The 135,396-nt window shown below is 31.8% G+C and overlaps 6 protein-coding genes and 1 long non-coding RNA gene across 8 annotated transcripts; 3 read left to right on the top strand and 4 right to left on the bottom strand.

Annotated features, from left to right (window-relative positions):
* Positions 1 to 5,518: 5,518 nt before the first annotated feature.
* LOC143085325 (uncharacterized) lies at positions 5,519 to 16,350 on the bottom strand. Its single transcript, XR_012981299.1, has 4 exons — positions 16,223 to 16,350; positions 12,006 to 12,522; positions 11,193 to 11,375; positions 5,519 to 6,139 (listed from the first exon to the last, which is right to left on the bottom strand). It is a non-coding gene; the product is annotated as an uncharacterized LOC143085325 (long non-coding RNA).
* Positions 16,351 to 20,518: 4,168 nt separating this feature from the next.
* On the bottom strand, positions 20,519 to 27,721 carry LOC143043179 (uncharacterized). Its single transcript, XM_076215598.1, has 6 exons — positions 27,230 to 27,721; positions 26,520 to 26,612; positions 25,389 to 25,568; positions 24,734 to 24,907; positions 23,453 to 23,632; positions 20,519 to 21,015 (listed from the first exon to the last, which is right to left on the bottom strand). Exons 1-6 carry the CDS (start codon positions 27,693 to 27,695, stop codon positions 20,732 to 20,734), a joined length of 1,377 nt encoding a protein of 458 aa, XP_076071713.1. The 5' UTR covers positions 27,696 to 27,721; the 3' UTR covers positions 20,519 to 20,731.
* A 23,953-nt stretch (positions 27,722 to 51,674) lies between these two features.
* LOC143085323 (tryptophan 2,3-dioxygenase-like) lies at positions 51,675 to 66,776 on the bottom strand. Of its 2 annotated transcripts, none has more exons than XM_076261603.1 (14): positions 66,720 to 66,776; positions 64,587 to 64,748; positions 61,646 to 61,736; positions 60,728 to 60,795; positions 60,365 to 60,430; positions 59,785 to 59,846; positions 58,308 to 58,383; positions 56,536 to 56,649; positions 55,628 to 55,747; positions 55,156 to 55,212; positions 54,689 to 54,743; positions 53,627 to 53,764; positions 53,026 to 53,116; positions 51,675 to 52,194 (listed from the first exon to the last, which is right to left on the bottom strand). In XM_076261603.1, exons 1-14 carry the CDS (start codon positions 66,735 to 66,737, stop codon positions 51,954 to 51,956), a joined length of 1,359 nt encoding a protein of 452 aa, XP_076117718.1. In that variant the 5' UTR covers positions 66,738 to 66,776; the 3' UTR covers positions 51,675 to 51,953. The 2 variants fall into 2 exon arrangements, with proteins under 2 accessions (XP_076117718.1, XP_076117719.1); XM_076261604.1 differs by lacking the exon at positions 66,720 to 66,776 and adding an exon at positions 66,298 to 66,432 and having other exon boundaries at positions 51,677 to 52,194.
* A 2,840-nt stretch (positions 66,777 to 69,616) lies between these two features.
* On the top strand, positions 69,617 to 82,971 carry LOC143085322 (glutamyl-tRNA(Gln) amidotransferase subunit B, mitochondrial-like). Its single transcript, XM_076261602.1, has 12 exons — positions 69,617 to 69,733; positions 71,851 to 72,001; positions 72,668 to 72,781; positions 73,075 to 73,264; positions 74,027 to 74,149; positions 76,319 to 76,432; positions 78,531 to 78,615; positions 79,313 to 79,547; positions 80,337 to 80,473; positions 80,796 to 80,874; positions 82,192 to 82,326; positions 82,828 to 82,971. Exons 1-12 carry the CDS (start codon positions 69,636 to 69,638, stop codon positions 82,957 to 82,959), a joined length of 1,593 nt encoding a protein of 530 aa, XP_076117717.1. The 5' UTR covers positions 69,617 to 69,635; the 3' UTR covers positions 82,960 to 82,971.
* A 2,484-nt stretch (positions 82,972 to 85,455) lies between these two features.
* Positions 85,456 to 86,748, bottom strand: LOC143043177 (uncharacterized). The gene has a single exon (XM_076215597.1). It carries the CDS (start codon positions 86,701 to 86,703, stop codon positions 85,624 to 85,626), a length of 1,080 nt encoding a protein of 359 aa, XP_076071712.1. The 5' UTR covers positions 86,704 to 86,748; the 3' UTR covers positions 85,456 to 85,623.
* Positions 86,749 to 92,430: 5,682 nt separating this feature from the next.
* LOC143085321 (juxtamembrane domain-associated catenin-like) lies at positions 92,431 to 109,947 on the top strand. Its single transcript, XM_076261601.1, has 11 exons — positions 92,431 to 92,901; positions 93,444 to 93,561; positions 93,997 to 94,110; positions 94,727 to 94,851; positions 96,404 to 96,639; positions 99,919 to 99,976; positions 100,184 to 100,364; positions 101,759 to 101,912; positions 104,047 to 104,179; positions 105,413 to 105,506; positions 109,431 to 109,947. Exons 1-11 carry the CDS (start codon positions 92,558 to 92,560, stop codon positions 109,527 to 109,529), a joined length of 1,656 nt encoding a protein of 551 aa, XP_076117716.1. The 5' UTR covers positions 92,431 to 92,557; the 3' UTR covers positions 109,530 to 109,947.
* Positions 109,948 to 123,903: 13,956 nt separating this feature from the next.
* Positions 123,904 to 134,017, top strand: LOC143085320 (uncharacterized). The gene is made up of 3 exons (XM_076261600.1): positions 123,904 to 125,525; positions 126,183 to 126,854; positions 132,877 to 134,017. Exons 1-3 carry the CDS (start codon positions 125,459 to 125,461, stop codon positions 133,155 to 133,157), a joined length of 1,020 nt encoding a protein of 339 aa, XP_076117715.1. The 5' UTR covers positions 123,904 to 125,458; the 3' UTR covers positions 133,158 to 134,017.
* The last annotated feature ends 1,379 nt before the right edge of the window (positions 134,018 to 135,396 follow it).

The raw sequence follows: 135,396 nt of genomic DNA, 5'->3' as shown, positions 1-135,396 counted from the left end.
ACGCGCATTTCGTCCAGAAAAAGTCCGAAGTTGAAGAGCAATAAAGACCCAAATGATTTTGCCAAATACAGATAAGTTGATTTATTTGTGGGGTAGAACACGCGTTGTAAGTTCTAAGTTTTCATCTCTAAGTGCCTTTAAATAATCATATTCATAACCCCGAACCTGTCATATATATATGCATTAATTTGGACGTATAGCGGCACCTTCAATGTAATGATTATGAAATTGAAAACAAGTTTTAAAGTGATTTAAGAATAACATTTCTCATAACAATTAATATCAAACTAGATGTAAGTTTTTAAAATAAGCAATAGGTAAGGTCACAGTCCAAAAGTGGTTGATTTGCAAATACCATTCGTCAATTAGCGCAAAAATGACGTTCTCTTCGATATTTAAATTGAGAATGAAAATAAGGAATGTGCCAATTATTGTATTATGAAACATTGAACTAGCCGGACGATCTATATAACTGGGATGGATTTAACCTCTCGTTAAAGTTGAAAGAAAAATCTGTCACACGGTTATAGACAGTTCTAGAAACAGTTCAACCTTGGAACTTTCTTGTATAGATTTGACAGAATCTTTAGACCAGAAGAACATGTTGCAAAATTGCCAATAAGACAACTGTTTATCATAGACTGTATGACGTTAAAGTTCGCAATTATTGCTAACTCTTCGGCATTCATCAATAATCCTAACCCATATCGATAAGCAAGCTATAACAAGACACAAGCATTCACATTGTGAAAGAATTCAAACGAGAAACTTAACTGTCTAATTTATAACAATACAATTTACGAACAAAAACAAACATGACAGATATATAGAAACCAACGACAACCATGAAGCATTTAAAGTTCTCAACGAGAGATAACTCTAAGAACTAAATGTACAACCTCGAGCCATTAATAACAGTACTGAACGGGCGATAACCTCGGAAAACAATACGTGTTACAGTAGTGCAAACTCGGAACATTAGTAATACTGAAAGGGTGATAACTTTGACGCATTAACCGTTATGTGTTATGAACGGCTGATTATCTTGGAGTACTTATACTAATTGTCCTTTTTGTGTGTTAGTCTCGGACTGTGTGGCTTTAACAATCAAAACCAAACTTTGAAACAACCCTAATATAAATTGAATTTGCGTATTTTTGTTTTATATTGTATCATGGTTTTGTCGCGTGCAAAACATGTATTTTGTTTAAGTAATTCACTTTTATTTAACTCATTTGTACCATACGTTCCTCTATATTTTTTCTGTTTTTCCTGTTGATCAATTACATACAAATCAGGCGAAATTGGCACTTCAACAGTATATACTTGTACCATCTCGTCGGTTGATGTGTTTGATGTTACACATGTATCTGTGTCTGGGTGTTCAAATAAAATCTTGAATCTTATATCTCATTGTTTCGGCTCTTTCAGGAGTTTTGTAAAAATGTTTTTTTTTTCTTCCGTTGACTGTTAAACCGCCTCATGAACATGTTTGAATAATTGAATAAAAATATCAATTTTCATTATTAATGACGAAAAAAAACCGCATGTTCCTTATTCAAATATCGTTACAGGTATTTGTTTATATTAAAACATTATATTTAAGTATAATATATTCCATATAAAGTAATGTTATCGTGTAATCCTTTGGATGTTTGTTTTGTACTTGATATCAACAGATTAATGAATTAAAAGACAAGAACTTTAAATGTAAACCTTTAATCTAGATTTATACACCACAATATATATATTTATGTTGACTTAATTGTGATATACTAAAGAACAATATGGTCGGCATAAGCTAGATAATAATAATATAGCAGAAGTTATATAAGTTAAATGCATAGCCAAATTTCCGCTCCATTTGAATCGTTTACAAAGGTCAAGTTCGGAGAGGTTAATATTTAAAAGTCTAAATAACATTTAAAAGTCTAAATAGGATGCTAAATTTTATATACAGTAATGTACGTATTGCTTCGAAGGTTTATAAGTGGCTCAATTTCAAAATTAGCATCTTTTCTAGATTTAAATGATTGTTCATCTTTTTAATTTTTTGTCTTTCTTCGGCAGATGGTTTTTGTCTCGCCTTGACGTAGTTTACATTTTTTGTTTGTGATTAGGTCTAGTTTACGGTGAACCCAAGTGGTAGTGCAATGGTATTTGAAATGCAATTATATTAACATTTTGGACATCTCATTTTCATAGAGATTAGTTGCCCTGTCCCCTTAATCTTGGTCTATTGATCTTAAAACGTTTGCTTAGATAACGTCATGCATTAGTTTGTGATTAGTGTATGGGAAATTTATTGTGATGTTCAGTTGTCGTTTGTTGATGTGCTTCATAATCATTTTTATTTTAAAGATAAGACCGTTGGTTTTCCTGTTTGAATGGTTTTACACTATTAGTATTATTATATTGATGCTTCGGGAGGCGACTTTCCTGTTTGATTGGCCATCATAAGACATTTCCTTAATTTTTACATAAAAGTATTGATAACAACTTTGGGATCTTCTGTGGGATAATTAATTAAATAAATAACATAAAAAGATTCAATCGATGTTAGTATAATTGTTTATTTTTTTTATTTTAATGATACGATTATCTAGTATCCCTTAAATATAATTTGATTTGTATCTTATGAGTGTATTTTACCTGAAGACAATAAAATGACATTGTTACTAATAAAGGACGACGAACCATTTGTTTTATCGGATAATTCTAGGCTTGAATCATATTTGTCTTTATTTTCAACAATGTCTGGTGTATTCGAAACACTAGACCCTTGATCAGTAAAATAATGTTTCTGTGGTGCAAAATCATCGCTTTCTGAACATATCTTATTTGAAAAACTATTAGAGCGAAAACAATAGTCTAAATTGTGCCATGATCCAGATGAAACAAAGGGAACACTATTTGCTTTGTATGATGTAACAAGATTATTGTTCTGGTTTATCCAGTTTTCTGTGTAAATTTCACTGTTCCGTTTAGATATATTGATCATGGGAGATTTTTTGATCTGTTTCATTTTATGACGATGTACACAACACATAATTATAATTGACAAAAACGCTATAAGGACTATGAAACATGCAACGCCTATCACGCCCTTTTAAAGAACTGGCATCTCATATTGGATTTCATCGGTAGTAAGTGTATCTGCTTGGCGTTTGATGTGTTCGGTTTCTACAAAACAAAATGTTAAATAATAATGACTAAATGTTTATACAGTATACATGTTATCTTAAATACATGTACGATGTCATAGTTATTTTTTTAGATATACTACTTCTTATCAAGCTTATTTACTATGTTGTAAATATTGGTTTATTTGTAAAAATTTGAAAAAAACATAACAAAATTTGTATGTGACTCACCATTTCTTTTGCAAAAATATCATGCAGAAAAAGATCATCATGATTATGGACATCGGACATACGTGTTCTTTTTTAACTGTTTACATTATATGACGTGTCTGTATCAAATATATTTTTTGTTGATATTGATTCTTTTAAGACTTGTTAGCATTGACATACTAAAATTCTGTGTTTGCCGTTTGTTGCTTTGTAACACGTTTGTTAATTGTTCATTTATTGTGTACATTAATTATGCCGTTGGATTGTTTTATATTTGTGATTTGAATTGTTTTGAATTGCTATTTCGGGGCCTTTTATAGTTGAATATGCGGTATGGGCTTTAATCATTGTTGAAGGCCGCCGTACGGTGACCTATAATTGTTAATATCGGTGTCATTTTGGTCTCTTGTGTAGAGTTGTCTCGTTGGCAATTATACCACATCTTATTTTTTTTCATACATTAATTCCTCTTTTCTATGTAGACAAACTTTTACTTTTATAAATTGTTATTTGGATGGAGAATTGTCTCATTAGCACTCAAACCACATCTACCTATATCTAAAAGCTATAACCAAAACGTTTGCTTATTCTTCTTAATATTTAATTTTGATTAAAACAATACAAACCAAAATAAAAATGCCTTGACCCATTTAAATTTGTCTGGAAAAACCAAAATGTTCTTCCTTTTATGACTTTCATAGTATTTAGTCGTTTCCGTCTCTTTATATGGTTATGGTTATAAATTGAGAACAGCATTATGTATATTAGAAGGTGAAACGCACGCGTCATGAAAATATGAATAGATAATATGATATTTCTATGGACAGTAATCTAAGCCATACCTATAACACGTGACGCGGAATGATTCTTTTACTGACATGCACAATATGCTTAATAATATACAAACGTTATAAAAACTGAAAGACAAATAGAGTGGAATAAAAGTTCATGAAAAAAACAGCCAAGTCCATAGAATTAAAAAAAAATCACATTTGCAAGAAACCAAAGATCACCAAATCAATCTCAACGAGCGCCAGTATTAGATTGGAAGGGTGGTGTTTGTCTCACAGCAGACAGGAGTATTTATAGTTGTTACTACAACTATAAATCTTTTCTTTCTGATATCTCAATACATTCCATCTAACCACACTATATACATATCAGGATATGTTGTACATGTTTATACTTACCTTGTATCAATCATATATATCGATGTAACGTGTTTCAACTTACTTAAACATATTCCTGATATCTCATTTATATAGAAAAATAGGAAGATGTGATATGATTGTCAATGAGACAACTCCCAACAAGAGACCAAATGACACAGAAATTAACAACTATAGGTCACAATACGGTCTTGAACAATAAGAAAAAACCTGTTTCAGAGGCGGATATAGGGAGGTTGGTCAGGGTGCCAGTGCCCAATCGTTTTTTTGGGACAAATTTGGTTGAATACTTAGTATATAGGGAATCTATGACTAAAAGTCAGTCTGATAACGGAAACAATATCCGGACACCTATTTTGTCGTTATTCTCCCAAAATAACAAAATCTGAATAATCATAAAAATGGATGACAAATGCGACTATGCATGTAACCTAAAGAACACAAAGGCATGATGATTAATTTATTGTGGAAGGAAGACAAGCGACACACAAAATGAGGTCTTCTCGTTTAATAGTATAGATAAGACGGGTTTTCCTGTTTGACTGGTTTTTCGCTAGTCATTTAGTGCCCTTTATAGCGTGCTGTTCGGTGTGAGCCAAGGCCCCGTGTCGAAGACCGTACTTTCACCTATACTGGTTTACTTTTACGAATAATTTAACGGTTACTGGCGATTCATGTCTGTCAGATTTTTTAATTTGTTTTTTGTAAATTGGTTTGTTATAAATTAGGCCGTTAGTCTTTAAAGTTGATTTTTTTCATATTTTTCTTGTCGGGGCATCTTATAGCTGAATACTAGTATACGGTATGGGTTTTGTTGAATGCCTTACGGTTGTCTTTTATTGCTTGCATTCACTTTATTTGAACTGTGGTGGAGGTGTGGATAGTTGTCTGATTGGCAATCAACCACATCTCCTTGTTTTTATATGATATAGATAACAACTTTCGGAATATTTTGTGGGAGAATTTATTAAATAAATAAAGAGCAAGAAGATTCAATCAATGTTAGTTTTGTTTTTATTAAATGATACGATTAACTAGTACAGTATGATCCATTAAATATAATTTGATTTGTATCTTTTGAGTGAATACTACTTGAAGACAATATAATGTTATTGTTATCAATAATAGACGACGAACCCTTTGTTTTATCGGATAATTCAAGGCTTGAATCATATTTGTCTATAATTTTAATATTGTCCCACGTATTTGAAATATTAGAACCATGATCAGTAAGAGAGTGTTTCTGTGGTGCATAACCATCGCTTTCGTTACATATGTTATTGGAAAAAGTATTAGAGCGAACACGATATTCAAAATCGGAACAAGATCCAAAAAAAGGAACACTATTTGCTTTGTATGATGTAACAAGATTAATGTTCTGGTTTATCCAGTTTTCTGTGTTGATTACACTGCTCCGTTTAGACATATTGATCATAGGAGATTTTTTTATCAGCTTCATTTTATGACGATGTACACAACACATAATTATAATTGACAAAAACGCTAGAAGGACTATGAAACATGCAACGCCTATCACGCCCTTTAAAAGGACTGGCAGCTCATACTGGATTTCATCGGTAGTAATTGTATCTGCTTGGCCTTTGATGTGTTCGGTTTCTACAAAACAAAATGTTAAATAATAATGAATAAATGTTTATACAGTATACATGTTATCTTAAATACATGTACGATGTCATAGTTATTATTTAGATATACTACTTCTTATCAAGCTTATTTACTATGTTGTAAATATTGGTTTATTTATAAAAATTTGGAAACATAACAAAATTTGTATGTGAGTCACCATTTCTTTTGCAAAAATATCATGCAGAAAAAGATCAGCATGATTATGGACATCGGACATACGTGTTCTTTTTTAACTGTTTACATTATATGACGTGTCTGTATCAAATATATTTTTTGTTGATATTGATTCTTTTAAGCCTTGTTAGCATTGACATACTAAACAAACAGTCATTGAGTCTGTAATTCTGTGTTTTTCGTTTCTTGCTTTGTAATATGTCTGTTTATTGTTCATTTAATGTGTACATTAATTATGCCGATGGATTGTTTTATATTTGTGATTACAGAGCCTTTTAAAGCTAACTATGCGGTATAGGCTTTGCTCATTGTTGAAGGCCATACGGTAACCTATAGTTGTTAATTGCAGTGTCATTTTGGTCCCTTGCTGAGGGTTGACTCCTTTGCAATCATGTCCCATCTTCTTATTTTAAATAGACAGCTTGATATTGATTCTTTTAAGCCTTGTTAGCATTGATATACTAAACAAACAGTCTTGGAATTCAGCGGTTGTCGTTTGTTTATGTGTTACATATTTGTTTTTGTTTCATTTTTTGTACATAGATAAGGCCGTAAGTTTTCTCGTTTGAATTGTTTTAAAATGCCATTTCGGGGCCTTTTTTAGCTGAATATGCGGTATGGGCTTTAATCATTGTTGGTTGAAAGCCGCCGTACGGTGACCTATAGTTGTTAATTTCTGTGTCATTTTGGTCTCTTGTGTAGAGTTGTCTCGTTGGCAATGCTACCATATCTTAATTTTTTTCATACATTAATTCCTCTTTTCTATGTAGACAAACTTTTCCTTTTATAAATTGCTATTTGGATCAGAATTGTCTCATTAGCACTCAAACCACATCTACCTATATCTAAAAGCTATAACCAAAACGTTTGCTTAAACCTCTTAACAATAAATTTTGATTAAAACAATACAAACCAAAATAAAAATGCCTTGACCCATTTCAATTTGTTTGGGAAAACCTAAATGTTCTTCCTTTTATGACTTTCATAGTATTTAGTCGTTTCCGTCTCTGTATATGGTTATGGTTATAAATATATTGAGAACAACATTATTATCGACTCCTAGGAGTCGATGTTAAGAATTGAACGATGGACAATTAGTGTGTGAATTTTTCTTGCTACCTGATTGGAAGATATTACGAGACGTGATTAATCAAAGTTTATTGATTGGTTAGGACAATCCAAACCTAGTAAATGTCCTTCAATCCAGTAGAGTATCGGATTTGTCCTCTATATTTTAGCAATTAGATTTTGCCTGGTCATTAATCATGCATATATATTCATGATATTGGAACACAGGTAACTTTTATCTATAAATAGAGCATTTGCATTAATCAATTATTTGTTGGCGTATCCGTATCGGCGTATCGTATAACACGTTTATGAGGAAAGGGTAAATTAAGTCAAGTTGGTCCCGATGAAAATATTTTATAATGCATTTAATTTTAATTGAGATCGGGGTTAAGTCATTATTGTAAACAAATCTGTTCGATACGTATACGTCGATCCGTGCACGTATCCTGATACGTGAATAATGCAAATGCTCTACTAGTCGAATCTTCTGGAGTTTCGTAAACAACAACGTTAAATGATATATACTACTTCATTACGTGTGACCTCACGTGTGTGGTAAAATTTGTTGATTGGTGCACGTGGCTATTCTAGTAAATGAATTAATCTACAAAGCGAGAGCACTTTCCATTTTCATCAGCTAAGAGTCGACTAGCCCTTTTTGAAAGGCTAATGCTTGTGAAAATTAGAAGGTGAAACGCTCGCTTCAGGAAAATATGAATAGATAATATATTTCTATGGACCAGTTATTTATCTAGACATAACTATAATACTTGACGCGGTATAATTGTTCTTTTACTAATTTGCGCAGTATGCCCGATACTTTGTTAAGGTGATGTAAATTGAGAGACAGATAGAGTGGAATAAAAGTTCATTAAAAAAAACAGCCAAATCCATATAATTTAAAAAATCACATTTGCAAGAAACCAAACTCCCCAAATCAATCTCAATGAAAATCCAGTATTGAATTAGAGGGGTAATACTTGTTTGATTCACAGAAGACAGGAGCACCCTCACAGCAGACAGGAGTATTTAGTTACTATTATAACTAAAACTGTTTTATCTAATATCTCGATGGAATCGGTCGAACCACACTATATACATATCAGGAGCTGTTGTATATACTTAGTACCTTGTATCAACTAGATATCTCGATGTAATGTGTTTCTTCTTACTTAAACATATTTCTGATATCTCATTTATATATAAAAATAGGAAGATGTGGTATGATTGACAATGAGACAACTCCCAACAAGAGATCAAACATCACAAAAATTAACATCTATAGGTCACCGTACGGTCTTGATTGATTAGCAAAGTCCTGTTTTAGAGCGGGTATAGGGAGGTGGAGGTGGGTCAGGGTCCCAGTGCACCTACTTTTGTGGGACAAATTTGGTTGAATATAAAGGGAATCACTGAAGTGTAACTGGCGTTGATCCCATCTTCTGCAGCCAGTGTTTTCTCCCCCTTTATGAACATTTCTGGATCCGTCACTGTGTCTGATATTAGTAGATATCATAATCGATCATAATCTGCTGATATCAATATAAGAAGATGTGGTATGAGTGCTTTTGAGTTAAATCTCCATTTAAGTCCAAATTTGTAAAAGTAAACCATAATAGGTCAGAGTACGACCTTCAACACGGATCATTGGCTCACACCAAACAGCAAACTATTATACCTACCTGATATCAATAGATATTATAATATGTTTCATTTATCTGCTTATTATGCCAGCTTTAGCTGGCACTTATGGTAGAAGCATCGTTTTTGAATAAAGAACTTACTCTCTCTACACGACCAATCTGAAAAGTTTCGTCACTCTCGTTAAATCTCGTACGATTATTTTTTTTAATGGCGGCCGAATTTAACGTTTTAACGCGATCTTGAAAAAACGGGACAGATCGGAATAACTTCGATGTTAAATACGACATGAATTTTTATTTGTTTGCAAAAACAAGAATTCAGAAATTTTGGTAGCCTGTGTAGCTTATTTAAATTTTATCGTACCACGGAAATTACCGAAGTTAGGACAACAACATCTGACGCCATGTTATGTCTGCTTCAACATTCCATTATCAGTGAGGTCAAAACAAATTACCTAAATAATCACAGGTACTCCATTTAAGGATGTACACCTCTGAAGAGCCAAAAATTTCCAGCATTAACCTTTTTTTCTTGACCTGATTTTTGGGTTTATAAGACTGTAACAAAATAATTGGTGAAGAAAAAATCATATGATGGTGCACTTCTTTTTTTTTCTACAGCCCTTTGAAAATACCCAATTTTGATGATTTTTCCCATTTTTCACCGATTTTGACCTATTTTTGGGCCATTGTCATGACAAAAATCACAGTTCCACAATTAAACTTTTTCTCATACTTTCTGTAAAGATGAAGTGAACCAATCTGAATAAATTTTACTTACAAAAACTATAGGTAAGTGTTAATATAAGAAAGTTTTATCATATTTTAATGCTGTTTTGTGTAAAATTTACCATGCTGTCAATTTTGTATTTTTGTGATTTTTCTCAGTTTTACGAACAAAATGCATATTATTTCAACTTTTTTGTTATAAATGAATGAAAAAAAGACATAACTAAGAAATTAGAAAAGACCAAAATGATATGGGATGTACAAGATTCTTGTAAAATCATTTTTTGTATCCCTCTCCCATTTTCTCAAAATTTTGGCTAAAAATACTGACTTGATTGGTCGTAAAATTTGAAAACTGGATTACGCAAAAAAACATTCATTGTAAATACACAATTTTTTCACAGATTTATGTTTGTTTATAATATTTTTAAAATTCATTGATATTTTTCTCTTCTATCACATGCTTTGGAAAAAATTCAAGAACGAGATTTCAACGAGACTGAACGAGAATGAAAAGTCAGAAGAATACATCCTTAAAAGTTACAAAATCATAGTTAACGATAACATATTTAGCGTAAAAGTTCCGTCCAGCCATGGGAACACAGAAAAAATCTCTGCAAGCAATACATTTCGGATTTTTTTTATAATGGCCATCCGGCATGCCAGTGATGCGGCCCGGGGTAAACTCCGGTGCACTGGTTGACCATGACTACTTAATAATATGTTCATCTGGCACATTATTTCCTAAACTAAATTTTTATTACTGAAAGTTTCAAACAATGAAAAGTGTTTTATTTACCAAATAACTCATGTGTTTCTGTGAGAAAAAAAAAATCATGTGCACTGGCGCATGTCAATTGTGAATATATATATACTTACCAAATATATTTTCTTTATCATGATACTCACATCGACATTATTAAAAAGTACATATCATGGGAAAAATGCACAAATTACAGATAAAATATTTAAAATACCCTATTTTGAGTGCATCTCCTGCCAAATCAGTATGTGTTGCATCTATATATACTAGAGGAGTATAATCAATGTAAATAAGGTAATTTTTGGAAGAAAAACCCAAACTTTTGAAAAAAGATAAAACACCCCCAATAATGTTGTACCATAACCCCATAGAGACCCATTCACTTATACTCAATTGTTAATGTACCCATTCGTTCTGAACATGCATGTAATATTTGCCACTGGACGTTAAACAACCAACAACCAATCAATATATAGGACATTGTCTTAGTATAAAGCTGGCATTTAAGGTAGCGCCTTCATCATATTATTATATCATACCTGATATGTATTAGCTATTATAATTTGTACCCAGAACATATTATATCTACCTAATCTATTTTCATTTTACTTGGCATAAATTATATCTAGCAACTATTTAATACCTGACATATCTTGATAGTCTGTTTCATTGTATAGTATGGGAGGGTTGACAACAGGTAAACAAACTCGATCGTTGCCATTACTTTTTCCTACACATTCTGTAACTTCGACTGTATAGTCAGGAGTGTCTCTATAACATTCGGAACATCTCCCACAATTCCATGTTGCCGTCAGGCGAAAATATCCTGAAAATGAAAGCATACACCATTTCAAAATTTGTAACTATTTTCTGTTCCCCGTAACAAAGTTGTCGGTGCCATATAGATTTACCCTTTTCTGTCATTCCGTCATTCCGCTATAAACCATTACACGGACTTTTTTCTAAAAGCCTTCAGATATTGGGCTGATTTTTGGTATGTAAAATTAACCATGATGAGTTACAGATCAAGTTAAAGTTTTGCTCCTCCTCGCTAATTTTTGACGAAATTATGGGCTTTGGACTTAGATAATTTGTTGAAAATCACACTTATACGGAATTTTTTTTCTTAAAGTCTTCAAATATTGGATGTGAGTTAACCATGATGAGTTACAGATCAAGTTTAAGTTTCGTTCCTGTTCCACCTGTGGCACATATCGTGTTGTTCATGTTATTACGAACTCGGTAAATAGTCTTATTCGGTAGGTAATATTCGGGAAAAGGGAACGGGATTGCAGTTACGACATAAGGAACCAGTGGACGCATAGTGTGTATGCAAAAGGAAGTAACAAATTTCCATCGATTGGCGACATTATTTAAAAGTCGTTGAAAACTAAGAATCGCTTTAGAGAAAATGAGAAGGCGCGTATTTCCCCGCTTTTTATAATAGTTTACTCACCTTGTTTACAGTTTCCACAGATATTATCGTTTTTACTTGAACATGGTTTTATAATGTCCTCAAGATATTGACAAGCCTTACAAGGCTTACATTTCATGTTCATCCCGTAACTGTCAGTAAATGTTCCATACGGACAGCGTCTACATTGAGTATTTAAAGTCTTCGAACAATCAGCCTTGACGTAGTGTCCTGGTCTACAGCCATGACATTTCATACATTTCATTTTGTATTTCGAGTAGTATCTACCTGCCTTGCATTGTCTGCATTTAGTATTTCTGGTATCCGTACAATTTTTTACCACGTGGTAATCACGTGGACAACTTTTACATTTTTTACAGTACTTAGATCCTTTCCGTGAATAGTATCCATTATCACATGGTTCACAAACTGTACCATTATAAAGAATACATTTGAATTTCACTCCAAATATTTTCGGACGCACTGAGTATTGCTTGCTATCTTTAGTCATTTTACTATGTCTGTATCCAACAATTATATTGTTGTCGTTGTCGTTAGACTGAAATAAAAGGAAACCAAATTATTTTACAAACAAGCACCTTATTTAACACCGTCCTATGGTTGAGAACCTTTTATTGAATGCATTTATAGAAACGGTTGGAGAAGATGCCAAATGAGCAATTAATACCATTAGTCGAACATAGACGTCGACCAGTCTTTGCTTTTATTTTTTACAATTAAGGGGGTTCGAGGGTCTAAATCATTTATATAGGATTTCTCTATATTTTTCTATAAATGAACTTTATCTTAAAGTTAATAGAAAAATAAAATAAAAAAGTGGGGTCACCGTTCACTTGCGCTCACAATCTGCCTTCGAAAGAAGCATACATTTTTGTAAAGGCGGTTTTTTTCTGTTGAAGTAATAGGAGAAATAAAGGTAATATCGAAATAAAAAAAGAAATTTATTACAGAAATCGCTAAAATTTTACAATAATTTAGTTTAAATACAGCTTATATGGAAATTATATTAAAAATGATAGCTCACCGATGAGTTGAAAGAGAAATTTCAATTTTAGAGCAAAAAAAATGGCATTTTTCCACCAAAGGGAGATAATTTGGAACTTTTTCAATGATGTATACATTTTGAAAGTCATCTGGGGCCACCACGAATTGATTGTTTTGAATGGTTTTTGTATCATATGATAAAGTAACAACTACAAAAGGAAATAAATAAAATTTGTAATGAAAAACAAATGCTTGATTTTTTTCTGAAATTTTTATACCCTCGAGCCTCCTTAATCGCCTCCTTAAAAGCATATTGACAATTTTAAATCTCTTGTTTTCAACACCCGGACGAAATTAAACTGTCCACTTCCCCTCTCAAAAAAATCAGGCTATCATAGAACCACCGAGTCGACGTGTATATAGCCGAATACCAGTGACTCATATTCTCATAATTGTATATAAAAACAACAGCTTTATTTGTACCCAAATTTTCTGAAAAATGGCCAAGTATATTAAGACGGATCCGGGTGTCGATCCATTGGCTTAGAAAATTGGTGTCTCTTATATTGAAGCAGAATATATGCATCTTTCAATCAAGAGAAAAGGGCAAGAGTAAACTGCAACCAACATATGTTCGTGTTGAATATTAAAACAAAATTTTAAACTATTTGATCCAAATGCAGTTAGTGGCCTTGTATAATTAAAATGTCATAGTAAATCTCCTAGATCACATTACAAGGTGAACAAATACCATTGTTATGGAAATGATTAGGAAAACAATTACATCATCCCTGACGAAATTCTTTTGGATTATTGTGTAAGAAAAGGAATAACTGCAAATAACTTAAAATAAATTAAATTATAATATACGTTTAAAGACCAAACAGCCTATTGATTATGTGCACCAACTAACGCATTTTTTCTATTGTCGAGTTGTGATATCGGAAATGAAAATGAGATATCGTGTATTTCGACTTGTATGTAGACAGACTACTTCTTAGAAAACATTATTTTATAGATTATATTAAAGCAGCAATAGGATGTGGGGATTGCAGGAAATATTCATACCTTCGGTCCAGAATATTGATGAAATATTTGCCATCGGACATTAAGGAAACAACAATTAGTCGCAGTAACAGTTGCCTGTGTTGTACAAATATTGGTTATATAAGTGCACGTAAGCCGATTCGACACTTTTACACAGATTCTTATCCGCAACTAAAGATTGAATTTTCAAGATCTCCGCCAATTATTTTTATCAAACATTCACATGGGGTCTGTCAAGAAGTGAACAGCTAAGTCACAATCTTGAAATAAAATTGATAATGGAAATTGGAAATGTGTCAAAGAGACAACAATTCGACCAAAGAGCAGAAAACAGCAGAAGGCCCCCAAAAGTTCCTCGACACAGCGAGAAAATCCCACATCCGGAGGCTAGTAAAATATATACTATTTCAGTGAAAATGGACGTATAACTAAACTCCAATGCATATAAATGAACTAAAATTTAACAAACCAGACAAGACTTATAAAGGCCAGAGGTTACATTACGGCCTTCAACAGAGGCTTTTATCTGTCAATTTAAACTTTATGTATATAGACTTTTAAATTAGTTCACCCAAGGAATCTAGAAAGTCTACAACTAAATACTAAATATTTAAAACTGTTTAAGGGAAATTGCGCGTTTAATGTCCTTGTAGATTTACTTTTAAAATGAAGTGTGGGGATTTCAGCAGTTTTAGGCAATAATTCAATTCTTACCTCATTTTTACAAATGTCCATGAACTCTTACTGGTTCGTGATATAAGTATACAAATAAGTAGATTTGTATGATTTTCATTCAAACAACTGTCCACGAGTTAGAATGTAAGCAGCTTAATTTTTTCTTGTTTATTTCGTTACTTTTGGAAGGTGCTTTCACTTTCATTTTTACTTTCACAGTTGCTCGTGAATAGATGCAAGTATTATTATGTAAATACAATCAGATTTTAAAATATTTTTATGTGTTTACAGTGTCCTACTTCGAGGTAAATGCGCAAAGAAACATATGAAGCCGTGGCAGATCTAGATATTTTCATAAATGGGACCCAATGACAGCCTAAGAGGGGCCGCTCCAGCCACGCTTCACTGATTTCCTAAATAATTAAACAATTTTTCCCCAAAAGATGGATATACTCCCCACCCCCTAAATCCGCCTGTTAAAAGCTGTAAGTTCAATGTCAACTGACAAAGGTGACTAAATGGCTATGACTGTCTGAAACAGACTAGAACATATGGTAAACAGAACACATTAAAACAATTGGACGGACAACAATAACAACTTAGCTTTGACCGTAAATAATTATAAAGGTACACCGGAAAGGTAATTACGCGACTGTGCAAGACGCACCCTCGACTGATGCATTCTAGTTTTTAAATATAAATGAGAACTTGAATGACAACCTAAATAGGTAAACGCTTGTAAATTTTATTAACTTCATGATAAATTATCCTCTACAGCTGCTTCATTGATAACCTTCGGTACTTAATTAAGTTGTGTGTGCCCAGTACTTGGCATAAGGAATCTATATACATTACTTTACATATTTATAAAATAGATAAACTAATTTTCTACAAAGAGAACACCAAAATTTGTAATATAAAGTGTTAAATCTATGTCATGATAACCTAGATTTCTAATTTGGGTTTGATTGTAAATATTAAAACTTAAAATAACTTTACAAATGAGGAAGTTTATGTTTATACTTCACAATATTGGTATCCTGCCAGTATACTTTCGGAGGCTTATTATGCTCATTTCTTTTTATATATATATGCCTTACGGCAATTGTTCGATTGTTTGTGAGACATTTTGTTTTTATTCCACAGAAATACGTTCACCCTTATGTCTTTTCAGTAAATTTATACATGAATATCTAACATTTAAAATATATGCATTTATTTTCAAAAATGAAGATAAGTTACGTATATTCAATTAAAGAATGTAACTTAAATCTTAAGTTTATGCAAACACATTTAGGTTGTTAAGATTTCAACCATAGTTTACATGCTTCAACTGCAAAACTATTAGCATTGTTCTTCGGTTGCCAGGAAGCATAATTACTCAGTAAAATATTATTTTTGCAAGAAATTTACATGCAATCCTTCGTTTTATCAACATTTTATATCAAGGTTGTTATTATAACGAAAATGAAAGTAAAAGTAGTAGGGTGTGTGCGCAATTTTCCTACAAGGGAAACACAAGTTATACTTACAGTTTTAGCTAATTTTCGTTTCCCTAAAACAAGACAGTTAAGTGCAAGTATTGCAAAAAATCCATAGTGGATAAGCTCCATTATAAAAGAGCGGCCATATATTAGGAAGTTATTTAAATCGAAACTAAAATTTCCAGTATTATTATATCTAAAAATAGCTTAGTTTACCAATATATCCTAAAATATATAATATAATTATGTGTATAAACAATGCCCTCGATTTCCGATTGACATTCTCAGACAATGCTTATAGTAGATGCACGGATTAACAAGTGCCTTTTATAGAATCCCATTCATTCAGATTCTGATTCCTTGTCCGAATTCAGCTATACGTTTGGGTCATTTTTGCTTTAAATAAACAGATTTAGCCCAGTAGTCAGCACTTCGGTGTTGACATGTATCATATGTATATCAATTATATGGTCATTTTTTAAAATTTCCTGTTACATCACTTTGAATGAAAACTAAGGATTGTCTTATCCCATGAATAGATTACCTTAGCCGTACGTATTTGGCACACCTGTTTTGGAATTTCTGGTCCTCAATGCTCTTCAACTTTGTACTTGTTTAGCTTCATAACTATTTTGATCTGAGCGTCACTGATGAGTCTCATGGAGACGCTCGTCTTGCGTATCAAATTATAATCCTGGTACCTTTGATAACTATTGACAGCTTTTTTACTTGATCTGGAAATCAACATACAGTTTACCAACAGCGGTTTTGACCGAGCGCTTGTAAATTAAAAAAAATATACTTTTTCGTGCGGCATAAGCGCTTTTCTTGATTTACCTTCAATTGGAATACTCAAACCCAAATATTTGGAAGCCAAGAATATATAAATCATAAACACATAAAGAGATATAAAAGGGAATAATATAAATGGATAAAATCATTTAAGGTAAGTTTTGCCTTATGTTTGAATCTAAGTTGCTCAATGATTTCTTAACTTGATCAACAAAGATTTTTTGAAAACATTTTTTAAAAGAAGAAGATCCGTTAAGGGCCAATTTCGGCATTAAATTCGAAATACATCTGATGAATGATATTTTTATAACAAGTATTATATAATAAGTATCTACCTCATTCCATTCAATTGGTTATTGTAAACGTTTTCGACAGACTTGGTCATTAAAAACGCGCAAATTGAAGCTAAAAATGTGAACAATCTATCAAATATTCCATGTAACGTCACTTTTGAGATAATTTTTGTCTACAATGAAGTGATCGCATTCTTGTTTACTCTCAAAATTTATATATATCATACATTATCATTAAACACAACATATATATAAGAAAGTACACAAGTGCGGCCATTTCCATTTTAGACAAAACCGTCTTAAAATTAGCATAAATGTTTAAATTGTGAAGATAATAACAGCAATTTATGAAACAAAAGCATGTTACTTTCCAATTAATAAATAAAAGTTAACAATTTAACAAGTTTGTTAAAACGCTATATTTTGGGACCAAATTAAAAAGGGATCTTACCGTGCCTACTCCTTTGTTTCAGTACCGTACTGAACACTGAGATTTATGATGATAATACCCTCGGAGACATATAGTCCATCAGTATAGTGGTATCGATCGAGTACTATTATATGAAAATGATACGTTATTGATTTAGTGCGTCCGACGAGCTTTTCTTGATTAACATTCACCAGGAACGCTTAAACCAAAACACTTGAAAGCCAAGTACATAAAAAAATAGTTTTACTGCAAAACGCCTCGAAACCTCAAATCGTCAAATTCATCTAAGGTCAAATTTGTCTTAGGGTTAGAGTCACTCAAATTTCTCAATAATTTCTAAAGTTATCAACAAAGAACATTTTGTTGAATATCATGTTTGTAACGAAGTACTGACTACTGAGTAAATGAGAATGAATCTATATTGATTTCGTGCGTTTAAAACGCTTTTGTGGATTAACTGATATCACGAACTTTTTAAAGCCAAGTTTGTATCAGAAATAATCACGTGAAGAACTTTATGACCAAAGTTGACATAAAAAGGCCATATTCACTAAAGTAAATTTTGCTAAGGCAGTTGGAAATTGTGTTTCTTAATCATTTATTGATTTATCAACAGAGATTTTCAGAACAAATTGTTACAAAATCATGTCAGAACTGAAGAACTCCGTGCTTATCTAAAGATATTCTCGAGGACTAATCGTCCATAATCAAGGAACTATGATCATTCAAAAAGAGGGACGAAAGATACCAGAGGGACAGTCAAATTCAAAAATCGAAAATAAACTGACAACGCCATGGCTAAAAATGAAAAGGAAACAAACAAACAATAGTACACTTGACACAACATAGAAAACTAAAGAATAAACAACAAGAACCCCACTAAAAAACTAGAGGTGATCTCCGGTGCTCCGGAAACGTTAGCAGATCCTGCTCCACATGTGGCACCCGTCGTGTTGCTTATGAGATAACAAATCCGGTAAATAGTCGAATTCGGTAGGTCACATTTACGAAAGGGAAGGGGATGGTAGTTACGACGTAAGGAACATATCCGATAGCATTTGTGAAACGGTTATTCCATAACGGTCAACCAACTCGTGATGGCGTCCGTAAAAACTGTTCACAGAACTTTGAATTGTTTGAAGTAAGAAGAATTGTCTGCCCCAGGCATAGATTAGTTCAAAGTACTTGATAAAACATTTTGGAATTTGGGATCCTTAATACTCTTCAATTTTTTACCTTATTTGGTCTTTTATTAGAGTTTTATTTGAGCATTACTGGTGAGTATGCTGTTGACGATACACACGTATGGCGTACAAAATAATGCGTCTTGTATCTTTGATGATGACAACATCTTTATCTGCCTGGAATATGTCGCAATTATAAGCTTTGTTTTCCCGTTTGAATGGTTTTATACAAGTAATTGTTGAGGCCTTTTATAGCTTGCTGTTCAGTGTGAGCCAAGGCTCCGTGCCGAATGCCGTACTCTCACCTATAATGGTTTACAAATTGTTACTTGGATGGATTGTCATTGTCACTCGTACCAAATCTTCTCATATCTATTGAAACCAAACTCTAATGTAGCAATCTCTAATTTTTTGTTCTTAATTTATGATGGTTTGAAGAAGTTTGTTCTCCGTTAATCAAGATTCAAATGATTCTTTGACTAACAGGCCGGAAATAATGAGTACAAACTGCTGACAACCTTAAATAATTGGTTACTGAATAATCATGCCTTTGATCAACTACGACTATAAAAAAAGTCAAATCAAATTACCTTTATTAACAATCACTCAATTCAAATTATAACTAACATATTAAGACAGATATTATGTACAAAATATACCACAAAACACTATAAGCCCCTAATCAAATGGCAAAATCAAAAGCTCAAACAGACCAAACAAATGAATAACAACTGTCATATTCCTGACTTGGCACTGTCATTTTCTTATGTAGAAAATGATGAATTAAACCTGGTGTTATAGCTAGCTAAACCTCTCACTTGGATGACAGTGATGACATAAAACTCCATTATATTGAAAACGATGTATGAACAAAACAAACAGACATAATAGGTTTAAATGTCAAAATTTGGTTACAGCAGTCAACACTGTTAATAATCACTATAAAAACAAACAAATAACTAATCTATGAAAAACAAAAAAGCATATAGACAAAGAGTATTAGTAAAAAAGAAGGACAAAAGTACAAAAAAAATAAACAATATAAAAGAAAACCTGAAGTGTACCAACATATGTTGTCGTCGGAGGATATCAAACATGTAAATCAACGACAAACTCACCACGCCATGTCAAAAAACAAAAAACGACTAAAATACAAACAACAGTTTATGGAACACAACACAGAAAACTAGAATGGGCAACAAGAACCCCACGAAAAGCCCGGATGAATCTCAAGTGCTCAAGAAGGCTTACATGCAATATATGATACTCTACATGTGACACCCATCGTGTTTCTCCTGTACTAAACGGTAAACGAAACATACTCGAGTGCAATAGAAAATTTGTAGATTAAAAACAATATATATATGTCAAAGTATGATAATTATATTGACACGTGCACTGTCTGTTCAATCATAAAGACACGCACTTATATTTTTACCAGCTCAGTACTTCTATCATGACATATATATTACTGATACTGTCATTTTCCGTCATTTTACTGTTGTTGGGGTTTTTTTATACATGTTAACAGAAAAATATAAGATGGGGTATAAATACCAATGATACAATTATCCAACATAGAACACAAAGATGTAGATTTGAGCAACTACAAGCTTAGGAAAATTTGACACATCCTCTGTAATCCAAAAATTTCATTACGAGTTACAATACATACACAATTAAGTGTTTCACTATAACACAAACCATTTACTATGAATGCTTCTCGTTCAGATATTTACAACTTGTACAATATTGTATTACCTACGTTAAACAATACAAAAAATGAATGAAGTATGCATATTGCTGTGATCAAACAGAAAACATAAATGATACATTCCGTGATGAGAACAAACAACTGTCAAAAAAAGAATCCTTTGATGTTCTGAAACACTGTGTTCAGAGTATTCACAAGGGTCACAGCATCAATGAGGACTACCACCAATCCGGTCGTTGTCAAGCAAGCAACTCCAACGTATCCAATTGCTTTTGCTGAGAATCTATTGTCGGGGGCACTAGTTATCTTTCTCTTATATTTCGAAACGCTCTTTTTGTCAATTAAGTTCTCCCTTCGTATTCTATCCTTCATTTGTTGAATATCTTCCTCCATCAAATCAGGCGTGTTACATGGACATTTACAGTTATCTTAAAGAAAGTACGTTAAGCATGTTAGATCTGTTATTATACATTAATCATGTTTATAAAATTACAACGAATTGATTTTGTAAGATACAACAACACAATGCCCAATAATCATAGTATAGGAAGTAGAAACTTGAACATTTAAAACATACAAGTACACACCCGTGCTATCGCGGGTCCGTGACTGAATTAAAGTATATAACTATGCCTAAGCCTTATTTTAGTAATTGGTATTGTCATCTGATAAAGTCATGTCGATTATAAGATACACAGTTTTCTCTGCTTTCAAATCTTTCTGTTTGAACCCGTCGACCTGGAACTTATCAATTATTGGAAATATTAATTATTTGGAATACAAAAGGTCCAGGCTATCCAGGAATGGGGTATTTTTTAATCAACAGCATTGTCCTATATTAGTTAGAAAGTAAGAAAGTCTTGCTGATTGCTGAATAAAGCTACAATAGGGAACAATTTGACAATGATTGAATTTAGTAGTGTCAGCCCTTTGATTATGACCCGTGTATATAGCAAAATCCTAAATACACCGTTTGGTGGTGCGCCTGTCAAATGCGGAACGTACAGATAAGGTAATAGCTAACAGGTGAATATACTATTGGTATCGGTATCGGATTAGACCCGGAACTTGTTAATTAGGTCTTTCCACCTTTCTTGTGGAAAGACCTATTGAATTCGTTCTGATTATTTTTTTTTTCTTCCGCCTAATTTTTTTCTTGCGGTGTAAAAATGTTTCAAAAGATGTCGCTTAGTTTTTTTGTATATGATATTATTCAGTCTATACGCTTTTGAAACTGACCCTGTTTAACCGAACACTTTTCTTTGTAAGAGTTATCTCCCCAAACACTGTTTTTCTTGTTATCAGATCTCCTCCGCAACCGTAAAAGAAAGGGACAAATTTGTTTTTCCAAATTGCTCGTTATATCCTTAGGATGTTACGTTTTATTTTCACCGAAGCTTTACGAAGACTCCATATGAGAGTTATTTCCCCTTTTGTAATGAAATAAATTTGTTACTGGAAAACCATTAGTGATAGAGGCCTAGGGTCTTTCGATTTGATGTCATTGGTCCAAAAAAATTAAAATGAGGTCAAGGTCAAAGGTCAAGGTCATGTTCAAAAATATGATTTTGGCTTGTTATCTCTTCTTTTCAGAAATCCTATAAGATATCGACAAAATATTTTCACAAAATGTGTGTTACGACATGGCGTAACACGTAAATTTTAGTTAAAAGGGTACGTAAACATTTGATGCGACTTTTCCCCCTTTTATATCTTATATTAGTTGTATGGTAATATAACTCATTATCATTATAAAGTAAAGGCTTAGGGTCTTTTGATTTAAGATCCTTGGTCCAAAAAAATGAAAATTAGGTCAAGGTCAAAGGTCAAGGTCAAATTCTAAATTTTGATTTTGGCTTATTTTCACTCTTTTTCATTAACCTTATAAGATTTCAACAAATTATTTTTACTAAATTGTTAGTTGCGACATGTCGTAACTTATAAATTTTGATTGGAAGGGTGCAAAGAGAATAAATGGGATTTTTGCCCCTGTTATATTTAGAATTATGCGTAAAGTGATATTACTCATGAACCATACATAATACAGACCTAGGGTGTTTTGATTTGGGATCCTTGGTTTATGACCTTGAAATTGAGGTCAAAGTCATAGGTTAATTGGACGTTCTAGATTTTGACCTTTGCTTGAAATTCATATTTATATATCATTTAGCCATAGGAACTGACATTTTCAACTGAATTTTAATATTTTCATATCAAAATAGATCCTTATTGGTGGAAAGACCTTCAATTGTTCTTTGAACAATTGGTTTTTAATTATTGGTAATATTAATTATGTGGATAACAAAAGGGTCTGGAGTGGTGTAATTTTTAATCTACACTATTGTCCTATATTAGTTATATATAGAGTTGAATTCTTTGACTTGTCGTTTTTACCCGATATGGCTGACAAATTGGACCTCGTAATTTTAGTATTATAGATAGTTGTTTTTATGCCGACTTCATTAATGATATTAAAATGGTTTTTTTTTCTACCTCTGTTTTGTTTTCCATTTGGTATCATCATCTGTTATATGGACTCAGGTGATTAAAATGGTCCGGATAAAGTACACACTAGCATTGAATTACAACCAGTTTTGTATGCTTGTTGTACATGTATACACATCCATGCTTAATAACAGTTATTGTATGAGTTTTGGTAAGTATGGCCATGTTAAAGTTGAGGTAGATAAAGAATACATATTCAGTGTCGCATATCTTTACAAGAACTTCGGACCAACAAAAATTCTAAAATATGAAAAAGTTATTCCTTTGCTATATCATATAGTATCTATAAATGTTTTCATTTAGCTTTACATGCCTAAGACAATACCCACGCGTTTATTTCTTTAACGATGCTAAAATTACCTGTACAAGTGAAAGAAGGCTCTGTCCATTGACCGTTTTTTAAACATGTGATCGTACCATTACCGGTCATTGAATATCCTGCCATACATTTATAATGATAGGCGGCTCCATAGCGATACTTGGCATCATGACCAGGATTAGTATAATCGGTATTCAGTTTCCTTGGTGGTAGAGGGCAGACTGAAATTTAATGATTACTGATTTTGAAAATGTAAACATTGCGTAAAAATAAAACAAAATGTTCTTACAAGGTTGCATTAGTGTTGAAATCGTTTTAACGTTGTAGAGACTCTGATAAATTATATTCTTATAAAGGAACGCGTTTGAATTCACACTCTTACTCTGCACAGGCATCGTCCTTCTTGAATATATTGAGGGAAGTTTCACAGATGACATCGGATATGTTCCTGATGTCGTAACTACAATACCCGTCCCTTTTCACGAATGTGACCTACGGATTTAGACTATATACCGGATTTGTAATAACATTACCAACACGACTGGTGCCACATGTGGAGCAGAATCTGCTTACCCTTCCAGAGCACCTGGGATCATTCCCTGTTTTTTTTTTCTTGGGGTGTGTGTTTTTCTATGTTTTGTGTACTATTATTTGTCTTTTTAATTTTTAGCCATGGAGTTATCAGTTTATTTTCAATCTATGAGTTTGACTGTCCCTCTGGTATATTTCGCCCTCTTTCTGTTCACCGGACGTGTTTTTCGTCTACAATTGACTCATCAGTAATGCTCAAATAAACAATAAACAAAAGGAATATTTTTTTTCTAATATGATGTTTTTTAGATTGTCATTAAAAAGACATTACCTTGTACAGTGCTTACATTGTTTTGAATTTTCTCCCATCGTTTTTTGGAGAACAATTAAATCATTTAAAATAACCCCCACAAGGTCTAAGAAAATACAGTCAATAGATATCTGCGAAAGGTCAAATATCGTAAACGATATACTACCTTCATCTTGCTTTAAATAAGATTATCAATCGAGAGCATCATGCTCATATTGTTGGGGTTCGTGTTGCTTATTCTTTTGTTTTCTATGTTGTGTCATGTGTACTATTGTTTGTCTGTTCGTCCTTTTCATTTTTAGCCATGGCGTTGCCAGTTTATTTTCGATTTATGAGTTAGACTGTCACTCTGGTATCTTCCGTCCCTCTTTTACGCGCATGAAAGCAAATAACTAATGCGTTTTCACACTTATCCTTTAACAAGTTATAAGTATTCTCTTTCTGTTGATTCATCAATACATAATTCTAGGGGTTTACTCACTGCATTCAAACCGAGGCTCACTCCATTCACCATTATCTTGACAGATAATCGTACTATTGCCTGTCATAGAAGAGCCAGTAACACAGTCATAATTGTACGTTGACCATGTTGAATACTTTCTACTAGAACCATCTACCGATCCCGTGTTCAGTAACTGTGGTGGCTCTTTACAGTCTACAAATATAAACATTTTAATCATTAGACGGCTTGTCTTGGTTAGCTTTTGATAAATTCCTTAGTTGCATGCTATATCATTTTATTTTCTGATTAAGGTCCTCAAAAGGCTAAAACATTTCAAATGATTTAGATGATCTTATATCAATGATTTACGATTTAAACCAGTTGAGGACTACTAGGCATGCTGTATCATAAGTTGAAATGTCTCTATCATCGAGCTAGTGGCTATTTCAAAAGCAAGTCAATTACCAGTAAAAAAACGTTAATGTATATATACAAGACGATGTTTGTATATTGAACTACAATATTATTTTAAGTAAATCGACATTTTCTACGTTTAATATCCAAATATCTTTATTTTGACATTCAACATTATTGATATGAATATATGCATATTCAATCTATTTGATCAATTGTAACCATTTAGAGATAGCTAAACAAAAATGTTGTGAAAATATATGATGAACAACAGATTTACTTGGTAAACACCGGAATTCCTTTGACCACTTTCCTGTCGGCAGACATCGAGTAACAATACTTCCTGAATGTGTGTAGTCTTCAGCACATATTACAGTATGTACATTTCCATATTTGTTATCAGTGTGCCCAGGATATGGTATGTGAACATGTGCATTATCAAAAACAGGAACTCCACAATCTGTAAAATTAAGGCTCTTTATATATAAATAAATATGAATTATAAATAACGCTTATATAAAAACAATCATCATGCTCTTTCTTTGGTGTGTGGTCCAAATATTTCCCAAAAACGTTTAAAAGGTTGTTGTTGCGTAAACATTAACTTGATAGGTAAAACTGAGGAAAATAAATATCGTGCAGTTCATCAGCTTTTATTGCTAATTTATCATTTTCTCATGGCGATGAAAATGTATATGACCACTGATTAACGAATTGTGATTTCTTATGATTTTTTAAAGGCAATAAGCTATTGGCTATTTAGTGATGCCTAATCATTTGATAGTACATATCAACTTATTTTGTAGGAGAAACACGACAGAAGATGAGTACATCCGGGTCGCCTTGGATCACCCCTGGTTTTTAGTGGTGTTCGTGTTACTCAGTCTTGGTTTAATATTTTCTGTTTTGTAGACTAGTTTTAATTTTATTTTGTTTGAGATTTTGTTGGTTTCTATTTAATTTATAAGTTTTTGATGTTCCTTAGGTAAAGTCGGATTCCTTTTCAATCTCAACTCATGTAAAGTTTTCTTGCAATTATGTTTGATATATTGTGATTCTACAGTCAGTACTTCAGCAAATTAGTTGAATGCCTGTGATGTCTTTCCAACAACTGCCAAAGCAGTATTCCTACAGTATCTATATTTAATCCAATGAAGTGTAGTATTTTAATACAATGTGGAACTTAATTTGATATTTTTGCACGAATCTAAATGTTTACTCAGTTCAATTCCGGTTAACTTATTTTGTGTTGTCTGCATGATATTGTTTAGTGTATTTTGTGTGTTTCTTCTTATCTTTTCGTAATGTCTTTCGTTCTATGACTTAAGACTTTTGCTTGATAGCCTTTTGATATGCTTAACATGCTATTATTTTGTTCCAATCAAATCCTTTATAATTTGTAATCATTTACCATATATTCTCATGGCACAATCTTCATCATAGTCACCATCCAGATCGAAATCCATGACGTATGTGTTATCCTCTCCAATATAGGTAGGAATCTCTATAAGGAAATTGTAAAGGTAATTCGACGACGTCGTAAGAAATTTTATTTTGCACATATTTTGTTTGTAATAGTAATATATGTTGCTAACGATACGACACATTATAGATATTTGTGATATTGTACAATACATTACTTTAATTCTGTATTCTCAGAAATAAAGCTGACCCTTTCGAATTTATTTGTATTATAATATTCAATATATACCTTAATTTCAAACGGGATATTGAACCCTTTTTTTTAAGGAGAAGTTGTTTATATAACTTTGTCATTCATATGAAGTTGGTGTAAATGAAATGTATTGATCCTTTGAATGAACAACTATTTTTAGGTTTCAATTCAACACTTTAATAATATTGCTTGATATTGTGTCTATCGCTTTTTATTTTGGTTTTGTTTTTGAACTATTAAAATCTTTTAAAACTAAATATGTATTGCAAACAGTAAGCCACACTTACGGTGCTATGTAATATCTTTACTCTTATGTAAGTCATGTTATTCTCAAACAAATTATGAAAATTATAAAGTCTGTAAGATAACTAGGTTGGATCTGTACTGATACAACCTGTTTAGCGTATAGACGACCCATCGCGTATTTCTATTTTGTGATTTCCTACCTTGTCTGTTTATAATCCACAGTCGACTGTCACTTGTAAGGGAAGCTATATATATATCCTGAATAGTTGAAGTGTCTATTTGCGTTTCTAAAATCGGCATGGCGTCTACATTGTGACCAGTTCCAAAGTTTAATATATTCTCCATCCAACTTATCCAGAAATATCCATATGAGTTACTTGTAAAACAATTCGAGACATCAAGTATATTTTCCATCAAAAGCTGTTTATTTTCGTTTGTCCATTTGCTAACTTTAACTTTTAAATCAATCAGTTGAATTTCATACAAGACTGTTTCCGCTGTTTGTGCTTGTATATCAGCCGTTCTTGGATAAAGATATAGTCTGACGTCACGACATGCTCTAACACTAAACGACATTGATTTCTCTTTGTCCATATTGAAGCCATACATTTGTAACGACACAGATCTGTTAAGAATGTCATTTGTGGTATTTAGAAATTTTTCCATAACAAGAGGTGCTTCTATTTTTATCTGGCCTAATTCATCTGAAAACAAATCACCACCAATTACACTTTACAGTAAGATAAGGTAGACAAATGGCAGAACCGAGGAACTGTTAACCGAAGGTAGACAAGTGACAAGTACAAGACGTTAAAGATTCTTTTCTACTTTAGATCCAAATAAAGCTGTTGGTCCTGACAAAATTAGTAATAGAATGCTTATAGCAGTAAAAAATGAAATTGCACTTCCCTTATGTATTCTTTTTAACAAATCGCTCTCTCAAAATATATTTCCTAAAGATTGGAAATTGGCATATGTTATTCCTTTATTTAAAAATGGAGATAAGTCAATGCCGTGTAATTATAGACCAGTATCACTTCTTTCTTGCGTAAGCAAGGTACTAGAAAAAATAATATATAGACATATATTCAATCATTTAGTTTCTAATAAACTTTTGTAGAAATTTCAGTCTGGTTTCCACCCGGCTGCTCTACTTTTCATCAACTAATCGAGATGTATCATTCTATCGTATATGCTTCAGACAATAAATTCTATACAAGTTTAACTTTTGCCGATGTAAGCAAGGCATTCGATCGAGTATGGATAAGGGGTCTACTTCTTAAGTTAGAAAGCTATGGTATAAAAGGTAATCTGTTATTATGGATCGAAAGTTACTTAACAAATAGAACTCAGAGGGTATTATTAAAAGTTGCAACTTCAGAATTAGGTAATCGTAAAGCTGGTGTTCCACAGGGTTCGGTACTGGGTCCTCTTTTATTTTTAATATTCATTAATGACATTGCAGATGATATGATTGGATTAAGTAGAATGTTTGCAGACGATACATCTATTGGACATACTGCTCTAGATGAAACTACTCTCCAATCTATGATAAATATCGATCTTCAAAATATCAATTCCTTGGCAAATGATTGGCTAGTTAAATTCAATCCAAATAAAACTAATATTATGTTATTTAGTAACAAAAATTCAAAAAATAACTTGATTTTTCATTTTGGCGGAGTTAAGGTAGGTACGGTTACTAGTAATAAACATTTAGGCATATTTTTTAGCAGTGACTGTAAGTGGACCAAGCATGTTGATTCTTTAATAGAAAAGGTATCAAAACAATTAAATGTTCTTAGACGTTTGAAATTCCGACTAAAAAGGGAATATTTAGAAAGAATATATTTAACTTTTATAAGGCCTGTTCTAGAATATTCTTCTGAAGTTTGGGATAATTGTGGTCAGTTGAATTCTGAAAGATTAGAAAAATTACAACTGGAAGCAGCACGTAGTGTCACTGGTCTAACAAGCTATGCTAGCACTCAATCACTTTATTTAGAGATGAAACGGGAAAAAATAAAGATTAGACGGGAAGTGAAGAAATTAACTTTATTTTACAAAATTATGAAAGAGGACGCCCCAGAATACTTATTAGATTTAATACCCCCTACAGTTGCAGAAACGAACAACTACAATCTACGAAGCAGTCAAAATATATACCAAACCTCTAGCAGACTGTCTCTTTATCAGGAATCATTTATTCCATCTAGTATCAAACTGTGGAATTCGCTCGATTTAAGTATTAGAAATGAACTTTCTTTAAATATGTTTAAATTAAAAATTAAACAGAAATATTTTAAAAACAAATCACCCCCTACATATTTCAATATTGGCGATAGATATTTAAATGTTTTACACGCAAGATTAAGAAACAAATGCAGTGCCCTGAACATGGATCTGTATCACGCAAATATTAAACCTAACGCAATGTGCCAATGTGGTTATTTATATGAAAATGCTCAACATTATTTCCTCTCGTGTAAAAATTATACAGTGCAAAGGAATAAATTATTTTTTGAACTTAGAAAAGAAAATATACCTACCGACTTTGAAAATTTAATGTACGGCAATGCTTTCTTTAATATGAACATAAACACGCTAATTTTTATAAAAGTGCAGAATTATATTAAAGAGACCAATCGCTTTTCATAGTTTATAAACATTATGGTTAAATATATACCAATAACAATGTTATTACTTTTTGTCGACTTCGAATGAAATTGTTCATTTTTTCCTAAGACATGGATCATCAATTTGATTTTATTATCCATCAGTTGACAACACTTTAATTTTATAATTGTTCAAAATACAATAAAAACTTAGTACCTTTTGAGTGAATATTTATTCCAAGTTTAAAACAACCTATTAGGTAGGTCTTTCATAAAAATTTACGGTCAACTCGACTTTTAGGAATCGATGAACCATGTGTATAAATTCTTCTTAATTTCATGTCTTCATATTAATATTGTTTATGATGTTATTATGATGTATTTCATATTTGTTCGGATATATATTATTTGTATGTAATGGAGAAGACGTTCTAAGTTGCAAAACTTGTGTCCAATCCTATTGTCCAATGTTGGTTTTTTTGGACAATAAAATATGTTTAAACTAAGTGGCAGAACCGAGAAACTGATAAATCTAAGGTAGACAGTGGCATCTCCAAGAAACCGACGAATCCAAGGTAGACAAGTGGCATCTCTGAGAAACAGACGAATCTAAGATAGACCAGTGGTCGATCCGTGGAACTGATAAATCTAAGGTAGACAAGTGGCAGAACCGAGAAACTGATAAATATGAGGTAGACTAGTGACAGATCCGAAAACTGATAAATATTAGTTAGACCAGTGGTATTTCCGAAAAAAAACTGATAAATTTTAGGTAGACGAGTAGCAGAACAAATGGGCTATAAAGGCTATAAAGGCGTTTAGATGGCAAACTTTAATTTTCTGTTATCAGATTAAAATCGTACAAATATTCTTTCTTTTCAACCCTCTAGATAACATGACAAAGGAAACATGAAAATGATCGAGGTGAATACAAATGATCCGAGAATAAACAGCGGGTATCTAAGAATTGGAAAATATAACATTGACCAATAAACCATAAAAATGAAGTCAATGGTTCAGATTAACATGTCAAACGGACAGATCATCAAAAAAGGTAAAGAACAAATGACAAATGATATAGGTAACTCACTTGCATATGGTGTCAGTATTTTAGTATATGAAGTATCTGTATCGTCTACTTTTAATCTTAAAATATTGAGCTCTTCCAAATTCACCAAATTAATACTCTATTACTTGCATGTTGAGACATTCGTGAAAGTTGAGAGAACAATTATAAATTTCATGATATAAAAAAGAAGATGTGGTATGCTTGCCAATGAGACAACTATCCACAAAAGACCAAAATGACACAGATATTAACAACTATAGGTCACCGTACGGCCTTCAACAATGATCAAAGCTTATACCGCATAGTGAGCTATGAAAGGCCCCGATAAGTGTAGTGTGTGATTTCCCTTAACTAATATTACCCCTTACATATAGCTATAGGATATAGCAGAAAAAGGCTCAAACTGTCTGTCTGTCAATCAAATTTCTGTTATTTGTTTCTCATTAATTTAAATCAGGATATTTTATATAGGGTACAAACTTCTTACCTTTGACTAAATAGCTTATGTCATAACATAGGACTGATAATACATGTACATCACATGTAAAACCTGTCATTGAATAGCTCCGTGGCTCTGTACTTCTCGTCAACATTCTATGATAATTTGTGCATTCTAATCTTTGTTTTTGCTTAAATGCTTTGTCTATATGCCTTTGTGTGTTTCTTTGTTACATATGACGTACCTTTGTACTTATACATCTCGTCTATGTGTTATTGTGTCATGGTAAATGTTTGTTTTTTAAATGATTAAGATATTAATACAATGTTCACTGCTGTACCCCTTTTTTACACCGATACTTTTTATGTCTGTTTGTTTTGTTCCCACATCGTTGTCAATATAATTGAACTGTATGCAACTGTCATACAAGTGAGAGGTTTAGCTAGCTACAAAACAAGGTTTAATCTGGCATTTTCAGCATAAGAAAATGCATGTACCAAGTAAAGAATATGATAGTTGTTATCCATTCGTTTGGTGTGTTTGAGATTTTGATTTTGTGATTGAATTTAGAACTTTCCTTTTTGAGTTTTACTCCGAGTTAACTATTTTTGTGATTTTATGTTTACTTTTATTTGTATCTGCCGCCTTTATTTTTTATATGATTATATTACCTGTCAAATGAATTATCCATTCAACTTCAAGACCGATCCCTGATTTGATTCCAACGTTATAAATTTTGAAAGGCATCTCAGAGTCCAAATGTGTTAGCCATCCAATCAATGTCTTTTCACCAACATGATCTCCTTCACCGATTCTCATTTCGCCGATATCATTCCACTGAATCCAGAAACTTGTAAACTCATAACATTTCATTCTTGGAATGTTTAAACTTCTCTGTTTTCCAGGACCGCCGGACGACAATTTTCTCCATGTTATCGTTGTTCCGTTTTCATTACCAAAAATAATTTCATACATAAACCAAGTATTTATGCCATATACATCATAATGTTCAAACCCATAAGTTGATGATAGGTAAACATATGCACTGTGGCATGTCTTTACATGAAATTTGAAGCAATCAGTAAACCGTGCATCGTGTTCAAGGTCGCCTAAAGGTTGTATTGAGGACATGTCGCTAGGGGTTAACCAATCTATCTCGGTGCCATTGGATGTTTTTATACGAAGTGTTCTTCTTTGTCCTGACGATATATATAAAACAAATGAGAAGTCAAATGTTCAGATCATTAAACAAACAATACAAATATTGACGTGTATAACATAATTTATCATTGGATTCAAACGACAGTTTTTCAAACATGTAAATTAAAATGATCATAACTTTAAACAAGTTTAACACAACATAGCACACAAAAATAACGTTCTAGCAACATAAAACCTCTTTGAAAATCACGATTCAACTCCGGTGCATAGGACGATTCTGCTTCACTACTGGCACCCATCGTCTTACGATGGCATATTAGTTTGACCAGTAGGGAATATATTTATCAGTTGAGACTCAAATACTCATGAACGATCAATCCAATTGTAATGATTTCAGTAAAACGGTCGAAAGCATGACTTCTAGAAGAAGGACATAGAACTGAAAAAAGATACAGTCATAATCTTGTTTATACGTGTTATTTTTAACCAAATAAACATTGAAATAAATGCAAGAGCTAGTATGTTTAATCGGATATATAGATTCTTGTCATGTTTGATCACCCTGAGTCACTCGTCTTTCCTTGTTCGTTATCGGTAAACTTTTAACATTTTCATTTTGTTATTACATGTTTTGTCAATGTAAATACATCATACAAATCTAGGACTTAAAAATACTCTAGTCTGCGGAATATTTTTTTGATAATTTAATGTTGAATTTTACCTAGATATTTGCTGTTAAGGATAATTTTAAAATTTTTAAATTTCTTGAATTGATGACTACCAAAATAATTGATTTTTTTTAATTCAATAGATTTAAAGTCGTTTTAAGTACTTAATTGCGATATGAATAAAATTAGTGGAATCTGAAGTAAATAAAGTATTACATTACCATCATTATAAGAATATAGCACACACAAATCTTCCTTATCTAAACCGTCACAGTCCCTATCTGGTTCTAAACCATACAAACATATCTAAATGAAAAGAAACGTGCAAATTCTATCAGCATATAGCACGTGGATGATTTTCCCTGTTCAACCTTTTTTCTGTAGTTACCTAAATACCTGCCCAACAATTTGAACCAATAATCGACCACACTGTACTGTTCAATACAACATAATATGATGATTAGTCGAAAATATGATTGCGATAATAACGAGTGGAACGTATCTGTAATCATCTCAGACTTAACTTAACGACTATCAACCACATTACTATTGCGCTAGCAAAAAGCTTGTAAGGAGATGATATACAAATTAACAATTTAGAAATCATAATTGGAATAGCAAACCTTAGAATATCGTTTTAACTGGACAATAAGTCAAAAATCTAAGTTTCTGTTGGTGTAGTTTGTAGATGTGGTCTATAAGTTTTTCTATAGATTAGACAGTTGGTTTTTTTTCGTTGAATTGTTTAACACTATTATTTTTTGCCCCTTTATAGCTTGATGTTCAGTGTTTAAAACCGCTCTTTGACCTATGATAATGGGTTACTTTTACAAATTGTGACTTGAATGGAGAGTTGTTTCATTGACACAATTACAAATTATTTCAAATTGAATCCTTTTGTTTTAAAATTATGGAAACATCTGACGGTCATTGTCGATTTCTAGATGTTAGTAAAAAAAATTAAAGAAAATTATAACGTAAGTGTAGTATATGTATTTCAAGTTCTGGTGGATATATACAGACAACGTTGTCACAAAACTTTGTATAATCCAGAAAAGGGACTTACATTTTACCATTAAAACTAGTATTAAATTGAGGTTCAAGTAGACAATAAATTTTGGACAATGTGGAAGCATATACCACAGAAAAAACTATAATAACCTAAAGTCAAGTCATGGGCTAATTTATATTTAGATGACTTTAGAAAACTTTGAAAAATTTACATTCTGGGCTGAAACAAAGAGCAAACGATTGTGTTATGTTTCCATTTCATCTACTTTTGTGCTTTTTCCAGTCGATTAGCGAAACAGTTGTTCGGCATACTTGGAATAATAAAACAAATTAAGCACTGATGAAAAAGTTAACTTTCAACAGAACAACTATAATTATTTGATTTGGGACTTTCCTTTTTGAATTTTCCTCGGAGTTTAGTATGTTAGTGATTTTACTTTTGATAATCAGTTCGTAATGAAAAGTGATTACATTAACATATAATGCAAAAATAAGAAGACATTAAACCAATTGCATACATAAAACATTCAAGATATAAAAAAAACACACTGTATGACTTTTTCCCTTTTTACAGAGAATTACAGAATATAATTCTATAAATCTCGTCAGATCCTAAAGCACTACAATTTTTAATGATACCTTTGAGGATTAACAATCCACCAGCAGAGGTATTGATACAATGCAAGTAAATGAAAACATTATATTTAAACTGTGCATGCCTTGCGCACTTTCCTAGATTTACCCAAATTAGGAACGCCAGAATTTACCAACAATTAAAAGCCAGGACATATATCAAAGTAAGAGGCGCGTACCTGGATTAATAAACCTTTATTAGGAACGATCAATTTAAATATTCGAAAGCCAGAGATACGACTATAAAGAATGGAAGTAAGTAATTAGTATGCGAATGTTTTAACTGTTCGTGTTTTTATTGATGCGTTTGCAATATTCGTATTGGCTTTTCATCTCAATCTGTTATGTTCGATCTGATGTAAAGGGTAGAGATTACTCATAATCATAATGAATGGAATTGGTTACGTGGTATGGTTAACCAAAAGTTTTTCACTAATCCGCAAGTGTATGGTAAGTTATATATATAGCACGCCTTTTACGAATTAACTTATTTAATTCACGAAAAGCGTAGATTTGAGTGGATTTAATATGTTAATGAGTTAGGCGTGTCTAAATATGATTTGTAACATTAATGGGCTATGACACATGTATACCCTAGCCAATAAAACTTTTCTGCACTTTTAGATACGTCAATCAAATAGTGGTGTGGTACTATATCTGATTTCAGAAAATTAATGGCACTTGGATTTGTTTGTCCGATAAAGGTAGGTTTAAAATTCAAAGAATTGTTGCCGTTTGATTCATACTCGATAGTCATTTATTTTTTCTTCCCAAAAATATTGAAAAGGAAGTGTACATGTGGTTGGGAGAGGGTTGGGTGGGTGGAGGCTGTAAGCACAAATTTATTCTATGATTATTTGCCATTAAAACATTCAAAAAAAATCCCTAATACCAATTATGAAGGTAAATCAAAATGTTCTTTCATTCCATAAAACTCGGGAAGATTGGTTTATTGATTGCGTGTTGAATTCATTTAAGGTGCAGGGACAAATGTTTGAAGCTTGTTCAATTAACAAAAATAGAATTTTATGTGGGGGAGGGTATGTTTTCTGTTCTTCTAAAAAGATATTCTGATCCCCAATTTGATGATTTTTTTTTATTCTGGTCAAGCAGATGACAAAAAAATAAATTCTGAATCCAGATTTGCCCCATACCTTAAACATGTTAAAGTGTTAAATATTGAAAAAAATAATTTTATTGATACCGTTAAAAAACTAAATAAAATTGATCGCGCTTTGTGTGAAAACAAATTTCCGACTGAGAAAAAAAAATAGCCCCCTTAAAGTTCAAATGGTTGCTCCCTATAGTCGCTGTCAGATGAAATTCGTAGCGGTTATCGGTAAAAATAATCTAAACTATCAACCACGTTCACTCGTATTATAGTATTTCACATTCCATTCATAAATCGCCAAAAGAAAAACCACTACTGACCTACCTTTTAAGTAATTGCACTGTGATAATCCTGACCTTCACATTTTCCAAGACGATTTTGAATGTTGGAATCCGCCCTTGTTTTTAACGGAAGTGTTTCCGTGGAGTTTAATTTCATAAAATTTGCATAAAGCGCGGAAAACTTTATTGCTTCAACGAAAAAACATTACAGGAAACTCCGAAAGTGACGTGTGTCATATGTAAACAAAGGATCCTCATAGAAACGAAGATGGCGGAATTACAATGGAAAACATTCTGGAAAATGTGAAGGTGAGGATTATTACAATGCGATCACTTAAAAGGTAGGTCAGTAGTGGTTTTTCTTTTGACGATTTATGAATGGAATAAGAAAACCTATATCTCGAGTGAACGTGATTGATAGCGCAGATTATTTTTACCGATAACCGCTACGAATTTCAGCTGACGGCAACTATAATCAATACCCTAAGGAGGCGGAGCTAACAACTTTTGAGATGGAAGTTAATGCACTGGTTTAAGCTCCTCCCATTCTTTGCTTTTCAAACGAGAGGTTCTCTACGGCGGGATTGGAGAGTGAAATAACTATAAAATCATTCAGTTAACGCACTCTACTAAAAATAACTGAGTTAACTCACCAGAAAATCAAAGGAAAATTTACCATTAATGTTACAAGTAGTAATTAAATTGATAGTAACTCGGGACACGTTCGTAGTACTTTCCTGTGTTGTTTATACTTGATTGTTGATTGTATTTTCATCGCTCTTTTGTCTGTTTTGTCATTCAATTTCGGTGTCATTAACGCTAGAAAGAGTCGGCGATATATAGGTATGTTCATGTCTGTCTAACTGTTCGTCGTCAATTTGTTGCTTTCCATGTAATAAATTGAAAACAAATTTTGAGATTCATTGAAAAATAAACTTAATGCTTTGAACAACTAATGACAGATTAACTACGAATGTCGTCTGTTTCACTTTGTTTGTTAATCAAAATTTGTAGGTAGTTTAAAAAAAAACACTAAAGACAGATTTTTATTAAGTATCCCTTTTATCGTTCCAAAGTTGTGAAACTATAAAATTGGTTAACATTTTGATGGTATGTTTAGGCAACGAAATATTCCTTTCAAAATAAAATACTTTTATATTTGTTTTGGTTTATTTTGAAAGGTTGTAATAACATGGACAGTCAGGGGTGCATTTGACTCGAATCGAAATATAGAAAAAATAACATTCTGGTGTGGTCGGTTTATATTGTCATCACTGAACTCAACTGCCTTCGAAATATGCCAAAATATTACATCTTATTATATTTCATTGTACGCTTATGCTGTTACAGAAACTCAATCAGAATCTCTCATATGCTGCGGGTGAGTGTATCCATGATCCATAAATTACCTCTATAGTATTAACAGTAGCAATAATCGAAAAATCATCGTTTTAACATGATTTGCATCCTCTGTTATCCATAAACGTTTCCCCGAAATAATAAACAACACTCGTTTAAAGCAACAATGAAAATCCAGTGACTTTAGTTTAGATGATGTTGAGATGTATAGAGTTTGAAAAATGACATAGTTTTATTTTTTTACCCCTTCTTACCTTGTTTGGTTCCAAGAACAGACCAGCCGCACTGGCAAACAGTCCATTATAATGCATTATATATCCCGCCTCGTGTTCATCTAACGACACACTGTATGAATCCAGAATATATGGCATACTTTCCGCAACATTAGTTATCATATTAGTGAAATTTAACTTTGTGCTTTTGTTTCCACTGAAAAACACTTCATTAGCTGTGAAAGGATTATCTGATTCAGAACTTTTAAATGGCGAAATAAAATATTTATTTTTAGTTTTTTGTTTTGGCGTTACCACAATCAAACTTTTGTCCTTTGTACTGGCAAATTCTAGTAAAACCAAAACCTCTTTCGATGTAGAAATTTGCACATTCTCTGTCAGTTGTTTTTCTGTGAAATTTCCTGGATAGTTTAGAAATTCAGTCAATGATGTATTGTTTGTAGATATAATTGTAACTACTGTCCACTGCTGTACGGCAATAACCTTAACGGATGATGTAACAAAGCCGTCAGTATCAATTGCACTGTCGTCTAATGAAATGAAATCGGTTCTTATGTTAAAATCAAAACCAAACGTGTTAATTGGAGGAAACTGTTCTATGGTAGAGAAAGGTTCTTCAATATTGTCAATTAATGAGTGGTAGCCACAGAATATAGCCACGGCTTTATCTGTTTTGATCATGGTACCAGTTAAGTCATCAGTCGAGGTAAATACCAATGAAGTATATCTAAGTAAAATTTTACTTATTTTCATATTGTTAGTATACACAGCTTTTTCGTTGCCTACAACACTTACTGTGATTGGTTGTTCAAGGTCTGGTAACATGACTTCAACTGTTGTATTATTATGCATGGCGACAACTGAACATGTGGACAAACTGTTGGTATGCCAAAATAACCCAACAACATACTCATTACCAAGCACATTAACTGGGTAATTTAGCATAACTGAGGACACATCATTATGTATTTTACTGTATACCTTTGTACGGAGACTAATATCAATTGGTGATGTGACACGTAAGACTTGATTATATGGTTCATTAATTGCAAAACTCTCTACACCTGTATATTGATAATTTGCATCTTTTTTCATATACATTATTGACTCGACCATTCCATTTGTTATCACTTGTATTTCAATGTTTATGTTGTTGAGTTCTGAACCATCGTCTGCCATGGCAACAAGGGATACTTGAGGTTTAACTGTATTATTACGGTCAAGTGGATGTACCGCTACGAGGAATTCTCTTCCACCATTATCAAGTCGGTTTCCTAAAAGAATTTTAGTAAAAATATAAACAAAAGATGTGGCATTATTTTCAATGAGACAGTTATAGTATCTCTTCCAGACACTAAATGACAAATACATTTGCAACACTACATTCAACAATAAACAAATCCGACACCACATTTCAATCTTTAAAAGGCCAAGAGATGACAACATGTTAAACACCTCAAACGAGAAAACATACGCTCTGATTGACTTATAAAGCACTAGACATGCTAGACGAAACTATTGTACGGAAAAAAAAGACAGTCACTGAATTACAGACTTTGTACATGCAAAACTCAAAAAGGCACAGTTAAACATGTTTCGGGCACACAGGAGGGGTTTCAATTTAATTTTGATGGATCACCATCAGATATGATTAAATTAATCAGGTTGTTGATATGCGCCTTGGCAATCATTTCTATCTGTATGGTTTTTTTTTCATTCAATACGTATTGATTTCAAACGACTGTAAGCAAGATAAATAATTAATTGTAAATCTCAAAGTTTAAAAAATTGACTAGCTAACGAGATATTAGATTATAAATAATTTCACATTTTCAACGGCATGACCAGTGAAACACCGCTTGTAGTGCGGTGACAGAAGTGTAAAAAGTCGTCTAGATCGCGAGTTTAATCTCCCCAAATAACACACGGCTAAAAATGGTCTTAACTTAAAGACAAATATGTCTTCTTTAGTTTTTGCCCTGTCGTCAGAATTTCGTACGGTCACATTTTTCTAAAAAGTCGTTTTAATGACTAGTAGTATATAGGAGAGTTTCAACCCCCCTTTTTCAAAATGAAAAATTGTGTATGTTTGCTTACATTTAACTGAAATAGTTTTTCCTGACGCTATTTTCAGATATCGAAATATTCTATTTAGTATTTCATTTTCTTATAATCTATAAAATTTGCGAAGTTTAGACTGTTAAAAATTTAGGTAATTTTAATCGCAAATTCAGACACAAACTTTAGTTTCTTCTTCATCGTAGTAAAACAAATTATCCCGTAATATTTTTAGCATATAGTATTTCATAAAACTAATCAGTGATAAAAAATTCGGAACCAAAATATGAAAAAAACCTTAAGAAATCAATGGAAAAAGAATGGAATAAAAAACTTCAATTTCAACACGGAACTTAATCACTTGCCTTCCGTCACATTTTGTGTATTAGTCAATAATTTGGTCTCAACTGATATATGACATTACTACCTTTTCGCTATTATATACACATATTTGCACTGATATATGCTACAATCTTTGTGTGTATGTGTTTATATTCTATGTTTTTTTGTTATAAAACATTAAATATACTTTGTCAGAAAAGTCTAATTGTAAAATCCAAATAATTTACGGATAGTTTCAGTAAATATTCCGTGATACGTCAAGTCCGTTGCAACTTGCCCCATTAAGTCCAAAGAAAAGACAAACGTTGTTAAATTTTATGCAGTGTTTAATATGCAAAGAAAAGAAAAAATGGACTGACATTTTGAGTCAATTTACCAGTATTGGAAAGTCGATTTTTGTATCTGCATTGAATAAAAGATTAGACGAGGTGAACATCAAGATGTTTCATGCGGAAGCTGTTAATTTACAGAAGTCCGTGCCGGCTGTTTATCGTTGTTCATGCTACAAAAGTTACACAAGTAAACATATTTGTTCCCCCTTTTAGAGCGAGGAAACTTCTAATCTGATATTTAATGACGACATACAATTTTCGGACTGTTGTCCCTCTGTTTCGGTATGTGTACGCGTTCTAGAATGCAGTCGTTCAACTGGAGCGCTTGTATATTTTGTTGCAACCAAACATTTTAGAAAGATCAAGAACTACTCAAGTTTGAATCAGATGAGCGTATTAAAAATGTTTTAACCGTGTCAGATAAAGTTAAAGTTAAAATAGTTTCCCGTCCCTCTTTTAAACTTCAAGCACTCTGTCATTTTGGTTGCATTACAAATTATTTGCTAAAAACGAAAAAAAAGCAGATATCTCAGATCACGATACTGCTTTTACTAATTTTATTTTGGCTATTGACAACGATGTTATGGTCATTCCTCATGACACCGTTACTAGATAAATATATTACTTAGTAGTAGATCTTTTCTTCCAGCTGATTCTAATTTAAAATATTCTACTTGTAAAATGCAGTCTAAATTCATTGATTTCTATAGAAATTCAGTTGTCAAACAACTTCAACAAGTTCAAGGCAAATATAACAATATTTTGTAGCAAAATAACTATTTAAGATGCCATATCAGCTGCAAGTCAATGGAAAACTGAACTCAAAATTTTAATGTCAAATGTAATAGACAAAAATAACGGACAGATATGTCATTCCGCTGCAAGTATACAATAGAAAAGACATATCTACAAACTGTACAGAAGTATACCCAACTTCGGAAGAATTGTCTTGTTCTTCTTCAATTCAGTCAATGCCTTCGTCTTTATTGCAACTAATTTTATGGTAACTCAATGAAACTGCATAGAAAACTATTCTCAGGAAATAGCATCACAGAAATTTCTTAATTGCTAAGCAGTTGTTGCGTCAACCGTTTGTGTTGCCATTTGTTTTTACTGCTTTTCATTTCATATTGGCTTTACAAATGTACAATGAGTTTGGTTCGAAACACCTTGTTGAAATATTGAATGCCAATGGATTTTATGCTTCTAAATAGAGTGCGACGCTATCTAATGTGTTGCCAACCATGAAATTGAGCGAAATGAAGACAGTGTGTACGTCTCATGCATAATGTTTCCCCCATCATCTTTGCAGACAAGCATATGGATGTCATCTCCCCATTTTAGATCTCTGTTAAATCTTGGATGAATTGAAAGGGATGGTTTGAAGCTGGTATTTCTTTGGGAACAAATGTCTTCGGACTTCCTACAATACCTTGTCTGTACTTATAAGAAAATCTCAAAATAACGTGTTTGCTTTGAACAGTACCTTTCATGTGCATACCTGTGGCCATGAGTGAAATGTATAGAAATATTAAAAACATGTCTTGTGACGGTTGGTGAAAATGAAGATGATGGAGATAACGGTTGATTAGGTATATAGCTTGTTGAACTGATACACACGGTCCCACCCCCGGGTTTGGGGAGTGTTGGCGTGCCCTTGAAAAAGTCAAACCCCGCCACATTTTGTTTGTGTCTGTTTCAAGTCACGAGACGGTAATGCAGTGTTTGTCGTATGTTTCTTTATAATATATTTTTTTGTTTCTTATTCATTTTGTACATTAATCAGGTCGATAGATTTTTCGTTTGTTTTACAATATTCATTTCGTGAATTGAAGACTATATATATATGCAGTATAAATTTTACTCATTGTTGAAGCCCGTACAGGACATATTAATTTATGTCTCATTTGGATGGTTGCCTCATTTGCAATCATATCACATCTTCTTTTTTTTATATGGAATACTTTTGAAGTTTGTGGTACGTTGCAAGGATAAAAAGGGGGGATATAGGTACAAAAGTTATAATGTAATAGATATTAACCAGAGTAAAATACGCAACAACAGATAATACTATATATGGAAGCAGTAATAATTGTGAAAAAAACCAAAAGCAACAAATAGTCTATAATAAAACGTAAAGTATCCGCAATTCAATTTGAGGTCATATTTGACTGTAGGGTTCTATTGCTTTGATTTGATACCTCACCCAATATGATAGTTTAAAAAATAATTTTAAAGTATTGTCCTGCATGACACTTGATTTTTACCTGAAATTAAATTTTTTCAAAAGGTTAAGGTGCTCTAAACATTTTATAGGTTGAAAACTTAATTTTTGAGGTTTTGTATATAAAACGTCGTTTTAGGATTTTTTTGATAAAATAAATCTTAATGATTAAGGTTTATGTATAATAACAAACATTAATAAAGCCAAAACAGTATCGTTTGTATTTATGTAGAGTTTAGAAATAGAAAAAAATGTCAAAATTGAAACCCTCCCAAATTTTCACAGATTTTCACGTATGACCTTTGACCTCAATTTAAAAAAATTGTGACCATACCAAATCCTGACGACAGGCATATTATTATAGTACACGATTTCCTCTTTCCAATGATATATCATATAGGTGTGTGTTCGGTGGGGAGATTAAATTCAAAAAAATCTACCTTCAGTCACCGCACTATTGATTGTTGTTTCAACAACTATTTATTTATATTTTCACATGTTCAAACAATTTCTCAACAATCAGATACAGAATTTAAAAAAAAAAATTATCAACCTCAAGTCACTCATATCTTTGTCCTTGTCCTATACTTATATTTAACACTGGTTGATGAGTCGTGTTAAGACCAATTTTGACGTACACTAGCATAATCGTAGTTTCTTTTATAGGATGTTCAGACCTTACTGTAAGAGATTTCAAAAGGAATCGTTCAATGAAAAGTTATGTTAATCGGAATGACTTTCGCCTTTTCCTTGTAAGTAATTCATTTCTAGGTGGTTATGATTAATTTATTCCTCATTTACACATCGTATGGTTTTCAGTTAGTTCGATTGATGCGTGTTTTGACGTACTGAATAAATTGTATTGATATGTCATTATTTCACTTATTTATCAATTCTATTCTTACTGAACAGATGTTATTGTTACAAAGAGTAGCACTTCACGACCAGTTGGTCATGTCATAAAGATTACCACATTGTGTTATATTGTGTTCTGCCTTTTGGTACATTTTATTCATTAATAGGGGTTTTTAATAAATATTTAATCTTAATTAAATTTGTTAACAGATGTATAAATGCTACATTTATCACTTTTCTAAATTCAGATGCATTTCAAAGAGTTCTCAATACCGCCTTATTAGGAATACTGTGCCTTAAATTAAGTTTGATCAAATTCTATCATATCTTACCGTACAGATTATCGTCAGGGATATTCTCGCTAGGTATATCATCATCAGATGAAAAGGAATATTCAGAGGCTGCAGTAGTTTCCTTAAAAAAAAACTAAAAAAATCTTTCAAACGCTTCGAAGGATTTATGTGTGTTGGTAAATCAAAACTTTCATTTTATTTCATAAAATTATAGAATATAGCCTTTCAATATTTTCAAAAATATAGATATTTTAACTACAAGATTCAATTTCGATTTATCATTATGACTTCATATTAATGATTTAAGACGTAACTGGATCCTCAATGCTCTTCAACTTTGTATTTGTTTGGTTTATAACTATTTCGATATGAGCGTCACTGATGAGTCTTATGTAGACGAAACGCGCGTCTGGCGTACTAAATTATAATCCTGGTACCTTTGATAACTATTTACACCACTGGGTCGATGCCTCTGCTGGTGGACGTTTCGTCCCCGAGGGTATCACCAGCCCAGTAGTCAGCACTTCGGTGTTGACATGAATATCAATTATGTGGTCATTTTTATAAATTTCCTGTTTACAAAACTTTTAATTTTTCGAAAAACTAAGGATTTCTTATCCCAGGCATAGATTACCTTAGCCGTATTTGGCACAACTTTTTGGAATTTTGGATCCTCAATGCTCTTCAACTTTGTATTTGTTTGGTTTATAACTATTTCGATATGAGCGTCACTGATGAGTCTTATGTAGACGAAACGCGCGTCTGGCGTACTAAATTATAATCCTGGTACCTTTGATAACTATTTACACCACTGGGTCGATGCCTCTGCTGGTGGACGTTTCGTCCCCGAGGGTATCACCAGCCCAGTAGTCAGCACTTCGGTGTTGACATGAATATCAATTATGTGGTGATTTTTATAAATTTCCTGTTTACAAAACTTTTAATTTTTCGAAAAACTAAGGATTTCTTATCCCAGGCATAGATTACCTTAGCCGTATTTGGCACAACTTTTTGGAATTTTGGATCCTCAATGCTCTTCAACTTTGTATTTGTTTGGTTTATAACTATTTCGATATGAGCGTCACTGATGAGTCTTATGTAGACGAAACGCGCGTCTGGCGTACTAAATTATAATCCTGGTACCTTTGATAACTATTTACACCACTGGGTCGATGCCTCTGCTGGTGGACGTTTCGTCCCCGAGGGTATCACCAGCCCAGTAGTCAGCACTTCGGTGTTGACATGAATATCAATTATGTGGTCATTTTTATAAATTTCCTGTTTACAAAACTTTTAATTTTTCGAAAAACTAAGGATTTCTTATCCCAGGCATAGATTACCTTAGCCGTATTTGGCACAACTTTTTGGAATTTTGGATCCTCAATGCTCTTCAACTTTGTATTTGTTTGGTTTATAACTATTTCGATATGAGCGTCACTGATGAGTCTTATGTAGACGAAACGCGCGTCTGGCGTACTAAATTATAATCCTGGTACCTTTGATAACTATTTACACCACTGGGTCGATGCCTCTGCTGGTGGACGTTTCGTCCCCGAGGGTATCACCAGCCCAGTAGTCAGCACTTCGGTGTTGACATGAATATCAATTATGTGGTCATTTTTATAAATTTCCTGTTTACAAAACTTTTAATTTTTCGAAAAACTAAGGATTTCTTATCCCAGGCATAGATTACCTTAGCCGTATTTGGCACAACTTTTTGGAATTTTGGATCCTCAATGCTCTTCAACTTTGTATTTGTTTGGTTTATAACTATTTCGATATGAGCGTCACTGATGAGTCTTATGTAGACGAAACGCGCGTCTGGCGTACTAAATTATAATCCTGGTACCTTTGATAACTATTAACTATTAGTGTATTTTCTGAACGTTTCTTTCATCATATTATGTTTAAATGTTACTTTTTTTGGACCTACCTCAAGGTCAACATAATGTGTGCTCTCTAAATTATAAATAACTATTTCTTTGTTTAAGAGTTGGCTTCTAATGCTGGTACATTGCAGTTCGATATTGTTGTCAGTCGTAGTAAACATTACAGTATCTGTACCTGGGATCCTGGTGACGGCTATTTTCTGTTTGTGTTGCGGATCGGTCGGCATTGAGTCATCAACTACTTTGTAAATATAAATAGTAGACTGTAAACATGGTGGACTTAAAGTTTTCCTAAAAGGGGGTACGATAGAATAAATAGGTTCTGTATTATTGTCCCATGAAAATTGAGTGACAACTATCTTTTTATCTGCTTTTATATGTAACTGGTGTCCTCGACTGAGTTTTTTTCTCATAGAGTCACGTGCTTTTTCAAATTTGATGTCTTTTCCAAGTATCCTGACCGTAGTTTCTGATTCTGTCGTCATGATCTTGATAAAGTCCCAGAACAATGAAAAGTTGCTACCTATTACAACATACTCTTTACCCAGTTTTGTCAGAGGAGCATTAATACCCATGAACGTTTGTTTTTTTCCTTCTCCCATTATTGTATTCAGACCTCCACTTATAACGGTAAGTTCTTCAGGACTGTGAATGACAGTACCACTCATGTCGCAATCTGTCTGTAGCTGTAGTGCAGTGTATCTCGATAAGGTAACTATAAACACGTCGTCTGTTGTATAAACTGTGTTGTTAAAATGCAGTGAACATCCACCAAAGGTCATATTAAGATCAATGCTGATTTCAGTCTCATACAAGCTTGCTGAAGATACTGCTATCTGACACAGTCCTAGAATATCACAAACAGTTGTAACATAATATGAATACTTATTGTATATCGTTCTTGTTGTTTCAGAAATACGGGCAGTAATTGGGATGCTCATGTTATTAAATGATATCTTGGTGGCAACGTATTTATATGTATCAAATTCTGACGAAAATATTATGTGTAATGATTTATTCGATGTTTCTGATCCTTTCAAAATCCATGTCTGGTTCATCGGTAGTTGCATTGTATGGATGCCGCTAGAGCCAAGAGATATCTTTTCAAAAAGTAAGAGTTTTACTTCATTGCAAACCAGAACGTTAATAATGATATTTTCGTCAAACGTCCCAGAACTATCTATGTGCCTTAAATCAAGGGTCACATCAAGGTAGTCATCACCAGGATCAAATATTGGTACTGAGTATACTACAAAAAAACAAGTATCTAAATGAACTACTTTTTAATTTATTATTATTAAACATTAAACTTAAAGAAAAACCTTAACATGTGCATTATGTATAACAAACACTCCAAAAGAATTGAAAAAAACAACTGTTCTTGATTATGAACAGGCATTTTCTTTTGTAGAAAATGATGGATTAATTTGATTTTATGGCTAGCCAAATCTCATATTTGAATGACAGTCGCATAAAATTCTATTGCATTGACAACAATGTATGAACAAAAAAAAGACATAATAGACACAAATGTCAAAAATGTGAGTATAGCGGTCAATCTTGTGTCATAATCTTAATTAATATAAGAACAAACAAATATGTCAACAAAGAAAAAACAGTTAGTAAGTGGTACTTTACTTTTTGAGTTATAAGTGTTTGTTGGTACTGTACAACGGACACCTTCCTGTGTGCCGCTAACGCATCGCAACAGTAAAATCACCAAGACGCTGATCATGGCTACTGACTCACACATTCTGAAAAGATTTGAACATTAATGTCTATTATATATCAAAATCATCTTCAGAATACTTTAAAGTGAAACCTATACAATTGAGATGGACTTTTCATATAGGAGTTGAAACTTAAGTTTACGGTCAAGGAATAGTAAATGGGCTATGTCACAGATTTAGGGGAAATTTTGCACCGTGGGCCTTTGCATACAACTTTGTCTCGGGTAACTGTGTCTAAACATAGAAAAAAATAATGCATTTATTTTGTTTCTCTCTGAAATATTAATGATTGATTTTTTTTCAACAAAAAGACGACATTTGTATAAAATTTACACGAGATCGGCAAAATCGTTCTTAAATTTGTCTCAAAATCATCAATCCTCCAATTTGAAATCAATAGAGTTTATTGAAAAGGACTTGTATTATGAATGCATGAATTTATGTTTAAAATGATAAAAAAAATATCCTACAGCCAACGACTTCGTTTTTGGTGTTTTAACCAATCCGTTGACTAGTTGGTTGTGAAAAACGTTAACAAAAATTACACGTTTTAAGACTACACTATTAAAACAGAAATGTATGTATCAAAACTAATCATTGTAAAAACATATTCAAAGGTGTGGGTGCCAGTTATGAAGAAATAAATAAATACCACCAATTGACGAATGATAGTAAAATTTTAATCTATTTAAGGCTAATAGCAGCGTCAAACGGACGAGTGACACTTGATAACAAAAGGTATTCCTATCCTCTGACGTATATATTAGCTTCGAGTTATAATATAAAGCATTCCTGTCAAACGTATTCATCAAACGATTTCAGTTATAAAGTCTTATTTTATGAAGTCGCTGTAAATTTCATTTTTTCTTGTCCAAATTCTAGCACCTATGCCCTCTTCTTGTTAAATTGATTTACATTTCTATTAATAAATCACAAACTATTTTGAATCACAAAGTAATTTTGCGCCTGTCCCAAGTCAGGAGCCTCTGGCCTTTGTTAGTCTGGTATGATTTTGAATTTTAGTTTCTTGTGTATAATTCGGAGTTTAGTATGACGTCCGTTATCACTGAACTATTATCCATATTTGTTTAGGGGCCAGCTGGACGACTCCGGGTACGGGCGTTTCTCGCTACATTGAAAACCCTTTGTGACCTTCGGCTGTTGTCTGCTCTATGTTCGGGTTTTTGTCGCTTTGACACATTCACCATTCCCATTCTCAATTTTATCTTTTATCCAAAAACGTCTTACCTTTTCAGTGCTTTACGACTTTCCTACCTCCGTCATCTTTTAATTCTAATTGTGATATAACAATGTCAAAAGTATCAAACTATTAAAATATTCATTTAACAAGTTGAAATAAATTTTTAAATCGATATAAGATTTGTAGAAATCAATTTCATCATATGAGTTTGATGATTTAATATTGAAATACGCAAAGTAAAAAATCTCATATTTGAAAAATATTTCAATAAGTTATAACTTCTGGCTTAAATGTCAAACTGATATTGATTTAATGAAAACTGAAGTTGATGATACATTTTCAAAAGATTTTTTTTAAACAAACGAAGTCAATCATTACAAATGCACACTATTCCATTGTGGTTTCATTGCCCACAAGTTAGTATTATACAGCTATAAACTGAAGAAATTAATCTGCGAAAATATGTCAGATGGGAGAAACAATATTTTCTTCTGTTAATCATTGAGATGTCTTAATTAAATGCATTTCCAATCAGTGTGTGTCAATATTTCACAAAAACTTTGTTTTCACCGGTCAAAACCTAGACTGATGCCCTTAGGTCAATATAAATATGAAATCAAATCTCTTAATTGCAAGATTACTACCTAAAACCTTGAATTTTCAAATTATGATATGAGATATCAACAAAGAGATAACAACCCGACCGAAGATCAGTAAACAGCCGAAGGTCACCAATTGGTCTTCAACACAGCGAAATTGATTACATTGATTATATTGATACAAAACATAAAAACTACTTAGTCAATACATAAAACTAAAGATACAATGTACCTATTTGAGAGTATTTGAAGTTTCTAGAAGCAAGTTCATCGCCAATAACAGTCAATGAACAATCATCATGTATTCAACACAAAATACCAATCAGTACACATCCAATGGATTCAGTGTAAAGACCTCCAACAAATGTGAGAAAAACATCACATCCAACGTCCTTATACAACGCCAAAATATAATATCACCGGGATGTAAGACCAAAACAAATTATAACCAGAAAAATTAGGTAGAATGTTAACTACCGAGTTTGTATACACCTAGCACAGCAACGGTATGACCTACTAAAAAATCCAATGTGTCCTCGTCTTGAAATAATCAATATCTAAAGGTAATAGTAGTATAACATAATAGTAAAACTTGATGAACCAGGGGTATGTAAAAGAATGTCTCGACCTTTTTCCAAATAAAAAGTTCATCGGAAGGTACCAAGACCTTGTTAATTAAAATTCCGTATAAACTTCACAAACATTACACGATGGTCTTGAAGTTTAGATTATGGGTACTGATGGTCTTTATCATCTTAATAAGGTGTTATGGTATTATTTTACTCGTCTTTATATTACTTTTACTGTTTAGTCTGTTTTTGTTGATAATCCATTTGAGGGACTCTGTGCTTATACATATCATCATAGTGTTATGGTAATTTCTTGTATCTTGTCTTTTCATTTGTGCTAAGGCACTTTGTCTATCTGCCTTTTTGTGTTTCTTTGTTACATATGTCATATGACATTGCTCTGTATGTGCACATCCCGTCATTGTGTTATTGTGCTATGGTTTATTGTTTGTATTCCTTAAATTTTTACTAATGTGCATTGTCTGTTATATGCCTTTTTGTGTTTGTTTGTTATATAGATATATGAAGATATGGTATGAGTGACAATGAGACAAGTCTCCATTCAAATAACAATTTATAAAAGTAAACCATTATAGGTCAATGTACGGACTTCAACACGGAGCCTTGGCTCACACCGAACAACAAGCTAAAGGGCCCCAAAATTACTAGTGTAAAACCATTAAAACGGGAAACGGTATATATATATATTTGTTTTTATTGCTATTAAGATTATAAACCAATGTTGACTGTTGTACCCATATTTTCGACATTATGACCTATTATGTTTGTTTGGGTTTTTTTCACACACCTTTGTCAATATATAATGCAATTTTATGCGACAGTGATACAAGTGAGAGGTTAAACTAGCTATAAAACTAGGTTTAAACCACCGTTTTCTACTATGCCTATATCAAGTCAGGCATATGAAAGTTACCCACTCGCTTGATGTGCTTGAGCTTCTGATTTTGACATTGGGCTACGTACTTTCCGTATTGAAATTTCCTCGGAGTTCGATATTTATGTTTTACTTTACTTTTTTATACCGTCATAAACCAATTTAACTGAAACTAATCCAGTTCACAAACGTGTCAAAACTGAGGATACCACATTAACTACAAAATTATAAATGAGAAACAATGTGGCAGCTTTGATTTATGTTTGTTCGTTTACTTTAGAGGGTTACAAATAGTTGATCGAAGAATAATTTGATTTTCGTTTGTATTTATTTGTAGACTGAACATTCTTTATTGATGCTGAAATGCATTTGTTGCTTTATTTTAAGAATTCAATGGAAATTATATGCTTCAGTTTTTTATCTGTTCGTCTCCAGTATTATTGCCATTTAATTATTGTTTAATCTAGAGGGGAAATATCATTTAATATTATTAAAGCAAAGTCTAAGTTATTATTTTCTAGAGACTAAAGTCTGAAGGAACGATCAAAAAACTTCAAGGAAGTTATGTTTTTTTCCTTTAAAAAATAATCTGATCCCCATTTTGATGGACGAAATAACATTATGATCAAACAGATGACAGAAAAAAAATATTCTAAATCCAGATTTCACCATACCTTATTGTGTAAAAATTTGAAAAACAATATTTGATCGATAAAGGTGTGTGCCTCGTACAAAAAAAACATACCCCCCTTTTTTAAAGTTAAATGGAAGCTCCCTAAGCCAAGATCAATAATATCCTTTATGATATATTAATTTTCGTTACATGTGTACGTTACTGCCTTTTATAAAAGCAATTTTATATATAAAAGTAGTAACGGATGATAACAGATAAGTTAGTAATGCTAGTACGTGTCAGACAAAAAAAAATATTTTATGAGATCGACCTACAAAATATCACAACATTCGTCTTTTTGAAACGTTTTATTACCGTTACAATATAATTTTTACATAACATTTTAATGTAACAGATAAAATTTATAATTTCATTGCTGAACAATATGCTCATCCTATCATTTTTTTTGTATTTAAAAAAAATAAAAAATAAAAATATATCATCGACTTTAATGCAATATATGGAACATATATGACCATTTACTTCAACTGCTTTTTACAAAACCGTATTGACTAAAACATTCAAGTCTCCTTGACATAAAATATTAAACATATAACAATCTGCTTGAAATATGAGTGAACTAATGATTTATGTATAATCAGGATTATTGTTTATTCTTTTAAAAAAATATAACTTTCTGTGTGTTCTCTTTAAAACATAGAGATAACTTTCAAAGTACGTCTTTTATGTGAAAAATACAGGTCTAGTACGTGGACTTGTTCCAGTCATCTGACGAGGACTCGATCCAAATGTTTGTTTATCCAACTGGTCGGTGACATCACTTAATTCATCAGTTTCTGGTAGACGTGAAGTGGACACTGTACTGAGGGTCCTCTTCATACTTCTTGTAAGTGGTGGAATGTATTGACGTGGAATAAGGAATGTCGACAAATTAAACAGATCAACAAACACTTTGTATCGATCACTGAAAACAAAAAACATAATAAATAAAATTGAGAATGGAAATGAGGAATGTGTCAAAAAAACAACAACCTGACCAATTAGCAGATAACATCAATACATATATTAATCAAATCAAACTATATTATTGGTGTAAAATTCGAATATTGGGTTGTTACATAGACACACCTGATAATATTTACAAACATATGAAATGTTTGAGGAGGAAACGGCTTAGCAATTTCTCTCAGCTGACAACATTTGATGTGAAAAAATAAAACTGATCAGTGAGCTTTGGTAGTAAACCTATGGTAATAGAGCTATTCAAATATGCATGTACTTCTAATCTTTCAAAATTTTGTTGCTGAACGTTCTTGTTGATTATATTCAGAGAACTGCTTTGATCGCACCAAATTCACACAGTATTTTTTTTCCTTTCTTTTATACAAATCTTACTATTTAATTGTCTATAATACAAGTAATAGAATTGAATTAAATCTCATAACAGTGTTACCATTAGATCTAAAAGCACATAATTTTATTTCAATTGAGAAGGATAAACTGCTTGATCTCCCATTGTCCACGTACAACAATGCCTGTACCAAGACAGGAATATGACAGTTGTTATCTATTAGTTTGATGTGTTTGAGCTTTTGATTTTGCCATTTGACTACGGACTTTTCGTTTGAATTTTCCTCGGAGTTCGGTATTTTTGTTATTTTACTTCTTTCTGCTAGAAGATGTCAAATTCTATAGATTTGTAAATCCAATATCTTGAAGAGCAATTGCCAGTATGAGAACAACATGTACATAACAAAATTGATTTAAACATATTTTTTTTTCGTGTTTTTCATACCTTATGGTAGACCGTAAGTAATGGTAACCAGAAGATCCACCTGTCCCTATTTTACTTCCGATCATGCGCTGAACCATCATAACGTGATTATCTATAACAAACAAAAACAGAAATATGATTTCATACGCTATGCGCGAGTAAAAATTTTGAAAGCATAAATAAAAAATATGAATTTAGAGATAATTAATAGGAATATCGTAGAACTTTTTATTTATTGACCGTTATAGAAAATCTGTGTAACAAATGCCCACAGGTATGTTCCATTGTTGTAGTCATGATCGTGTTCTCTTGTCCTCGATTGTAACATCACCGAATGTTAAACAGTATCTACTTACCATTTCGGAGCACACGAGATCAGCCACGTTTTTGGGGTTTTTTTTATTTTTTTATTTTTCTATATTTTGTTTTGTTTTGATGTTGTTTTTTTTGTTGTTTTTTTTTTTTGAGCTCGTGTTGCTTGAGGTCTATGCAGCGTCTTGCTGTTGTTATTTGTTTGTTGCATTTATTTCGTTGGTTTCATTTCCTCGAGATCTTCGACTTTGTCCTCCCATGATTGATATTTCCAACCCTTCTTCCATTGCATGATATATATTATACTTACAGCGCCACTTAGTTATGAGGGAATCTATATCCATCAACAGAGTTATCATCTGGAATGGTTGGTTGAATCTCGGTTCATCTCGATACAGCGATATCATCAGTGCACCCTGGAATGCCTTATGGTTTATTCTCCTTTCGCCTGACAAATAGAAAGCATATTGTAATAGTTTATCCAGTGTATTCAGGTGGGAAAATGTATTCATATCAAATATATATATATATATATAGAGATTAATACATGGCCTTTTCCATATCAGTTTGGGTATCATCCTGAGACCCCCATATCAGCCCGAGACGGAGTCGAGGTGCTTATATGGGTCGAGGGATGATACCCAGGCTGATATGGAAAAGGCCATGTATTAATCGCGTTATCATATACTTCCGACAATAGTTTTATGTAAGGCAAATAGACAAATGCAATAACTAAAACAGTCAAAAAATGTATAAAGAAGTTAAATTATGAATCAAATATACTATAATTGTCCAACAACAGCATCACTACCTTCATATATATTTATGGTAACATTTCCTATAGAGGCAAATTTGAAACATTGAAAATTTTGAAAGAGTTTTATGATCATTATAACTCCATGGTTGTTGTACTATAAAATGATTCATTATTGTCAATAGCATTTATTAACAAGCACTAAACTATCCCCACTTAAGTTCCCGTAAATTTTGACGTCGTCATCAAAAATATCTGACGTCACAATGGAGAAGTAAACAACCGATAACGGAAACACCGGAAGTATCTTGCATGAGAGGTACTATTATGAGTTTTGTGCACGAGATGCACCTGATATGGGTTATCAGCCCGGGAGGAAAATTATGGCTTGTGTACTTTCGCTCATTACATATATGCAAAAGCTATCATATCAATGCTAAGTATATGATAAATATATATAGTTGTTATATAAAAATTTATTAATTTACATTAGATTAAATCTGTTAAATTCTTAAATGAAATGTATCTAAGTAATCGTGTTTAAAGATTATGGTTTGCCAGTCAATATTTAGTAATGAGGGATAAAAAAAAATCAAATACACGTGAGCAAGTATTTACCCCTCTCTACATAGACGTTGTATTTTTCAGCTGTAAAAATGGATTCAAACGAGTCCTACAAGAAAAAAATACACAATGTCTCAACAAATACACAATGTCTCAACATATTCAGAATGTCTCAACAAAATACACAATATTTCAACAATAATACAATGTTTCAACAAATTCACAATGTCTCAACAAATACACAACGTCTCAACAACCTTGGTAACAGTAAGTAAAACATGCAAAACCAAATGTTTCAAATTAAACTAAATTAAAATTTAGTCTAATTTGTTTTCAAATATAATTAAGATTGAAAAGTTTTAAGGGTTTAGATGATTTGTTCTGAAAAATTATTTAAATGATGTTTTACACTGCTAGGAAATGTTATTTATTAAAAAAAAATGTTTCAAATATGATCATAAATAGCAAATGACAAATAAGAGGAAAATGCAATTTTCAACTTATTATAAACAGATCCTCACCTTTTGTTTGTTGTATTCAGCAAGCAAAATTTCCTTTTGTTTCGGATCTGTCTCTTCCTTTAAAAAATTTAATGCGTTTGATTAACCACGGTAATTCATTAAGTTCATTTGCAATATGGTTCTTGTATACCAAATGTCATTTATACGCATGGGTTAAATTTGTAAATATTATATTGGTTTATTTTATGTACATTGCTCGTTAATCATAGATACTTATTGATTTCAGTAGCTACAATTCGTAGTTTCTTTTAAAATTTTGAAGAACTCATATGGTGCATCACACAAGTATTCTTATTTTTTTATTTTTTTATTTACTTTATTTAAAACAATTTTCTGTTAATACGAATTTGAAAAAGTCCAAAAGTAAAGAGTGCATGCATGTCGACCTTAAGCTAGAAAATGTAAATAACGATTATGATATAGAAGAAGATAGAATTGATGGATAATTCCCGCTGTGCCCTTTTAATTTTACCATGTATGGTGTATGCCAGTCGTTTTCAATCCACTGGTATACTGCTGTTTTATATCTTTCCCAGAAGTTAAAGTCGGCCTTTTCATGGTCAGTTAATCCTGGAGTCCGTTCTAGCCATTTCTTAAATATGAAAAAAAGCTTTGTAAAACTTTGACAGAAACTGATAAAACATAACTACTGTGATGTATACAAGGCAGTAACACCAAATCAGATGGCACTATTTTATAATACAATCAAATGTATTATATAAAGACAACAGTAGTATACCGCTGTTCAAAATTCATAAATCGATAGAAAAAAAAACAAATCCAGGTTACAAACTAAAACTGTGGAAACGTATCAAATATAAGAGAACTACGACACTTATATATTTGAAATAAAAAGGAAGACGTACAATATGCAAATCATTGTAAGATTTTATTTCATTTTCAAGCCCCCAATCGGTATTAATAGAGTTGTAAATACGTAATAAACTAATTACTCACTTACTGTAAGTTCGTTACATTTCTGTTTGATAGATGTATACCGGATGTATACCGTACATCTTCATTTATTTATAATTTATACATATCTGACGTCATTGCTTAACTTTGTACATACATAGAAATAAATATGTCGTCCGCTGTATAATCTATGTGTGATGGATTAGTTTGTAGATGTGTGTCTTTTTGAAAGATTGCCTTATTCTTAATCATGTCTTTTTGAAAGATTGCCTTATTCTTAATCATACAGATTTATCTTAATTCAGGAATAATCTTTTCTTTGATAACAATTACCTCGACAGCTATCATTATTACATTTTAACTAAGTTGTTAACTAATACTTTACATCTTATTGAATAATGATTGGTATTTTGTCATAAAGCATAAACTAGAAATAAATAAACAAATTAGTTCGACTATTTGTACCTCAAGTAACGTAAGTAACGGAGGCGATGTAATTGAGTCTGCCAACATTTGTTTAGATTCTTCGTCCTTAAAAACTTTCATGTAGTGCTGTTGATTATACTTTACTCGATTTTCCTGCAATAAAACAATGCATATACGTTCCTTTGTATGTGATATCTTTCATTTTTTGCTTTGCGAAATAAAGTTGTCTTAACATATTTCCCTTTAAATTTCATATAGATAATAGTATATATGCGACATAAAAATTTCCATTGAGTAAACTGCGAAATATGGGTCAAACTCCTAATTAGTAAAACACTTGAAATTACTTTGAATCAGCATCAATCTATAACCTGAATTATCCATGAGGGACGGACGGACACACAAGCATGAAACCGTGTTGCCTTACTTTTGTGGCAAGGAATAGAAATTAAATTGAATAATATAAGGATATTAGTGTTAAAAGGTATAGATTTGACCAGCATTTCTGAATATGGCATTCGTGCACCTTACAACATTCGTTCACTATATAAAACCCTGTTTGTACGGGGCGCCGAATGGGAATCTTGTGGTTTTGTACTCGAAATTCAATTTTGTACCTTTTTGTATTTTTAGTTTAGTTTAACAAATTTGTAGCATACTACAAATTTAAATTTTGTAGCATACTACAAATTTAAATTTTGTCATACAAAATTATCTTTCAGTGGACAAAAGTTACTTTTGTCATGACAAAATTCATTTTTGTAACACAGACTTTACTTTTGTTACCTAATTTGAAAATTGGGCGACAAAAGTCAATTGTGTATTCAAATTAGTTTAGTTTGGATTCTGTGAACTAATTTGCATACAAAACTGAAATTTTGTCACAAAATTCAATTTTGTGGGTTTTTTTTGTGTAGACAAAATTGAGTAATTTGTGCCACGAAAGTCAATTTTGTGTCACAAAAGTCAATTTTGTCTACACAAAAATAAACACAAAATTGACTTCTGTCACAAAAATAAATTTTGTGTTAAATTTTCACTTCTGTCTAACAAAACTCAATTTTGTCTACACAAAAAATAATTTTAATTACAAAATCACAGGATGCTAATTTAAGCAACATGTTAATTGCGTACAAATTCAATTTTGTATCACAAAATTGACTTTTGTGTTTTAATTTCCATATCAGGTATTAACAACATTCAATTTTGTTATATTTGCATACCTGTTTGACAAAATTGTATTTTGTCTACAGAAATGAATTTTGTCATTTCAAAATTGAAGTTCTCATAAAACAAGTCTATATCACATAGTTTTGTAAGACAAAAATGATTTTGATATGACAGAATTGAATTTTGTGTACACAAAATTGATTTCGATTACAAAAAGTTCAAGTCCCATTCGACGCCCCGTAGTATGGACAACATCTTACAACATATAAGTGGTATGCATTATATAAATATGAAACAAGGGGAAATATTGCTGGCTCTATAACTGCAACATGACATAATGATGAGAGCTATTCTTAATTCGACTTGAAGAAATTCTTCTTTTGTCATCAATAATAAATCATAGTATTATAATAAATCTTTAATCTCAACGGTATAACGCAGCTAGCTATAAAACTTATTATCAACGGTATAACGCAGCTAGCTATAAAACTTATTATCAAAGGTATAACACAGCTAGATATGAAAAAACATGAGCCTCTCATAAAATACCATCAAAAAAACACAAAAAAAACACAAGCTGAATAAATGTTAATCAGTATACAATGTCATTCGGTGATAAAATTAAAATCATGTAACTTTACCTCCTTTATTCCAAGTTTATTTTCCATCAATCTAAACTGTAGACTTTGAAATCCAGAGGCTGAAGACAAATGCTGCCTGTTAAAACATTAAAGTGTTACTTGATAATCAACAATATCAATCTAATAATTATAGAGCCGTGGTGGATTGGTAAGTGCATCGGACTACTAACACAAAGGTTACTGGTTCGATCCCCGCTCTGGGGTGAAAATTTCAGGGCCTGAAGGGTTCGGTTCTCCCTTGACACCATTTGTGAGTATGGTCTTGGGGAAACGATGATAGTCCGTCGGAAGGGGACGATAAATGGCTGATCTGTGTTAAGAGAGAGCCATGATAACTTTTGCACGTAAAAGAGACCCTTTTATATTTCGAAAAAAAAGTACGCTAGTGCCGCTACAAGGCAGCACTCGCACCACATAGTGAAAAGGGATTAATATAAGTTGCAATAACTTGTTTCCCAATCCACTTAGTATGAATAGATATGTTTAAACTTATAATAGAATGATGCAGACACTGAGAACGTTACATTGGAACTCTTCTGGCTAACTGTGGCTAATACACATATCAGGAAAGCCAGTCAGAAAAAAGTCATGTGTACAAAATTAGAGACAACAGTATTTTCAACATGTTCAGAACTCATAAAATCATAATTTCGACAATATAGAAAGAAAACAAAACGGAGCGAAAACACATGGTTGATCGATTGGTATTTACTTTAATAATTCAATTACAAGGATTTCACCGTACTTTGATCTATAATGGTTTACTTTAATATATTTTGACTTGGATGGAGAGTTGTCTCTTTGGCACTCATATCACATCTTCTTCTATCTACATGTTCAGGACGAAAACAGATAAATAATGGGCCAGGGCTTTGATCTGATCAAAGCCCTGGTCCAATTGATCATTGTTGAAGGCCGTACGATGACTTAAAGTTGTTAATTTCTGTGACTTTTGGTCTCTTGTGGAGAGTTGTCTAAACTTCTCTATCTTCTTTTTAATAATAATGATTATACTATAGAAGTCCTTTAATTGGGATCGCCGTAGGCCCGACCGGGATGACATTGAACTACCACTGGAAAATGCAGGTTTTCTGGATAGAAACACAAATGTTATTCTTTAAACAAACAGTCCAATTACATACCCCTCATATAGTTCTTGCAAGGGTTCTGAACGTGCAGAGAGCCTGACACACTTTTTGCATGATGTCCCGTATATAACATCCCATTATGTTCGGACTGCGTATTTATTCATTTAATACAACCAAACTGACGCCCCACTATGGTAAGGATCGACTGCCGGTCGGAAAAAAATCAAAAGTAACCGTGCTATTTATATTTGCTATAGTTCGAATGGAGCGAAACCTGTGTCTCGTTTATCGTACAATGTTTTCATTCTGTTATTTGTATCTGATCATATCTTAAAATTAAGTGTTTTCTCGGTTTTATTTCTCAAATAGAATTATTTAATCATATTTACCTGAACTCCAAAAAATCCAGTGGCGTCATTGATTCTAAAATCATAAACTGGTCGACCATTAACTGGAAAAACAAAGAAAAAAAGTGATGCATCATTATTATTATTTTTATATTCATTTGTTGTAGATTTTGATGATTTTTAAACTGAATACATTTTTTTATTAGATCATTTTGATATGATAGAAAACAGAGTCAACTTCTTAGATGAAATGCAAACGAACTAAACTAGAACGTTAAACCAGGACACTGTCTTTTCCATAAATTTCTACAAATTGTGCATGAACGCGAGATACTACTTCTTTGGTACTGCTAATCGCCTATCATGTGCGAAAGAACATTTAATCTCCAGCTGATAGTGTCAACCAAATTTCACATTCATATATCATATTGTCATGTTTTCTTCCTGAATCATGCCCTATTAACAGGCAAAAGAATATGTTATCCCGATTGCTATTTAAGCAATTATCTTGTATAGAATATGGTTGCAATGTTTCTGATTACAATTGCAGAATAATAGATTTGGCAATCGTGGATAGCATTTATTTCATTGTTTGGTTGTGTAATTATATAGTTAGACTGACCTTTAGGATAAGTACAACCCTACTCAGTCTGTTGACTATCTTCAGCATCTGGTTTTCATCCAATACCTATAAAACAGTAATTAGTCTTGTTTTGTTCTCGTTTAATAGTGTCTTACATGTTTATTTCGGTTACATTTTGTTAAATATTAGCATACATATCATTTTATGTATCAGTGAAGGCTCCCTCATCTAACTTGTATTAATCAAATATATAAAATATTTAAATCAGCACTTACTATATGAATGCCGCAAAGAACTTAATGCTACTGACAACTTAGTTAAATTCAAGTTAAGCTGATAAATAGAGCATGTTTTTCTTTTGCTAAAACCACCAATTGGTCCACAATCATAAAAGATACTTACTGGCATCATGAAACTTTCTCTTACAGAATCTACTTCGAATAAAATCTGTTTGAACCATAGTTCATATGCTGAAATTTAGTTGATTTAAAATATATTATACATTCAAAATATATTACGTTATTGTCATTCTCAGTTCTCTATTGGATATATCGAATCAAACTCACTCTTGTTTGTAAAAAAAAAGTTTAACTCATTTCAATCTATAATTTATGTCGCAATTTTGAAGCTCTGTACCATCTGCATGGTCCTTCAGTTATTTCACTGATTTATAATTTGTCATTAAATTTTTTTTTTTAATTTGCAAACAGATGTATAAAAAAAAGCATAGAATCATGTTTGTAGACCGTGAATAAGGATTACTGAAAAACATCGTGTAATGTGAAACCGCAATATATACTTAATATCATGAATAAGGTAGATGCTGTTGTTGGTTTTGTCTCGACATTTCTCAAAAATACAGTTCAATTTGATAGGTGTCGGCATATTAAATGACATTGTAAATATATAATTGCTGTTTTGGTGACAATAAAATACAGTATAAACTCAAAAACAATGCACAATGATGTGGATTGATATTTTTCCCAAAGTATGAGGGATGGTTATATGATATTAGTACAAAAAACCCAAATACAATCTTTTTGCTAAAATGTTACATTTTTCACTAGAATTTGTTTTTTAAAAAGCGTACCATTTGAGTATTCCCTTTAAAAGTTTGGAGATTATTCCGTTTTTAACATACATAAAAATAAAATATTGCACTGTATACTGTTTACATGTTATTTGTGTCGTCTCCCAAAATAAATCAAAATTTCATGTAAAATGGTTGACCTGTTGTATAATGTAACATACCATAGGTTTTGCATTGTCCCAAAATAACCTTTAAATTTACAGTACTGCTTTCTGCAATATAATATTTACCTTGGTGGGTTATAATAAACAGGTGTTCGTCGTGAACTGGCTTTCCAGCTATAGAACTAGACATTGTCTGACATTTTAACAACTTCTCTAGCTGAAATACATTATAGATAAGATAAGATAGATAAGATAGATAGATATATATAAAAGAAGTGGTGGCAACCTTTCACAAAAGACCAAATGACACAGAAATTAACAACTATAGGTTACCTTATGGCCTTCAACAATGAACAAAGCCCATACAGCATAGTCAGCTATAAAAGGCCCCGAAATGAAAAATGTAAAACAATTCAAACGAGAAAACTAATGGCCTAAGTAATGTATAAAATAATGAACGACAAACAAATATGTTGCACAACAACAAACGACAACCACTTAGTTAAAGGTTCCTGACTTGAGACAGGCACATACAAAATTGTGCGGGATTAACCTAATTTGAAGGCACCAAACGCGCAACCCTACCATAACCTGGTACAGTGGTGTAACAGTACAACCTTAGAACAAATTATAAAAATCAGTTGAAAAAGGCTTAACTCATCAGACGGATACAAATAGAAATACATCAAATACAACAAAAACAAAGAGTGGGCATTTTTTTCTTTCAATTTTTGTACATAAATTAGGCCGTTAGTTTTCTCGTTTAAATTGTTTTACATTGTTATGTTTGGGCCTTTTATAGCTGATTATGCGGTATGTGCTTTGCTCATTGTTGAAATCCATACAATGACCTATAGTTGTTTTAAATTTCTGTGTTTTTTTTTTGGTTTCTGGTGGAGAGTTGTCTCATTGGCAATCATACCACATCTTCCTTTATTTATATGGCCGGGAACGTGTACATCCTAACAAGAAAAAAAGCACTAAGTACAGATCTGAGAGTACTCGCATTTACTGACAGCTAGTTCAAAGCTCAGTTTAGAGAATGGAAACGGGGAATGTTTAAAAGAGACAACAACCCGACCAATGAGCATACTAATCCACTAAATAGCTTCTTTACAGCAGCTTGAAAATCCTGCACTTCGAGGCAAGATTCATCTGGCCAATAAAAAATAATGTATATGCTAGTTCAGCAAAATGGATGACGCACAAAACTCCGAAACATACAAATGAACCAAAATACAAATAGTAGGTCCGGTAATGGCTGATTTTGACCTCAAATTTCAGGTTCTGACGAAAGATTTTGGACACTTTTCCAACACTGAAGTGTCTTTTTCAGTAGATTCAATTAGCTTATGTGAAAAATTGTAACTGATTTACTCATTAAAAACGCTCTGATTTAAGCTCAAATATGAAAAATCCATCAAAAATGCCGAAAAATGAAAAATATAAAAAAAAGAAGATGTGGTATGATTGCCAATGAGACAACTGTCCACAAGAGACCAAAATGACACATACATTAACAACTATAGGTCACCGTACGGCCTTCAACAATGAGCAAAGCCCATACCTCATAGTCAGCTATAAAAAGCCCCGATATAACAATGTAAAACAATTCAAACGAGAAAACTAAAAAGGTCACTTTTCAGATAATTTTTTGTCAAAAATGAAAGTGGCCGTATCCGTGTTCATCCTCAACCTTTATAATTTATATGTTATGTATTATCATCAAATACAACTTATATTTCGATATTAAGAATGAACACGAATGCGGCCACTTTCATTTAAGATGGAAACCGTCTAAAATTTAACTAAAATGCTAAATTTGTGAAGATTTCAGTAATTTAGCATGACTTAATAATGCTAGTACCCGATATATCATGAATTGTATTGTCAAAAACAGCTCATATATATGTAGCAGACGCATTCTACTTTCCAATAAATAACTAAAAGTTTACATTTTAACAATTTTGTAAAACTGCTATATTTTGGAACATACTCCTTTGAAATGATTCATCCATATTTCAAGAATATCTTTGCCTCAGATGTTCATATTTCGTTTTCACGATCCCATTCTCCTTTCCTTGTTCAAAACTTTGTCACCAGTCTTTTACTTGTCGACGACAGATGTCGGTTGCAGGGCAAAAATTGCTTAACCTGTCATCCCAAATTTTTAGTGGACTCCGTGGTGCTCAACTTTTTTTCTGTACAAGTTATAAAAATATACTTTCCTCTACTTTAGGTTTTCTTTCCGTTTTATCTTATGTAGATGCTGTTCGTCCATCTATCTTAAATTATTTATGATTGTCCCTATGGTACCGCCTCGTCATCATTGTTTGCATTATTCTTTTTCTCATTCATTACTTTATAAAATAGATTTAACTATTTCATGTAAAATTCCTGTATATCAAAGTTGTTATGACATACAAAAAGAGCATATGAAGCATGAAGAATTCACCGACTTATTTAAGCGACATTACAAAAACATAATGTACTTTTATTACTATATTATGTATGTTCATATTGTTTGTATTTTGTACCTTAAAAATTGTTAAACTTTTTGCTATTTGATTTTATCGATTTTAGGGGGTTGAAATAATGTCTGGTGCATATTATAATATGTAGCTTGTTAGCCCTTTTAATGACAAACTATTATATACATGTATATAATATACATATAGTATCATAGGTCTTATGTTAGTAGTGTATGCGTATATTACTGCTGCAGCTTTAAATTACAGTATCTGATTAAAACTGAATTTGTTCAATAATGACGCACGTTTGCACATATATGGTCGTGAGAAAAGTTTAGAAACCATTCGTATCGATTTATTTAAGTTCTTTGGAAAATTAAAACTCTTGGAGAATCAATTGAAAATGCCTAAAATACTTATGTAATTTTATTTTGTTCAAAAAGTTTTTTCTTATTGATATCAATATGGTGCTTACCATAGCAGTCTGACTTTCGTAGTTCTTGTTCAAAAATTACTTAAACAAATCCTTCGGTATTGAAGCACTAAAAATATAGAGGAAACCTATCTCTTTTTACAAGGTCTAGATAATCTCTTACCTGTAAGTATTCTCTGTATGAATCAGGCACTCCATTCATTTTAGGTTGCTGTCCGTTTTGTCCCATTGGACATCCTCCCATTGAGTCATCATCCTCAGAATCAATGCCATTGGTAACTACCGGACATTTTTTGTCTTGATCCTTCTCCTTTCGTTCCATTTTCTTTATAAAACAAATGTGAAATAGTTTGCTGCTTTTTCACATGAAGTTACGAACTATATTGTCATCAGTGAAAAGGCTGTCACAGGTTTGAAGGATGGTGACATGATAATTATAAACTTTTATTTGGAACATGTATTTGGATACGCTACATACTGGGTGATTAATTATAGTTAAGAGCAAAGGCCACATGCTTTTGGACATATTTTGTTGTCAGTAAGCAAACCGGGTCATTTATCTAGCGTAAGAAAAATCAGTGTTTAGGAAAAGTGTGTTGTACAAATACTACTAGTATACATTTCATGACTTAAACAACCTAATGCCTGTAGTGTGTGTTCGTAGAATATTTCTTAAATCATAAGCTTTTTATTAAAAAAAAAAAAAAAAATTGATCAACAAATCTAATTTTTAAAGTACATCCTCTTTTGTACCCAGCCAAAGCATCAATCTCAACATGCCCCCAAAAAACATCCAATATTCAAAGGCAAAGATTCTTGAGACAGTTGTGAACCGTAGTTTTGTGTGCATATACATTTATATTGATTGGTTACAAGTCGGTTGTTTAACGTCCAGTAGCAAATTTTCATGCATATATGACAAGATAAGATATTTTATTGGTTTAAAATCCAAAATTACAGGATTGTTACAAAGACCATATACATTGGTTATACAAAAAAAAACATGTTTTTGGGGTCGTCCGGGATGTATGTTGGGAAAACTTTGGTTTCCAGTGGAAACTGAGGGTATATTGGATTACAGAAAAAATTCTCGCAACAGATAATCTATGGACACCTTAAAATGTTGTTGCAATTGTTTTTAACGTGCAGAGAGCGTGGCGCTCTCTTTACACAAGGCATCTGTTTTAACGTCAACATTCTGCCCGTACGTGACTGCGTACTTGTACATCCTGCACAGACATAAGGACGAAAGGCAAGGGTTTTACTGCCGGTCAGAAGTAGACGAAAGTGACCATATTGCTATTCCTCAGTCACCTTTATACATTTATAAACTAAAGTTCTAAAGAAAAAGTTTTATCAAAACCATGCAAAAATAGTGACCATTTCAGTGTTACTTGGTCTTTGATGATCTTCGTGACTAATTAATTATAACAGTAAAAGTATAAGAGGTACCGACCCATTCGTCCTCTATATACACTGAGTGATATTGCTCAATGTGTGCAACGCGTGCTCCTGATATATGCTCGAAAACACAAGTTTAGGAGGACACAAACGTATAAAATGGCTCAGAGTAAAATGGTCGATATTGTCAAATGTATTTACATGCCTAATCACGTGTTCCTATGCATTTATAAAAATAACATAAATTGGTTTTGTATGTTATACAATTTAACCTATTTATGACGATTTAAATAAATATAAAAATCAGAAGATGTGGTATGATTGCCAACCGGACAAGTCCCCAGAGTCTAAAAAGACAAACAAGTTTACAGTTAATCGCTTTTTGAAAGCATGCTAACACGAGTGATACTCGTTAAAAACTTAAATATATGTAGAAATGTTAAAAAATACAAATGAAAAACAAAAATACTTACAATTCAACGGAGAAAATCGCTAAGTTTACGATCAATTCAGGCAGTTATCTCGTACAAGGTTAAAATTTATTTCGAAAATAAAATAATATTGGACGAGCTTTAAATAGTCACATGGTTGATTATTAACAATGTAATTTATTTGAGGATTGAACAGTGACCTAAAAACTTCGTACACAACATTCAACTGAAAAATCAATGGAAATACTGTTTATACTAACTAAATAAATGTACCCTTTTTTACTTTAAGCCATCTTTTTACTTGATTTCGACTTTAGTATGAACAATGTAGTAAATGTTTTTCCTGATGAAATATACTATAAGTATCAGTATTTATTTTAAGTTTACATTTCCCGGATTAAAAGATTTATTTCATAATATTTTTAAATTGTTATTTATTATATCCATACGTATAAGAGACTTACTCGTCGAGACGTTATCATTGATTGATATCCAAGTAAAAAATGTACGTTGAATCAGATCGATGTTGTATTTTAATATCTGTTTTTATATAATTAATTGTGATAATTAAGCAGATTTAATTTAAGAGGATAAAAAAAATACATTAAAGGACATGGCTTTGGTATTGAGTATGTTTACTAAGTTAATGATAAGATAATGACCATATTATATCTGGCTTCGTATTCATTTCAATTTGTCAAATGTGTCTGTATGTGTCTATATATATCCCTAGTCAAAAAATTCAAATGTAAGAACCTGTAATTCAGTGAATATCGTTTGTTGCTGTATATCATATCTGTTTTTTGTTCATTGTTTTGTACATAAAGCAGTCCGTTTGTTTTCTCGTTTGAATTCATTTCGGTGCCTTTTACTTTTAAAGCTGACTGCGATATGGGCTTTATAGTAAGTATATATATCTGTTTAGGGGCCATCTGAAGGACGCCTCCGTGTGCGGGAATTTCTCGCTGCATTGAAGACCTGTTGGTGACCTTCTACTGTTGTCTGTTCTATGATCGGGTTGTTGTCTCTTTGACTCATTCCCCATTTCCATTCTCAATTTTATTTGCTCATTGATGAAGGCCTTTTTTCGTAAATTCTGTGGCATTTGGTCTCAGTTGGAGAGGTGTTTCGTAGGCAATGTTAACACATCTTAATTGTATATTTTATTTATAAAGGAGGCATTTCTTAGGGACGACGTCAAAAGATCGATGTAGGATAAAAAAAAAATTGAATCTAATAGTTTGGGGTTGGGGTGGGAGGGGGGATTGAAATTCTGCAAGTTATGTATATCTAAAATCAATTTTCACATATATCCCTATTGGTAAATCAATTTTTCCCAAATTAAGTTAAGAGGGGGTGGGGGGTCAGTGAAACAACTATGTGAATTAAGTTTTTTTATCCTACATGGAATTTTTTATGTCGTCCCTTATTGGTCGGTATATTTATTCTTTTTTGTATTTTGGTAATAATAATAGTCGTTCTCATTTTCCTTTGTGTAATTTTTCTAATCATGTAGGAATGTATATTTTAAATTTTAAATACGGTACTTTGTGCATTTATAGAGTTACTATTGAAATAACGATAAATGTTATGAAGTTTTGATTATTCAATAATTTTGTTATATATTTAAAAGTCTTCCGACTGGGTACATTGTTTATGTATGAAATCTAGAAACCTAAACAAATAAAGAAAAACTCTGTATTAAACATCATATTTACCACGCATGATTACATATTCAATTATTATCATACTGCTTAAAATCATGTTATTCAGATAATTAAAAGCTAAATACAAAAACATATAATATGATCAAGAAACTTACAGCTTCATAAATCCTCAAAATGTAGCAATGGTTGTGATTATAAATATACTCAATTCCATAACTAACATAGATAACACATAACAAAAAACAAGGCTCACGAAAACAAAAATACTTATTTCCAATGCATGGGGTCTTTGTCGTGTGGATAATAAAATAAAGTAATTGATCATTCAATTGAAAAGCAATGAATAGTATCTATAAATCACAGCTTAAAAAATGCATATGAAAAAGCAATCTAATAAGATATAAAGTCTACATCTGACATTGACCTGAGATTAAACATTATGTGATTTTGTTTACTTCAACCTTACAATTTTTTGAATTGACATGAATACCGTCTACATGAGATTGCCGGCAACTCATTCCAAAATTAACACCACTAAAAAAAGAAGATTCTTCATCTTTCTTTTTTTTTTCATTTCAAGGGAACAAAAAAATCATAAGTCGTTTGTTCTAGTATTACTATTAAGGAAAGAAGTTGAAAAAAAAACATTTTTGTAGTATTTCAGTGGACATTTGTCCGATGTGAAAAAAATTATACACATGATTCAGACGAAGTTGCGTCATTCCGTTACAAACAATGCATGTTTCATCGGCTATATTTGTATAGCTAGCTGCCATGACGTCCATACGATGAAACGGCCATATCCCGAGAAGATGAAACGACCATAGCACAAAAACGGCCATACTTTGTAAAGACGTATCGTCGTGGTTGTTTTTTTTTTTTTATATATATATATATATATATAGATCTTATATATTGATACTTATAGATGGTTATTATAACTTTTAAATAGACCGCTAAACTGTTTTTATATATATATAAACGCCTAATTCATAACTTTTAAATAGACTAAAAGATTTTAGGGGACACAATTTCGCCGTTTTATGATTCTGAGGTGTAAAAACTTCAAAGGATGCGTGAAATGGAAGAAATATGCCGGTAAATTATATTATTATATCAAATATGATTATTTTTTAAACTTTGACAAAATATCGGCACTTACCGGCTGGCAAAGGTCCGAAAAATAGACAATGATTTTCGGCCATTTTCCTGAATGAAAAAATGATTTCAAAGAAGTATTTCTTGGTAATTCTTTGACTGATTGGCCCTAAATTTCAATTCTTTACACATTTGAAATGTCTGCTATTCATCTGTAATGAAATTGGTTTGATAAATATTGTTTAAAGCTGCAGATATTTGGTTTTAAATAGATGCGTTAAAACGGCGAATATGTGTCCCCCTTTGAAAAAACAACAGGAAATTTCAAATAGCCTTTAATCCAACTTTTTAGATGATTTTTGTTCAAGCTTAGAATATTTTGATTTTGATGTTATCTTCAAAGTATCAGTATTCATCATAAACATAAAGACCTGGACATAGACTGCAGAAATCATGGAAAGTTATGGCGAAAATTAGCACCCCACTCTAACTTTAATAAAAAAAAAAAAGCAGCTTGGGCTTATAAACATTCTTTCGGAGGTGGCCAACGTCATATAGTCGAACAAGCTTTTTAAAAAGCTAAAACTTCTTGTGACTAGTTATCTCCCCTGATCAATGGCAGCCTCCATGCAAAAAATTTCTTCACATATTTGTCAACTTTGTAAAAGGCGATATTTAACCTTCAGTTATAAGAGATCAAGCAGTAACTCAAAGTAAAACATCTCAAGCATATTTATGTTTTAATTACACTGTTTGGTATTTTTTTTAAAGATTGTTAAAGCCAAAAATAGCTGTTTACACTGTCAGTGTTACCTAAAAAAATATATATTATGAGACAGTTCAGACTAAACCATGATGATTAAAAACAATTTTTAACGGTGTGAATGATTGGACAATATCGAATTTTATTCAGTTGGGTTCTGCAGGTGACCACTGATGAAAAAAAAACTGTTTAAAATCCATAAAACATGATAAAAAAAAAAAAATTCTGAAATAAAAAAAAAATTCTTGTCAAAATCAATTTAATATTTATCAGTCTCACTAATTACTGACAAAAATACAAAAAACTTATTATATTCTATTTTAAAACATTATCAAAACATGGGCGGATCCAGCCATTTTAAAAAGGGGGGTTCCCAACCCTGGATAAAACTATTAAAAGGGGGGTTGGCGTCTGGCAAGGCTATTTTATTTTTTTTCTGGGACGCCTTCCTACAATGTAATAAATAATATGAATAAAATAGCCTTGCCAGATTTCATAATTATTTGGACTACTGTAGGCTATGCTTCCCCACATCTGGTTTAATAATATCATATCGGGATCGAATGAAACATGATTTATATATGGAAATTATCGATAATATGGGGGTTTTGTGTATTCAGTCATTTATGTCAGTGAAGAGAATGGAAAATAATATTTATAATTTGTATTTATTAGATAATAATCATTAATACATTGTATACATAATAAACATTACAAATTAAATGCACACTGAAGGAATAAAACTGTACAGTCCCTGAAAAAGAAAAACATGATTAAAATTAAAAACTATGATCAAATGTAAAGCAAATTTCAAAGAATAAAATTTTACTGAATTTGAAAAATACAGACATGACAGATGTACCTGTATGAAATTTTAAAATAATCTTTTACAATGCAAAACAGAAATCGAAATTTTAAAATACTTAAAACCACTAAAAATAAAGCTTTGGTGTATATATGAAAATTTAAGAAGCAAGTAATAATATCAAATTAAACCAATTTTAATAGATTCGTGTACATGTAACTAATTAAGATTATTTTTTGTTCTGATCTGATGAATTATCAGATGATGATGCAGGATTATGGTCCTATGACTTAGAAAATCCACTGAAATAATCATTTTTGCCCCCTTTTTTCCATCATGCTTGAAGATATTGATTAGAAAATTGGCATATAATTTTATCAATACCTGCAGTAACAGATCGAGTTCGAATTTTGTTCAGTATCATGAGAATAATGATTTTGTGCAGAGTTATGGTCCTTGGACCTAGAAAACTCACTTAAATATTCAACACTTTCCGTAATGCTTGAAGATATTGATTTGATATTTTCTGTATAGTTTACACAATAACAAGTTATAGATCAAGTTGGAATTTTGTTCCAGTACAATGATTTTTTAACTGGTTAGGGACTATGTACATGTATTGTTATGCAATACTCACAGAATGCTTGTTTATCATGCGATCTTTTAGTAAAGTCAAAAGGGGCTAACACATACAGTGATCTTTGAAGTCCTTGGAAGTTTAAATGCCTTTATTTTATCAAAATTGACAGACTACCACGTGCATATAATGTAGCATGTCTTGATTATGTTAGATAGTAATGACTTAACGTAATTTTTACTATGATAAATACAATGCAGAATAGGACTACATATGGATCTCTCACATCCATGTTATGGGGTCTAGAAACAAAGATTTCAAAAACTGTACAATCCCTAAGTTTTTTTTTAAATGTTTAATTTCTTTATCTATCAGTAAAATGAAAATCACTTAATTCATGTTATTACTGCATATATGCATGTAACATTGTTTATTAAAGAAAATAATTATACACCTTTTTTCTTCAATCTATTTTTTTAAGATATGATGTAATTGTTGGATTTCTTGACACTAAAATTGTTTTCTTGTTGCTAAATGTGATTATTCTTCTTCTTGCTTAATTCTTCTTCTTGCATTTCTTGTCAATATTAATTAGAGAGACCCAACATCTATATCTGGTGGATGTACATGATGTAAGGCCCATTAGATGTTTTTTCGCATCCAAACAGTATTTACAATATTGTAGGTCTAAGCCGTGGAAGAGTGTTGTTGGACTTGAAATCCATGCCCAGATAAATACAGAAAGTAAACTATTCTCAGGAGCAGAAAACAAATTTGGTGGTCCAACCAATACACAGGTGTCACTGTTTGATGCTGCTTTTCCTGGTACCCTACCAGTAAGTTTTAATAAAGGAATCCAGTATGTTTTTTTGTGAACTTTCATTCCTTTATTTAGATTTTAGTAAATTATTATGTTGTTGGGTTGCTGTCTCATTGACAACACCACACTGGATGACACTTTTATTCCCTTTCCATCAACCATCCCATGAATATTTTATGTCCCTTCTTTCTCAGGAATTACAGTACAAGGATTTCTGAAATTTGGTTTCCAGGTTTATATTTATATAAGTCAGTTATACTGTGTGATGCATTTTCAGATTCATCACTCAACAACTTCCTGTTTACTAACACTTACATATTTATACACATGAAATTCAAGTTGAAATTTTTTTTAAATTTTGTCACATTTTCTGAAGAACTACATTACAAGGATTTCTTGAAATTTGGTTTCAGGGTTTATATAAGTCAGCTACATTGTACACTGTGTGATGTGCCAGATTCATCACTCAGCAACTTCCTGTTTACCCAAACACTTTCATATTTTTACGCTATTAAAATTATCCACTTACGAAGGGGTTATTATTAGCGAGCGATAGCTCAAAGTTTCACTAGTAACTTTAAAATGAAATATGTATGAATCTATCCATGGAAATCTTATTTTATATCATTCAACAAAATTGATGTCCATGACATTGAATGAAAATAATCTCTATATTTTAAAGGTACTAAACAAAGGTTGTGTAGAAGCTGGTGTATTGACAGCATTGGCCTTGAGGTGTACTGTCAACAAAGTATCAAAGTTTGATCGGAAACATTATTTCTATGCAGATTTACCTGTAAGTATAGAATTATTCAAAATAAGATGGTTGAACATACTGTCCTCCATGCTTTGGCCTTAATCTTGTTCACTCATATTTGGATGTGTTGAGTTTCAAGAAAAATTTTCTACTCAGGAAATAATGAAACTTTAGTGTATGAGTTATTATTAAATAAAAAAGTTTAATTTTTAAGTGTTTACACTGATGATGTTTACTGCAGCAACAAAATGTAATTATTTCTAAAAAAAATATTCTCTCTGTCAGGACTCTGTATGAAATTTTCCAATAAATTTTGGTTATTTCATTTCCAGGCAGGTTATCAGATTACTCAACAAAGACAACCCTTAGCTGTTAAAGGCCATGTTGATTATTGCATCAGTGATAAAAATAGCTTTGAAACAAAAACAGCAAATATTACACAGATACAGCTAGAGCAGGACAGCGGGAAAAGTCTCCATGATGAAAAAGACAGGATTAGTTTAATTGATTTAAACAGATGTGGTAAGTAATCTTTTTAAAATACAGCCTCATTACATAGTACAGTGTAACCTGTGTTAACCGACACACTGGGGACGAGAAAAAATGTCGGATTAAGCATGATGTCAGAATACTGACGTCATTTCTGCAAGGATAGACATATTTTGGGACCATGTTAATGTGTCGGTCAAAGCAGAGTGTTTGAATACTCAGGTGTCAGATTAGGCAGGTTACACTGTATTAAGAATGTCTTTTACATTTTCAAAGTTATTGTTTTGGTAGATCTGTAAAATTGGAGCATGCATATTTCTACTTTAAAAATATGTAGATAAAAAGATAATTTTCTTGTTGGGTTAAAAATTCTATTTTTCTTTTTTACTTGATTTTTAAATGTCTTAATCTGTTGTATCTGAGATACAAATTATATATTCTTGTAGCATTTTCACCTCTGGTTTTGTTCTCTAGCTCAAGCTAGCTTGCAGTATGTGAATTGTTAAATATATATATGGGTACATTCATGTGTGAATTTTATTAAATCACTTTTTTCCAGTATTTAAAGTATTGTGGATTCAATACTATTCGTTTTATACCAATTTTTGAGGAATTAGTTGGTACAGATGAACCTTGAAATGAGATGTTCAACGAATAATAAATTTTCTTAAAGCTTGCATGCAGACTGCAGCAAAACCACAAAATTAAATATCTACAAACATGTTAATTTCCCTTAATCCACAAGAAATGATACCCACGAAAATAAATGAATCTACAGTATATGTTTCTTTGTAGGAACAGGTCTGATGGAAATAGTCACAGAGCCAGACTTCTCTGATGGAACAGATGCTTCAGCTTTTGTTAAAGAACTACAAAAAATATTACAGACCATTAAAACTTGTGATTGTAAAATGGAAGGTTAGTAAAAATATTACAAAAAACTTTTAAATGGGAGTAGAAATTGTAATATGCATGGCAAAACAATTAAAAAAGCCTTTGTTAAGGAAGTTCGCTGCTCAGTTTCAAAATAAATAGATTTCCATAATACTAGTATATATTGATAGGGTATTAATTGAGGAATCAAAAAAGCAAAAAAATATATGGGGTCAATGTGCTTGTTTTCGAGATATAAGCCATTGTTATTTTGGCGGGAAAATGTTCTCTCTTGAGTTTTCATAGCTTTATCATTGACCAGTTAAAGTTCTCAAAAACTATTAAAAAATAAAAAATTGATAAGACTTTTACAAATGACCATGATGACTTATAATTATACATGTAAAAGATTTATAAAAAGAAAAATGGGGTCCAGGGGCAAAAATATTTAAGGCATTCAAATGGATAAAACCAGAGGATTTCAAACATCTGACAAATATTCCAAAACATGACAAGCAAATATCCTTAAGGGTGTACACCTCTGAGGTGCCAAAAATTTCTAGAATTAAACTTTTTTTTAACCTGATTTTTGGGTTTATAAGACTAAAAAAATAATTGGGTGAAGAAAAATCATATGGTGGTACACGTCTTTTTTTGCTACGGCCTGTTGAAAGTACCCCATTTTGAAGATTTTCACATTTTTCATCCATTTTTACCCATTTTTGTGCTATCATCGTGAAAAAAATCATAGTTCCACAATTAAACTTTTTTTCATACTTTCAATAAAGGTGAAGTGGGCCAATCTGAATGAACTTAAATTGAAAAAACTATAGGTAGGTGTTAATGTAAGAAAGTTTGATCATATTTTGATGCTTTTTTGTGTCAAATTTACCATGCTGTCAATTTTGTAAATTTGAGATTTTTCTCTTTTTTAAGAAACCAAATGCATATTTTTCCCTTTTATATGTTATAAATGGTTGAAAAATAAATTTTGAAGAAATTTGAAAAGAAATGAGGGATATGGGATGTTCAGGTTTCTGGTAAAATCATTTCTTGTATCTCTCACCCATTGTCTCAAAATTTTGGCTAAAAAGACTGACTTGATTCATAAAAAAATTTGAAAATTGATTACTAAAAAATTACTCATTAGAAATACACATTTTTTTCACAGAGTTCAGTTTGATTATAACATTTTTTAAATTCATTGATATTTTCCACTTGTATCACATGTTTTGGACAAAATTCCAGAACAAGATTTAAAAGAGACAGCTACGTCAGAATAATACATCCTTAATTGGCTGTTTTATAATCATGACTTGAAAATAAATTTGAAATTACATCTACCGGTAAATGATAAACAAAGATATTACAAAGCCTGAACAATTGAGAGTAAAAAAAAATCACAAAAATGGATGTTTGGATAGTAGCACATTGACAAGTCTTTATAACAAGGTTTATAAAACTATTGATCTGAAGTCTAAACATATTAGAACTATTGATAACATAACAACACTAGGAGATTTAATGGTAGGTTTTGGTGTATGGTTGTTCCCTACATAAAACAATAGTAAACAAAAAGGTACAGTAGAAGCACGGGGGGGGGGTGTAACTTCGATATTTTTTTGGTAGGGGTGTGCCATTTTTGCCTCAAAAAACGTACCCATTTTAATATAACATTCACTGAAATTCAGTACTTATAGTTATATAAATATTTAAGAAAGAATGACCTATACTTATATACAATATTTAAAATATGACCCATGCTTATATATAAGCACTAACTCATCATCACTCATAATTCATAAATATACCAGCTACCCTTAAGTTTTTATATATGAATTGACATCGTTTGGTGCACATATATTTTATCGTTATATATATGTATATGTAGATCATACCTCAAATCAATATACAGTTATCAAACGTAAATGCATTTTAATATAGGATGTCATTAAAAAGGAGGGTCATTTTTATATAAAATCTCGCAAAATTATGACCCATATTTTTGGCACATCCCCGTATACCCAATAATAGGAAGTTACCACCCCGTGAGTAGAAGATAAGAAGCTGAAAAAAAAAATCAGCCAACACAAAAAAAAAAAGAAAAAAAAGGGGGGGAATCCCTAAAGGATAACACAGAAAAATAAAAAACGTCTCACTCTGCCAATAATGATTTTCATGGAAATGCCCTTACAAAATTTTTTTTTATTTCAGAGGGTTCATTAAGAGTTGATGCCAACATATCTGTTCACAAACCAGGAGAACCACTTGGTATTCGGACAGAAGTTAAAAATCTTAACAGTATTAAAAGTGTATCAAAAGCTATAAGTAAGTTTATAATAATAATATCTGTAGATTCATTCAAGTCTTTGGGTATTAATTTTTCGTTTATTGAGAAAAACTTATTTTCAGTGTTTATGCTGTGGGTTTTTTGTTGAGCCTGCAACTTTTGTTGCAGAAAGCTCGACATAGGGATAGTGATCCGGCGGCGGCGGCGGCATTAGCTATCTTCTTAAGGAAGCTGGCTTGTCATGTTTTGGATTTTTTGTCAGATTTTCGGAATCCTCTGGTTTTATCCATTTGAATGCCTTGAAATATTTTTCCCGGTGACCCCCATTTTTCTTTTTTTAAATCTTTTACATGTATAAAGATAAGCCATCTGTTAAAGTTTTATAAAATTTTAATTACTTTTTAACAGTTTTTGAGATCTTCAACTTGTCAATGATAAATCTATGAAAAGTCAAGAGAGAATATTTTCCGGCCAAAATTTCAATTGCTAATATCTCAAAAACAAGCACGGTGACCTATTTATTTTCTTTGCTCTTTGGATTCATTTATTAATCCCCTATCAATATAAGCTAGTGTTTTGAAAAGTTAATTACTTTGAAACTGAGAAGCGAACTCCCTTAAAAGGTTTATATTTTAGAAGGTGAAAGACCTGGATTCTTCATACTTTGTATATAGATGCCTCATGTTACGAAGTTTCCGTCAGTCACATGTCCAATGTCCTTGACCTCATTTTCATGGTTCAGTGACCACTTGAAAAAAAAGTTCAGAATTTTTGTAATGTTGAATTCTCTCTTATTATAAGTAATAGGATAACTATATTTGGTATGTGCATACTTTGCAAGCTCCTCATGCCCGTCAGACAGTTTTCACTTGACCTCATCCTCATTTCATGGATCAGTGAACAAGGTTAAGGTTTGGTGGTCAAGTCCATATCTCAGATACTATAAGCAATAGGGCTAGTATATTTGATGTATGGAAGGACTGTAAGGTGTACATGTCCAACTGGCAGGTGTCATCTGACCTTGACCTCATTTTCATGGTTCAGTGGTTATAGTTAAGTTTTTGTGTTTTGGTCTGTTTTTCTCATAGTTTATGCAATAGGTCTACTATATTTGTTGTATGGAATGATTGTAAGGTGTACATGTCTAGCGAGCAGATATCATCTGACCTTGACCTCATTTTCATGGTTCAGTGGTCAAAGTTAATGTTTTTAAATTTTGGTCTTTTTATCTTATATTATATGCCAAAGGTCAACTATATTTGGTGTATGGAAATATATTATGATCTATATGTCAGTCCTGCAGGTTTTATTTGACCATGACCTCAATTTCACGGTTCATTGCACAGTGTTAAGTTTTTGTGTTTTGGTCTATTTTTCTTAAACTATAAGTAATAGGTCAACTATGTTTTGTTGTATGGAAGCATTGTTAGCTGTACATGTCTGCCTGGCATGGTTCATCTGACCTTGACCTCATTTTCTTGGTTCATTGGTCTTTGTTTAGCTATCTTGGTTAATGTTAAGTTTATGTGACAGTTGTAATAAAGCTTTATACTTAGGACTATCAACATAATATCAATGCTTAGTAAAGAAGGCGAGACATTTCAGTGTGTGCACTCTTGTTTTAAGACTGTATTTTTTTTTAAGGCTTTCGTACAGTCTTAAAGAAATTTATGTGGATGAATATATATTTTAAGGGGTTTACACCATGAAAATTGGTATTCCACAAATAATACTGAATCCACAGTGCTATATATACAATAATTGTGTGGAACATGTAGCTGAAAAGACTGCTATTATTTAACTATGACATTTAACAGTTATTCTTAAAAGGGCGGATAAGCTTTTTTAATACTTAGTGACCTAAGCTTTTTTATCAAGTCATTACTCCTCCCTAATTATTTTTTACAAATCATATACATGTACTGTAATTTCAGAAATTATTTCAAGATGCGACAAGGTGATATATAATCACAATAATTGAAACTCCCATTTCCAAAAAAATTATATGAATTCAACAGGATTTTTTTTTATCAATATTGCAAAAATTAAAATAACATTTTTGTCTATTTGACAAATCATTATAATAAATGCATGCATTTCTGTATTTACAGTATAACATTTAACTTCATTTTGTAGGTTTTGAAGTAAAAAGGCAAATAAAATTGTTAGAAAATGGTGGGATAGTAGAGAATGAGACAAGATCGTTTGATACTGAAATAGAGTAAGTAAAGTAAATTCTTATACAATTGATATTTAATTCCACAGTTTATTCTATATCACATCAAGTTTATGGTCGGAAAAAAACACCTCTTTTGTTCACTGCAAGAAATTTCTTACAGCTTTTTCAAAAGAAAAACTAAATTTTAGAGATTCACCAGATTATTCATGAGGAAACTATTTAGTATAGCAATGACATTTTACATTCATTATCATTAGACTAAACAGTGTTAGGGATATCTACGTATTAAAATACAATCAGGTGTTTCATTTAAGATTAATCTTTATGGTGCTATTTGCCAGTGAAGGCTGATGCTTGTGCCTAATGCACCCTGAATCTCTGTCTATGTACTAGATAAAGGTTTTATAACTAGCAATCTCACTGTTTATTGATGAAAGTAAGTATTCACAAAAGGAGGGAATAAACTGTTTTACATCTGTCCTTGTTTCCATCCTTTCCAAAATATTTTGGTCACATTTTTCCTATTACAAATATACAAATTAGAAAATTTCATGTGAAATTCATATTAAGAAATCTTTATTTCCAAACTTTAGCCTTTGGACTACAATCTCATTTTAGTCTAAACCATAATGCTTTATTGTATCTTAAAACAGAATAACTCACAATAGCTTTAATGTGTTATTGAAATATAGTAAAAAAAATATGCTAGCTGTTAAATAGAAACTAATTCTATTTATAGCGAAACAGTACCAATGAGAGATAAGGAAGTAAAAACAGATTACAGGTTTATGCCAGAGCCAAACTTACCACCACTCCATTTGTTTGATAGTGAGTCTGTTAAAACTGTATCAAGTAAAATGTCTGTGATAAACATTGATGATATTCTGCAAAAGTTACCTCCCTTACCAGAGGATACAAGAAAGAGACTCGAACAGCAGTATAGTCTGAAACGTAGAGATGTAGCTGTTTTAGTTGTACGTATGTATAGTAAGGATGTTGCAGTGGTAGTTATATGTTTATATTATATTGAGGTTAAAATTTTAGTTGCATAAATATTGTCTACTCCTGTAATGTCATGTTCTATTTTTTTAATTAGTGATATACATATTTTTATAAACTCCAGTTTATCAAAAATTCACAAAAAAATAAGGTATTTTGCAAAATAGGAAAAAAAGGAGCTATGGTTTGATTTTTCAATGAGACTCTTATTCACCAAAGACAGATGATAATTGATCTGAAGATATCTTTACCCTCTTAAATGATTTGTAAAAGTTCATAAGACATGGCGTTAAAGTTAAGGTTAACAAAAAATGCCTGTACACCTTTGGAAATCTGTTCCAGTTGGCCAGAGAATCTGCTGTTTGACTTATTGACGTCATGCAACAATCACTTGGTGTCAGATATTTTGTATTATGACATCAAAATTTTACAATAACCTTTTTGATGTCCAGTGATAACGGACAAATAGCTATAAGGTGTATTGAAGAAAAAGTGACAGTTTGAAACATTTTGGGAAATGTATGCCAGATTATATGCAATGGAAAAGGAAGGATGTGGTGTATAAAGTAAAATAAAAGTAAAGGAACTGTGATTTTATTGCTGTTGTTCATCTTTAAGTTTACAGCATGCAAGTCAACTTTGCAAAGCTTCCAGAACTTCTCTTATTTTTTACCCAGAATTAAATTAACAAAACAAATTCATTTATGTATGTGATACAAAGAAAAATATCTTTACAAATTATATGATTTTGAAATATTTTGAAGGACAATTCTGGTCTAATGGACTATTTTGAAGATGTGATGAAGTTATCTCCTACGATAAGTGCAAAGCTGGTATCTAATTTTATAATTAATCAACTGCTGGGTGTTCTGAATGACAGGAAATTAACCATTCACAACTGGTAAATATATAATATATTTATTTAATTTTGATTTTTTTCTAAGATGATAACATATATATATACATTTGCAGTTGGGGGAGGGAGTTATGTTTGTTGTTGGATTGAGGTCTTATATGATATAATCTCTTTGTTGATTAAGATTGTAAAAATGAATACTTTCAAGAATGTTTTTTACCTACTCGAATTACAAATTACCATGAAATAAGATGGGTCCTCTTTAAAGGTCAATTACTACCAGAAATTGAAATTTTATGATGTGTTGTTTAGATAAACATGTGACATTACATTCTGTGTGATCTTAATCGTCATATGTATTTTGTAGTCCAGTGAAAACAGAAGATTTTGGAAAACTGATAGACTTACTTCATACTGAGGAGATATCATATAGTACATCTTGTAAGGTAAATATTATACAATTAAAGACCAAACTTCTTTATAGTCTATACTTTAAATACACTCATACTAGACCAAAATTGCTCAAAAAAAAGCTAATAGGAGCTTATTTAAGGAATAATGTTTTTATGCACTATGTTTGCATAGGAAAAATAGACCACTATGAAGTCTTGCATTGCTGTCAATAATGGTTGAAAAATATGACGAAATTCACACTAACTTTTCAGCAAATTAAATTCTTAGAATTGACAATAAGCACTGGTGTCATAGGGGAAGTATGTTTAAGTACCCAGGGAACAAAAAATATTTCTTGTTTATACTACATAATGACAATAACAAAGACATCATATTCTTAATTCTAATTTCAACATTATATGCACATGAAATGAAATAACATTCATGTTACAACTTGTTCAAAGTGAGCTATAAATATTTGTGGAAAATAATAAATAAGGAAGCTTTACATAGTTTATCTGCTTGACATTAGATATTTTACTATTATTTATGTTTGCCCATTTGCATGATAAAATCTTAAAGGCTAAAAGAAGTCTCTTGTGGAGAGTTGTCTCATTGGCAGTCATACCACATCTTCTTTTTTTATGAATAGAGTGTAAAATGGATAGTCAAAATATTCAAAGCATTCATAAAATATTCCTCTTTGTCTGGTAAATTTCTGTAATATTAATCCCAAGAATTGGAATGTAGAAAAACATGCAACAAGTAATCAAATACACATCAATTCAGGAATGTGCAAATGTGCATGACTGCAAGATTATATGTTATTTTTTTTTCAGTAATCAGTTGAGTATTTTTCAATTTTTGTTTTCATTATTTATTGATTATATTGCGTTTTATCAAATGTAAATACACAGCAAAAGAAGGATTTTGATTTCATTCTTTATTGATTATCTGTATATTGACCTCTTCAAAATGAATAAAATAGAAAAGAGAAAGGAGCTACGGTATATAATTTTGTAAATCTTCACTTTACAATTTATCAACTTCATGCAATTGACAACACCTTTTGTTGTATAAAATCAAAGCAAAGAAATTACTAAGTCTTATATTTCTGGAGCACGTGGGGTGGGTGCATACAATTCCAATCTTAATTGACTAGGATCATTACTTTTCCTACTAAAGGTCTGTTGTTCTCTACAGGCTCTCTTGCTTCCTCTGTCAGTAAAAAGTCTTCACAAAATCAGCAACAGTCCTGAAATGTGTTTATCATCAACCAATCAATCAACCAATATTTTTTTTACCACAATACTTGGATGTAATAAATTCATAAGAGATTGTACTATAATTAAGAATTTCAACTGTTTTAGGTTCTAGATGAGATGTTTCAACATCCCAACATTGCACCAGAAGATATTGTAGACCAGAAGGACTGGAGACAAATCAGTGATACACAGATTTTAACAAATATTTGTGAAAAAGTACTGGAGGAGCATCCAAAATTGGTAAGATCAGTACACATATGTATATTTGTTTACTTAAATAACAGTATATACAGTATTTGCCAATTGCCTTGTTTGTGAATAACCTACTGATTTGACTGTCATATAACATTGAAAGACACAACAAGGGTTGACTTTGGGTTTTTTCTGTTATTGATTTTTGCCCATTTTTAAATGATGTAAAATAAGTCCATGTACATTGAAGTCTATTCTGTCAATTTAGTTCAAAAGATTATCTCTATTCTAGTTAAGTTTAAATGTATATTATACTCACTTTCTGGGAACTTGGAAATACTTATAACCACAAAAGTTGTTTCTTTTTAAATTTCAGACACACATAAAGCAGATCTAAATACTTAACTATACATATCAATTTTTAAGGAGGTTAATGACTAGCCTATTTTAGATTTATCTGTAATTTGTCCCTACATACACATATGGATTAATTATTTTCTTTATTGTAATACAATCATTTTATGAAAAACGTTTTTGATATTATTTCAGATTTCAAAATATAGAAAAGGAAAGTTGAAATACCTCCATACCCTTGTAAACAAAGCTGTGATAGACTCTAATAACAAAGCGAATCCAAGGATACTGAAACAGATTATGGAGGATTTGTTAGATAATAAATGATTTGTTGAGTTATATTTCTTTATTATTATAATTTGATCAACAAACAAAGAATGTGTACAAGCATAAGTTAAACAATTAACAATGTCTTTCATACAATGAAGAGTTAGTCAAAACTAGTTTGACATCAATAAAATCATGAAAGGATTTAGGGTTGATTTGCATATTTTTTTATTTTTTTTAAATGCTGAACTTCAAAGTAAATTGAAAAGGCTAGCTAATAAAAACTTTCAAGAACAAATGCTTGACTATATTAGCCAACAGGATCAGTGGAAACAACTGTCATATTCCTGACTGGGTACAGCATTTTTAGAAGAAAATGGTGGGTTAAGGGGGTATAGAACACTTAAGGAAGTTAATAAATAAAATAAAATAATTGATACCAGGATTGATATTTCGTATTTGTGCCAGACATGCATTTTGTCTACAAAAGACTCTTCAGTGACACTAGAAAGTTGAATAGGCCAAATATTGTACAAAGTTGAAGAGCATTGAGGACAAACAATTCCTAGAAAGTATGCCAAATACATCTAAGGTAATCTGTTCCTGAGGTAGAAAAGCCTTAGTATTTCAAAAAATCAAAAGTTTGTAAACAGTTAATTCATAATTATGACCATATCAATGATAGTTCATGTCAGCACAGATGTGCTAGTTACTGGGCTGGTGATACTCTCTAGGAATAAAAACACAATCAACTGTGGCATCTTTAAAATCAGATAAATAAAATTGAGAATGAAAATGGTAAATGTGTCAAAGAGACAACAACCCGACCATAGAGCAAACAACAGTCAAAGTCCACCTACGGGTCTTCAATTCAGCAAGAAATTTCCACACCCGAAGGAGTCCTTCAGCTGGCTGCTGTTAGTTAAATGTAAGAAAATCAAGCTTCTGAATGATCAAATTAGTGTTTTTCAAACGAGTATATATCCAATATCCTTCACGGCAAACAATTGTAGATTTGCTATTTAAACATAGTCTATTCTAACGAATAAAACTTATAACAAATTGTATTACAAATATGAAAAAAAAAATTTATTCGGTTCACATATAACAATACCGAACATGATATAACATAAACATAACATTTAAACACACACCATGCAGACGAAAGGCAACAAAAATAAACATGATTGTATGAAATCTCTATCTTTCATTCCTTTCAGCCACAGTAAGGAGATTCCAAAATAAATCATCGCATCCAATAAAAATGAATATACATGGTTGTATCTGCTTGAAACCTGTCATTGCTTTCAATAAAGTCGGTTATTACGTCAAAATTAAAATATTGTGTCCATCCATAAAGTGTTTAGAAACTGATCATTAATTTCTGCAAAAAGTATTTTTTTCAATAGATTATGTTTTCTTTTCCTCAAGATGTCGCTATGAAAGTTTTGATATGATTAGCCTTTCTTTGTTTTTTTGTACTTCCAGAATCAGTATAATTTAACTATTGAAGTTTTTTTTGCAAACACCCTTTTCTATATTTCATAAGAAACTATTTTACTATGCCTACAAATCACGTGCAATTAAAAAGGACAAAGATTTGTCCATTAAGAAAAAAATAACAAAGTTTACAAAACAACACAGAAAATAAAAGATAGAGGAAAATAACCCCTTCACAAATTTGGATCGAACTCCGGTAATCTTGAAGGGAACATATTCTGCTTTTCTAGTGGAACCTATTATGTTATCATTGTCATTGAAAATTAGGAAATTAGTCCCCTTTGGTTAAGTCAAAATCAAAGAAAACGGGTTGGGGTTCTGGTTACAAGTAAAACATATCCACGAACATCTGTGAAATAGATATTCAATAATGGCCAACCAAATCAAGTTATGTCTGTAAACTCTTGGAAGCATGACTTCAACTTTACCAATTGAAACCTTCATGCAAAAGCTGCAATATAACTAGGAACACTCTATCAAGGGAAATCGAGAACACAGTAGACAAATGTATTAATTTTCTGAAATGGGCAATATTTGTCTCAATTTTCCTTAATTTTCCTCAATCAGGTCTGAACTATATTCGAGCAAGTCTGGCAAATACTCGAACAAGTCTTTACATTCTGCGACCTATTTGTAATCGTTTTCTCTAATTCTTTTCTAATTTGATATTTTTAGGTTTCCATTTACTGATACTTTGAACAAGAGATACTATATAAGAAAGTGGCTTTGGTCAAGAATGGTTCAGACCTTATTTCCTTTTGTCAAGAACTGGTTAAGTACAGGTAAAAAATGTGTTAAGACTGTTTCAACAAGGTCGAGTATGGGTTCAGACTTTTCAGCATGGTCAACATGAGGGTCGAGCACAAGCTCTGACTGTCGAGTATGGTTCAGACTGCAGTCGAGTAATATAAGGTAGAATTAGGACAAATTCTGACTGTCGAGTATGGTTCAGACTGCAGTCGAGTAATATAAGGTAGAATTAGGACAAATTCTGAAGGGTCGAGTTAAAATCAGTACAGTTGAGAACAAAAAGTGTTTATAAGTTTTCCTTCACAAACGTTTTCAATTCACCCAAAGACTAGATTTTTTTAGACCACGCATAACGCCATGGACTATTGCATTAACAATCAGTTTATTAAGGTTGGAAAATTAAATTTCTTAGTGCGCAGGGAGGTAGAATAAAGTAGGACCACTGCAACTGTAACAGAACACGAGGCGTTCATGTTAATTGCATCTAAACACCTGACTTAGAGATTTTCGAAAAACAAGGTCAAAATACCCATACACAAAAGAGTTGACAATATGATGAATGACAAATAGTCTATTCAGAAAAATATATAAATTAAGTTTTGATGAAGATAGTTTGTACCAGTATAGACTGTCTGACGTTGTAATAACAAACATGATTAAAGTTGGCGTGTATGACAGCATATAGAAAATTACAAGAGTGAAAAACATCATGTTAAAGTTTACTCTGCTCTTCCTTGCTCGTTGTAGACCTTTCGGATCTTCAGTGCGAGGTTGACTTACATTTGAATCAGTAAACATGTTTCTTCCCTGACAGTTATTTTTGATCTGATTAGAACTTTCTTTATTCTCAGTTGTAGACGTTTCTTCTGCCTTTGAATTTGTTGCTGTCATAACGACCAATCGCTTATGAATGATGCGTCCTATTGGAATATACACTACCACAGTAGCAATTGTGTTTATCGCTAAGACAATCAGGAGGCATCCGAAAAAGATTTGACTATTGAATACTGACGACGTGTTTGCGACATTCGAACATGAAATACCGGTCACTTTGTATCCTTTGAATGTTCCTGTGACGTTCTTTAGACCAGTCACAATTGCTATTGGTATCGAAAAGCTGAGGGAAACACCAACTATAACAAAGATAGCAATTCGTCTTCTGACTAAGGTTAGTTGAAAGCCATGAGGTCTGCATATTTTCAAATACCTCTGCATACCGATTACAAGTAACATATGCGCAGAAGCTGTCGATGTTAATCCGATGGTAAAATTAAGTCCAACACATACGGCTTCTGATGGGTATGACACAAAATAGAAATAGTCGGTGATGTGGAATATTGTACTAGCAGTTCCAGCTATTAGGTCAAACACGGTGAGAACTGGAATAAAAAATCTATCTTCTCGACGATATTTCATCTTGAAAAAGTACACGAATAAAACAACTGAATTACCAGTGAATCCAATTATAAGACAAATAATATTGAAAATTATGTTAGGAATAAGTGTTTTCACATAGTTGGTGTTCCATTCTTCTTTTGTAGTGTTTAAGTCCATGACTGTGTATAATTTCTGGTTTGATTTAAATTTTGTTCGTTTACATTAAAAGATTAGATATTTCCAATGCAATATATAATACAGAAAATTATATCTTCTAAAATCATTTGATGACGGACCAGTATCGTAGTATCTTTATCCGACGGATTTGAATTCAAAGCAGTTATTATAACTCGGAAGTAATGTTAATCATTATTAAATTCCAAAGGCTTTATCACACGTACTAACTAATTCAGCATCATAAAGGTTATACAATGAAAATCAGACTGTGAGAACGGAAGCTTATATGAAGAGATGAAAAATTATTTTGATGCACAGCAACAATATGAAAAGTTTTAATGTATTAACATATTTATCAAATGTTGATATGGTCAGTATGTATTTGATATTTGTTCAGCTGAGCCATTTCAGTATTTAGTAATTCGATAGAAAATATTACTGACAATACAATCTATTATATGTCATATTAAAATTCAATCAAAGCTAGATAAAACTTTGACTTGTTAAAGCTGTAATGGGGACTGAATGCTTTTTCAGAACAATACATGCATTGTTGAATGTATTCGTTTGAACTATTCGAATTTTCAAGAAACAAAACGAGGTTTATCAATGCAAACACTTTATTCACCGCCAATTCGTTAATTTCTATTTATATATATATTTATATACTACCAATATTGGTTGATTTTAGATTAGTCCTATACAATAATCACCAGCACCGTAGTATGTGTATCGATACTGATTACAAAGATAAAATTTAACCAATTTAGTTTTTCCTCGCCAAATGTAAGTCGTACAGCTCCGCAGTAATTTTCCTAGTGACGTCAAATGTAACTCGTATAGCTCCACAGTAATGTTCCTAGAGACGTCAAAAATAAGTCATATAGCTCTACAGCAATGTTCGTAGTGACGTCAAAAGTTAGGCGTAAAGCTTCGCATTTATGTTCCCGGTGACTTCAAATGTAAGTCGTATAGCTCCGCATTTATGTTATCGGTGACGTCAAATGTAAGTCGATGTATCTGATATTTTTTTCTCTCTCTTCTTGTGTTCCCAACCTTATTATATGTCTTCCGTCTAGTGTAACATTGTTTTATTATGTTTATCATACATATATATAAGTATTACAATATGAAATGCTCTTATTTGAATTAGGAAACGGATTAATGTAAGCGAACAAATTGTTTCCTATAAATTATCTAATTTTATCAATATGTAGATGCAAAATTGTATACATTATTATTTGAATTTAATTGATAAAATATGTTTACACTAAATGTAACTCGTATAGCTCCACAGTAATGTTCCCGATGACGTAAAATGTAGACCTTACTGGCTAACTACCTACGAATATGAGTTTTGCCCAGATTAGATAAAGTTAGTTTAATTTACGAGAAGACTTAAATTAGATTAGTTACTTCCCATATTCACATTTCAGCTTAAGGCTTTAAACTTCTTTTGATAAACACCCCGTATCATATGATCAACCGCACAAAAAAATCATGGATGATTCCCTAACATCCTCATTATACAGTAAGAATGTATCTACTTTTTATATGTAAAGAAAAAAGAAAGACATGAATTAAAACTTTCAGAAGAAAAGATTGTAATACTTTAATGCATCACGTTCGATATATTGTTTCGTGTATTTTCTTTATTCTCTTTAGGTTTTGAGTTGATTTATTAGTTTTCATAACTATATATTATATATAAATAGCGCCGGTTGAAATACTACTTTTATAACGTACTGAGAACCATCTGAAAATACACAAGCCGCATAAATTTCAGATGACAATTATTTTGGGCTGTATTTTCTTATGATTTCCTTTGAATTGACCATGGCGTTGTCTGTTCATCTTGTAATAAATCGCTTGGTTTTTAGCTCATCATTCCGACGGAACTGTGAGCTTTTGTCATCACTTGGCGCCCATCGTCATCTGTCGTCCGTCGTCGTCCCTCTGGTGTAAACTATTTCAAACATCTTCTCCTCTGAAACTACTGAACCAATTGCAACCATCCTCATCTGAATAATCCTTATGGTATCTACAATGAAGGTTGTATTTATATGTTTCGTAAAAAAAACATGGCTAAAAATAGAACGTAGGGGTAAATTGCAGTTTTTGTCTTTAAGGACATGTTTTCGAACTTTAAAAAATCTTCTTCTCTGAAACTACTGAACCAATTCCAACCAAATTTTATATGAATGGTCCGATAGGTATCTAGAATAAAGGTTGTGTTTTATTATCTGTTTCGTAAAAACATGGCCGCCATGGCTAAAAATAGAACGTAAGGGTAAAATGCAGTTTTTTGGCTTATATCTTAAAAGTCAAAGCATTTAGAACTAATCTGATGAGAGGTAAATATGTTTAATAGGCCAAGCTCTGTCAGCCCTGAAATTTTCAGATGAATCTAACAACGCATTGTTGGATTGCTGCTACTTAATTGGTAATTTTATGAAAATTTTACAGATTTTGGTTATTATATTGAATACGATTAATGATAAAGATAAACTGCAAGCAGCAAAAATGTTCAGCAAAGTTAGATGTACAATGACCAACAATTGTCCCTTTAAGGAGTTATTGCCCTTTAAAAACACAATCACAATTTGTTCGTTTAGTTTGCTTACTTTAAAAAATATTTTCCTTTGAAACTGCAGAATCAATTTCAGCCAAATTTTGGCTGAATAAGTTTCAGAGTATCTAGTATAAAAATATATTTTATTTTCTTGTATGTCAAGAAACATAGCCACTATGGCTAAAATGGAACATAGGGGTAAAATGCTTTCCTTTGATTTAGAAGAAAATATAACAGATATAAAGATCCTTTCAATGGAAGTTTTAAGACATTCAGTAATATATATTGAAAAGCAAAAATAATCATTGATGAAAGATTTATGCAGAAAATTACAGGTGAGCGATTCAGGCTCTGGAGCCTCTTGTGTTTGTTTTTTTTTTCCCCGCTTAGTTTGTAACCTAGATTTGTTGTCTCTCAATTGATTTATGACTGTTAAACACCGGTCGTTTACTACTGTTGCCTTATTTGTGTATTTTCTGCTTTTCTTTTTTTATTTGCATACCAATATATCTTGTTATGAGATATAACACAAATACCAAATGAAAATCATGAGAGGAAAAGATTGGATGCATATGTCTCCAATAGAGGAAACTGAGTATACCTTGTTTGCACCCGTTCTGAGACTCCACATTTCTGTCGATTATTAAGCAAACAATAAAAATAACAAAAGTCAATCAACTTCAAGTGAACAAGTAGAAGATAGTCGACCCAGTGGTAATGACTATTCCAAAAATCAGAAGAAGAAAAACAATACTAGTATTTTGAATAAACATTGCACAGAACTGAAGATTTATCAAAACCGACTTAACTAACAAAAAAGTTAAAAACGTACGCAAAACGGTAATTTTATTAAAACTTTGCCCTAGTCCTAAATTAACAAAGACCACATCAAAGGAATACCGAACAGTTTTTTGTGTTTTGTTTTTGCAATTATTAATCCCTGAAACATCGAAGGTGAATCTATATATCTGACTAGACGGACCCATAATACTGTTATCTTTTAACCGAACATATGCGTTAGGGACTTTTATGGCAAGCCGTTTTACTATTTCTTCTAACTTCATGATGTTCATAATCTTTATAAGATATCTTATATAGTTTATGCGATGTCCTACATAGTTTAAGAAATAGCTCATATTATTTTCTTTCTAAGATATCTTATAAAATATATGAGATATATTAGAAAATATATGAGATATATTATAAAATATATGAGATATATTATAAACTATATGAGATACATTATACTCTATATGAAATATCGTATAAATTATATAAGATATCTTCTACAATATATCAAATATTTTAAATGATATATCTTATATATGATATGAGATATCTTGAAATTAGAATAAAAAGTAAAACGGTCTGCCATAGACTTAAAATGAAATAATGCACCTTCGATATGCAAGACCACAGAAAAGACGAATGTACTTGTAATTTTGTATTATATTAGAGGAGGAAACAGTAGTTTACGATGTACAATTCTAATAAATCAATTAAAACATAAAATCAAGGTAAACACAGAGCGCATGAATTCGCATAAGCTTTTAAAGGAGCAAGACCGGGTGCTTCGTGAAGGAAAGCGTTTCCTGCTTCGAAGACATAGAAGACATATGTGTTCCGACTGTCACCACAATCCGTCCTCTTTTCTCCGGATGTAACCTACTGAATAAGACTCATCACCTGGTTTGTACTAACATGAGCAGCACTACGGGTACCACATGTAGAGCAGGATCTGTTATATTTTATACTGTTGTATATCTTTTGGTCTTTTTCTTTTGTACCATGACATTGTCAGTATATTTTTGACTTATAACTTGAATGTCCATTTGATATATTTCGTCTATCTTTTACATGCAAATTAACAGCCAGTAAAAATGATATCATTATCAGGACTAGGTATTACATATTTTTTACTATAACACTTTCCATCAGAATTGAAGAAAGATGTATGAGGTGCGCTGAGGGAGGAAAAATTTGTTTTCAGTTGTTCTTGATAATGCACATATAATTATAGCTGATCAAAATATACGAACGGTTTTATAGAAGGCAGAAATTTCCTAAGCCGATTGATTGATCGTTGTTTTCTGTTACATAGATACAGATAATCTGGAATGGAATAGGAGACGTCCATGTAGTTTACGTGTGAACAAAAAGAACAAGAAGGGATACAGATATTCAAAATGATAAAGAAAATTGAAAGAAATAAGAGCCGGTAACAGTTTGTGTAGCTCTTTATTGGAGTTCATACGATGCTCTCGGTTTTTGTATCAAATTATAAGCCTGGTACCTTTTATAACTATTTGTAACCTTAATTTCCCTAATCGAGTAACGAAATTTGAAAATCTGTAAACTACTGTAGCCATCATTTACAATGTTATGTGCTTTAGTATTTCTAAACCTTTCGTATATTCTGATATCGCGCGCACATACTTGCGAGTGAACAAAGACAATAGTGTTGGGTTTTTTTCTTTGTCGAGTGACCATTAACCTTAACTTCAAAATAAGTCGTTACTAGTTAACAAAATCATCCGAAATAAAAAAAGAAAAAAAAATACTCTTACTGTTTGACTAGCTGTTAAAGAATTCTTGGTTTTCATGATAACCAATGTCAACTTTTGTGTGAAAAGTTCATACACTGGCGTAAATAAATATTTACGTTTGGTATTTTTGTCGAATTTCTATGTCACTGGTTAAGCCCAACAGGCAGCTCTTTTGTGTCGACATTAACAATCAATAACTGTTTTGATTCTAGCGCCATTAGTGTGACTAGGGGGAAACGCGCCTCTGGCGTATAAAATCATACGCATTGTATCTTTGATGAGTTTTTATAATGTCAGTGTTTTATAAACTTTGAAGTCTTACTTTGTTGTTCAAATTTAGTGTTAAAATATTTTTATGTAATTAAAACAGGTTAAAGAAATCCCCTTCGAAGATATATGAATCATTTTAGTGTAAGTTAAAAAAAAATTGGAAAATATTCATTTAGATTATCAGTATATCGGTCTAAATGTATATGCACAATAAACTCTCTTCCATCCATAATATTATTGATGTTTTGAAACCCGTGTCAATTACCTGTATATGACCTTCAACTCTCAGGTATTTTAAAATTATCATTGCGTTCTAAATATGAAGTATGTCAACAATCTACGCCACATGTGTTATTGAGATGACCATTGCGAATTATTCATGCAATAATATACACACTAACATATACACAACATTTAAACATTCATTACAATAGGCATCCATAGTTGCATAAGGAAAAACGTGACAATGTTTCAGGAAAACAAAAACCTGATATTATGCTATATTTGTGTTGAAGAGATTGCCACAGAGTTTTGTAGAGACTGTAACCAGTATTTCTGTGATAAATGTAAACTTCATCATTTGAAAATATCGAGTTTACGAGATCACCAGTTTACATCTTATGACCAGAGAGAGGGACAAAAACGTTTGCATGTGGAACGCGGTAGAGGAGTTGTCAGGAAACGGTTTGATAATCAAGATTTATCACAGGAATGCAGATACCTGTGCATACATTGTGGACCGCCAATAGTTAACAAAAAACAGTGTTCATCATATTCAAATCATCTAGTGTTTGATATCATTGGTGAAGAGTAAGTATTTGATATTGTGTTCGGTACATGAACCTTTGATTTTGAATACGATACTAATGTTTCGTTTCTGTAATCCCATACAACATATACAATGTATTATCGTAAAATGTGCATTAAAAATTAAGTTTAAAAGCTCCCATTGTCCATTACCGTATTATATGACCCATTTGAAAACTAGACTATATTTGGGTTAAATACGATACTGCAAATAATTTTCCTTACTCTTTATTATCTAAATCTATGCATTAGCTCGACTAGTATTGTATGTTGTTACTTTGGCTTACATTGCTCGGATTTATACCTCTTCTATTCTATATCAGGAGTGCATTGCCCTCAGGGATCTTTCAACAGAATAGTTGGCTTTCAACACTGCCTGTTATTATATAAAAAAAATGCAACCTTTTGTGTATGTATTTTCACCAAAACTGACGTAAAAAGGAAGTAAGTATTGGCTCTGCATAACGAGTGCAAATATCTGATTTCTGTGTCCATACAATTGTTTATGAATAAATATTTTTATAATTTTTTGTCTTTACTTTCAGGAATAAGCATGACTTACCAAAGATTATCCAAATGTTACAAACCTGTTCGACGGATACCAAAGAGAATATTCTGTTTGTACTGAAAACTATTCTAGAAGGCAGCTCAAAATCCATGCAGGTATGATTGTAGATAGTATTGAGTACACACTACATGCATAAATTTCTGAATTTTAGTTATTGTTTCAGTAGTCTCATACAGTTTTCATTGAGAATTTGTATTTTCTACTCTAATTCACATCTAAAGCTGAATATTTGATTTTCAAAAATTTAACTAATATAAATACGGTTATCGGTAAGTATGTTTTTGATTTTGTCTTACGATTTTTGAGATAATAGATGAGTTCATCATACTTTTCAATACGACAGAGACAGTTTGATTTAAAATATGAATATATATCTGGTCTACATAAAAAATAATGATATAATATTTTCTTCAACCACATGTATTACAAAAAATATTTACATGTTAATCTACATGAGTACTACAAATAACATCAGCAGTTTAATAACTATAACAATATAACACATGTATAATCTACGAACTATTTTGTAGGATGCATTTTATGAGACAGACGGTGTCAAGGTTATACTTGAGATGTTTTTTGAAACACGTGACACTGCTGTGTTGGACTATATAACATCCGTGATGCTTGTTATTCCACCTGGAGTAAGTATATCACCCCATCGTGAGTACGTGTCCGTACCCACAATATTTTAAATGGAAAAGAAAATACTGCTGCTGTATGAGGATCGACTTTCAGACGGGTGTGTCTAGAAGATCAAGAACTGTTGACCTTCTTGAACATATAAATTTGTTGCTCAATTTTTCGTTTTCTGAAATCGATTTCAGTTTTTGTTAAGGGGAGGGGGCTGATGTTATGATATTTTTTCATGATGTTTTTTTTTTCTTTGATTACTTAGTATCACTGTTACATTGTATCTGCTGTAAACTTAAGAAATATCCAAGCTCTAATGAAAGGAGTAGATTGGTGGGAATAAGTAATATGCTGGCACCAATTATCTTTTAAAGATAACTGTATTTACTGGTCAATATTTATTTTCACTTTTTTCAAACACAAAGTGATATATGAGGTTCGCTATTGCTCCCTATGATTGCTATTTAAACATCTCAAGACCTTATCGCGCTAAACGTTTAAAGACAATCAATGTTTCATTTTCTCACAATATGATCATGTATGTATTGTTAGATACACCCCATTTCCGAATGTCTTATGTAGTCATTTCTACAAAAGATTAAAGTTATGATTGGTTTTTTTTTCCAGAAACTAGATGTGAAAACTATATCCGATGTGACAGGCTTGTTGATACGGACTGTTATAAACTTTGGCCTTAGAAATCCAGAGGATGCTCGGTTGCCACTTTTCCTTAATGGTATTGGAATAATAAGGTACTACTTATTATAAGAGAAAGAACGATTGCTTTTTAGGGTAGATTATTACGGTTTACAAATTTGTTAACACTATGTTCAACAACCAAATATCTTTTACCTCAGAGATAGCACGACGGGTGTCACAATCAAAGCAGCGAGAATCCGTATTCACCCTGAAATAGTGAAGTTTGTGTATTTTCTTGTTTAAGAACATACTCGTAAAACAATATTTGAATTCATGGTCCCTAAACATCTTGCTATTAAGGAAAAGTGCAATAACTGTCTCAATACGGAACCTTCTCTTTTATTAATAGTATCAATATAATGTTATTAAAAAATATATGCTTAACAAACTCTGTGTTTGAAATATATATGCGCATATTTACCTTTGCGAACATGTTTTGTTAAATATGACTGGTTTGACTATAGATGACACTTGTGATATGTTTGTAATTAAAAAAGTGATATGTTAAAATTTCTGTACTAAGGTCAATAGACTATGTCATTCGATTCATATGTCAAAACAATGAATATAATTTGGAAAGACCTACCTAACAACTATATGTGTCAAATAGTTGATTTTCCACACTGTCAACAGTACCAAAGAAGCAATATTTCCAATTGTAGTAGAGGTTCGGAAAATTGCATAAACCTTTTACTTGGAATATTACTGGGAATAACTTCAACTATTTAGTTTTATTCACATAATAATGATGCAATTTTTTGTTAAACCATAATAACCAACGCATTTGACAGTATATAATACATTTTTCAACACTTGAAAAATAGTTGAAACATATTTTAAAGTTGCAATTAAGGTGGTATGGGAGTCTAAAATAAAAATGATAGAATTTGTTCATACTTAGCCAAAACATAGTATCTATTGATATATGTTGAAAAATATAATAAAAATGATAGGTCACCGCGCATTTTTTCAAGCTACAGGACGTGACAAAATGACACATTTTGAATGGTTTATACAGGAAAAAACACCATTTTGGGATTAAAAACTAAACAAAATGATAGAATTGTTAAATACTTAAGCAAGAGATAGCTTTCAAACAATGCTTTGAGAATATCAAAAGAAAAGAAAGGGTCACCGTATGTTTTTTCCGGCTAAAATTCAAAATAGGAAAATTCCATGTAGAATCCTTCAGAAAATGCACTATTTTAGAGTTACCTCCCCTTAAAATGTCAATTTTTTTTTTATAAACAACAAAAAATAATCAATATTTGCAAAAGTATAAAATATTTATAAGTTGTATTCTTATAAATTGGTTCTTTTCAATGAAAATTCACATTTAATATCTGCATTCCTGCATCAAATTTTGCTAACCTGATAGAAAATCTGGACCTTTGTTTCCCGTTTTTTTACAATCCAAGATGGAGGAAGACACCCATACCACCTTAAGAACAGATTCCATCTGTTCAAACCAATTTACCAGGTTTAATGCTTAATATCGAATAAATTTATTACCATTTGTTGGTGTTATATTGTGAAATATACCTATAACTCTACCATCATTGATTTAGTAGAAAATAAAATATTTCAAATCACATTTTATTTTAGAAATTTCAGCGATTTAGCATTCAGAGATTTCCAAGATGGAAATGATCATATGATTATACAACTTAGAGAACACAAACATTTAGTCTCTTGTTTAATTGAAACAGTCAGATTGTGCGTTACAAAGTTTGACGAAGTAGAGAGCCAATGTGTAGAAAACTGCATGTGTACCTTAGAAAATTTATCCCATGATGTCATTGACGAAAGACATGAGGAAGAACATAGTCATAAAATTTCAGGTATTACAATATGTAACTGATATTTACATTACCGGCTATTGATGTATACGATTACAAATTCCATTATATAGCAATGTCATTAGGAAACACACACACCAATCTCCTGTAAACGATAGCCATTATAGTTATGTTAACAGCAATAGAAAACTAAGATCCTATGTTTTAAAACGTGCTAATGGTCGGGTGTGATTTAATGTGTTTTCATATTCAATCGAAGATACATTGTTAATCGTAAACTGTATATTTTTGGTGATCTGTTGTGTGTATATTTTGCTTTTTTCTCGTTGTCATATATGTATTGTTTCATTGCCCCCTCCCTTTGTTGTTTTCTCTACCCCTCACATTTAAGACTGTATAGAAATCAAAGTCTCCCTATACATCAAAGAGTGTTTGGTTATAAAACGTAAAATAACACAAATACGGAACTCAGAGGACAATTTTAAAGGGAAAGTCCCTAAGAACTGGTAAAATAAAAATCTCAAACACACCAAAAAAAAGGGTAACAGCTGTCATATTCCTGACTTGGAACAGACATTTTCTTATGTAGAAATTGTTGGATTTTATCAAGTTTGATAATTAGCTAAACCTCTCACTTGTATGATAGTCGCATATTAAAAAAAATCCTTTATATTGACAACGATTTGTGAGCAAAACAAACGGATATAACAAGTAAAAATGTTAAAAACAAATATTACTGCTACAATAAATAATATAGCAGTCTAAACAAGCTTCATAATATAATTTACTATTTGAAGTATCGGGTATTTGTAATTGGCAATGTAATACATTTTGTTGTCGATAACGATAGATAATCCCATTTGAAACATGTGGCATTAGGTATAACCTATGTATTAGTTATGTTGATTCATTGCACGTCGTATCTTAAATATCATGTTGTTTTGTTTCGGGAACATCACAACCATACTGACTCAATGTTTCATAATCTATTATAGGTCACGTATGTTCACGGGTGTCATTCAGTTTAACGCGAGAAATGATCGTGAAAGAATATCTAAAGGCGGTCATGTATTGAGAGACGATCGTGAAAGCTCTGGTAACAGACGGATCGTAAAAGACATTTCATGTAAATTCTAGTTCAGAATCTTAGAAAAAATCGCTTAATTTTCAAAACGCAGAACAAATCCGAACAACACAAAAGGCGCAATGCATGTCTATCAAATTAATTACAAATAACACGCTTTATGTACCTATAATGGTCATAATTCAGTTTATTATGATATATTTGAAATTTAGTCTTTGGTGTATCTGATTGTACAGTAAAATTAAAGTATGTTCTTTCCTTAAAAGCATTAATTTGTATATGAAAACCTTGAATTTGTTAAATTTCCATCAAATTTGATAGTGAAATATCAGACAACGTATTATTTTGATCATGAAATATAATGCGTGACCAGACTTAATACTAGTAATCAGAATCTGTATTTCTTTTACCTTTTGATAAACCTGCAACTGGTTGAAGCCTGTAACTATTTTGATAAGGATGAACATTAAAACTATTATTTTTTTCTATTCAACACATTACCTCGAAAGTAAAAAAAACAAAAGCAACTAAAAACGTGTCTAAATAAGTGTGAAAGATTCAGCTCTGAGAATTGGTCAAGTGCAATTCAGGCAGACCGACACTATTTAGCCAATATTACGGATATGCAACGTTTAACCCAAAATGATATCCATCAAACAAAAAATTACAGCAAAGCAGCATCTTTCATGAGTAATTTGAGATTGAACGATAACCAACATTGTGTGCAACAGTACTTTCTAAGTTCTTTGTATACAACGCAGATGTGGATTGATTTAACTATATACTACAAACTATAGAATACCAGAGTGCAAATTCTGTAATGTCTCGTCTGCTTTACTTATGATAGTATATTTGTTGAACGTCTATAATATCACGGGTTTTACTAGAAGTGTCAAATGCGCTTAAGATTGTCAATGGTTCATAAAAAGAGTTCAAAGTCAGAATACCATGCCATACAGATCTCTACAAATATGCTGTACACCAAATAAATGTGTTCCGATTCTTATAGTGTCTTAGAAACTGACAAATGTTAAAGTTAAGCTTGGCCAATTAATTCGGAACATAGGCATCTTACTATCATGCAATATATCAAATACAATTGAAGTCATCATGGTCATCTATGAAACATTCAGACAGATATGTACACCATATACGAAATACCTTGGCGCTATAGCATACAAGTATATATCCGAAATGCTAAACAGCATAAAACGAACATAATGCATGATAATGAGTTAGATGTTATTTGAAACCTTGCAGAAGTCGAAAATGTACACCTTACAATCATAACAACAGACAGTTATCCTAAAGCTTAACGAATCCGCGATACGGACTTGACCACAAAATGAATCTTCATCCATAAAATGAAACAAATTCGGGATCAGGTGAATCCTTTCTGACGGACATGTAGTTTACAGGATCCAATATACAAAATGTGGGTATCCCCTTACTCGTGATAAGTGAGTACTTCACATGACAATAAAAAGCTTCATCCTACAATCATCCAACTATTTTACATTTCATTTTCTGAAAATAATAATACTTTGAAATGCTTAAACCTATTGAGGATGTTGACCTATCTAGCTTTTCTCAATACCAATAATAAATATTAATTATGATATAATTGAAAAATAATTTGAACATCTTCGAAGTATCAGATTTTTCACGATCCTTTTCACGATCTTCAAAAATGTGGTACGTGATCTTTCACGATCCGAACAATAAATTTTTGTGTAAATAATTCTTTATTTGCCAAGTTTCAGATTATGTTTATTCAAAATAACTATGAGAACCATTTGAATAATTCACATAGAATGCCCTTATTCGGATAAAAGTAGTTTTTCTAGTCGAATTATGAAAAAATCATGTTTGAAATGTCGAGAAGCAATCTGCCTTTTGTTGTTATGTACTTTTAAAAAAACTGGACATTCTCACATACTGATCATAATGTTGAACCATTTTGACAGACAGTTTTACTTTGTCGATAATTTGTCTGTGTAATTAATTAAATTAGAATATTTATTGACCTTTCATATGTCTTCTCGATTAATTGTCTTTCACGATCCGTTATTAGAACTTTCACGATCGTCTCTCAATACTTGACCGCCGTTAGATATTCTTTCACGATAATTTCTCTCGTTAAACCGAATGACACCCGTGATGTTTGATTTGATTTAATGTTTATTCAATGTTTGCAGTGGTTAAAATATTTTATATTATCTCTTATACTATTGTAGGATTGACTGCAATCTTCTCGAAGATATATAAAGGTAGACAGAAAAAGACAAAAGAAAAGTAAGTGAATTTGACTTCAGTTATCATGAAAAAAATAAAGTGTTTACAGGTACTAAACAACAATTGACGAATTTTGATATTTTTCAATCAAAATAAGGTTGTTAAACAATACCTAATATTAGTGCGAATTAGCGTCTATTTTGAAGTACATCCAAATTAATAAAAAAAAAAAGACTATTTACCAACTAATTACTTCGACCTTTGTAGAAAAGATGGTCATGGTTTACCAACAGACGATTCAGAGCGTCCAGTTCATGAATATGAAGTACTGTGGAAGGATGCCTCTATTGGACTGTTCTGTAAAATCATCACTAATGAAAAAACACAACCAATAACGTTGAGGACAACAATGGGAGTATTAATAAACCTCCTACCGTTTAACTGGCATGTAAGTATTCTTTATTTTTACTAATGTCAAATTCGATTTCATTTCTTTATATTTTGTATGTTCATACCTTAGCAACATATTCTTCAGATGTAATAACAGGTTATGTTGATAACAACATATTCTATTCCTGCACGTAACTTTTAAGTGTAATTTTCATTTACTTGCACTGTGTAATAACACTTATGGTGGAAGTTAAGTCCTTGAGGGTATCATCATGAACTTAGTGCCTCGGTACTGACGTGAATTTTAACAATCGTCTCTTTAATTATGTGTAGATAGATTTATAATTTATTGAGAAATACTGCTTCAAACTCCCTAAGCAAACTTGACCAAAAAGATGAATTCTTTAATGTTTCGGTCATATAGCTTTTTACGTGTTAGGTCTCATACGTCATTTGCTGTCAAATGTTTGATAGTTACTGATCAGGTTAAGAAATTGAGGCGCATTGAAATTTAAAATGGGCTTATGCTTTCCCTCTTTTCTGTTAGCTGACTGGCTGTGTGTGTATTTTTCTGTAGTTCCAAACAGTTGGCTAGTAGAGACCCATGGATAATACCATGTTGAATTCCTTTTAAAAAAAACTACCCGTATTCAGTATAAAAGGGAACCTTTATACCCTCTTCCATGATTTTAAAGAATTGTTTTATACTTTTTAAGGATACATGTGTTAAATGTTGGGTTGACTCTTGGCTATTAAATGAGACATTCAAAATAGCTGTGTTTACCTTATTGATGTGTTTGTTATATAGAACTATTTCGAACACTGAGGTTTATTATACAACAGGCATAGATGGCCTAAGTCAGATAAAGCAGAATTTGCATTATTTTTTAAATGCTTGTTTCCAACGCACTTCAATATCGTATTTGAAATGGCATTTTGACTGGTTTTGATTCGAGCACCACTGATGAGACATATGCGAACGCACGTCTGGCGTACTAAATGATTAGCTTGGTATCTTTGCTGAGATTTTATATTAGACAAATGTGTTACTGTCTTAAACATCTTAAACATTGACATAGTTTTCAGGTTCAGTGTTGAGCGTCTGACGCCTATAACTCACGCTATGTCAATTGTTTACTATCGTAGTCTAAGGCTTTATATTCAGTGTGTATTCCGGTTGATATATCTGGCTATGAGATGTTTTGGTCAGCTATGCAGAATGGATATCATTCTGGACAACGCAAATGCAAACATCACCGATGATTATACTCGGAACAATATTATTCTGGAGGTTTAGGCTAAAGTTCTTCATGAATCAAACTTAATTTGTAGTCTGGATTAAATTAATCAAGTATATATATATATAGATAGATATTTTTACTTAACACTAAAAGACATACTGATGTAGATACATTGAATAATCATAAACTTTTCCTATTTACCTAATTTTAGGGAGCTGTGAATATTAGTACAAAATTGAGAAATCAAATGGTTCTACCAGTTCTTATTGATTGCCTGTCTGACCTAAGGGATCATGTGTTGGTGACAAAAACATGCCATCTTATACTATGTCTTATTTTTGATGAAAAGAACAAGTATTTGTTTGGTATGTTAAAAAGTACACCTTAATTATGAATCAAAATTATTACTAGTTACTTTAAATCGTTAGGGAGGCTTTGCTTTTAAATGAAGTATTAGTTTCAAAATATTTTCACAATGTAAACATTTCATGAATCTATTAAGAAGATACAAGTCAAGATAAATTACAATTATCCGGGGGATCGCATCTCCTCGATAATCAACGAACGGAGATGTGACTAGGACTGCGTCGCCTAAAGTACATTACAGCTGCACACTGACCTATTCATATAGATTAATACATTCTTTGTGGTGATCGTAGAACGTACAAAGGGTCGATTTCAATATTTTTTATCATTACACTGTTAGAAAAGTGTTTTTTGTCAGGAGCACGCACTATTGAATGAAGTCTGTAACAGTCTGAGCACAGTCGAATGGTATTGATCAAGAATTATATACACCGTACTATAGGTCAGAGGGTATGTTTCAGCTGAGAAAAAGGAAGTTGGCGGTAGGAAGATTGTTGCAAAATGTTTGAAGTCGCCTATATGTATATAAAAATATTGAAATGTAAGGCAAACTTGCTAGTTGTAAAAGTACCCATATTCACAAGTTCAACAAGATATACCAGATGCAAGCATTCTCTAAAATAATAGTAGCTATACCATCAATATTTCTGAAAGGGATTTTCAGAATTTTGCAGGATATTTTTTTTTTTTCTTTAAGTCCATTTCAAATAAGTATGTATGTAATTATTTTTGCAGTATTTTATCTGAATTAAAATAATGAATCATAATAAGTACAATGTATCTCTGAAAACGTATCAGTCAGAAACCCGGTTGAAATAGAACAAAAGAATCGAAGCTCTTTGTTAGAGAAGGCGATAAATGTATACTGTAATGTTTACTATAGTAACAAAAAAATAAAAGTTAATAGAAACAAACAAAATTACAATTTTCTTCTCAATTACGAAGTGTTTTATTTCAAAAACACCATTTGCATAAGTTTTCCATTTATCTAGTACATAGTTAAGTAGAACAATTAAATATCAAGTCGAAGACATGGGTATCTTTCAAGTTGGATGAAAAAAATGCATAACCTCCGATTTAAAAAAACAATTTACCACGGACGGAAAACATATCAATCTATCAGTTCAGTAATTTTCGTGTCTGTCCTTCCATTATGTGACTCAAGAAAAAATTCCAAAAAATGAGTAACAATAGTATCGAAAGAGGAAAATCGAGTGCACCTTTTTATGTTAGGGCGTGTTTGAGTTGAATATTTTGTCTTGATATCGTACAAATCAAGAATATTTCATACATCGTCTCGCTTCAGATTCTATTATTTTTATATATCAAAGCTACAGGTTGACTTTATAACATAAAAAAATCACAGTACTATATGGGTCAAGTGAAATACCTATCTAATGAATCACAAAAACAGAGTAGGTGGGTTCGAATAGCTATTTTTTTTACTCTAAGGACTTGACAGTCTTTCAAGTTGGATGATGAAAATGCATATCTTCGAAAAATTATATTTTTTTTGTGTGTGATAACTAGGGTTTATAGTCTTCAACCAATAAAAAAATCTAGTCTGCCTTTCCACGAAATATTTAATTAGAATTTTTTTAAATGTTTATTAATTTTCGAAAATTCCACCTGACAAGCGATCAGACAATAGTTTTAAATTGAATCAATGCAGACAAGATCATTAACTGATGCTCATTAGCTAGTTGATACATTTGTCTTTTAAAATACAACTGACATATAAGGATCGTAACGGTGCAATGTGGATAAATTTATCGGTTTCAAAGAGTAAAATTGGTAGCGCGTCATCCCTACAATGGCTTCCATTTCTACGATTGTGAAAATTAACTGGCGTAATGGGGAGATAATTTTGACGAAGTAGACTCCTGACTGGTATGGTGTTATTGGTGTAGATTTGTATAACAAAGTGTGCCTTATAATATCAATTTGTCCTTTGATGTTGTATTAAACAAATATACGTGTATATGTATATATATATGATTTAGTGTATTACAATCAGTTCGATGTACCCAAAAAAAAGATTTACATAATGTTTAAAGAAAAATCAATATACAATATAGATAACAACAATTGTGATACTTAACAATAAAATTGAAGTGACGTTTTATTTATTAGGAGTATGCGCTATGAAACATTTGCTTTGTATGTTGTCGATGAAGACAAACAGTGATACATTCTCAGAAGATATCGTTTTACCTGTACTTTCAATTTTAACAGAGATCGTTAGGGATCACGAGGACTTAGCATGGTAATTATATGTAAACCGGTTAGCAAATTTTTGTTCTTCCCTCAGCTGAATTCTAACAGTTGCTTCTGTGATAAATTGGCACCATCGCCTGCCTCTTTTCTATCGCCCATGACCATTCAACCTCCTGGGCAACATAACAAAACATAGATGATTAAGGGTTGCAACACAATACAAATGTATAGTGGTCAATATTAAAGTTGTGTACCTTTCAGATCACCTCTGTATCAAACGATGATACTGTTAATTAACATGTCACAACATCTCATTCGTATTTTTTTTTATACACATCTAAAAATGTGACAACTTTATGACAGAGTGCTCCATATCAGTTAACACATGTTTATAAAGGTCCAACATCATAATGTATTGATAAATCATCTCGAACTGTACTAACAATGTTAGATCTTCAAATTAAGGATAGAATCTTTTTGTTCTTCCCTTAACGGGATTCAAACCCTTGCTTCTGTGATATCGTGGCAACACCAGTACTACCTGCATCAAGTCCAGCGCATTCGACCACTTAGGCTACATACAAAATATAGCTTTCGTGTATGTCGTAAAGGATGGCAATGTTAATTACCATGCCGCCGTATCTAATTCATAATTTTGCTATAACGTCTAAACATTTGACAGACTACTCCATCGGAAAATACGTTGTTATACAGGGCTAATCCCATAATATATTTTATATATTCAAAAGTTAAATATATATATATATAAAAACAAAGAATTATAGTCATAAAGAAGCATATTTTTAGATTTAGTAATACAACTATTCAATTTGTCCTTATAGCAAATTCTTTCATAATTTTCAAACAGAATATTTCAAGTGAAACAACAAGAAAAGAAACAACAGCAAACTTAACAGGCATTGAATCACCAGAAAATGGCAATGCTACTAAATATTAATACCATTCTAACGTTTAGTGCAACTAGTCGTATTATTGATAAAAAAATATATATATATATACGCAAAAGTGAAGTTATATCATACAGAAAAGCACACATTGTCGCTTTTTGTCATCATATGCTGTACTAAGTGAGTTATCAAAGGATTAAAATATTCACTTACACCAAAAATTTACAAATTTAAGGTTTCTTTTCCGACTTTAATCAGAAATCATAATTTTCATGATAATGAATCGGGGAAATCTTTTATCTTATATTTTTGAAACTCGTGATCATGGATCATTGAATTTCGTAAAACCTTTTATTGCCTATGTTCATTTACAGGAATTTGGTAAAGGAAAACGGTATTGAGAAAATTAAATTCATCAAATTCACCCCGGAGATATATTCTGTGGAAATTAAGGAAAAAACGTCTGAGGTATGTGGAACTGTTTTCTGCTTTTGTTGTACTCTTGTTATTTCCAATGCATGTTTAAAAGGGGAAAACATTTTATTATTCACATTTGAAAACAAGAAAATCAATTACATTGAAATAGACATTATTTTTTTTTTTTTTTTTAAGAAATTAAATTATACTTGATCCAATTACCAAGTCATCTGTTTGTGAGGTAGAGACACACGCAGTGTTAAACATCAAACGATTAAGATACTTGTCTATTGATTAAGACACAGTATTTTACCTCTAGATGTCCTTCCGTTATTTGTACATGTATCATTAAATTGCTTCATCTTTTCAAATAAACCCCGAATCACTTTAAAGTTCATATATTTTTACAATCGATGTATATTTTTAACAAATAATTACGTTATAAGCTGCTTTTGGTACAGTAGCATCAAATTCTGTAAAAAGAATATATCGTTTCAGTATGCAAGGTAGAAAAGTTCTAATTAAAAAGCAATACTATCTTAATTTGAAATAAACAGTGTTTGTTTCCAGATATTTGCATTTCAAGTCATTGATCTAAAGTATTGTCAATATTCTATTGCACGCTACTCATTCATTACACATAGTTAGTCTTAAATTGAAATAGAAAGGATAAAGGAGACTTAATTTGACTGTTAGAAACTCCTTGAATTTTATAAATATATCATTCTACAAGTAAAATAGTTGCGGTATATCTGCGTAAACCTTTCGAAAGTTGTTGACATTACTTATAACTTATACCTTTGTTATGAATACCAATGAAGAGAAATATAGAGCAAACATACAGAAAAAAGCAACACAACATCTCAATATTGACGTTCTGTCACAGGTCATCATTGAGGTTATTATACGACATGCAACAATTGTCACGTTTCATAAAGGCCATAATATCAAACAAGTTGTAAATCAGAAATAATGTTATGCCTTTCTTCTCTCTTATATAGACTCCATTACTTCTCTACAACTTTTATGTAGCAAGATGATAAAAGTGTAGACAAAGAAAGTTAAGAACAATGCCCATACATGATCTATATTGCAAGTGAAAAATATCCATATGATCTATTTTAAAGTGAAAAATATCCATATAATCTATATTTAAGTGAACAATATCCATATGATCTATACTTAATTGAAAAATATCCATATTTAAGTGAAAAAAGTAAAATAAGAAAAATCTTACGAATTTGATGTAGTTTGATTCCGAATCGGTACTTTTCCCGGGAAATGAAAGATGCTAGTACGTAGTTACAACTTATAACTCATTCCCGTGTTTATGAAATCAAAATCATGAAGACCCTTAAACTAAAGTTTACTTTTTATATAAAATATATAATGATAAATCCAACAAATGGTATTAATTATACATATTTCACGCACAACAAAATTTATATGAAATTACAACAATTAACAGTCAAACTACTAGTATCACAAAGAACTAACAAGATAGTCATATGAAGATAATTGACATTTAGAATGGACGGATGACTGAATAAACGTCTAGCAGCAAATTAAATGCATATTCAAGGAGAGAACATAGATAAGTTGTAGTATTATTGCCAATGAGACCATTCCCTTCCAGAGACCAAATGACAATGGAATTAAACATTAGAGCTCAACGTATGGCCCTCAACAATAAGGAAACCCCATACCACATAGTCAGACACAAGTAGCCCAAAAATTACAGATGTAAAACAATTCAACGAGAAAACTAACGGTCTAATTTATACACAATAAAATAAATAATCAAAAATACAATAAACACCAACAAACGACAACTACTGAATTACAGTACAGCTGATACAAAACCCTCTCCTAACGTAGTACAGTACAGTAAGATTACACAACATAAGAACAAACTAAACAAAATGGTTGAAAAGTGATTAACTCATCAGATTGATACAAAGGCAACAGTAGTATACCGCTGTTGAATAGCCATAAATTGATTACGAGAAAGAAAATCCGGCTTACAAACAAAATTCTAAACGTATCAAATATAACAGGAAAACAAAGGAACAACAAGAACACTGATCATGAAGTGTAACAAACCAAACACCAACAAACATGGAAACGAACAATTTGATAACAACTACCATTATCCTGACTAGGTACAGGACATTTCAAAAAATAAATGCTGAGTTGAACTTGTTAGCTCACCTGGCCCGAAGGGCCAAGTGAGCTTTTCTCATCACTTGGCGTCCGGCGTCCGTCGTCGTCCGTCGTCGTTAACTTTTACAAAAATCTTCTCCTCTAAAACTGCTGGACCAAATTTAACCAAACGTAGCCAAAATCATTATTAGGGTATCTAGTTTAAAAATTGTGTCCGATGACCCGGCCAACCAACCAAGATGGCCGCCATGGCTAAAAATAGAACATAGGGGTAAAATGCAGTTTTTGGCTTATAACTCAAAAGCATTTAGAGCAAATCTGACGGGGTAAAATTGTTAATCAGGTCAAGATCTATCTGCTGTAAAATTTTGAGATGAATCGGACAACGCGTTGATAGGTTGCTGCCCCTGAATTGGTAATTTTAAGGAAAGTTTACTGTTTTTGGTTATTATCTTGAATATTATCATAGATAGAGATAAACTGTAAACAGCAAAAATGTTCAGTAAAGTAAGATCTACAAATAAGTCACAGGACCAAAATGGTATGTTGACCCCTTTATGAGTTATTGCCCTTTATAGTCAATTTTTAACCATTTTTCGTAAATCTTAGTCATCTTTTACAAAAATCTTCTCCTCTGAAACTACTGGGCCAAATTAAACCAAACTTGGCCACAATCATCATTGGGGTATCTAGTTTAAAATTGTGTCCGGTGACCCGGCCAACCAACCAAGATGGCCGCCATAGGGGTGAAATGTAGATTTTGGCTTATAACTCTGAAAAGAGTAAGATGTACAAACACATCACCATCACCAAAACACAATTTTGTCATGAATCCATCTGCTTCCTTTGGTCAATATTCACATAGACCAAGGTGAGCGACACAGGCTCTTTAGAGCCTCTAGTTTTTATAGTTAGCCTCCCGCTTGTATGGCAATGTTAAAAAATCTCGCTAAAGATGGCAACACTGTGTGACAGAAATACTGCACAAATACACGCAAGAAAACTCATCACAGAGAAATGCACAAACAAATCATATAATATTCGACACAACATGCACGCCGTAGAACAACAACGAACATCTTCCATCAACGACAGATAACACGGGACATCACAAACAGAAACAATAAGTAATCTCAAACTTCATACAACTATTTTCACAATACCAATCCAAACAATTATCATGACAATGACAGTATTGAAAGGCTATTCTATAATTATTTGGACTACAATAGATAAGACATAACACATTATCCAACCGAAACCACAACCGAAACATAAAAACAATAAATACACAAATTCAAAACTAGCTTGATAATTATCTAACGAAAACACAAACTGGACACGAAACGGATTACTAACGTTCTAGTTCACAAGCTAGCAGTCCACAGGCTATCATGTCACCAAACCTGGACACATTTCGTTCTCTGGGTCCAACATTCTTATGCTTTTCTTCCTTAGTGTCCCGTGTTAGCAGTGAAGCAGACAATACTTATTTCTAGGTTTTTGGTGTGATCTTGAATCGAACCCATGACCTTGAGGTCACCGATGCATTTAAAATTCAGAAATTGTTTAATAGGATCTTATATAAAAATGAAGTTATTAACTTGATAGCATTTCTGACTCATATTACGAAGAAGCTAGAAGAAAACCTTAACTTGAATAAAGTTTGCATTTTAAAAATTAATTTATTTTCTATTGTGCACTTTTTGTTTGAAATGCAAATGTGAATAAGCAGAATGTTCATTTTACCAGAAAATTTTGCTTTCTCCGATGTAGGAATGATATTTGACCTTTTTGACCGTCTATTTTCAGCTCCTGTCAGTTTTATGGAACAATAAGCACAAACATGTTTATCTACACGACTCTAGCACATTAACAAAAGAGGAAGTAAAGGCTGATTATGTGTTGTAAGATCCTGTTGACATTTACATCACGGCCTCTCAATAGGAGGATTTAAATAAATGTATATTGGTATTGTCATTTGCATTGTTATACCATTTTCTATTTGTGTTTTATATTTTCTTTGCATTATCAATAATTATAAAGTTGTTTTGCTGCATGCATGCATCATGTTTTGTTATATCTAGATATCATTAATTCAACAATAATCAAATTAGAATGTTGCATGTATATCCGTAAGATAAAATAACTTAAGTTTCTAATTATACGCTAAATTTAGTATAAAAATAAAGTTTACATCCCTTGATAAAGAAATTTAAAAAAAACCTACTTCTTGTTGCAACTTCCTTGTCTATAGTTATAAATGCTTGTGTCAAAAATTATAATACTCACTGTTCAGTATTTGTGTAATAGATTGCGGATTTTTGTTTTTCTTGTTATCTTGTTTCTTTTCACATTTTTTTTTTATGAATTATGATATCTTTGCATCAACACACCAGCACACAAATCCTAAATGTGTCTTATTGTCTTTCCTTTCCTAATCATTGTTTTATATTGTCTTTTTTGGTATCGCTTTATCACATGTGCGCGGTGTTTTACTCTTCATAAAGATTTACTCATTTCAACGTTTTGCAATTCGAGAAACGTGACAAGACTGTAGGATAAACATTTTATATAAATAAAAACGTTTCTCCTAAAATCAAAATAAAGCTGACCACTTTCAAGAAGTAATGGGTAAACACTTGGATGATTGTAGTTGTAACTGTTTTGTATAATCGTTGATCAGGATGCTAAAACAAAATTCATGTTTGTGGTATATTTCATATTTCAATATGTTTTTGTTTCTTAAAGTGGTAAAGAGACGTTCTATACTTACATGTTCCAAGAAATGTTATAAACAGAAATTCTTGTATTTGAAGTAAACCATGAAAGAAATATCTCTCACCGATTCTTATTATTCTACTTTTTAAACTTTGTTATAATACTTATTTTAAGCTGTTATTACTATAGTCTCTCAGTTTGAAGGTATTGAGATAAAAGTCTCATAACTTATGATGTTCACAATACATACTTTAATTGCCACAAGGACGTAGAAGTCAATGCCCCAATACTTACTTACTTACTTACTTACTTACTGCCCGGTATGCCATCGACATGTAGGGCAGCAACAAAGGTTCTCCATTTCTGTCAGTCTTTGGCCATCTTTTCTACTGTTCCCAATGTTTTGTTCATGGTCTTCAGTTCTCCTTCTACAGTACGTCTCCACTTGTTTTTGTGGTCTTCCTCGCTTCCGCCTTCCTTCTGGAGTCCAATATAATGCTGTTCTAGTGATGGAATTACTATCTCTTCTAATCACATGCCCAATCCATTTCCAACGCCTTTTCACTAATATTGTACCCATGATATCTTACTGACACTGGTTTAGAAGATCTTCATTAGATATTTTGTTTGTCCAGAAAATGCGCAGGATTCTCCTTAAGCTTTTGGTATGGAAAACTGACAATTTGTTCAGATCGACTATTGTCATCCTCCAGCATTCTGATCCGTATAACAGAGAAGATAGTACACAACTCTGCTACAGTTTTAGTTTGGTGTTCTTACTGTACTGGGATGATTTCCATACATTGTTAAGTGATCTAAATATATTCCTGGCTTTGTTCAATCTATTTATGATGTCATTTCCTGCACCTCCATCGTTTCTTATTGTACTTCCTAGGTATGTAAATGTTTCTGTGATGGGGGAATCTTTTCCATCTACTAGGATAGGAGTTGGGCTATTGATGTTTAGGGTCATGACTTCAGTTTTGGTTTGGCTGATTGTAAGTCCAACTTGACTAGCAAAAGTATTTAGGCGGTTTGTCTTCTCTTGTAAATGGTGGTGGGTATGCGATAAAAGAGCAAGATCATCAGCAAAATCAAGATCCTCCAATGTTGATGAAATGTTCCATTATATTCCTCTGGGAGCATCTTTCGTTGTTTTTTTCTCCTTACCCAGTCAATGACGACATTGAAACAGCTCAAACCAGATGTTGCTTTGCCCTACACTGCAAGTGAAATTGTTGTAGAAACTTTTTATGAGCTCAATTATTTCTTTTTGAATATGATCTGAGTATTCGCCACGAGATCTTTCGGTTGATACTGTCAAAAGCCTTCTGAAAATCCAAAAAGTTGATGTAGAGCTGTCTTTGCCATTCTGTACATTGTTCGATGATGTTACGTAAAGCAAAGATTTGATCAATGCACCCTCTACCTTTACGGAATCCTGCTTCTCCTCTCTTAGCTGTTTATCAACTGCATCTATTATTCTTTAGATAATAATTTTGGCTATGATTTTACTTGGGATTGACAATAGAGTTATACCTCGCCAGTTGTTACAATCACTTAGAGCTCCTTTCTTGGCTAACTTTATTATTATGCCTTTTGTCCAATCGTCGGGTATTATTTTTCCTTCCCATATACGGTCAACAAATAAAAAAAAGAAACCAATATAAACAATAACACAAAATAAAGATAAAATCAGAATGATACAATAAAACCAACAATGTCTTGGTTAATGTCATATATACAATATAGTTATGACAGATACTGATTTCTACGTAAAGACTTTGATCTGATAATGTATAGTATTGTTATTGTTATAGGAGTGTCATCTAATGTCTTACATGCAATATAGTTAGTAATAGTAAAAGTTCAATGATAAGTTAATATTGATATTAAAAGACCTCCGAACAAAAACGGGTGTTACTAGCAGTAAGGTCACAGGATTTGAACAGCCCTTTTAATGAGGTCCAAACTTAATCATTGAACTTTTACTGACTTACAAACCGTCAAAACTATAAGAAAAGTACATAAAAAGCACTTGTAGAAACCTAATTTCCCTGAACTGGACGAGTCTAAATATGTTAAACTTAAATGATAGTTTAGTTAACAGTACTCAGACTGAAATGTACAATTAACAGTTACCAAATTGATATGAAAACGGACCGATTTAATTGCATTACATCATATATATAGCATCTAAATAACACCAAATGATAGTTTTAAAAAAATAGGGGTTAAATTTATATTTTTTGGCCATCTTTTCAAAATAACGATTTCTTATTTAATAAATCAGGCAATCAAAACCCCCATACAGACCTCATTTATAACTGACCAATGAATATTATCCCCAACACCTTCATGCTTTATATACTTGATGTTTTTGATCTGTCAGTAATCATGAAATAGAATCGTAAAGATCAGACCTTAGAAAACAGTAAGTAAACTCTTCCAACAATTAGCTTTTTAAACAGCTTGTTTAAGAACTGCTAATCGGACTGCCATAGATGCATAAGGTCCTTCACAATATTCATCCGGTAAATGTTCATTTTGTTTCTGATTTGGTAATTTTCCTACATTAAGATGCATGCGAATGCAAAATAATTAGGTTTGTCTATTCAGTCCAAATAATTGATAGATCTTGCTTAATTTGTGGTTTTTTTTTAAATAAGAACTATGCATTCAAACTTCAATGAATAAAACTGTATTAAACTAGGTTTCACTGTCCCGATCAAAACGTGTTGAGTGAGATATATTCGCAAGTTCAATATATTATATGAAAACAAACACTTTAATTTAGTCGTCCGTTATTCCCTTTTCATGTCTAAATGAAGCAAAAACACATGAAAAAAACTTTTATCTTTCTTAGTTTTATCCTTGCCTGACAAAAAAAAACATATGTTATAAATCGTATTTAAACATTAGATAAGAACAATAGTAAAAAAATATTTAAAACTTTTGAATAAGCAGTCAGTTATGTGATAAACTGAAAAGACCCCCCCCAAAAAAGAAAGAAAAGAAAACAACATAAAAATTTAAATGGAAATTGAAATTATAGCATTTTACAAGATCTTGTCTTTGGGTGCTAAGTTCTAGTACTGTAACAGAGAAATTAATTAGATTGATTGATTGTTGTTTTCTTTACGTCCAGTAGGAAATATTTCGTGCATGTTAATGACTATAACACATACATTTACAATAGGTAGGTCGTACAATAGGAGGGCGACAGTGAGGTTGGACGTGAAACTTTAAAATACCACTAGAAAATGATATATATACTGAATAAGGACAGAAATTAAGACTTGAAACAGCAGGCAATATTTGGACCACTCAAATAATAGGTGCAAGAGTTTTTAATTTGATCCATAAAATCTACCCTGAAGTCGATCATCCATGTTTACGTGTAGTTTACAATATCATTTCACGCATCCAATTTAGGTTAGATACTTTTAGCTCGCTTTAGTAACTGTGAGAATTCTGTGAAACTGTATTGTGTATTGTACTTTTAAAGTCATAAGAAACGAGTGACTGGTGAAAATTAATGTTCATCCATGCCCAATTCTTGAACCAATGCATGTATATATCATAAACTTAGTCCTCTGTGCACAATTTTATCATTTTTTACGCAAATTTATCGTATAATCGTCAATTTTTTTCTATCAGTCTGTTATGATTTAACAAATATGGCTACTCATTAAATGCCGTGTTTTGAAGCCGAATTTTACCGATTGTCACCTTATAGTAAATAATCAACAAAAAGCATGGGTGTTTAGCACGTGTTTAACATATACAACCAGGTAATTGTTTATTTCAATGACAGATTCATGCGTATTGCTATCACCGGATTTTTACGAGACGGGTCACGCTAAGGTCACTATGCATACGGAAAATATGTCGGCGAATTGCTTCCTGGCAGCAAGCAATTAAAAATAAGTAAACTTCTTTTAAATGTGGACAAATTAAAGAATTTTCCTTAGAAAAAAGTATGTGTACATAAGTTGTATAATGAAAACTATCCATTTAGTTTAAAAAACATATGCATATTTTTTTTTTTTTTATTTGAGGTTTCATTAGTTATCAAAGGTACCAGGATTATAATTTAATACGCCAGACGTGCGTTTCGTCTACATAAGACTCATCAGTGACGCTCAGATCAAAACAGTTAAAATGTCAAACAAATACAAAGTTGAAGAGCATTGAGGACCTAAAAATTCATATGACTTTAAATTAGTTTTAGGTATGATATTCTGTACTACCGATCACTACCGCTCTCCTGGTTGGTCTTGTGTGAGGGCGTTCGCCTCGAGAGCGGGAGGTCATTAAATTTGTTCGAATCCCGAACGGGTCAAACAAAGATGTTAATTAAATTGGTATTCTATGTCAATGCTTAACACGTGGTATCATAGGGTAAGAGCAAAGACTGGCCAGCTCAGAGTCAGAAATGTGTCCGGGTCGGGTGATTTTTCTTCCTGTGAACTTACACGATAAAAAAAAACCGACTCAGCTTGTCAGGCTAGTAAAAAACGGGGTTAATACTCTTATTATATTTACACGTAATCGTCCTGAATATTAATTTTATTCGCCGCTAGTCGTCATCCATTATCATTATTTATTTCACCTTTTTATTATACAATGAAGTGTTTTTCTTTTACTGGTATATATTAAAAATTTTCACCAATCAAAATTAAAAAATGGCAGGTGAAATTATTCGAACACTTGTGATTGTTGGGATTATTATCTTTGACGGTAAATAATATGAAATCAAATGTACCTTTTCGGATATATAATATTTGACGGAAAATATTATTGAATTAACTCCGTATAAGTATTATTTCGTCATGGGTCGGTTTTGAGCTTATTATTCTGTATACGGAATGTTCTATGAAAAAAGACCAAAAAAAATATAACAAAACCGATCAGCAAGACAATATAAAAAAAATAAAACGCTCAAAATAAGTTGAATCTTTTTTTTATAAATTGTTGTCAACCTTTTTTATCATTTTTTTTTTTTTTTTTTTTTTGTTTTGCTTTTATGACAACTATTATACCAGTCTACGATATGAATAAATTTGAAACAGCAAATGTTGTCACCTAGATGAGACAGCCGTCATTGTACACTTCAATATATGAGTTATTGCCACTCAATGGAGATTGTTTTTCTGTTTTAGTCCCTCCCCTATTAGTTTTGCTGGAAATTATACAATGTAATCCCTGATGTGTACTACGACAATGTTTTTTTAATATTAGAAAAAAAAGATTAAATGCAAAGAGAAAAATGATTAGAAGAAAAAAGATTAAATGCAAAGAGAAAAATTATGGAAGAGAAAATTGATGGAAGAAATGCTAAGATTTACGCATAAAAATTCAAATGTAAATAAAAATGAAATATATAAAAATTGGAAAACTGTTTGAGACTATAATCAACTGAGGACAAATGATCATAAATCACTAAATGAAGCTGATTAATTTATTGCTCCTTTGTGTCCTGTGGCAAATATGTCATGCATATTCACGACTAGATTCAAAGTGGATCAATTTGAAGCAAATGTTTACAAATTTAGAGTGGCACTTTTTACAATATGGCATCTAGCGTTCGCTAGAGGTAAAACGTTTTTATTGTTCCTTTGTGTCCAGTGGCTAATATGTCATGCACATTCACGACTAGATTCAAAGTGGATCAATTTGAAACAAATGTTTTCAAATTAAGAGTGGCACTTTTTACAATAAGACAGAGCGTTCGCTAGAGGTAAAACGTATGCCGTAATAGAATACTTGTAGATTTGATCCATAATGATCGAACTCGCAAGTTAAGCCCTCCTTCACTCTTTTTTCTCAACGATAGACGAATGCCATAAACAAAACGTCATGAATTTACAATCAATAACGGCCACTATAAGTAATTAATTCCTATTGCAGCCAACATCTCCCAGTTCGGGACAGGTTATTTATTTCCACAAAATACCGTCTGATTATTGATCGAAGATATTTAAGCAACCAAAAGCACTTTGAATCAAACAAATTCTTGAAATTGTAAATTAAGGTATTTTGCTGGGTGTTATTTCCCAATCATATTTCGGACCCCCTGATTTTAAGAGGGCGTAACTAATTAGTCATGCCCGATTAACTTTAATTGAATTGAACTCCAACTTAAAGACCTACATCGGGTAAATAAGTTCGAGGTACAATAAGTAGACAATAGAAATCCTTTGTGAAATAAGATCGTCCCAGGTATCTTAAAAAATAAATTTGCGTTGAATAACAATGAAAAATGCACGAGCAGGTTTGTAAGGACAGATACTGATCTCTACGTAAAGACTTTGATCTGATAATGTATAGTATTGTTATAGGAGTGTTATCCCACAAGAAGTCCGTCTAAAACCTTTTATGTAGATTTAATTTGCATGTCACAGAATGACATTAGAAAAATTACTATTTCTTTGATTTCGTTGAAGATTTCTTACGTTTTCGAGAGACATATGCACATTATTGAGTTTTTAACTTTAGAATCTAGGTCTCGTAACTCTGAAACAACTTATCTCAATTAAAATCGTTAAAATTGAAAGGTAGATGTAACATGCAATATATGTGCACCATTGTAATTTGAAAAAACATGTTCGAATTAAAGGCATGACGAACTGCGTAACATTTGATGATAAAAGGAACAAAGCTCTGGAACGACTTATCTGAAAATTTTCAAAGTTGACAGTTGATAGTCGTCAGAGAATAAAACATAATTGAATTAAAAGTTAGTAATAATTTGTTAAGATTGTTTAATTTAATTAGAGATTTGCGCAGTTAGAAAAATAGAGAAAAAAAAAACACACAGATGTATAAAAAGATTTTTACAGTATTTCAGATAACATATCTTCCAACTACTAACTTTCAGTGTCTTTAAAGTATTATATTTTCCAAACAGTAAAACAGGTAGGGTCCATTCCGCATGGTTAAGAATAAGGCAGATAAAGTAGGTGTCATTTCATAAAGTTCATTGATACAGCTGACAAACATAATTTTATGAAAATTACCTTGCTTTTGTTAGATAATATTGTAGTCAAAATTTATACTGGCTGTATTGTAATCTTCCTTTTACCAATGCATTTTGTATAAATTACTTATAGGAAACGCTTACTTGTGTGATGTTTTTCGTTTTATTTTAACTTATATTCCTTATTACAAATTTGTTGCTTTCATAAACGTTATCTTTTGATATCATACAAAGCGTCGGAGCACGTGATAATCATTTAGGAGTTCCATCTGTCAGTGCTATAAGGGCGATGATTTTTTGCCACTAGATTTTCCACTGTCTAAAGGGCGCGGAAACAAACGTGTTCTATATTTGTGAATAAATGCAAAATCTTTGCATTATTTTAATCCATTCGTTGCTTTGGAAAATCTGATAATGAGATTGTTGTGTAATGTCTGTTTCTCTTATCGTCATAAAATAAGACGACGACAATGCTTTTTATTCTGTTTCTTTGAAGAAAATTGAAATTCAATTTAGAAATAAGGAATTGTGGTATTATTTCTATTGAGACATCTAACAGTCAAAGAGGAGGAGGATGTAACCCACAAAATGTTGCGATATAAAGGGATTTTTCATAGCATTATCACATTACAAGATTAGGACTGGTGTGGTTTTAAATTTAAAATGGAAATAACATGCTGTGTTAATGTATGAGGAAACTCAAATGTTTTGATGTGTCAATAACAATTAGGATTAGTGACTATTCTCAGAGATTGAATATATTTATGACTTGTGATGATCAAGCAAATGCTTAGTTCTGTCACTTTGACTGTCAATATATAGTCTATTGATTTCTATAGAAAAATTTTACCTAATTTTTATTTCAGACTTGTTGAAAGATTGGAATTGTTAAATATCCAAACTTTGCAACTGTAAGCATAATTTATAAAGTATTGTAGACATTGACACACTCAATGGATATTGTATTAGTACATCTAAAATATAAAGATATGACCGACTGAATATAAATGAATACTAGTTTGTTTTTTTTTCAATTTGGAATTACGATTTTTAACACTACAGAACCAAAACAAAAGTCATGAAACTATTTACTTTATGTTTAAAAATTAATACATGACAAAATCTGATTTTTCAAAGGGAGCTCAGACGAAAAGCCACGCACTGTTATCAATACTATGTTAATGTTTTTGTCTCCGAATTCATAGATTTTTAAAAACGTCCCCTCCTTTCCCCTCTTTCTTTAAAATCGAAGTCGACCTGCTAGTATCTTAATAAATCACACCTTCCAACAAGATAAAATGTTCTGCTATGGTCCCAGGTATATGTTTCAATCACAACAGTGAACAATGTTTCTCTAATTTTTGCGCTATTTTCGCATTTTCTGAGTGGTGTGATATGAGTGCATCATCGTTTACATCTCAAACGTAACTGTCGCTACGATCCATAAAAAAAACTGCCTGCAAGTCAATGTATAAAAACACTAAATTTATGTCCTGGTTTTAATTAAGTAAAAGTGAAATCGTATCGACTAACATGAAAATGCTATTAAAACTTATTAGTGTCCATGTAAGCTGAAACAGTAACAATGCAATGCATCTTAATCCTAGAAAAGTTCCGATTTCATTGCGATGTCATTATCAACAACACAATTAAGTTTAATGAGCAAAAATAACTGCTGTTGTGGACTTTATTGAGGTATTGGTCAATGAGGTCAAAGTGTAATATATACGTCCTTAAAATAGATTTTAAAAATGTCTAGACAATTTACAAAGTTTTAAAATTGCAATTATTTTCGGGTCCCTCCAACAGCGATGATTTGTTCGATCAATCCAATTTGCTGAAGCATTAAGAAAGTTTATTTTTTATTTTTTTAAACATACTTTATGAATAATCACATGTTACATCAAACCTAAGTTGCCCAGGGAAGCAACTAAGGCGGTCTTGATTTATGTCGGGGGGGGGGGGGGGGGGGGGTAGCAAATGAGAGAAAAAGTTCCCATTATAAATAATTTACAGCTATCTTTATAAATAGCATTTCTATTTGTACAAATTTACATGTAACTATCATCTTTCTAGTATATATTAATCCATCATATCATATATAATCATTTGAATAAAGTATCCATTTTATCTGTATTTTTTCTCCCAAGAGCTATTAGAGCTACCTGTATTTATTAAGAACTTTCAATTTTATAGCACTTCAACCATTTATTTTGTTATGTTAACTTCTATAACATTAAATATTCTGGTCGAGAAAGTTTCTTAATAAAAAATGTATTTTACATACTATTGTGTTCAATGTTTTTTTTTTTTAATTTCAGATTTCTTTATACGCTTATTTTCTTAACGCAAATTGTTGCAGATTAAGATAACTAATTTCCCAAAGCCATTTTTAAAATTAAATTGGCCTCAGATTTAAAGCCAATTCTAGAAACTGTCTGAAATCTTATTTTGTATACTTTCATGATATTTGAAATGATAGTTTAACAGTTTAATCTAGATACATGTGTCTTCTGTAAACCAAACGACCAATCACAATGGTCTACGTCACAGGAAAAAGTTTATTTTGAAGGAGCTGTTAATACGCATGATTATTAAGACATATCAATGTTATTAAGGTTAGTATGCTATTTATAATAAGGCATATTTTCTGTCATAGACACATATTTAATCTAGCATACATCCCAAATTCTGGTTGTCTTAACTACCTAGATAAACTTATCATATATACCAGGATTAAATTTTGTATTTACGTCAGACGTGCGTTTGTTTCGTCTACAAAAGACGCGTTAGTGTGACTCTTGAATCCAAAAAAAAATAAAAAGGCCAAATAAAATACGAAGTTGAAGAGTATTAAGGACCAAAATTTCTAAAAGTTTTGCCAAATACAGCTAAGGTAATCTATTCCTGAGGTAGAAAAGCCTTAGTATTTCAAAACTTCAAAAGTTTTATAAACAGTTTATTTATAAATATGACCATATCAATGATAGTTCGTGTCAGTACATTAATCCTGATATTCTTCCTTATGCTCACTGTTTCAACTAAATAGAGATATAATTATTTAATCGAACAATCACTCAAAACTGTACAAATATGAGATTATTATATATAAAAACAAACTTTCAATACTGATAATTTATATTCTATTGAATGTATCCCCAAAATAGTGTGTAAAAACTATTTTGTACTATGTTAGAAAAGGGAATTAAAATGAATCATTTTCAAAGGATTTTCCTATCATATTGTTATAGACATATAATAAATGTTGCGTAATTGTTCAATTCTTTTTTTAAATAACTGCTACAGTTAAGAAAGTGTTTTTAGCTTCCGGTCCATAGTTCACTAAACAAGTGAGACATGCATTACGAAATGTGCAAAGTAAACAAAACTCACTTAAATATCCTTTAATGTGATAAATAAATTCCCCTGTGATGATTATATTGTCTATAATACAAAGCTTATCGACCAAATGAATGAGATCTCGTACTGGAAAACTCGGTAGCAAATCTTCAAAGTGATACATTTTTTTGTAGTGGTGATTTTTGAATTTTTACATTTTTCTTGCCACTGATATTGAAAATGACGGAATTGGAAATGATATTTCATATAAGAGACAAAATGTTACGATGAGCGGGTCGCCAGTATAACTACTAGTACATTTGCAACCGTAAAATTTCCGAAAAAAGCTCGGAAACTCTTAACATTAATTCATTTTTTCTTAAATTCGAAAAAAGCTATCACATGTAAGCTTCAAATTATGTTATATATTTCAATATCAAGACCATTGCAAAAGAACCTATTTTATGAAATATTTACATACAATTTATTTTAGATGTGATAGAAAAAAAATTAAATAATATGTCTGCGTATCATAAGCTTACATTTTCTATACATTTTGTATGAAATGAGAGGATTTAATAAAAACGTTATTGAAATCGATGTTAAAGAATATTAAAAGTCGCGTGCAAGTTGGATATGGACAGGAACGCTGATTAAAAAGAAAATACAGGATGGCACACACTTTGAAAAGTAGTGTTAAATGTACTCGCTACAACAGGAAACAACGGTAATGAAGCCGTCTTTGTTGATCAGGACACAATAAAGCAGATATAAAGGTTATAGGTTTCGTGCAGTCTCTTCTTGGAATTAATTGAAATTGACAGTATGTGTGAGAGGCAAATAATTATCTAAAATCGTATTGGAAGAAAAAAATGATTTTAACTGGGTTAGTAAGTACATCGTCTGCTGTTGAACGACATACGATATTAAGGATCTATTTACTAATGAGTCCGAGGATGAGTCTTTTGTAGACGAAACGCGCGTCTGGCGTATATACTAAATTTAGTCCTGGTATCTATGATGAGTTAATTTACGACTTCAAAATATGATAAAAACAAATAATGGCTGCCTTTTTTATGAGTAGCATTATATTTACAGAAATTATGCTGATAAAAATTGTGCAATGTTTTGAAATTATCCAAAAGCCTCCTTCACTTATTATTCTAGGAGTAAATTTCTTAAAAGTGTCCGTTTATAAATTTTGGAATTATTTAAGAAACTTACATATAAACTAACCTAGTTCTGAAACCGTCCTACATGTCGAAATGTGAAACAATTAACACAAGTAAAAAAATATATCAAAATAACAGATTTATGAAAAATTATTAACTTAAAAAAAACGGACAGACAGTATCAAACAACAACCACTGAATTAAATATTCATGCAGCATGTTTATTATTAACCTGGCGCCTCCCAGGCTTTCTCACAGCTTTCATTCCGTATATCGAGAAAATGATCGTAAAACGATAGGTAACGCTGGTCAAGTATTGAAATTGGATCTGGTATGAGAACTTAAAGGACAATTTATCGAAAAGACACATGAAAATTCAATAGATATTCTTATTTCTTTAATTATTAGGAATCATTTGAAAATATTAAACTGTCTGTCAATGTGGTACAATATAACAATCAGTATCGTAAGAAAATAGAGCTTTCTTTTTACAAAACTACGTGTGCAAAGTTAACATATTTTACTTTGGGATACCATTATTCATAGTACAATATTTGTGGGAGTACCCATTTTCGTTCTCCAATTCATTATTAGTCCTTACACATCATTTAAAATTTCTCACAATATCAACAATATACTGCTGTTATAGTATTTTGTTTGGTGGCTTATAAAAAACATGTCTGACAATACTCTCACAATGTTGGTTAATGAGAGTTAAATTAGTTCTAGGAGACAAAACAAGAATATCCTGGCAATTCAAAATACTTAATCTGTATAGGTACATTTAAAAAGAAATTGTATTTGTACTACATGTACTAATATGACTGATGCATTAGAATTAATCTTTGTTTAAAACTGCGTTGAAGCTTCAGATAAGAAAATGTTCTATTGTTTGTAAAAAAAGTACTTACAGTCCTTGTGTAGAAGAATTGAAAATTTTGCGTAGGCAAAGAGTTTACGATAAGAGGCATGAAGCTCTTGCATTCATTGAGTAGACGGGTACAATGTTATTTTTATGGTTGATTTTGTGTTGCAAAGCATATATAATGTGTGTTTTGGTAGAGACATGAAAGTGCTTACAATTCTGGAGAACCTATGACCAATGTTACACTCGAAGTGAGTACCAAAGGAGTATCTATTTTTTTGTAAAAACAGTCAGCAGATTATTATCACTTGTTATATACGATTTAAAGCTATTTTCAATAAGTAAAATCACAAAAATACTGAACTCCGATGAAAATGATTCACGACTAGAACTGATAAAAAACCACCATAACAGATAATGCAAAAGATAGTAAAATTATCATGAACAATGATTCATATAGTTTGTAATGTGTATATCATTTGGATTCTTTTTAACAGATACTTGCATTTCTGATATGTCCCGTTCTTTAAACTATAATAAAATGGTTTTTTTTATATAACGGTGAATTTCTTTAATTTCCCGTCATAAACTATACTCTTCCAATACTTGAATTGCATACGAAACTGTCTTAAATAATATTTCTGGAGAATTTTACATGTATATGAAGCAAGAACAACTCTTGTGTAACAATTATAAAGATGTTTTAGCTCGTAATTATTTGACGCCAACAAAGTAAATTATAAGACTTAAAATCACAAAAATACTGAAATCCGAGGAAAACTCAAAAAAGGAAAGTCCCTAATTAAATGGCAAATCAAATGCTCAAACACATCAAACGAATGGATAACAACTGTTATATTTTAGATTTGGTACATGCTTTTTCTTTTGTTGAAAACGGTGGATTGAACCTGGTTTTATAGTTAGCTAAACTTTTCACTTGTATGACAGTCGCTTTAAATTTCCTTATATTGACAACGATGCATGAACAAAACAAACAGACACAATAGTCAAAAATGTCAAATAAAGGCAATAGTAGTATATCGGTATTTGAAATTCATAAATCGATTGAGAAAAAAACAAATCCGGGTTACAAGCTAAAACTGAGGGAAACACATCAAATATAAGAGGAGAACTACGACAAAAATAGGGGTACAGCAGTCAACATTGTTTTATCATCTTAATCACTATAAAAGCAAACAAGTGCTTCTTTGGCATACATCAAATTTTACTACCTCATTTCGCTTTTTTAATATTAGATTTTACTTACCTATGTAAAATCCATCCACAGAGGATTGAAAGATTTTAGGTACTGGGACCGAATCCTTAACCTGATAGACACATGGTTAAATTAACATTAACTTTGATGTAGAATCGTACGTTAAACGTCATGAACAACGTCAGTACGCAGAATCTATACTTCAAGACTATCGTGTATTATTTGTGAAGCTGATACGGAATATTTATCAAAAAGGACTTAGTACCTTCATTTTAACTATCATCAAGAAAATGTATGCAAAGATTGAAATTTGACATTCTACATTTTCAAATGAAGAGAGCAGCTTTTAATATTTTGGATACTTTTTTTCAAACAGGTAAATGGTGTAACAGTCGTTGGTGACACATTAAAAAAAAGTTTCTCGAAGGACCATTATTTTTTACACAATAAACTTTTGTTACTTCTTTTAATCCTAAATCGTAAAACATTGCATAGATACCAAATAATTAATATCAATAAAATTGCTTAATTAACTTGTGTTGCATAGTGAGAATGGCCGAGTAGTTACGATTGAATCATACTTCTCGCGTAAGTTTATACTTAAAACAAATAACATTGAAATTGAACTTTTGTTTGTTGTAAGTGACCAACAGGGCTACAATTAACCATGCCATTGATTGAATAATTTTGATATACATTTTATGTATTTGCCTACCCGAACATATATTTACATGTATCAATATACTTAAAATATAATAACGTCATGAGCATTCATAAACTATTTACAAGTTGACGTTAACTTATTCAACCAACAATCAATTCAATGCTATATACAGAACATGGTAATTTTCAATGCAGAATGACAACTAGCAAAGAGTTGTAAAAAAAATCTGTCTTTAAAAAAGAACATAAAAAGGTGGTGCACATTGAATGCAGGTTGTTTGAAAGAGTGCACCACATTTTGTTTGGTTATTTCGAATAGATAGAAAAAAGGTTACAGTCATTCCTTGTAATTTATTTGTAAATTCAATTTTTAAGAAGTACATCATGATAACAAGTTTGATTTTACGGTTATTTGAACAAGCTATGTCTTTGAGCAGGTAGACAAACACATTCAGCCAATCAGAAGACACATTACATTCAAAATTATTTTAAAATGAAATAAAACTTTCTTGTTTCTCAAACTGATGAGCTTAAAAATCAATAAAGCCCAAAATGAACAAATCTTATCGCTTCACGTACTAACTTATTAATCTACCAGAAAGAGAGTTTTATTTAATATCATTCTACAAGGCAGAAGATAAGTTTGTCTGTTTTACATATTATATTGTTTGACGGTACAGAGGATCAAAAATCTTTCAATATATCAACCATTGGAATCACATTAGTGTTATGGTTGGAGTAGAGAACATGCCTTATCAAATCCAACACTGCCGAATACTAATTAAACGACTAGGCTAGTGGCTGCTGGAATTCAATAATAGAAAAGACTTACATTCTGAAGTCTGGCAGAATCGATTTGACAATTATGAGGATAATTTTGATATGAGCATAGATAACACGAATTATTCATTAGTCATGACGCTGCTTACAGAAGTTCTAGTCTTGCAAGGTAAGATCATAATGTAATTTTGTAAAATCCATTCTTTAAGCTTGAACTTTTTGAAATAATAAATATGCATATCATTTATTGGTTTTTTATAATATTTTTTGAAAACATCCGAAAGGACTTTTTTAAGATTGTATATGTCTTCCCTTTTTCATATCAAACAATAAATTTCTTTTCTTGGACATTTTTCTTTTATTTATTTCTCATTAGAAGTTTTTATATTTTAGAATTTTTAGTGGAATCTAGTTCAAATATTGATTGTTAGACAAGTGAAATACTTTTGATGACAAAATAGTGATGGCTTTTATTAGAAGCTTTTCATTACTAAACTTTTCTATTAGTATGTTTTAAAACTATTATTTAACTTTTCTGTTAGAAGGTTATAAAAGAATTAATGAACTTTTCTGTTTGTATGTTTTAACAAAATTATTTAACTTTTCTGGTAAATAATGATGTTTTCAATGAATTTAAAATTGATGCTTTTGAAAATCTTGTACAAAATAATGTTTGACATTTTTATTTAAAATTAAACAAAACCATCGACATCTATCTTTTTTATTGAAAATAAACCGCTTTCACCTAAGACAGATAGTTGCACTGGAATAGGCGATCATTTTATTGTTTTCAAGGCTTGCATTATAATCAATCGCATTTTTTCAGGTCTCTTTACATTGACAAAAGCAAATTTGGAACTTCTCTGGCCATTTGACAGTAAAGCATATGCCCGTGAGGTGAACATAAATAGCACAACTCAAGATGATTCAGCAGGGTGTGAAATGACATTTACTAACATAAAGCCTTCTGGATTTCCCGTCCAAAGCACGGCATTTGACGGAAGCTCTCATTACGATATAAGAATTGAAGGGGTAGCTGTGAATGACTTTTCTTTATCATTCTGGTTAAATACAGCGAAACAGCATGGTGCCTTATTTCATTACAAAGCAGATGATCCAAACACTGATTTGAAGGATATTAAATTGTGGCTTGATACTAAAAAAATCCACTTTGCAAGGGTGTTACAAACTACAACCGAAACAGGAATTTGTGGGTCAAGTGCCTCGGAAGACACATGGTACTACATTTCTTATGGAATAGATAAAATAACTGGGAAAATGTGGATGTACATGGACACCAGTAAGGTGTATGATAAGGATGAATCTTATAAAGACAATGTGATTTTCCCTGTGCCAGGTACTCTTCGGGTTGGTGGAATGTTCGATAACTCTGCAGGAAATTTTGAAGGCTCAATTACATGTATCGGCTTTCACAGTGATTCGGTACCAAGTAGTTCATTAACAAAGACGCCATGTACATCATCGTCACGGAGTACATGTAAGTAATTATATAAGTTGTTACAATACTTTATATTAGTAATAATCTTTTGAGTTTGGTTTTTTTTTGTTTCTTTTTGGGGTTTTTTTTTTTAGTGTTCAAAACACTTCTGATTTAGTATCTCTGTATCTCCCTCCGCCATTATTTCGCCGGGTATATCGGTTTATAAATGCCATCCGGCATTCTTTAGCCATTTTTAAATCAGATGTGATTTTACGTGTCAACCTGTCTTTTTGGTATACATTTATAAAACAGATGAACTCAACTTTATTGACATGCCCACTCCTTTGACGAAGCCGTTATAAAAAAGTCTGGAACGAAGAAAGGAGAATTTGCCCTGGTCGGATTCAGCTGTACTATGAAAGCTTGTTATTAACAGAGTAAAAAAAATAGCATTTAAAATTTTGACTTTAGTAACTTTTCAAATCTCGAGATTTTGACTTTAATCTGAAATTTTGACTTTTAAAATCTTGACGTTTCTACTGAAACTCAAATATTTTGGCTTTCTAAAATGTTGAAATGTCTACTTTTCATAAAGTAGCAGTCTCCATGTAAGCCTATTCCATCGAATCCGTATTCGAGTCCACTGACATCATGTGACGCTACGTAAGGATATTTTCACTCCACGAACGACGAGCTCTTACACCAAATTAACGTAGTCGGTTACAAACTGTATGGTCAGATATTCTATTGTTATTTCTTTTATGGGTGTGTCGTGCTGTTTGTGACGAGTTTACAAGTCGAGTAAGGAGACGAATAATGCGGATGTACCGTCGTTTCGTGTGGATTGCCGAGTATTTGTCCGACCAGTATCGTTTAGCCTTGCAATAGTCATTATACAGACATTAAAATAATTTGCAACCCGTGTTGAATCATTCCTGCTGCCAACAACCCATAGCTCGTTCTTCCCGATTTTGGAGTAGACGGGGTAATAACTAACGTGAAGCTTTTTCAAATTTATATGCAACTTTTTGTAACAAAAGTGTTCGACACAACTAATTACAAAAGGACAACTCGATTCCCTCTTTATAGAGGTAAATTTAGAAAAATATTTCCGATTTTTTTTTTTTTACAACGAAGTACATTTGATGAATAAATCATTCAGGTCCCTAATTTAAATCTTGAAAGTATTTGAAATAATTAATGAAGACAGCGAGAATGAGAATGCCAAATGTAGGATTAAATTAATGTTCCAAAAACAAATACAAATAACAAAATCACTGTGTATCATCGCCACCGGAAATTGGGTACTAACGAAGCGGAGAGAAATTGAAAAAAAGTAAACAAGTTAAGAATTCATTCAATTTAAAGCGTTTCCACTCATTTGATGAGGGTGCCGCTAAAGAAATGATTTTCTGATATATAATTCTTTAAATTATTAGGCCGAAAAGTACAAAATTAATACAAGATTTTGTGTAATACTCCAAAACTTGCCACTAAGTACCGGAAAATTTCGAGGTCGATCGTCCTCTGTCGCCCCATTCTCAAGATATTTAACTGTTTTTCATTATTTTTTCCAGACACGTTTTTAAATTATTATAGTGTGGCATCATATTTACTGAAATTTGTTGTCAAAACATGTTTTTTTAAAGAATATGGACAACAACATTGTTTGTTTGTTGTTCGGCGAATTGCAGGACGTTGTACGGCGAATTACAAAATAACAACTTTTGTCTGTACGGCGTCTTGCAATATATTATAATTTTAAGAGGAAATTAATCACTGTTTAGATAATATCAAGTGACGATATTTTGTTGATATCAAAGCTTTACAGGCTTACAAATATACAAAATGTCTTACTTATCAAATATTATTAAATATATGCCGTTAATTCAGTTCAGAAGGCCTCTTTGCGTACCGCTTTTCGATTTTGTGCAAAAAGGTTTTTTTTCTACCATATTATCCTAAATACATCCATAGATCGTTACTAACGACTTTTGTCTTATTTGTTGTTAGGTTGGAATCTTGAAAGTTCAATAAAATAAACCGTCCATTCATCTTTTGTTGGTGCTAGCTCATTGTTTTAGATAAAAACAGTGGAGACGTGGTATGATAGCAAATAAGATAACTATTCATCAGGATCAAATAAAGTGTATGTAAGCAATTATATGCTACCGTACGGCCTTCAACAACGAAAACTCGTACCTTATAGTCGGCTATAAGAAGCACCGACCGAAAAATGTGGAAGGACTCAACAAGAAAACTAACACCTAACTCATAATGAAACAATTTATGAAAAGAACAAATAAAATAGAGATAAAGCAACGACAACCACAGGATCGAGAATTCGGACAGACACATGAAATTGTTTAATTATTTAATTTCTGAAATGATTCATTTGTAAAAATAAAAATTAAGAAATACTTTGTTTTCACCGAAAGTAAGGAGAAACAAATCGTGCATTGCATTTCGAATTAATTTTCTTGCCAGTTTCTTTTTGAAAATATATAATTTGTATACATCTTAAATGCTGTCAAGTAAATGGTATTTCTATCTTATGCATTTTATCTAATGCATAATTAAAAAGGGTAGGGGTCCGTTAACATATTAACAACAACTCGATTTTGGAAAAAACAGTTAACAACAAATTTTAAATGCTGATAAGAGTTAACAGCAACTTTAATTTACCCTTTTTTCCAAACAAACCCGAAAGCAATGAAAAGGGGAAGTGCATATCTTCGATGTATTCAAAAATTTGAAAACCACTGTACAAAGTCGCAGAAATGCCAAGCTCCATAAGGAATCTTTTATAAAGCTGACTAATTTTCAGAATACACACGGATGTACCATATTTTTAAATTGACAAATGGACAGACAATGCTTCAAACAGCAAAAGGGAGGCTTCTTCTGGTTATGTGTATAGTTGAGTAAATGATTTATGTCAGTCAGTCGTAGCAAACTTGGATTATCGTCATGACGTAGGAAAGTGTAACAAACAGATAGAATGAGTGAATACTATAGGGCGCGAACATTATTTTTCTTTATGGCGGGGGCACTTATAAATTATGGTTACACTCATTCGGGGTATTCATACGACTGATTGCTTACATGATTTTATTTAAAGGAATTAAGAAGGTTTACTATTTTTTTTAAATCATCAAAACCAGTGTATAAATCAGAAAGTAACATGTAAGGTGTCACAAGTTGAAGCATTCTTTCATCTCTAAGTCCCAATTACTTTTGGTCAATATAACTGATCAAACATTCCATATACATCTGAATTATTTTCATCATAGGACTGACCAGGATTTTAGCTGGATAAGAGGTGGCCTTTACTTTTCACGTTTTGGATACATTACAAATAGAAGCCAGAAATAACTACATTGGTTAGACGTATAAAGAGGGGCATGATATATCCCTTCATATGTTTAACACTGCCGCACTTGTGGCACCTGCATGACCCAACTTGAGTCCGTAACCTTTGCTATATAGTCTTGTATTTATTTCATTTTTTAAATTTGGGTTCATTTATATGTTTCAAGAAACAAACAAAAAAATGCAGAAATGCATTTGATTTTTTTACCTCTTGATAGATATATATCTATGGTTTGATTGAAATTTTCCTTTGGACCAAATTGTTGAGATCTACGTGACATGTTCAACCCCCTATTTTGCAATATTTGGTATAAATTAATGCTGATTGTTGCTTTGGTCACACAAAAAATAGATTATATTTCACCATTATTACCATGGAAATCAAATCTATGGACGATTCTCTTTCCATAAATATACACATGCATAACTCAAATATTAAGCCTTATTTATTAGGAAGGAAGGGAAAGAAGGGTGTTTAAAAATTATGAGTGTTAATTCTAAGTTTTTCCCTATCTGTGAATAGACACCCCACCATGGTGCATAATTTTCTCGCTGCGCTGGATGTTTTTCCTATTCGGTCGGCCTTCTATTTCTTTGACATTTTCCTCATTTCCATTCTCAATTTTATCAAGGATTTACTATACTAAAAGATTTTTAAAGACATGTACAGTTACCTATATGCTGATTATGTTACTCCTTTGCGGAAGCAACGTAAAGAAAGAGATGGACAGCAAATTTTAATGTGATTCTTGTAAATAACTGTTAAGATCAGTTAACAGAGAAATTAATGTCAAAAACAGTGAACACTTTAAGTATTAAGTAACAGATAACAGAAATCTCAATTTCAAATAAACAGTTAACAACTTTGCAAATTTTAACAAAACAGATTAGTTTAAACATATTTATTTAGAGTGGATTGGGAAACAAGTTTTTTCAACTTATATTAATCCCTTTCCACTTTGCGGGTGCGAGTGCTGCCTTGTAGCGGCATTAGCCTGCTCTTTTTCGAAATCTACAAAGGTGTCTTTAACGTGCAAGAGATATGGCTCTCTCTTAACACTGGTCAGCCATTTATCGTCCCCTTCCGACGGACTATCATCGTTTCCTCAAGACCATACTCGCAAATGGTGTCAAGGGAGAGCCGAAAATTAAGTCCCTGAAATTTTCATCCCAGACGGGAATCGAACCAGATTACAGACAGTGGGTCGAAAACAGTTATCAGTTTTTGAAATTTATCAGTCAAATAACAGTTTTAAATTTAAATAACAGATTTAAATTTAAACCTTGAAAAGGACAAAAACAATTTAACATAAAAAGGTACCCCCCCCCCCCCCCCCCAAAAAGAAACCTTAGATGTTTGAACTTAATCCTTTACTTTCTTTAAAAGGACGGTAAATAACTATTCTAAAATTAGCAAGTTGCCAAACAGTTGAAAACATGTTGCCACACAGTAAATTTGTCAACACGAGTAAGTTGCTGTACCCTAGACTTTATTTTTTTTATGGTTTATATTCTTTAAAATACATTTTTTGGCCAACAAATTTCAGTAAATATTATGCCACACTATAATAATCTAAAAACGTGTCTGGAAAAATAAATGAAAAATAGTTCAATATTTTGAGAATGGGGCGACAGGGGACGATAGACCTCAAAATTTTCCGGTACTAAGTGGCAAGTTTTTGAGTATTACACAAAATCTTGTATTAATTTTGTACTTATCGGCCTAATAATTTAAAGAATTATATATCAGAAAATTATTTCTTAAGTGGCACCCTCATCAAATGAGTGGAAATGCTTTCAATTGAATGAATTCTCAACTTGTTTACTTTTTTTTTCTATTTCTCTCCGCTTCGTTAGTACGCAATTTCCGATGGCGATGATACACAGTGAACATTTAAAAATAAAAAAAAAGAAAGCAGTTCCTGACTAATGCATGCTCAGTGACGGGTCCGGAGGGGGGGGGGGGTCCGGGGGTTGGACTTTGAATATGAAATAGTTTTATAATACACATTAAAGATTTTACAAAACCTTTAAAAACATTCATGATCATCAATTCAAAATGCAAGACAGTACCTTGACGTTGAAGGCAAGCTATGATAAAATGTCGCAATTTTGAATAATTTTGTAAAATTCGGTACTGAAGGACTCACTTAACCATCATGCATGACTTTGTTTTCGAAAGGCAAGATTATGGTTAAACAAGAGAGAAAACAAAATCGTCTGAATCAAGCTTTTAAGATATTTTCTCCATATTATTTCAAACCTTGCTTTCTGAAAATTGACGAACACCACCGTCACAATATAAGAGCAAGTACATCACTTAAAATAATTCATAATTCCATCCTTTTTTCGTCTTGATGCTCAAAGCCCTTACGAAACTCTTTTTCTGTTTTGTCTATTTGTCTTATTTACATAAAAGTGTCATACACAACATACGCTGATTTGCTTATAACCAAGTATTGAAATGTACCAACAGACAAAAAATATTTATGTAAAGTGATTTCTCCTTGTTACAATATTTACGTAAAGTGATTTTTTTTAAGGTTACTCTCGTCGGTTGATAAATTTAGCTATTAAACTAATAGATGTAGTTTACACATGTCTGTACTTCATATGAAATCAGTTTTAGAGTTGCTGTTTATTATAATTTCTTTTGACATTTTCAGAAAGGCGTTGATGCATATTATTATTTCTTTTAAATTTTCAGTCACACCATCATGCAGTAGTAGCATACGAGGAAACTATGGTGGATCAAAGGGACGTTTTTTACTTTATTCAGGATCTATCAATGCTCTTGAAGAGATGTTTAGTGTAAACACATGTGGTGTTGTAGCATGTGGGTCCATGTGTTTAAAACGTGGCGAGTGCCTGTACATTCAGTATGACAAATTAACACCAGGATGCAAAAGATGTTATCTATTTAAAGTTGGTACTGGAAATGCTATATCAACGAATGGACTTTTCTATCAGTTATCATTTTTTGTATGACAATATAAAGTATCCAGTAAAGGAAACAAGACTTAAAATCTAAATGTAAGGACTTCGAACAATTACTATGAAGATGTCCTTTGGAAGTCCTTTTTAACAAGTTAAGATGGCTTACAGTGACTTTGTGGCATGAATTTTGCATGCTATAAAGATATTTTGTAATATACTGTATATAGGGAAAACACCGTTGTAAGTTATATTAACTATGCCTAAATTTGTTTAAACTCAGCTTTAATTGATGAATATATTTTTCATACAAAAGTTTGCCCCGAGCGTACTTTTGAAATATGTTCATATTACACAAAATAAAATATCCTTTCAATCAATATTAAAAAAACATATTCTGTGTCCATGCTTTGATAATAGTTCTTTTAAACCATACATGGACAAAGGATCTGCTTTTCTGATATTCGTTTGAGTGCTGAAACCGGTAAAGACACTTTTTAGATCAGATAGATGTTGAAGATTTTTTCAATACGTGTAGATATATATTTTTTAATGGGTTGTAGTCTTTTTTAAATTATTTGTTTCATATATAAAATTTACATTGTTATAGGATACGAATGCCACATCTCGATAACCTGACTCACTACCAAATTTGAAGTCTGTCTGAGTTTTGTGGTTCTAAGCTTTGTGCATGATGTTCATAAAATTTGCATGAGGCGAATTAAAGTAAAAGTGCAGAAACGAAAGTTGGACAGAGAGGAGGACGGACGAGCACTGGTAACACTTAATGTTCATGAGGTCTCATGACAAACAATCTGTCTAGTTCTTTGCAAATTGCTTATTAAATATATATTTTGTATGTTTTGATACATGTGTTTTGTTAAAGTCGAAAAGTTAATTGTTACTATATTGTAGTGAAAACATATTTTATGCAAAATGCTATAAATACTATAAATCTGTATTTTCTTACTTTTTTCTATGTTCTTTATCAAGGCAACATTAGTACGCTGTTCAATAACTATAATTCGATTTAGCAAATCCAGGTTACTAAATACTAAATATTAATAAAATCGATTGTAACACACCAACTATAAGAGAAAAAACAAAGAAAACAGAAGCACTGAACTACAACAAAAGCAAACGCCAGCATACAAATACCGCTATAATGACGATACTACGAGACAGGAATACTGTACAAACAAACGCAAAAACACCCAGCACAGAGAAATAACCAAAAAAATGAAATAGTAAAATAACACAAAACACACGAGCTCCAAGGGCAATTCAAAACGGATGGTCCTTCATAAATTGGCAAAATCAAAAGATCAAACAAATCAACTGATCAAAAACAACTGTGATATTTTTTACTTGTTATAGACGATTGCTTATGCATAAAAATGGTGGATTAAACCTGGTATTAAAGCTAGCAAATCATCACACTTGAATGACAGTCGCATTGAATGCCATTATATTTACAATGTGTAAGCAAAACAAGCAAACATTTCTATGTACAAACGTCAAAAATTGGGATACAGCAGTCAACCTCGTATTATGTAATCTTAATCGTTATAAAAACAAATAACTGTTCCATAAAAAAACACACAATGACAAAAAGACAAAGTACATAACTAAAATGAAAGATAAGAAGACAAAAATTGACCATAACAGTGACAGGATGCTTAAGTGCCGAGCATTTTCATAAGTATTTAATCACATAAACCGGAGAATTACGCACAGCACACCATGTCACCATAAACGAAATAAAGTTACGTATTTTTGTATATATTTAAATATAACTAAACATTTATCAAGAACGTCTATTCTAGAAGTATACTGAGTAAGTTGTTACAGTTTACCTTTATCGCACTAACCTGAAGGCATGAGAGTAGCTTTTTACAGTTAACCTTGATCACACTAACCTGAAGGCCTGAAAGTAACTTTGTACAGTTTACCTTAATCGCACTAACCTGAAGGCCTGAGAGTAACTTTTTACAGTTTACCTTAATCGCACTAACCTGAAGGCCTGAGAGTAACTTTTTACAGTTTACCTTTATCGCACTAACCTGAAGGCCTGAGAGTAACTTTTTACAGTTTACCTTTATCGCACTAACCTGGAGGCCTGAGAGTAACTTTTTACAGTTTACCTTAAGCGCACTAACCTGAAGGCATGAGAGTAACTTTTTACACTTTACCTTTATCGCACTAACCTGGAGGCCTGAGAGTAACTTTGTACAGTTTACCTTAATCGCACTAACCTGAAGGCCTGAAAGTAACTTTTTACACTTTACCTTAA

Source organism: Mytilus galloprovincialis, chromosome 8, assembly GCF_965363235.1.
Source record: "Mytilus galloprovincialis chromosome 8, xbMytGall1.hap1.1, whole genome shotgun sequence".
In the NCBI taxonomy this organism is placed as follows: Eukaryota; Metazoa; Mollusca; class Bivalvia; order Mytilida; family Mytilidae; genus Mytilus; species Mytilus galloprovincialis.
Note: the sequence above shows the minus strand (reverse complement) of the source record. Positions and strands in the feature narration are given on the sequence as shown.

Coding starts and splice junctions, on each gene's coding strand:
- LOC143043179 (XM_076215598.1), bottom strand. CDS start 27,695: ATGGAAAAATTTCTAAATACCACAAATGACATTCTTAACAGATCTGTG. Junction 24,908..25,388: donor GGAATTCCGGTGTTTACCAA/GTAAATCTGTTG, acceptor TTATATTTGTAG/ACTGTAAAGAGCCACCACAG. Junction 21,016..23,452: donor GCCTTCTTTCACTTGTACAG/GTAATTTTAGCA, acceptor ACTTTCTTTAAG/ATAACTGTAAATGTCCATGT.
- LOC143085323 (XM_076261603.1), bottom strand. Junction 58,384..59,784: donor CTGGATTTTTTGGAGTTCAG/GTAAATATGATT, acceptor ATGTTTTAACAG/GCAGCATTTGTCTTCAGCCT. Junction 53,765..54,688: donor CAACGTCTATGTAGAGAGGG/GTAAATACTTGC, acceptor TCTATTTGTCAG/GCGAAAGGAGAATAAACCAT.
- LOC143085322 (XM_076261602.1), top strand. CDS start 69,636: ATGGCAGCCTCCATGCAAAAAATTTCTTCACATATTTGTCAACTTTGT. Junction 76,433..78,530: donor AAGTGTATCAAAAGCTATAA/GTAAGTTTATAA, acceptor TTCATTTTGTAG/GTTTTGAAGTAAAAAGGCAA. Junction 78,616..79,312: donor TCGTTTGATACTGAAATAGA/GTAAGTAAAGTA, acceptor TTCTATTTATAG/CGAAACAGTACCAATGAGAG.
- LOC143043177 (XM_076215597.1), bottom strand. CDS start 86,703: ATGGACTTAAACACTACAAAAGAAGAATGGAACACCAACTATGTGAAA.
- LOC143085321 (XM_076261601.1), top strand. CDS start 92,558: ATGTTTCAGGAAAACAAAAACCTGATATTATGCTATATTTGTGTTGAA. Junction 93,562..93,996: donor GCAGCTCAAAATCCATGCAG/GTATGATTGTAG, acceptor ACTATTTTGTAG/GATGCATTTTATGAGACAGA. Junction 105,507..109,430: donor TTAAGGAAAAAACGTCTGAG/GTATGTGGAACT, acceptor GTCTATTTTCAG/CTCCTGTCAGTTTTATGGAA.
- LOC143085320 (XM_076261600.1), top strand. CDS start 125,459: ATGAGCATAGATAACACGAATTATTCATTAGTCATGACGCTGCTTACA. Junction 125,526..126,182: donor AGAAGTTCTAGTCTTGCAAG/GTAAGATCATAA, acceptor GCATTTTTTCAG/GTCTCTTTACATTGACAAAA. Junction 126,855..132,876: donor ATCATCGTCACGGAGTACAT/GTAAGTAATTAT, acceptor TTAAATTTTCAG/TCACACCATCATGCAGTAGT.